General features: G+C 36.8%; 2 protein-coding genes across 2 annotated transcripts; both read right to left on the bottom strand.

The window, feature by feature from the left end:
- Nucleotides 1-3,881: 3,881 nt before the first annotated feature.
- LOC149822208 (uncharacterized) lies at nt 3,882-4,550 on the bottom strand. Its single transcript, XM_089980234.1, has 2 exons — nt 4,317-4,550; nt 3,882-4,262 (listed from the first exon to the last, which is right to left on the bottom strand). The coding sequence occupies exons 1-2, from the start codon at nt 4,548-4,550 to the stop codon at nt 3,882-3,884; spliced, it is 615 nt and encodes a 204-aa protein (XP_089836360.1).
- A 75,980-nt stretch (nt 4,551-80,530) lies between these two features.
- On the bottom strand, nt 80,531-135,032 carry ABCI7 (non-intrinsic ABC protein 6). The gene is made up of 3 exons (XM_089980593.1): nt 133,929-135,032; nt 86,929-87,188; nt 80,531-81,191 (listed from the first exon to the last, which is right to left on the bottom strand). Exons 1-3 carry the CDS (start codon nt 134,835-134,837, stop codon nt 80,876-80,878), a joined length of 1,485 nt encoding a protein of 494 aa, XP_089836719.1. The 5' UTR covers nt 134,838-135,032; the 3' UTR covers nt 80,531-80,875.
- Nucleotides 135,033-144,179: the final 9,147 nt, after the last annotated feature.

Genomic DNA, 144,179 nt, shown 5'->3' with positions numbered 1-144,179 from the left:
ATTAGCTCAAAATATATACCAATGGCCATAGTTAGGGTATATTAAGAGTTAATTTCATTTTAAATTCTATAAAAGCACCAAATATGTTTCATTCTTCACCTGAATTTAAATATAGATTATTATATAATACATTCAATGACCATTGTCAAGGATGTATTATATCTTCAATCTTATTTTGATTCATCCAAAGAATGAAATAGCTTTTCAAAATCCAATTTCAAATTCTTTAAATTCATTCATCACTTAAGATAGAATTGCATCATATTTTTCAAAATTCCTTTTTCAAAAACCCCAAGTGATGTAAATATCTTCCTCAATCTATTCTTATAAAATCCAATTCATCATTTCATTTTTAAATTCAATTTCATTTTCAATCTCAAAGTCCAATTTAACTTTGAGATTTCAAAGTCATTTTTTGTATTCAAATCAGATTTCAAAGTTCAATTTGACTTTGAAATTTCAAATTCAATTTATATTCAAAACTCTAATCGAACTCCAAATTCAATTTTAACCTTGAGACTCTTGATTCATCTTCTAAATTCCAAATTCAAATACTCCAAATCAAATCCAAAGTTCAATTTAACTTTGAGATTCCCTTCAAAATTCAAGGTCTAATTTGACTTTGAAATTCATTTGTATGTTCAAAATTCAAATTCTAAAATTCGTTTTCCAAGTTCAACTTAAACTTGGAAGTTCTTGATTCATCTCCTGAGTTTAACTCCAAATCCATTTTAGGATCCAGAGTCCAACTCTACATTGGATTTTAGATTTCAGATCTAAAACCATTCTAGGATCCAAAAAATCAATTCTACATTTGGATCTCAGATTTCAGATCCAAATTCATTCTAGGATCCAGAACCCAAATTCTACTTTAGATCTCAGAGGTCAGATCCAAATCCATCTTAGGATCCAGAATCCACTCTACATTGGACCTCAGATCCCAGATCTTAAATCCCTTTTAAAGATCCAATTCCTCTTTAGGATCCAGGATTCAAACACTCATTTGGATCTCAAACTTCAGATCCAAATCTATCTTAGGATCCAGAACCCAATTCTATATTTGGATCTCAGACTTCAAATCCACTCCATTTTAGGATCCAGAACCCAAGTCCATCTTGATTTCTAAATCTCGGATCCCATTCTGCCTAGGATCCGGAATCCAATTCCAATTCTAGATTTCAATTTCATCTAATCTGAATCTCTTAAATCCATTTCTATTCTTAAATACCATTTGATTTCTTAGATCCATTCTAAATTTCAAAACTTCAGAAATCTAAATTCAAATTCCATCTCAAGTATTCATTTCCTTTTTCTAAATTCAAGTTCAAATTCAAAGTCCATTTCTGACTTTGAAACTTCATTTCCTTTCCTTTCAAAGCTTTAAATCATTCCTTCTCAAAATCAAGATTTATTCTTTCAACTCTGATTATTTCAAAAACTTAGAACTTCTCTGATCTATCTCAAGTTCTAAAGTTAGATTCAATCATTTCTTCACTCCTTTACCAAGTTCATCTCAGAATACTTGGAAATTTTCAAAACATCTTTTAAAATGAGCATACATTATTGCATTGCACAAATATGATTCATTGTGCATTTAGAGTTAGAATAAATTCTTAGATTATATTTAGGCAAAGCAAAAGGCATAGATTCGATCCTTGGTTCGATTACCCCTGGTAAAGGCGCCAGGAACGGTCGAACCTCGTACCGACGAGCGAATCCCGTCTCTCCATTTTCCCGCAACATTTTCAAAACGGAGGCGAGTTAAATTTCTAAATATTTTCAAATAAAGGTCGAGTGAGACCGCGCAAAAGAGTTCCTCTCTCTCTCTCTTTCTTTCTTTTCTCTTCTCTCTTTCTTTTCTTTCTTTTCTTTTTTTCCCTTTAAAAAGGAGGAAAATAGAGGTTAGAAAAGGGAAAGAGAAGGAAGAGAGAGAAACCACAAGAGAGGAAAAATTTTGCGATGATCACACCGACCTTAGTTATCTTAACTAGCCTTAGTTAAACCCCTAACCTTAGTTAGTAAAATAACCCTAGATAGTTAGTTAACATAGTTAGTGTTTAATTTAGTTATTAAGTAATTTTCGATAGTTAGACTAACCGTAAGTTAGTAGTTGTTTTAGTAAGTTAGAATTACTATTAGAATAGATAGTTAATTTAGTTAGTGATATTAGATGTTATATATTATGTCTAATTAGAGTTTATATTCATTTAGATATCTTATTTAGAGTATTAGTGAGTTTAGGTTAGGTATTTCTTAAATTTTATAACTTAGTTTAATTGTTATTGTTTGCTGTAGTTTAACAGTAGGTTAAGTTCAGTTAGGACTGTTTTTGTACGTAGTTCAATGTCCAAGTGTCAATTATGGATTCAAAGGGATGAATAGTGCACTGAACCAAAACCCTAATTTTTACCCGATCGTGCACTAGTTATTTCATGTGGATTTTTCGTGAGTTTTCTGGATATTATTGTTCTATTCTCCACATTGGTGTGTTAACTGTCTGCAGACCAAATTTCAGCTCGATCCGAGTTGATTTGGTCTGGTTTTTAAGCGTATTATGAAAACAGCTTTTTCGGATTTTGAAATTTCGGGTCCTGCGATTTCTCAAATTATCCTGATTTTGAAACGCTTCGTTCTGGATATCCAGAACGTATTTTTCACTTCTGTAAAATGTGTCAGCTTCTTGGATCTCTCTTTTACAGAATAGAAGTGATTTGACTAATTTTGTAATTCGTATGACCCCTCAAACAGTCGTTTTGCGAAAAGCTGTCAGAACCCATTTTTGCCTTCTTTAGGGACAAAACAGTCTTTTAACTATTTGTCTGATTTCGTGTAGTTTTACTGTTTTCTAACATTGTAGTTAGTATATTAACAGTATTTAGAGTAATTAGAGTTATTTTAGCTTAGTTAGTTTACTTAGTATAATTTTAGTTTTAGATATTTAAATTAACTATAGTTTAATGTAGAAATAGTTTAGAATTAGTATTAGATGTAATTTAGATGATTTCTTGATTTAGTTACTGACTTTTTGTTTTTGTTATGTAGGTTGTTAAGTTAGAACAGGTTAACAGATGCAATTCAATTGTGATGTGCGACTGCACTTGATGTGAAAAGACAGAAATGCCCCTGGAGACCTGCTGAAGACTTAGCCGCCTATTGTAGTTTATTTTCATAGTTAGAATGTCATTTAATGTAACTTGTAAGCATTGACATAGTTGTAAACTTTGTTTTTATTAATAAAATGTTATTTTGAAATTAATTCAGAATGTTCCCGTTCCCTGTGGATTCGACCCGTACTCGCCACTTCGGTGGAAAGTCGGTTTTATATCTTTGGTTGATGATTTTCCCATGTATTTCATTGAAAAATATTGTTTAAAAATATATCACTTCCAAAAGTACAACCACACGTCCTGCGATAGTCTTCTAGTTGCCTTGCCTCTGTTGAGGTGGTTGTTGCGGCTGATATTGCTGAGGTTGCCTATGTTGAACTGGCTGCGATGTTCCTGGTGCATTTCTCCTTTGATCATCAAATTGCTTCTTCCGGCAATCCTTTATGTAGTGGCCCATCTTGCCACAATAGAGACATCCTCTAGTGTCGTGAGGGCAAGGTCGACCCGAATGGTCGACAGGATACTTGGGACATCTCATTGTTGTTGTGATCTGTCTCTGAGGTTACTGATTCTGGCGCTGCTAAGGTTGATACTGGGGTCATCATTTCTGATACTGTTGTTGCTGGTTAGGGTTGTTGTTGTTTCTGTTCTTCTTCGAAGGTGGGTGGAATTTCTTTCCGCCTTGGTGTCTCTGAAATTGACGCTTCTTAGGCCAACTCTTTGGCCTTGTTGTTGTTGCTGTCTTCTGAAAGGTGGTGTCCTATGAGACTCTGACTAATCCTGTTCCAAAAGTGAGGTTGTCTCAAGAACCTCATCAACAGTCATAGGTGCACGAGTATACACCTTGGTACGTAACACTAGCTTTGATCCTCGAGCAAATTTCAGCGCTCGATCCTTCTCGGTAGCATAAAGGTTGGGGCAATATCTCTCAAGACTGCAGAAACGAGTGATGTACTCCACCAACGTAGAATTTCCTTGCTGTAGGTCAAGGAATTCTTGCATCTTCTTGCTCCTTTCATGGGCCAGGAAATATGTTGCGAAAAAGGTCTCCATGAACTGCTCCCACGTGATTGGTTGATTATCGAACTTGATCTCCCAGGTGGTAGCCCACCACCTCTCAACATCTTTTTGGAGACGGTACGTCCCGAAATCAACCTTTCAATCGTCGTTCACTTGCAGAATGCAAAAAATATGCTCGATCTCTCGCACCCAATCTTTTGCTGCCTCTGGTGTCGATTTTCCATCAAACAAAGGAGGGTTCATACCCATGAATTGCTTATAGGGAACTGTGGTAGCAAGAACTTGAATAGGCGTCCCCTGTCCTTGGGCAGTCTGCTGAATGTGATCGCCCATGTTCCACATAGCTTCTGTCTGACGGCCAATTACCTCCGTGAGGTTGTTGAGTGATTCCATCAGGTCATCGCAACGTGTACGCCATGCCATCTTTAAACAAGCAAAAATCATATAGGCAACGAGACAAGTTCTTAAATGTAGAAATTTCATTGCATTGGTAAAAAAACTTCATGCATTACATGATAGAGATACCCTTCATCATGACAGGGTTACCAAAACACTACCAATAACTTAAGCAAAAACTCCAAAAATGGAACACTGACTCAGTGTCTCCAACTAAACAACATGACATCATCAAGGCTTGCTAGTATAAAAGTCTCGGTAGTCCTTTTGGCTTCCACAGCATCGCGGCCTGATACGAGGAGGAGAAGCAGGAGTTCTCAAAGGTGCATCAGATATCTCTTGTACTTCCATGAGTACTGGAGGCAAAGGTGGATCTGGCACGTACTCTAATGAAACCGCATAAGGATAAGATTCTAGAGAATACTGAGGAGAGTCTGGCGAACCACGCCTATCTCCCTCCTGACTACCCACTTCAACAATTTCTGGTCCAGTGACCGAGGATACATCGTCAATATTATCGGCATTGCTCCTTCAGAGCTCATCTCAAAGCTTCATTTGACATTCTTCGTTGATATGCCCCTCGAAGACCACAGTAGGGGAAATCGCTCAACTCATGGGGACAGATCTGTCCCGCGTGATCCACAAGACACCTAGCACATGGAGGTGCCTGCTGTGCCAGCATGTGGACACCACGAGCTAGGTGTTGCACAACTCTACCAAAGGACTCCTCGCCTCGAAGTAAGTCTTGAAGAGCGTCCAAAATCTTCTCATAACTTGGGTTTGTCGACATCTAACTCATGCACAACAATCAAGAATACAGTTCTAACTAAGAAGTAAGGGTGTTATCATCGCAAAATTTTACTTTTGCAAATCAAACTGACCTTTGAAAAAGATTTTTGAAAATAACTCGCCTCCGTTTTTAAAATGCGGGAAAATTCCGTAGAATGGGACTCGCCTGTCGGTACGAGGTTCAACCGTTCATGCCACCTTTAACAGGGGTAATTGAACCAAGGATCAATCTTATGCTCTACTCTATTCAACTTGTCTAAATCATATTCTAATTTCTAAATGCACATAGAATCAGGCATGTGCTATGAATTTTCAGAAAATGCACATTTTGAAAACATGATGTTTGCTTTGAATGATTGAAATATTTAGAAAATGTAAATCTTGGAAATGATATCACATGAAAAATCGTGAAATGGGATTTTGAAATATACTTATGAGAGAAGTAAAAATCGATTTTGAGGAAATCCTTGACATTTGGTGAAAATCGATTCTGAGAGACTTGGTTTCTCTGAATTCAAACTTTGAAATTGAAATTCTAACTTAGAAAATTTGAATTTGGAACTTAGGAAATACTTGAAATATCATTGGCAAATCCATATTCTTTTGAATAAGACTTAGAAAAATTCTGATTTCTCTAACTTCAAACTTTGAAATTGACTGCATAACTTTGGAAAATTGAGTTTATGAACTTGAGAAAAACACTTGAAATATTCTTTGAAATTCAATGCTTTTGGGAAAATCGATTTTGCTATAAGACTTAGGAGATTTTGAGAAAATGAACTTCTTTGAATTGAGATTGGAATTGGCAAATGCATGAAATGAATGAATATGGATTTGAGGAATTGAGAAATACTTTTTGTATTTTTGAGAAATGCAGTGCATTTTTGAAGTTAGCCTAAGAGTGTAGGCTGAATGTGGCTAATGTGAAGATCATAAATCTAAGTATCATTCGTATTCTGACTATGGCCATAAATACAAATTCCACCAAGTTTATAAACTTCATAGAAGCTAGTGCATGTGCCATTCGTGTAGACCATGGTGAATTTGTAAAAATATGCATGAATCATCATCTATCACACATTAAAATTATAAAAATAAGCTATATGCAATGCAACCTAAGCTAAGCAGGAAATGTAAGTTCTTATTCCAAAGTTTAATTACAAATTACATCACTATTGAAATTTAAATACATGAAAAGTAAAGTCTTCAATGTACCTACAAAACTAGAGAACTTGGTTAATGAATATATGTTGGCTTTTCTAGATTTATCCAACAATATCAGGAAATTGTTGGATTTTGCTAGATATAAGCCTCTTCCTTGATTCCCTTAAATAAAAATGATAAAGTATGAAATAAAATTGAATAAATAAGGAAGATAAAATATGAAATTTCTAAATTGGGGTCCAAATGACCAAAATACCCCTAATAACAAGACTATGGCTTTGAAATTAGAGTTTTTAGAACGATATTTGATAAAATGCAAGTTTTGAAATTTGAATGAAATAAACTCAAACCAAATATGCTATGACATGATTAAAAATATGAAATTAGGGCTAGGGATTTCGAAATTTAGGTCAAATGACCAAATTGCCCCCGATAGCAAGACTATGGCCTTGAAATCAGGGTTTTTAGAAATAGATTTTTGGGAAAAACTTAGGTTTTATGCACTAAATGAAAACAAATGAGCACAAAATTAAACCTAAAGCATCCTAATATGATTATGAACATGATTAAACCCTAAAAATATATGCTTATGCACGAAAATCCAATAATATCACAAAAATTGTGATTTTAGCAGTGTTTTGGATCTTTCAGGAACCCGGTTTTGCAATTTGCTTAATTCAGCCATCAAATGGATTCCAAAATCCATAAAAATTGGTACCTGCACTTGTTATAACCCTAATGTCGAATTGGAATTATAAAAATAATTTTTTGACATTAAATTAATCCGAAAATTGCATTAAACCCTAAAATATGCTATTTTGACCTAATTCACCAACCAGTCTCAGTCCAAGACCTGAACCAGGGGTCAAATCTCCATGGAAATTTATTAAATTTTACAAAGACTAACTATAAAGGAAAACAGAGATTCCCCAATTTACAGATCGGAAAAATCATCTCCGGTTAGGGAGAAACCCTTCCGGCAATCTGAGCTAAAATATATCACTCTTAACAGGGATTAAAACAGCTGATCCAGATTCAAAATACAGGAATAAATAGCAATCCTAAATAAAAATTTCTGAAATTTTAGTGGTGAACAGTATACAGAAAAATAACAATACTCACTTTTTACAGATCTAAAATCGGATCTGTGGTTTGGGATTTATGACTAACACAAGTCTGATTAGGGTTTTGGTAAACCCTAACGAGTTTTAAAATTAAAAACAGATTCTCTAAAAGGGGAAAATACTAAACAATGATCAAAAAATCCGAAAATTTCACAGAAGACAGATCTACTCAATGTGAATCCATAGCACATTACAGATCTAAAATCGGATATAAGATGAGAGAAATATCATCACATCAAGTTACCTTCTTGATTTTAACCACGATTTTAAAGCTTTAAAAACCCGATTTGATGTCTAATTTTTTTGACAGGGTTACCGAGATCCAAAACCTCTGATTTTTCTACAGTAACTCAATAACTCATGCATGCATCACATATAAAAAAATCAGAAATAAACAATGAGTGCTTCAATCCGAAATAACATCATCTTTACTGTTCTAAACCTAGAACACACAGAAATTTAAGAAACTTGACAAACCATGCATTAACTAATGTAAATAAATAAAATAAACCATAAAACAATAAATAAAACTTATTTTTATGCTATAGAACGTAAAACAAACATGAATAAACCATGAAAATAAAATAAAAACAGGGAATCAATGGCTGGAATTTGATATCACCTTTAAAACATAGATTTAACCCATTAAAAAGGGTAAAACATATATTTTATTGGTTAATAATGCAAAGAATCATATTAAAATCACTTCTAATGGATTAAAATCTCTGTAAATCATCCAAAACAGGGTTAGATCACCTTCTTGGATTGTTCTTGCTGATTCTTGATGGTTCTTGAGGTTGAATCCATGGTTTAATCCATGAAGATGATGGTACCAATGGCTAAATCATGTTTAAAACAATGAAAAACATTAAATAAAAACTAAAAATTAGAGAAAATAGTTACCTTGAGGTTGCTGCAATGGAGGAAGGGCTGGAGAGGAGAGAGAAGCTCCAAGAATCCAAAGGAAAGCCAATTTTTGAAAAATCGACCCCCTATAGCCTTCTATTTATAAAAAAAATTTAGGTTAAAAATTAAATGTTTTAAAAAAATTGGACTCTTCTAAGGGGGGCGATTTTGGGGTGGAGTTACCTAACTACCCCTAGTCTAAATTATCCTATTTAATACCTAATTAACCCCTAGACTCTCCTAAAAAATCCCCAAATGTAATGCCACTTGGCATTTTCTCACATTGGGTTTTTTTAAACACCTTTAAAAACCTTTAAAAACACTAGTTTTAAAAACTAACTTTCAAAATGAGTTTTTCAAAATGGTTTTGACTCTTCTAAACCTCTAACACTAACCAAGACATCAACTAACCCTAGTCTAGCCCTGACTTACTCAAATATGGCACCACCCCGAGTGGGCCCTACTTGAGTTTTTCAAAAAGTGATTTTAAAACTTGAAATTGAAGGAGTTTTCAAAAGGATTTACAAAAGCAATTTTAAAATTAGAAATTTTGAAATGGCATAGGGTTCTAACTGAATTAGAATCCCTCTAGATATGGTGCCAACTGAGTGGGCCCACATCGAGTTTTAGAAATTTTGAAATAAACACTGAAAATGGCTTTGAAAAAGGGTTAAAATTGACATTTGAAATTCAAGATCTTTGAAAATAGGGTCTCAAGCGAACTGGAACTCCGAGGTAGAGTCCTGAACTCTTAGGACTCTAAAATTTTAGATTTTAAAAGCCAAATGAAAGAATTTTCAAAAAGATTTTATCAAAAAATGATGAAATAAGTCAGAAAACACAGTCAGGGTTAGACTCCTAACTCAACCGAACTCTAAAATAGAGTTTTGAACTAACTGGACTCTGTAAAATGACCTAAATTTTGAAAACAAATGAAAAAGATTAAAAATGGAAGTAAAACAGACTTCAAAACAGACTCCTGACCGGATCAGGTCTCTGAGACAGAGTCCTGATCGGACTGAAACTTTCAAAATTTTGAGAAATTTGATGAATAGAGGAATTCAGAAGCGACACCACCTCAATGGGTCTCATCTGTGAATTGAAATCGATTAAAATTTGAATTTGAAATGAATCCAGATTGTTTCCTTGAGAAAATATTTCGAAATATAAAGTCCTGGGGTTGGAAAATGACAGAGTATTGAATAAAGACCCAGGTTTTGAAATTGATTTTGAAATAAAAGCTTTAAAATTCAAATCTGGATTGAATGTTTTGAAATAGGAGTGCTGGATCTCGAAAATGAGATGCAATGACCTGCAATGCTATGCAATGACATGCAATGCTATGCAGAATACATGCAATGACATGCAATGATCTGTAATGACTTATGAAATGGACAAACACTGGATGAGGGTAAAAATTTGGGGTGTTTACAAAGGGACAAACAAATAACAAAAATTTTAAATTTAAACATACTTACAGAGCGATGGATGATGCACGCTGAAGTCTTGGACCACACTTAAACACTGCCATGATACCAATCTTTGTGGCGCCCCAAACCCCAACCTTGGAAAAACCTTTGAATTCCTATGGAATTTTTTTTAAATGGTTTTATGATAAACAACGAAAAGCAAGGGAAAAAGGTAGCTAGATAACAAGGCCGCAAGTCTGAGCGAGCCACAGGTAAGTAAAATAAATCCAACATGTTTCAAAATCCATAAGAGTACAAAATCTAAGCTCTGAGAATTATACAACCCAAAGTTTAAAGATACAAAATGAGATAAGTACAACAAGTCTGTCAGTCTCTCAAAATAGGGGGATCATCCCCTCAAAACCCAAAACCAAACAGGAGCAGGGTCTGCAGCTAAGTGTGGGTGTTATTATAGCAAAATTTTACTTTTTGCAAGTCAAACTGACCTTTGAAAAAGATTTTGAAAATAACTCGCCTTCGTTTTAAAATGCGGGAAAATTCTGAGGAATGGGACTCGCCTGTCGATACGAGGTTCAACCGTTCCTGGCGCCTTTACCAGGGGTAATTGAACCAAGGATCAAAAGTGGGCTTAGCTTTGCTCAACTTGTCTAAATCGTGTTCTATTTCCTAAATGCACAAAGAATCAGGCATGTGCTATGAATTTCTGAAAATACAGATTTGAAAACATGACATTTGCTTAGAATAACTGAAATACTTGAAAAATTCTCGGAAAAGATGTCACTTGGAAAATTGTGAATCATGGTGAAAGTATTTCTGAGGAAAATGAAAATTGATTTCTGAAGAAACCAAGTGTTTTGTTAAAATGAATTTCTGAGGAATTTCAAGTAACTTTGGAAAACTTGATTTTTCTAAATTTAAACTTTGAAATTGAATTTATAACTTGGAAAATCATGATTTGAACTTTGAAAAATACTTGAAATACCATTTGAAAGCTCAAAGTTTTGAGAAAATCAATTTCTGAGTAAGACTTAGAAAATTTTGAGAAAATCGATTTCTCTGGATTGGAATTGGAGTTTGAAAATGAAATGAATGGATAAGGATTTGAAAGACATTTCTTTGAGGAATTGAGAAAATCCTTTTGAGTTTTTAAAAATGCAGTGCATTTTGAAGTTAGCCTAAGAGTGTAGGTTGAATGTGGCTAATACGAAGATCACAAATCTGGGTCTCATTCGTATTCTGACTATGGCCATAAATACGAATTCCACCGAGTTTTTCAACTCCCTAAGAGCTTGTGCATGTGCCATTCATGTAGACCATGGTGGATTTATAAAAAAATATGCATGAATGGTGCATTCATCAAATATTAAAATTTGCAGAATTAATCTATATGCAATGCAAATCCTAATCTAAGCAGAAATTGAAATTCTTATTCCAAAGTTTATATTTAATTTACATCACTAATTGAATTTAAATATGGGAAAATAAAGTCTTCAATATCCCTGCAAAACTATAAAACTAGAAAACTTGTTAGTGAAGATATGTTGGCTTTTCTAGATTTATCCAGTAATATATAGAAAATACTGGATTTTGCTAGATATAAGCTTTTTTCAATAATTTTCTGAGATAAACATATGGAAATAAAAAATAAAATTGAAAAAATATGAAAATGGGATTTAAAAATTCAAAATTGGGGTCAAAATGACCAAAATACCCTTGATAGCAAGACTCTGGCCTTGAAATCAAGGTTTTCAGAAATATATTTTGTAAAATACAACTTTTGAAATTCAAATAAGGATAAATTGAACCAAATATGATATGATATGATTAAAAATGAGTAAACCAAAGTTTGGAATTTTGAAATTGAGGTCAAATGACCAAATTGCCCCCAATAGCAAGACTATGGCCTTGAAATCAGGGTTTTCAAAAAATATTTTGGTAAAAACTTTGGGTTTAAGATTTAAATAAAATAAAATAACAAGCAAATCGATCACGAAGTATCCTAACATAATTATAAACATGAACAAACCCTAAAAACATAAACTTATACACAAAAAACCAAAAATATCACAAAAATCATGATTTTGGCAGTGTTTTGGGATCCTACGGGCACCCTGTTTTGCAATTTAATTCATTCAAGCATCAAATGAACTCCAAAATTCATAAAAATTGACACTTGTACTTATTATCATCCTAAAATAAGATTGGAATCATAAAAATATATTTTCACATTATTCCAATTCAAAAATTGCATTAAAACCCTAAAATATGTTATTTTTACCCATGGTCACATACCAGTTTCAGTGTCAGACTTGAATCAGGAGTATCCACCATGTAAATTTCTCAAATTTTACAGAGCAATAGTAGACAAAAAAAAGAGAATATCCCTTTTACATATTGAAAAAATCATCTCCGGTTAGGGGAATATTGTTCCGGCAATCTGGACTTAAATTTAATGAATATAAAATTGATTAAAACAGGAACTTCCGGTTGCAAATATAAGGAAAAATAGTAGACTTCAATAAAAATTTCTGAGATTTCAAAAGTAAATAATAGATAGATAAGTAATGAACTTCTTTTTTTACAGATCATGAATCGGATCTACGGTTAAGGATTTATGACCAACACAAGTTGAATTAGGGTTTTTCTAAATCAGAACGAGTTTCAAAACATGGACCTGACTTTATGACAAAGGAAAAATAGTAAATAGAGATATAAAAATAAAATAAAATTACAGTAAATACTAGGCATTAACACAAATCTACTGCATTTTATGGATCTAGAATTGGATATTGGATGAAAGAAATAATGCATCAGCAAGTTATGCTTGAATTTGAACAACGATTTTAATCAACAGAAATCCTGATTTGACTTTATATTTTATTAACAGAGTTCCCGAATCCCAAACCGTCTGATTTTTTTACAGAGACTCAATAACATATCCTGAATCACATAAAAAAAAACTAGCAATTTTTAACAAAGATTTAAATGTGAAATAACATGCTTTTCACAGATCTAGAATCAAAACACATGAAAATCCAATAAAACATTAAAAAAAACATGATTTAACAATGAAAAACAATAAAAAAATATATAACAGCAAAAAAAAATTAAATTTAATGTTGAAACACATGCAATGAACATTAATATGATAAAAAAATAATAAAACACAGGGAATCCATGGCTAAAATTATTTTTACCTTTGAAAACATGGATTTAATCCATTTAACGAATAAATCTCATGTTTCTTTGGTTAGGAACATGAAAAACAATAGCATAAATGATTCTAATAGATTAGAATCATGAAAAACAGTATGGAATAGGGTTAGATCATCTTCTTGGATGGAGCTTGAGGTTCTTGAGGTTGAATCCATGGTTAAAATCATGAAAGAGATGATGCCAATGGTTAAATCCATGTTAAAAACATAGAAAAATATTAAATAAAGTAAAAAAAATTATGAAAAAACTTACCTTGAGGTTGCATCTGTAATGGAGGAAGGAGGAATGGCTGGAGAGGAGAGAGAGGTCACGAAATTGGGAGAGAAAAAGAGCCCCTTTTGACCTCTTGAAGTCCCCCTTTTATAAGTTTTCAAAAAGTCACTTAATTAGGGTTAATTAAGAGGGGGTTTTTTCAGGACTCTTTCTAATAAATCCACTAAGGGAAACGATTTTTCTAGAGTCTTCTAACCTAAATGAACTCTAACTAAACCCTAATTAAACCCTAGAAAGTCCAAATGTGGCACCACCTAGTATGGACCCACATTTGGTTTTTAAAACTTGAATTTAAATCCTTTAAAAACCAATGGTTTAAAACTTAAATAAAATGGAGTTTGAAAATTAGTTTTGACTCCTATAAACCCCTAACCTAACTAGGACATTGACTAACCCTAGTCTAACCTTGACTTTTTCAAATGTGGCACCACCCCGAGTGGGCCTCACTTGAATTTTCAAAAATGATTTTAAAACTTGAAAATGAGAGGTTTTTCAAAAGAAATTCAAAAGTAGACTTTGAGATTAAAAGTTTTAAAATGGTACAGAGTCTTGACTGAGTCAGAACTCCTCTGAATATGGCGCCAACTGAGTGGGCCCCACATCGAAGTTTTAAAATTTTGAAATAAAGACTGAAAATAGCTTTGAAAAGGGGTTAAAATCAATAAATAAAATTTAAAGGCTTGAAAATAGAGTCCTAATCGAACTGGAACTTTAGGGCTAGAGTCCTGAAACTTTAGGACTTTGAGATTTTGGGATTTTAAAAGCCAAATGAAGAAGTTTTTGAAAGATTTTATCGGAACTAATGAAAATAAGTCAGAAAATACATTCAGGGTTAGAGCCTTAACTCAACCGAAACTCTGAGATAGAGTCCTGAATCAACTGGGACTCTACAAAATGACCTAATTTTTGAAAAATAAATGAAAATGAATGAAAATTGAAGTAAAAACAGACTTTAAAACAGACTTCTAACTGGATTAGGACTCTAGGACAGAGTCCTAATCGGACTGAAACTCTAGATTTTTTTTGGTATTTTCTGAAAAACAAATAAAAGAACTTGTGAAAACAGTGAAAATGATGACAAATATTGAAATTAGAACAGAGTTCTATTCCAACTAAGACTCTTGGGATAGAGTCCTAATTGACGTAGGACTCTTAGAATCTTGGATTTTCTGAGAAAACGAATGAGAGGATTTTGAAAAACAAGTAAAAACAAGATAGAATTGAAGCTTGGTTCAGAGTCCTGATCTGATTAGGACTCTGAAGAAGAGTCCTAATTCGACTAGGACTCTGAAATTTTTTGGTTTTCTGATAAACAAATGATGAGATTTAAACAAAGCTTTTGAAAACCAGTGAAAATGAAGTGCAAAAACACACCTTGGATAGAGTCCTGATTCGATCAGGACTCTGGGATAGAGTCCTGATTCGATTAGGACTCTGGGATAAAACCTCACAATTTTGAAATTCTGTGATAAAGGTATAACAATTTTGATTCTTGAAGGGATAAATAGAAGGATTTTTGAAAGATTTTCTCAAAATTGAAATCAGGGTCAGAGTCCTGATCCAAGGAGGACTCTTCAAACAGAGTCCTGATTCAACTAAAACTCTGAGTTTTTGACTTCTCTTTGAGAGATTTTGAAAGATTTGATTAAAAACAGGTAAGAATAACGATGAAAGATAGAGTCTTGATCCGACTGCAACTCTAAGAAAGAGTCCTAATCCGACTAAAACTCTAAAGTTTTGGCTAAAATGGAAGATTTTAAAAATAAGATGAAAAGGTTTTGAAAACATGTGAGAATCTAGAATAACAGATGAAATCAGAATAGAGTCTTGATTCAATTAGGACTCTGAGAAAGAGTCCTAATTCGACTGGAACTCTAGAATTTTGACAAAAAAACAAAGGATTTTGATAGGTTTTCTAAAAAACAGGTAAAAGGGTAGTAAAAAATAGAGTTCTGATCCGACTAGGACTCTATAAAAAGAGTCCTGGTCCAACTAGGATTCTGAAAAAAGAGTCCTGATTGGACTGGGATTCTGAAATTTTGGCAAAAATGACGAGAATGGGTAAGGATATGACCACAACTGGTTTAAAATCAGAATTGAGTTTTGAAAAGGTTCAAAAAGATGAAAATACAGAGTCTTGATCCGATTAGGACTCTAAAAATTTTTAGATTTTTGATAAATAAAGGGATTCAGAAGCGACACCATCTAAATGGGTCTCATCTGAGAATTGAAATCAATTGAAATTGAGTTTAAAATAAATCCAGATTGTTTTTTGAGAAAAACACTTCAAAATATAAGATCCTGGGGGTTGGCAAATGGTAGAATGTCGATTCAAAACCCAGGTTTTGAAATTGATTTTGAAAGAAAAGTTTTAAAAACGCAAATCTGGATTTAATATTTTGAAAACAAGAGTTCTAGATCTCGATAATGAGATGCAATGACATGCAATGCAATGAAATGACATGTTAAATGCATGCAATGATATGCAGTGACATATGAAATGTAAGCATTGGATGAGGGTGAAAATTTGGGGTGTTTACAGTGGCTCTCCAAGCCTCCACCGTGTGTCGTTGCATCGTTGTTGTACCTATTCATCACCTGCATCCCCATAAAATAGGGTCAGCACTCTTGCGAGGTGGTGAAGAATCAACAACATCATAATATATCTCTCAAGGGAAAACAAGAAGCAAGAGTATCAAACAGGTGAACAACAGATATATGTGTCTGTGTCAAGTAAGTGCACGTGTAACAAGTGATAACAAAGTAAAGCAGTAAACAGAACTGAGCAACTACTAAACGTGAGTAGCTAAGGAAAAGTAAAGTAACGTAACCGGTACTGAAGCAGTGAAACAAGTAAAGCAACTACTACAGTGTGTTAGCTGTGATTGGTTAGTCCTTAAGTTCTTTTGATTACTCCTTCGGGTACGCAAAGGAACCTCTCATTTTGTGAGTCATGCACCCGACGTTTGTTATTCAAATTGTAAAGTGGTAATCAAGGATGCTACAGACTGAATAACCTCATGCGAGTAGCACGCAGTTGAGAGAAACTCTCGCATAGGTAAGGATTGCAATCCATACTACTGCAGTAGTGAGGTACCTTAAAAGATCACCTCGACCTCCCTAACTCTGAGTAACTGGAGGTCAAAGGACGCTACAGCTCCTGTCAAAAACACGTGTCGTAGTAACGACTAGTCACTCAGGGTTGTACCATCCACCCTCTCTAAGGTGAACCATCTTGTGAATGGGGTGCTGCAGGTTTACCTTTCTGAGGCTCATTTATCGTGTCAAAACTCCATTCGAGGTGTTTATGCCTCGTGGTCCCCGCGGGGTACGCAGACGAGGACTTGGTCTGCCCATTCACATGCTCAGCCTCACGCGGCGTACACGAGCTCATCACTCATGAAAGCGATCAAAACACCATATTATTCTTCTTTATTAGGGTATAGTCATATGTGAGCTCGCTCACGAACAATGGGTCGTCGCCCAAAGACTCCAACTGAGTCCTAACACTAACAAAACATGTTTCCCATACCCTACGGTGTTTAAATTCTTGTAATCACTCAGCACATCTAAGTGTATTGTGCACCTCATGCACTTCTCTATGTCTTAAGCACGAGACTAACAATGTACGCTTTCGAGGTACAAAAAAAAATTTTTGCAAGTGTCAAAATGTGCTACGTGCAAGTGTGAGCTAAGAAGCACATGATTTCCAATTACTCGCACACATTTACCACAGAGGCGCAGATGCATAAGCATAACTTAGGAAAAATACATTACTGTTATACATGCAAGTGAGTATATCATTTCATAGGTTCAGGTGATATGCATATTTAAGAATATTACGCAGACATCATCTCAAGTAAAACATGTTGAAACAAATATTGTAAGTACCTCAACTACACTATAAACAGTTTGATTCTTCAAAGTCTTTATTTGGTGTTTTCTCGTGAAACGAGACCATTCTTATAAAAATGACTTACAATTTCGGTACATTCCTTCGTTAAGATTGAAATCTAAAATATTCCCATACAGGGATTCATGATTTTGACACACTTACATGACGAGGATGGAATCTAGGATATTCCCAACTTATGGGAATCACATTAGCATTACCACAGTTTCGGGCGCCATGACTGCAGAATCTGATAATGATGTGACAAAAAATTCTAAGTTTCATAACTGGTGGAAGGCTTTATGTCCATGCGGATGGCACGGAGCCCACCCGATTACTCCTGTTGGACCATCAACATGGTTACAAAAGAGGATATGGGGTCCACTCCGAACTCGTGCTTCAGTTCGGCTACCCCAGTGAACAACCACTAAGTACAAAACCTCTATGTGACCCAAAACACCGAGTCTAAGTCTAAGGATTTCAGTCAAAACATTTGGATATATATATATATATTCAGTTGTTCTCACTATTCCACTCTTGGTACCTAATTGTCTCGTAACCCGAACAATAGTACAAGGGCCGCAAATAAATACGGGGGAAAGACAAGGGAATTTGGGTCTGGTCTTTTGGACCGGACCATGGTCTTGGTTCAGCCATAGCTCGAAGGTCCAAGCTCGGACTAGCTATTGGTGGGTGGTAAACCACCAGCAAAAGGATAGGGGCACCCGAATAGGGAAAGCATACGGCAGCCCACTGCTGCGTCCCGGTGCACCTAATGGGGCTAGATAGGTGCAGGTCTAGTCCTCTAGACCAGACCGTGGGTTTGACATGGGTTCTAGTCTGAACCCACGGTTCCAACCAAATGCCTAAGTTAAGACGGGGTAACCCAAATCTGGGCTACCCGCAATGGCTAACACATGGAAGGCGTCACGGCGCCAAGGCAAGGTATAGGGATTTGTCATAGGTCTGGTCCTTTGGACCAGACCACCCAGATCTGCTGGAAGGCATGGTCTGAACCCATGGTTCAGACCGGTCCCAAGGTGGTAAAGCAGGGGTTCAACAGACTAACCTGGAGCGGCCAGCATTGGTCGGCTACCTTGGTGCCAAGGCTAGACAGACTGTACTGGAACTTGGGTCTGGTCCTTTGGACCAGACCAAGGGGTCTTAACAAGGGTTTTGGTCTGAACCCATGGTTTAGACCAGACGCCCTGGTCATGTGACCGACGTCCCCAAAGAGTCTGGCCTACCTGAGTGCCTTTGGCCCCGGGTGACCCGTTATGCAAAACAAATGGGCCAAGGGCATTTTCAAACTCTGAATAAATTCTTTAGGCATTTTCAAGTAAAAAATAGCATTTTTACCGTAAAGCGAATCTAATCAATTTCTGCAAGCCAGTTATACTTAGGATATTCATCACTTTGCGAATATATGCTCAAACACTCTAGAAGTCATAACTTCCTATCTGGACGAAATCAAGAGATTTTCTCGAGCCAACTTTCTTAGTTACGACAATACGAAAAGAATGGAGTACTCAGAATTTTTTAAAAAAAAAAATCATCGAAAAAGTCAACATTTTTGTGGGACCCACGAGAATCTTGGTGGGACCCACGAGAATATTTCTTCAGAAAATATCTAGAATATTTCCAGAATATTCCTAGAATATTCCATAGGATATTCCAAGGAATATTCCCAGCATATTCTAAAGCATATTCCTTTTTAAAGAACATATTCCATGGAATATGCCTTTTGAAAATCTATAAATAAGAGTGCTCTCTCTCTCTTCTCATAAAAATTGAACCCCTCTCTCTCTTCTCTTTTCTGAAACCTCCCCTAGTAGGTCTGAATCTGCCTGACCTTGTCTGAGCCTGCCTAATCTGGTCCTAGCCTGCCTGACCTGGTCCTAGCTCACCTGACCTAGGTCTGAACCCACCTGACCTAGTCCAAACTCAGTTGACTTGACTTGAACCTGGTTTGGTTTAAAGTCAAAGTCAAAGTCCTTTTTTGTCCAGATTCTGGTTTGGATTTCTGAACCCAAACTTGGCCTGTTTGGGCTAAGACCGAACCTACTGAACCCAGTTGACTTGGACCGAACCCAGTTTTGTTCAAACCACTTAGGTTGAGCAGCTTGACCTGCTTTACCTCTTTCTCAACTAGGTCGACCTCATCTGACCTAGTCTGACCTCTCGACGGAAGGATTGAACCTCGTTTGAAGCATTAGAGCATTCATGAGTCATTTCTTTCGTAAACTGAAGTAAGTTTGCTTCGTTGATCCATCTCTCTCAAGTATTTGTTTGTTTGTATATAGCATATACTTTTTGAAGTAGTATTTGATCCTAGTTCTTGGTTGAGCCCTTTGGGACACTCCGGTGTTCAACCGCTCGCTTCGTAACTATCGTCGGATATATATGTTGAATACGCAGTATATGCGTTTTTAAAAGTGGTATCTTACCCTAGTTCTTGGTTGAGCCCTTCGGGACACTCCGGTGTTCACCCGCTCGCCTCGTAACTCTCATTGGATACCAAACTTGGTGTATATCATCTGAAAATGGGTCGTCGCATTTTATATCGCCAAGGTCATGTACTTTACCATTCGTCATCGCGTCGTATGATACCAAGGCTCCTTGCTTTATGCAATTTCTTATTAATGCACTTTTGATTATGCATTTACATTACGCCATCGCGTTGAAAGATACCAAGGCTTCTGCTTTCTGCAAATAAATATGTAGAATATTTCGTTCAGTTACACACCCTGAACAATATGTATATGCATTTCATTTACGCTGCCGCCATATAAAGCATAGGTTTTTTCTTATATTACATATATGGCGTGTAAATGAGCGTTCAAATAGAGATCAACTCTAAATCACCAATGTGATCATCTTATCGCTCCTCGTTCAAGATTCTGCTTGATGAATGAAACCCATAATGGAAAGGCTTCGCTTTTTGGCAAAATGCTCTTTTCATAAATACTAAGTCATTTACATATATTCTGGCTATGGCCCAAGGTTCCAAAAAATCTTGATGGATGCAAGGTACGCACAATGGTGCGGATCCATTTCCTGAGTTAAGCATAGCGATTTTTCGCCAAAGAGGGGAGATGTCGCTGAAATAGATAAAAGAAACACACGCTTTCTCTGTCAAAGAGAGGAAGTGCTGCTAAAATTTCTGAAGAAGGTAAGAATAGCTTAGAAAGATCATAGCAGGATACTCCGTCATATATCGAAGTGCTACCCAATTCATGAAATGTTTTCTACAACGTAGAAAGGATCGCCGCACCACTGTCGATAGAGCAGGGGAGGTGCCGAAACTGGTTAAACGGCAGAATGACTCATCTCCCAAATACATGTAAGGGCACCTTGCTCGTAAGGGTCATTAAGCCAAAATAGAGGTTGCGCCTGGACTAGGCTTGGACTCATTGCGTAAAAATATGTCGAGCAGTCGATCTATTTAGATCGAGTCATATGCATGCTCATTGAGAACGGTTATACTATCAGACTCGTAAAGGCCGCAGAGCCAGAATGTGTTGTTTCCACCCGGAAGAGGTGTGATGCTCGTGATGGCCGCAATGCCGAGAGCGGTGTTCAGTATGCATATGAATAAAACTTAAGGTCGCATATACCCCACGGTTGAAAATCGTGTTCGGGGTATCCCCCTCAGTTAATGACTGTGTTGGGGCATACTGAATGGGGTCAGGTACATACTCACGTAGTGCTGAGGCACGGGCTGCCTAAATGGCATGCAAATATCTGTCCAAGTAATCGTAAGACTGACAGACCCCTTCAGGAATTATGCTCACTGTGGAATGACAGTGATGGTACAGCCTTGAGTGACACGTATTTTACTTTAGACCTGATAGAGTCCACGATGGCCTCAGTCACTCATGGGTTTTGGGGACGTGGTTATCCTTAAGATCTAAGGATTGAACCCAACTACTGCAAGTAGATGATGCATCCGAATATGGAACTAGTAGGGTTTTTCCAGTTGAAACACACTCCCTACTATGGATAGGGTCAACATGCCTCTGGGTATCTAAAATACATAGAATAATCAACCCCCAAAATGTCGAGTTGATGCCCAAACAATTGCTTCGCCTACGTACCAAGGGTAGAAGATGTTAAATATCGAAATAATGCATTAACTCTAGGTTCAGCAATGCTTGAATGTATGAGTGGATGGATGTTGTTGAGTCAGTCCTGCATAACCTTTGTGAAGGTGTCATGATTGGTATACGACTAAACTGACTGGGCAAAGACCTGTATTGTATCCGCACGACTAAGCGAAGCTCGAAGAGATGTCCTTAGATGTGTGGAATACGGATGTGCCAAGTATGAAGACTTGAGCTAGACATCCATTTTAAGACCCAGAAGAGGTCAAGGCTAAGTCATGGAGACTTGAGCAGATGTTTAACTCATAGCCCTAAGGGGGCTCTTGCGATATACACTAAGTCTTGGAGGCTTGAGCGTCGTTATTGCGAACTGCGACCCTGAGTGGTCAACGTATGTATTTGAGTTGAATGGATATGTGATTGCTTGCTTACCAGACCATCAGTGGTTTTGGCCCTGTTTTATGAGGATTTCTGGTGTTGGACCTGCGTTGCGATATGCGGAGCAAGGCGGCATCAAGTTCAAGGGTTTCTCTAGACAGAGTTGTACTGCTTCCTTTTATTGAACCTATATTGTCTTTTCAAGCAGTGATGTTGTAATAAACATGTGGTTTTCGATAAAATGGAACGCTTTGGTGGTCAATGAGTTGCTTGGCTACATACCTGTAAGGTGCTCAGAGTTTTCTAAAACTGACGACTCATTATCATCTGATTCCGCTGTTAAAAGCTTTTCTAAGTTCCGCTGCAAAGAAAAAAAAGAAAAAAGAGAAAATTCATGAAAATGTTAACTTAGCTTTGTTTTGGAATCCAGAACATTACAGAATTGGTATCAGAGCATGTGTTTGAAAAGCCTGGTTTAAGATTTGTCATGTTCACAATATTACACTATAAGTATATCCTCTTTCAAACTTGTTTATTTGGGTGCATCTTTTTATAGATGGCAACTCACGACTCTCGCGTATATTGCTATCGGTGCAAGTTCATGCACGATGAGTGGATATGCTCGTATGAGATTCAAGACTGCCAATTTTGTGGCGAGGATGGGCATTCCGCCAACGAATGCCAAAGGAAATATATCGTTGATATGGGTCGACGGAGATCAAAAGGTCTTAAAGATGAGACCTCGCGTGTTAGTGGACCACATCACTCAAGTGTTGGGAGCAACAATACCCCAATGACTTTTGATGGATCGCCACGTCTGAGAGACTTTGATTTGAACTTCCTTGCAAAAGTCAATCACTCACCAAGCTACCATCCGGCATCACATACGCCGAGCTTGAATGATCTGAATGAAAGAGGAGATTCCTTTTATTTATCGATCATAATTTCAGACTCCCCGAGTCTTGATACTGCCGACTGGGAGAGTGGACCGGCATCCCTCATCTATCCTTAGGATTCGCTTGAGAGTGCGGAAGTGTCACCCAAGTCGACTCTTGTTATGCTTAAACCAAGGCAATGTGGCAACAAATGGACTTTTATGAGTTCATCTTCATCAAGGAAATTTAGATCTTAAGCAACTGGTGATATTTTGGAATCAATAGACTCATGTATATAGTTTCTTGTCGCCTAAGTCTGCCAGTGCGGCATGACGCTTGTATTTAAGGCGATGCTTGTGTAAATGAATGTATATAAGTAAATACAATTTTACTTATTCATATACATCGAGAAACTAAAACAAGTGCTTGTGTGTGAATAGATAAATGGCTCCTATGACGAGGAGAACCATACCAAGCAAGGAGTCCCATACCCAAGGATTTCTACTGGAGACGCTCAATAACCTGGTTACACCCATCCGTGAAACGAGGCCAGAACCAGTCACACCTCGCAATGAGAACCTGGGAGGAATAACTTATGAGAAGTTCCTTAAACATGACCCACCAGTTTTTGTTGGCAAAGCCGATCCAGAACTCACAGCGAGTTGGATCTAGGAGACTGAACGTGCCTTCCTGGTATTGGGAGTACCAGAAGAGAAAAAGATAAATTTTGGCACGTACCGACTAAAAACAATGCACGGAAGTGGTGGGATACCACCAAGCTGATCTAGTTCTCACAACTCGAAGTCGTTCCTTGGGAGGACTTTCAAAGAACTTTCATGGATACCTACTTCCTGTTGCATTACAGAAACAAGAAAAAAATAGAGTTTCTGGAGTTGGAGCAGGGTGGTATGAGTCTGATGGACTACACCACCAAATTTCAGAATCTAGAGCGCTACTGCTCTCGATTGTTTGAAACAAACCAGAAAAGGGCTGACAAATATGTGAATGGTCTGCGAGAAGGGTTGCGATCTCGTGTGATAACAAGCATGCCCTCAACTTTTCAAGCTGTGGTGGCAGCAGCTTCGAGAATCTAAGAGGACTGGGCGCGATCTAAAGTGATCGTAGCAAAGAAGCCCATAGTTAATGGTGGAAACCGTAAGAGGACGTTCCCAAGTGGCCACGGTTCACGACAACCCTTTTAAAAGAAGAAGTTCCAAGGTGGGAACAATACTCAACAAGTCATGAGGCCAAGACAGAACACGACTCCAAATGGTCAGCAGTCCAACTTCAGCTTCCCGAAGTGTCGTGTGAACCACCCTGGGAGACCATGTCCTCGTGACATTTATGGTTGCCTTTATTATGGCAAAATGGGCCACTTTATAAGGGATTGCACCAAGAAGGCTGCAGACGAATAGAGGAGTAGTGTCGGATCTGTCGAACCCTCTCGATAGGCACCACAACGTTCACAGTTTCAGCAACCGCCACCTAGAGTAGAACAAAGGCCTGTTGCAGGTCGTGTATATGCTGTAACGATTGAACAAGTCAAAAATAGTGACCTGATTGAAGACACCGTACCTGTAAATGGACATGCAGCTTATGTCTTGTTTGATTGTGGTGCTACTCATACCTTTATCTTCGATGATTTCACCGAACAACTCTACGCTTTGGTGCAACCATTTGATAAAATGATCAAGGTATATAACTCATTGGGTTCACGCTCCAAATGTATCTGATGCATGAAAAACTTGGATATTGAGATAGCAGGGCAACACTTGCCTACTGATGTCATCCTGATCGATATGGTACAATACGATGTCATTCTGGGAATGAATTGGTTGGCCCAGAATAATGCCAAGATTCTGTGCCGTGAGGGCAGAGTGATTCTATCTCTACCGGGATTGCCTAAGATAGAATACCGGTTATCCAAACCTGTTCTACATAAAAGACTCATATCAGCACTTAAGGTACAAAAATACCTTATGAGAGATTGTGTAGCCTTCCTATTGAGTCTCTCGGTGGAAATATCCAACGACCAACCCCTAGAGAGTTTGGAAGTGGTGCAAGAATTTCCTGAGAAATTGTCAGGACTCCCACCACTTCGTGAGGTTGAATTTGGAATTCAATCCTTACCTGTAACAACGTCGATATCCAAAGCCCTGTATCGAATGGCGCCAGCTGAACTCAGTGAGTTGAAATGTCAGTTGGAAAAACTGATGGAACAAGGGTTCATCTGTCCGAGTGTATCACCGTAGGGAGCCCCGATGCTATTTATAAAGAAGAAAGATGGATCCCTTCGGTTATGCATCGAATATCGGATGCTTAACCAGGCAACCATTAAGAACAAGTACCCATTGCCTCGGATTGAGGATTTATTCGATCAACTCAGAACAACGAGAGTATTCTCCAAGATCGATCTCAGGTCTGGGTATCATCAACTCAGAGTTAAAGAGAAGGATATACCTAAGACTGCCTTCAGAACGAGATATGGCCATTATGAATTCGTAGTAATGTCTTTCGGACTCACTAATGCACCTGATGCCTTCATGGATCTGATGAATCGGATATTCAAACCACATTTGGATAGCTTTGTCATCGTCTTTATTGATGACATTCTCGTATATTTAGAGAACAAGGAACAACACAGTGAACACTTGAGAATCATCTTGAAGACCCTTCAGGATAATCAATTCTATGCCAAGTTTTCAAAATGTGAATTCTGGCTAGACAAAGTGATGTTTCTTGGCCACGTAATATCAAAAGATGGGATCGCAGTGGATCCTGCAAAGGTGGAAGCTGTGATGGACTGAAAGTAGCCAGAAAATATCACTGAGGTCTGTAGCTTCCTTGGGCTTGCCAGATACTACCGAAAGTTCATACAAGACTTCTCCCAAATCGCCGTACCCATGACGAAACTATTGAAAAAGGGAGTCAAGTTCGAATGGAACGACCAGTGTAAGGAATGCTTCGAAATCCTCAAACAGAAGCTTACAACTGCTCCTGTCCTTACCTTACCTTCTAGTCACGGAGGCTTCGTGGCTTATACCGATGCCTCGGAAATGGGTCTGGGTTGTGTGTTGATGCAACATGGCAAAGTGATCGCCTATGCATCACGACAGTTGAGGGTACATGAGAAAAATTATCCAATCCATGACCTGGAGCTTGCCGCGGTGGTGTTCGCGCTTAAAATATGGCGACACTACCTGTATGGAGAGAAATTTGAGGTCATGTCAGACTATAAAAGCTTAAAATACATCTTCTCTTAAAAGGAGCTCAATATGCGGCAACGACAATGGCTAGAATTCCTCAAAGACTATGAATTCACGCTTTCCTATCACCCTGGAAAGGCGAATGTCGTAGCAGATGCCCTTAGTCGCAAAATTGTTGGTACTTTCGCCAGCCTCGCAGAACAATGGAAGTTGATTAAGGATTTCGGCAACTGGAGGCCATTTTTGGTTGATTCTGGCAGAATCTGATTGTCCTGTTTGACAATCTATATCGAAATCCTCGATCGAATTATAGCCGAACAGTTCAAGGACCCCCAGTACTTAGAATTAAAAGCTCATGCTGAGAAGAATGATATTTTCTTTCATTTGAAAGAAGATGGAGGAATATTGATGGAAGAAAGAATATGGGTCCCAAATAACCCTGAGCTAAGAGAGAAAGTACTCCGGGAAGCTCATAGTAGCAAGTACACTATCCACCCTAGAGGTACAAAAATGTTTTGAGACTTACAGATAAAGTACTGGTGGAGGGGTATTAAAAGGGACGTGGCTACATTTATCTCGAAATGTTTGATCTGCCAGCAAGTCAAGAACAAACATCAACAACCTGGCGGAAAAATGCAATGGATCAAGATTTCAGAATGAAAATGGGAGGGTATTATGATGGATTTCACCGTAGGATTACCTCGATCCAAGAGACAACATGATTCAATATGGGTGATTGTGGACAAACTCACCAAGTCTGCCCACTTTCTGCCAATCAACACTCGTTATTCAACTGAAAGATTGGCAAAAATCTGCGTTCGGGAAATCGTCAGACTCCATGGAGTGCCCATATCGATCATATCTGATCGTGACCCAAAGTTCACCTCCCACTTTTGGGAGCAGCTGCAGAGAGCCCTGGGGATGAAACTCAAGTTCAGTACAACATTTCATCCCCAAACTGATGGGCAATCTGAGCGAACCATACAGACTCTTGAGGATATGCTAAGAGCCTATATGCTAGAATGGAAAGGTGATTGGGACTCCCACTTAGCGTTGGCTGAATTTGCTTATAATAATAGTCACAACACTAGCATTAAGATGACACCATATGAAGTCTTGTACGGATGACCCTGTGGATCACCAATCCATTGGGGTGAAGTGGGTGAGTGAACCTTGGACTCGCCCATTGTGTTGCAACACTGCACTGAGCAGGTCCATATGATCAGAAAGAACCTACTGACTGCTCAGAGCCGACAAAAGAGCTACACAGATCAAAGGCGTAGGGAGCTCACTTTTGTGGTTGGGGATAAGGTTTTCATCAAGGTCTCCTCAACCAAGAGTGTGTTTCATTTTGGAAAGAAGGGGAAGCTCAGCCCCATATTTGTTGGTCCCTTCGAAGTTTTGAACTAGATCAAAGAGACTGCCTACTGATTAGCATTGTCACCGCAATACACGCAAATAAATGATGTATTTCACGTATCAATGCTGCAAAAATATGTTCATGATCCTTCTCATGTCATCCAACATAAAGATATCAACATTCGAGAATATATGACAGTAGAAGAAAGGTCAGTAGAGATCATGGACCGACGGGAGCAAGTGCTAAGAATGAAGGTCATTCCACTTGTAAAAGTGAGATGGCAACATCACGGAATCGACGATTGCACTTAGGAGCCTGAATCTGATATGCGGGATAAGTATCCTGAACTCTTTGCCTAGTACTCTTAACTAAATTTCGTGAACGAAATTCCTTTAAGGGGGTAATGATGTAAGACCCACAATTTTTCAGTTCAAACTCTGAATAAATTCTTTAGGCATTTTTAAGTGAAAATTAGCATTTTCACCGTAAAGCGAATCTAATTGATTTTTGCGAGCCATTTATACTTAGAATATTCATCACTTTGCGAAATATGCTCAAACACTCTAGAAGCCATAACTTCTTATCTGGACAAAATCAAGAGATTTTCTTGAGCCAACTTTCTTAGTTACGTCAATATGAAGAGAATGGCTTACTTAAAAAATTTCTGAAAAAAATCGTCGAAAAAGTCAATATTTTTGTGGGACCCACGAGAATATTTCCTCAGAAAATATCTGGAATATTCCTAAAATATTCCATAGGATATTCCAAGGAATATTCCCAGCATATTCCTTTTTAAAGAGCATATTCTATAGAATATTCCTTTTGAAAATATATAAATAAGAGAGCTCTCTCTCTCTCTCTTCTCATAAAAATCGACCCTCTCTCTCTCCTCCTTTCTGAAACCTCCCCCAGTAGGTTTGAGCCTGCCTGACCTGGTCTGAGCCTATCTGATCTGGTCCTAGCCTACCTGACCTGGTCCTAGCTCACCTGACCTAGGTCTGAACCCACCTGACCTGGTCCAAACCCAGTTGACTTGACTTGAACCTGGTTTGGTTTATAGTCAAAGTCAAAGTCCTTTTTTGTCCAGATTGTGGTTTGGATTTCTGAACCCAGACTTGGCCTGTTTGAGCTACGACCGAACCTACTGAACCCAGTTGACTTGGACCAAACCCAGTTGGGTTCAAACCACTTAGGTTGAGCAGCTTGACCTGCTTTACCCCTTTCTCAACTAGGTCGACCTCATCTGACCTCTCGACCGAAGGATCGAACCTCGTTTGAAGCATTAGAGCGTTCAGGAGTCGTTTCTTCTGCAAACTGAAGTAAGTTCGCTTCGTTGATTCATCTTTCTCAAGTATTTGCTTGTTTGTAGATAGCATATACTTTCTAAAGTAGTATCTGATCCTAGTTCTTGGTTGAGCCCTTTGGGACACTCCGGTGTTCAACTGCTTGCCTCGTAACTATCATCATATATATATATATATATATATATATATATATATATATATATATATATATATATATATATATATATATTGAATACACAGTATATGCATTTTTAAAAGTGATATCTTACCCTAGTTCTTGGTTGAGGCCTTCGGGACACTTCAGTGTTCACTCGCTCGCCTCGTAACTCTCATTGGATACCAAACTTGGTGTATATCGTTTGGAAATGGGCCGTCGCATCTTATATCGCCAAGGCTATGTACTTTATCATTCATCGTCGCATCGTATGATGCCAAGGCTCCCTGCTTTATGCAATTTCTGATTAATGCACTTTCGATTATGCATTTACATTACGTCATCGCGTTGAAAGACACCAAGGCTCCTGCTTTCTGCAAATATATATGTAGAATATTTCGTTCAGTTACACACCCTAAACAATATGTATATGCATTTCATTTACGCCGCCACCATATAAAGCACAGGTTTCTGCTTATATTATATATATGGCACGTAAATGAGCATTCAAATGGAGATCAACTCCAAATCGCCAATGTGATCCTCTTACCGCTCTTCATTCAAGATTTTGTTTGACGAATGAAGCCCCTATTGGAAAGGCTTCTCTTTTTGGCAAAATGCCCTTTTCGTAAATACTAAGTCATTTATGTATGACCTGGCTATGGCCCAAGGTTCCAAACAACCTTGATGGAAGCAATGTATGCACAATAGTGCACATCCATTTCCCGAGTTAAGCGTATCGATTTTCTGCCAAAGAGGGGAGATGCCGCTGAAATGGATAAAAGAAACGCACGCTTTCTCCGTCAAAGAGAGGAAGTGCTGCTAAAATTTCTGAAGAAGGTAAGAATAGCTTAGAAAGATCGTAGCAGAATACTCCGTCATATAGCGGAGTGCTACCCAGTTCATGGAATATTTTCTACAACGTAAAAAGGATTGTTGCACCACTGCCGATAGAGCAGGGGAGGTGCTCACGAAATGGTTGGCATAAGAGCTACCGGAATCAGTTAAACGGCATAATGATGTTCGTTGTTGTAACAATGACAGAACTGTTCGTCTCCCAAATACTTGTAAGGGCATCTTGCTTGTAAGGGCCGTTGAGCCGGAGTAGAGGTTGCGCCTTAACTAGGTTTGAACTCGTTGCGTAAAAATACGCCAAGCAGTGGATCTATTTAGATCAAGTCATATGCATGCTCATTGAGAACGGTTACATAACCAGACTCGTAAGGGCTGTAGAGCCAGAGTGTGTTGTTTCCACCCGAAAGAGGTGTGATGCTTGTGATGGCCGCAGTGCCAAGAGCGGTGTTCAGCATGCATATGAATAATACTTAAGGTCGCATATACCCCACGGTTGAAAATCGTGTTAGGGGTATCCCCCTCAGTTAATGACTGTTAAATGGGGTCGGGTACATACTTCCGTAGTGCTGAGGCATGGGCTGCCTAAATGGCATGCAAATATTTGTCCAAGTAATCGTAAGACTGGCAGACCCTTTCAGGAATTATGCTCACTGTGGAATGACAGTGATGGTACAACCTTGAGTAACACGTATTTTATTTTAGACCTGATAGAGTCCACGATGGCCTCACTCACTCATGGGTTTTGGGGTCGTGGTTATCCTTAAGATCTAAGGATTGAACCTAACTACTACAAGTAGAGGATGTATCTGAATATGGGCCTAGTAGGGTTCTCCCAGTTGAAACACATTGCTCTACTATGGATAGGGTCAACAGGCCTCTGAGGTATCTAAAATACATAGAATAATCAACCCCTAGAACGTCTAGTTGATGCTCAGACAATTACTTCGCCTGCGTACCAAGGGTGAAAGAGGTTAAATATTGAAACAATGCATTAGCTTTAGGTTCAGTGATGTTTGAATGTATGTGTGGATGGATGTTGTTGAGTCAGTCCTGCGTAACCTTAGTGAAGGTGCTGGACCGACTAGGCAAAGACCCGTATTGTATCTGCACGACTAAGTGAAGCTCGCGGAGTTGTCATTAGATGTGTGGGATACGGATGTGTCAAGTATGAAGACTTGAGCTAGACATCCCTTTTGAGACCCGGAAGGGGTCAAGGCTAACTCATGGAGACTTGAGCAGATGTTCAACTCATAGCCCTGAGGAGGCTCTTGCGATATACGCTAAGTCTTGGAGGCTTGAGTGTCGTTATTGTGAACTGTGACCCTGAGTGGTCAACGTATGTATTTGAGTTGAATGGATATGTGATTGCTTGCTTACCAGACCATCAGTGGTTCTTACCCCGTTTTATAGATATTTCAGGTGTTGGACCTGTGTTGCGATATGCAGATCAAGATGGCATCGAGTTTCAGGGTTTCTCTAGACAGAGTTGTACTGATTTCTTTTATTGAACCTATACTGCCTTTGCAAGCAGTGATGTTGTAATAAACATGTGGTTTTCGATAAAATTGAACAATTTGGTGGTCAATGAGTTGCTTGGCCACATACTTGTAAGATGCTTGGAGTTTTCTAAAATTGATGACTCATTATCATCTGATTCCGCTGCTAAAAGTTTTTCTAAGTTCTGTTGCAAAGAAAAAAAATAAAAGGGGAAATTCATGAAAATTTTAACTTAACTTTGTTTTAGAAATCCGGAGCGTTACAGTCTAGGTGCTCCTGGTCGAGCCCAGCTCAGACCAGGGTCTACCCAGCAAGGTTTGTCACGAAATGGGACAGACCCACCATTCCCAGCAACCGAAAAAAAAAAATGAGAAGCATGAAGAAAAACACAGTGGCAAATAAATAAGGGGAAATAATGGGTGATTCCCAGTGAGAAAACAAAGTAAACACTAATATGACAAAATGCAAAGCTTTCACAATATTCGAGTCCCTCTTTTTTTTTCAAAACTGCAACGCATAGCTCAAGTGCAACAAGAGAAAAAGAAAAGATGTGCAGGAACCATATGTAAAAAAAAAACCAATGAGATGCACAAAATAACAATCCACTCATTGGGAGCACCCTCTTGTTTCCATGCATCGAGAATAGGGGAGGCACTTGGCCAAATAAAAAAAAACAATTAGGAAAAAGAAGAACACCACTAAATCCACCGGTAAAACTTGCATACACGGATGCATGGGCTTCAAGGTTTCATGGTCCGATTACATGAAATTTCTAAAAGAAGTAAAACAAGGTAAATATATTGAATCTTCTCCTTGACACGGTAGAGAGAGGGACTAGGATGCACGAGCTTCACAAGAGTGGTGGTTGTGCCACAGTCCACGGCTAGGGGAGGCTGGAGGGAGTGAGAGAAAGAGGGAGAGAGAGAGAGAAAGAAAGTCTCAAAAAAAAATTGCCCTTTTGGCTTCTCATTTTTTTTCAAAGGGGCTTAAGTAGGTAGGTGAGGTGAACAGACGGTTGAGATTGTTCCAATAGGATAAAGGGTTGGGAGTGGGTCACAACTTCCCACAGCCGCCCAGCTCTTCCACTAGGAAAATGAGATTAAAAAAGGGTTTCTACAAATTGCAAGGGTGCCATGGGGCTGCCGCCCCATGCACCCAATGAGGCACTACCTCCCTCATAATGACCTCCTTGAAGAAAAATGAGAAAGGGATTTTCGAAATCCCTTGGGACACCACCCTAAGCATTTGCCTTGGAGTGTGCCCAACCCTCATAATGAGACCTCATGCCTCATTATGAGGTCATGTAGATGGTGGGTTGGGCCAACCGTGGCCCTCCCTCAAAAATTTGGCCCACACATATAACTGAACTGCCATTACCTCAGCTGGTCAACTTAACCAGTTGGTCAACTTGACCAGCTGGTCTCATGGCCAAATTTGTCTCATTGTAGTCCTGAGTGGTCGACCAAGGGCTTGGTCGACCCTTGACTAACTATCTCAATGAAATAAAAGAAAGCTTTATAATTCATTTTATTAAGTAAGATTAAAATGAATTATGCCATATACATTAGTTTTATTTTAAATTTTCAATACAATTATCTTTCCAAAGCCTATCCAAGAGGAAAAATTTTTCTTCTTACAAAATGGCTCTCGTATAGGCCCTCGTTAAATTGCTAGGTGATCTCCCGTAAATCACATGCACTGACGGGGGTTTTTCGTCGTTTAGGTCTCAAATTTGGGGACAACCCAAATATACGTATAATAAACTTGCACTTAAAATTTCAGAGGTTAATTCATCGTGGATTTTTCTCAATTGCTATTTTCGTTCTACTTACGTGATTTTCAACTTTGTATATTTACAAAGGCACAAAATGAAAAGTTCGTGAATCATACAAGAAATTTTCATTCTGAGCAACACTTCCCATAATATTACCTCAAAATTATTGTGAACCTTACACATGACACTGACCACTGCTTCATCTTCAAAAATCTCGTTCAAGACTGCATTGACAAGAATCTCCTTATAGAAGATAAAGAGGAGGACCAGCCAGTCGTCCTGACCAAGCCTTTCCCTGATCATTCAAACCGACAATGCCAGCACTTTCTCATTTCTCGTTTTTGCTTTTGTCATTTTAAAGAGATAATGTAGTCTTATTTCTTTCCTTTGTCACTCTTTCTTCAATGCATTAATAAAAATCATCAATTTCTCTTATAGGTTGGTGCCATCTTCTTTTGCTTCTTTTTTTCTTTTTGCAAAATGTCTTTGGAAAGGGATGACCTCTTTCAGAATGTCTCCTGAATCAATCAAGAAGCTCGTTACCTTGTTATATTTAGAAAGCCTTCTCCAATATCCTTTCCCCTTGTCACACTGAGGCATCTTTTGAAAATTTATCTTTGCTTCAAAACATCTTATATGCAGGCGGTATCAAAATCTTTCATCGCCAATTATCCATCAATTTTTTCCCTTTTATTTCCCTTCAGGATAAGAGATAATCCTGACATCATTCACGAGAGCGATAGGATTACCTATAGGGATCTATCCAAAATCATGAATTTTTTAAATTTTTTTTAAAATCCCCATCGTGGTCACCAAGGGATTTCAAAACAACAGTCATATTCAAAATCAATCCCTGGGTTGAGTCTCCCTATCAAAACTAGCTTTCAAACTAGTCCATTTTCAAATCAACCCTCATGTTGATCTTTTTTTTTTTCAAAAACTGGTTTTGAACTGACCTTTTTCAAAATTAACCCTCGTGTTGATCTCCTTTTACAAGAACTGGTTTTGAACTGAATCTTTTCAAAAGCAACCCTCATGTTAATCTCCTTTTACAAGAACTAGTTTTGAATTGAATCTTTTCAAAAGCAACCCTCATGTTAATCTTTTTTTACAAAAATGGGTTCAAATTGGCCTTTTCAAATCAACCCTCATGTTGATCTCCTGTTTACCAAAACTAGTTTCAAATCAACCTTTTCAAAAATCAACCTTCAGGTTGAGTCTCCTTTCAAAATTATTTTCACTGGTTTTCTCAAAATCAACCTTCGGGTCGATTTTCCTTTTAAAATTATTTTCACCGGTCATTTCAAAATCCACCCCCGGGTTGAGTCTCCTTTCAAAACAACCTTCACCAATCTTTTCCTAGAGATGAGTATTTTTCTCAAAAGCCAGGCTTACCAGTTCCTCACTATTGATTTCCTTTTAAAACTAGTCTCTTTTCCAAAATTCAACCCAGGAGTTGATTTTCTTTTTCTAAAATGGTCATTTTCCTAAACCTGTTTTCAAAACTGGGCCCTTTTCAAGAAAGAGTTGGCCTCTTTTTCCAACTTTCACGTTGAACCCTTTTCAAAATCCTATTTTCAAACTTGCCATTTTCAAACTTAATTTCAGGACCATAAATCTCTTTTTTTTTTGTGTTGGAATTATCTCTTAATTCCAACTCTATGCCAGGCTCTCCTTCCAAAATCCAGCTTTGTGCTAGAATTTCCTCTAAAATCCAACTTTGTGCTGAAATTTCCTTCAAAATCCAGCCTTCTGCTGGAATCTCCTTCCAAATCCAGCTTTGTGCTGGAATTTCCTTCAAAATCTGGCTTTGCGTTGGAATTTCCTTCCAAATCCATCTTTGTGTTGGAATTTCTTTCAAAATCCAGCTTTGTGCTGGAATTTCTTTTAAAATCCAACCTTATGCTGGAATCTCCTTCCAAATCTAGCTTTGTGCTGGAATTTTCTTCAAAATCCAACCTTGTGCTGGAATCTCCTTCCAAATCTAGATTTGTGCTGGAAGTTCCTTCAAAATCCAGCATTGTGCTGGAATCTCCTTCCAAATCCAACTTTATGATGGAAATTTCTTCAAAATCCAACCTTGTGCTAGAATCTCCATCCAAATCCAGCTTTGTGCTGGAATTTCTGTTAAAATCCAGCCTTGTGCTGGAATCTCCTTCCAAATCCAGCTTTGTTCTGGAATTTCCTTCAAAATCTAGCTTTGCGCTGGAATTTCTCTCTAAAATCCAACTTTGTGCTGAGATTTCCTTTAAAATCTAGCTTTGTGCTGAAATTTCCTTCAAAATACCGCCTTGTGCGGGAATCTCCTTCCAAATCTAGCTTTGAGCTGGAATTTCCTTCAAAATATGGCTTTGCATTGGAGTTTCCTTCCAAAATCTAGCTTTGTGCTGGAATTTTCTTCAAAATCTAGCTTTGTGTTGGAATTTCCTTCTAAAATCTAGCTTTGTACTAGAATTTTCTTCAAAATCCAACTTTGTGCTTGAATTTCCTTCCAAAATCCAGCTTGGTGCTGAAATTTCCTTCCAATTCCAGCTTTATGGTGGATTTTCTTTCAAAATCTGGCCTTGTGCTGGACTTTCCTTCCAATTTCAGCTTTGTGTTGGACTCTCCTTCAAAATCTAGCTTTGAGTCAGACTTTTTTTCAAATCCAACTTTCGAATTGGACTAACTTTCCTTCAAAGAACTGAGTTCCGACTCAGACTTCCTTTCAAATTTAACCTCTGAGTTGGAATTTCCTTGAAGATCCAACTTTCGAGTTGGTCTAACCTTCCTTCAAAATTCTTGCTAAGGATTTCATCAATTCAATATCAAGTAATTCTTCCACCAAGAATTTGAAGATATTTTACTAAATTGCTACCAAAGCTATATGTTGATTTCAAAATTTCATTGCACAAAAGGATCACCTCAAATTACCTCTAGTATTCTTTTAAAAAAGGTGAAACTTTTTGCGAAAAAGAGAAAATTTCAATTATTTTCCTGTTGGTCAACCAAAAGGATGAGGAAAAAATCCCTGATATGACCACAAAGGAGCATTCAATGATGTCGAAAAGCCAGAATGAATGGATATTGATCATAGCTATGACACATTTTTTAAGACAATTCTTCTGACAATAAAGTAGTAGAGATATTCTGAGCAATAAAGAAGCCACTTAATTTTTTCAACAATGCAAGCATGGTTGATTATCTGCAAAAGGGATCTCTCAACTATCGTCAAGATGAAGACCGATAGGTGAATTAGACCGCTCGAGACAAAGAATATTCGGATCATCTCCAAGTTGAAGGAGAATGTGATGGATCCTTCCAGGGAAAGTTCGGGTCATCGTTTAAGATGAAGGTTGATGCAATGAACCTCCCACCAAACCCTAAAAAATATTTGATCTATGTTACCATAAAAAAGATTCTCAATCAAAGAGACAATATCATTGATCTAATGTTTGGGGACAAGGAAGGCCATGATCATCTCCGAGTTGAAGGAGAATGTGATATGTTCTTCTTGGGAAAATCAAAACACCTCCAAGATGAAGGATGGTGTGATGAACTTCTCGTCAAACCCCAAGAGAGCTCAATTTTTATGTCTCAAAAAGAATGCAAAAAGATCATCATGGGAAACCCCAGATATCAAACTATCAAAATTGCCAGAAATCATCTTTTCTTATGTGAAATCCTTTCATCAATATCTTTTTCATCACTCGCTTTCATGAAATTAAGAATATTTTCCTCTCTATTCATATCAAGAAAATCGATAGATTCCTTAAAGAAACCCAATAGTAACAAAATTTGAATGACTCTTGAAATCATGGAGTTAATCTCGTTGTAGGAAATACTCTAAGTAAAAGAAGGGATACATTTTGCACATACGTGCATATTTTCAACATTTGAATCAACTACAGTTTTATCTTAGTGGCAATATTTTCTGGCTATCCTGACGTGAAATAAGAACTTGATTTCCTTTTGATACATCCTGGCGTTGCCTTTTCCCTCTTTCACATAGTCGAAAGAATGACCTTTCTCTCTTCAAAAGAGTTGCCTTATTTATCTTTCGTGTTGTAGAAAGAATCACCCAGCTCCTCTTTGAAAGGATTGCCTTATTCATTTTTTGTGTTGTCGAAAGAATCGCCATGCTCCTCTTCGAAAGGATCGCCTTATTCATCTTTCGCATTATCGCTCTGCTCCTCTTCGAAAGGATCGCCCTATTCATCTTTTGTATTGTCGAAAGAATCGCCCTGCTTCTCTTCGAAAGGATAACCTTATTCATCTTTTGCATTGTCGAAAGAATCACCCTGCTCCTCTCTGAAAGGATCACCATATTCATCTTTCGCTTTGACCGAAAGGATCGGCATGCTCCTCTCTGAAAGGATCGTCATATTCGTCTCACTTTGACTGAAAGGATCGCCATGCTCCTCTCTAAAAGGATTGCCCTATTCATCTTTCGTATTGTCGAAAAAATCACTCTGCTCCTCTTCAAAAGAATCACCTTATTCATCTTTCGCATTGTCGAAAGAATTGCTCAACTCCTCTCTGAAAGGATTGTCATGTTCGTCTTTCGCTTTGACCAAAAGGATCGCCATGCTCCTTTCTGAAAGGATCGCCATATTCATCTTTCGCTTTGACCGAAAGGATCGCCATGCTCCTCTCTGAAAGGATCACCCTATTCATCTTTCACATTGTCGAAAGAATTGCCTTGCTCCTCTTTGAAAGGATCGCCTTATTCATCTTTCGCATTGTTGAAAGAATCGCCCTGCTCCTCTCTGAAAGGATCGTCATATTCGTCTTTCGATTTGATCAAAAGGATCACCATGCTCCTCTCTAAAAGAATGGCCATATTTGTCTTTTGCTTTGACCGAAAGGATCGCCATGCTTCTCTTTGAAAGGATCACCCTATTAATCTTTTGCATTGTCGAAAGAATCGCCCTGCTCCTCTTCGAAAGGATAGCCTTATTCATCTTTCGCATTGTCAAAAGAATCGCCCTGCTCCTCTTTGAAAGGATCGCCATATTCATCTTTCACTTTGACCAAAAAGATCGCCATGCTCCTCTCTGAAAGGATCGCCCTATTCATCTTTCGCATTGTCGAAAGAATCGCCCTCCTCCTCTTTGAAAAGATCGCCTTATTCATCTTTCTCATTGTCAAATGGATCGCCTTATTCATCTTTTGTATTGTCGAAAGAATCACCCTACTCCTATTCGAAAGGATCGCCTTATTCACCTTTCGCATTGTTGAAAGGATCGTCTAGTTCATCTTTCATATTGTCGAAAGAATGGTCATGCTCTTCTTCGAAAGGATCGTGTTATTCATCTTTCGCATTGTCGAAAAGATCGCTTTATTCATCTTTTGCATTGTCAAAAGAATCACCCTGTTCCTCTTCAAAAGGATCACCTTATTCATCTTTCGCATCGTCAAAAGAATCACCCTTGCTCCTCTTTGAGAGAGTTGCCTTATTCATCCGTTCACACTGATGCAAAAAGAATTGTCTTATACTTCTTTAAAAAAAATTGTCTTATTCATCTTCCAAGATTGTGTCCTACAATTCCATTTCCATTACCTTTTACAACCCCTTTCGGATTCTTTATGCAAAAACCTGGAAGTCCCATCATGGTTTCTTCATTCGAGGAATCCATATTTTCCCTTCCCGTTCAGGTAAGGGTTAAACCTGAGCCTCATTCTGACAAGGTATATTCTTTCATTCCCTTTCAAGTAAGGGTTAAACCTGAGCCTCATTCTGACGAGGTATATTCTTTTGTTCCCATTCAGGTAAGGGTTAAACCTGAGCATCATTCTGACGAGGTATATTCTTTCATTCCCGTTCAGGTAAGGGTTAAACCTGAGCCTCATTCTAACGAGGTATATTATTTCTTTTTCCATTTAGGCAAGGGTTAAACTTGAGCCTCATTTTGACGAGGTATTTCTTTTCCCATTCAGGTAAGGGTCAAACCTGAACCTCGTTCCATAAGGTATCTTTCATCCCATCCAGGTCAAGGGCTAAACCTAAATCTTTTCAAAAGTTTATCTTGTCTCAGCCGCGAGACTTCTCTATGATCAAAATCTTCCTTTTAAAACCTTCATGGAGTTCATTTTCCTTGCCTTTTGCAATCTCTTTTGAATTTTCTTATAAAATTCAAAAGTCCCATCGCATTTTCTTCATTTCTTTTATCCTATCATTTCACTCTCGAGGATTTTGTCCTCCTCAAAGCCATTCAGGATAATGTGCAAAACATGAACCTCACTTCATGAAAATCATTTTCACAATCAATTCTTTCGCACCCAGTCAGATTTTTCCTAACTGGGGCATTTTATTTTTTAAATTTGGTGTGTTTTTTTTTTACTACTAAGCTCGGCTTTCAACCGACTTAGCAACAAAGAGGGAAATCTGTAAACACCCTAAATTTTCTAAATCCACTCCGAACATTTCCTCCACATATGTCAAACCCCTACAGGGCAGTATCGAGTCTCACCCCTAGGATTAACCTAGTCTAGAGATCAGTCTACCCTCACTTTGTCAATAAAATTACCATTTTACCCCTGAGTCACCCTTAGCCTTTCGTCCGTCAGACTTAGATGAGCTCATTCTAAGTTCAAAAAAAATAGAATGTCAGTCATTTCTAGCCTCCCTGAGCTCACGATGAGTTGTGTCAGTTCATTTGAGCTAAATTCAGTCCATTTCAGGCAAAATAAACGCATTTTAGCTCAAATTTTAGCCAGATTTCCCTCGAGTCTGCCAAATTCAGTAGATCCTATCCCCAAGAGTCTAACATGAGTGCATCAAGAGTTTAAACGGTCCAGTTCCAGTTCAAAGTCATTTTTTTCACACTCAAACCTTTGTTTTAACTCATTTTAGCTCACTTTAGCTCATTTGAGCTCAATTCAGTCCAAATTGAGCTAGCTCTAGCTGGTTGAGCTAGTGTTTTTGCTCTAAATTTAGTTTACTTGAGTATAACTGGCTTCGGATTCAGTTCATTAAAATCCAGTCTAGTTCAAATTAGTTCAGACCAGTCTAGTACCGTGTTTCTGCCCCTGTAGGGCAAAGACCAAAAAAATAAAAATTATCTGGGACACTATTTCCAATAATTTTTTAACTGGGACAGACTCAAAATTTGGACTCGGATCAATTTCTTCAACTAATATCTTATCAATATTTGAGATCTGGTCGATTTCAATTTGAATATTAAATCCAATGTTGGATCTGGTGTCTAATTTCTTCCCGGACCTAGATTTTTCATCTGATTCATTCAGAAATCTATATCCATAGTCCAATTCATTCAGAAATCTATATCTAGTGTCCAATTCATTCTTTGAACCTGGAATATCTCATCAGATATCCAGGATCCAATTAACCCATTTTGAATCCATTTCAGTCTGGATCCACCTTCTGATCCATTCAGAAGTTCAATTCAAACAATTTCTAAATTCTGATTCATCTAACATCTGAGATTCAGTAGTCACTTCTTGGATTTTGATCTAGATCTACGATTTAATTCCATTTGTTGAACTAGATTCATGATGCAAAATCAAAATCCCAATTTTATTATGAATTTGGGGCTTTTTCTATTTTCAATTCTTCAGAAATCCACATTCAGGGTTCGATTTCCATTTTTGAACCAATTTCCTTCAAATCGAGATCCAAATTCAATCTTTTTCAAAACTTTGGATACAGATCCTCTTCAAAATTCAATTTTATCATAAATTTCAAAATCAAACTTTTTAAAATCCATCATTTTGTGAAAATCTTTTGAAAAATACCCTGGATCCAGTTCAAAATTCAGTTTGGATTTTGAAATGTTAGAACTGATCCAGATCCAATTTCAAAACCAATTTTTATTCAAAATCAATTTAGGGATTTCAAATTTAGAATCAAAATCTGGTTTTTATCCCCAAATTCAAAGATAATCTTTGAATTTCAAAAATCTTTTTGAAAAAAATACCCTGGATCCAGTTCAAAATTTAGTTTGGATTTTAAAATGTCAAAATGAATCCAGATCCAATTTCAAAATCTATTTTTTATTCAAAATCAATTTGGGGATTTCAAATTTAAAATCAAAATCCAATTTTTATCCCCAATTTCAAAACAATGTTTGAAATTTCAGAAACCAAAATCAATATTTTTTGCAAAATTTCTCAAAATTCAATCTGGATCCAGTTTTTACCTATTTTTGAAATTCATAAATCAAGATTGGATTTTGAAATCCAATTATTTCTAAATTTCTCTTTTCATTTTCTAATTTTTTATTTCTCTTTTATCTTAATTTCAAAAACCAAAATCAAAAAGCATTTTTAAAAGACGGGTGTCACTTGGCATTTTAAATCAAAATCGTTTTTCAAGGTGCCTTTAAAAACCCCTCTACTTTTAAAAATCACACATGGGAATCACTTGCCAAGTGATGCCATGTGTCAAAATTTCAATAAAATACCTTCTCTACCCATTTAAGAACTTTTGAAAAGACCCACATGGGCACCCATGTGCAAGAGGGGTGTCATGTGTCAAAGATTTTATAAAATGGTAATTTCACCCATTTGGAAAAAAAAGGAAATGCCCACATGGGCTTGGCACCTCCTTCTTGAGATTTTTTAGTCCCATATCTATCATTTTGCAAAAGTCATCCCCATTCTCAACTATAAATAAACCCCTTGGGGGTCTCTCTTCTCATAAGTTGAAGAGTTGAGAAATTGAGAGAACAAAAAAGTTCTCTTTCCCTTCTTTTCTTCTCTCTCTCTCCTTCCTTTTCTCTTGAGGTTGACAAGTTTTTCAAAGAAGAAAACTCTCCTCCTTTGCATTGGTGGCTCAAGATTGGAATAGTGGCTGGAGCAAGGAAGAAGAAGCCCAAGGTAGGCCCTCTCTCTCCCTTTCTTTTGATTTTTTTTTCTTTTTTTTTAATTTCTCAAAAATATCCCCCTCCCCCCCCCCCCCTCCTTCTGCTCTTCTTTCTTGCATTTTCTTTCAATTTCGTGTAATAGCAATATAGATCTAGTTTAATTCCATGTAAATTTCATTTTCTATGTTTTGATCCATTCAAATTGCTATTTACATTGTGTATTTTCATTCTACCATTTACATTTGAGATTTAATCTTTAATAGATCAAATTTCATATTTTATGGGCAAAATCAATTTCAATTTATACCTCGATGCTTTCAATTTTAATTTTAGATAGTTTAATTTTGTATTTGCATCATTTTCATCATCATTTATAATCTAGAATGATAGATCTCATGATTGATTATTAGATCAATTCATTCATGAGATTTTATTCCATTTAATTATTTTGAGATGATATTTTTAATTCTGGTCTATTTTTGTCTTCATCATTTTGCATATAATTAGATCTTATTTTGATCTTATATTTTTACCACATCTTTATTAGTATGCTTTTGAGATCTCAACCAAAAATCAGATCAATATGAGTTAGTTTGATCCCTCAAAAAAATAAGGATTCAGACTCTGCTATTTAGCCTCATCCGAATTTTCCCTAAAATTAGATCAACTTGTTGGAGTGATTTCTCTCTAACCTGATATGATACTTCAAAAGTGTAAAAATAGAAATTTTTAGAATTGAGTCTAGTATCTTCATGTTAATTTTCATCAATTTCTATGGTATTGTTATATTTAGTTTTGGCTAAAAACCGCAACTCTGTTATATTGTATCACTTTTAAGGTTTGGTTTTTAACCCATTTTGTTAGAATCATATCTCCCTAATGAGAGATCATTTTTGAAATATGTAAAAAGTAACCTCTTTATAGGAATATTTAGTTCATCTCAGTAAAATTTTATTTATTTTACTAAAGTATTTCTATTTCTTTTTTATTTTAAGTCAGAACCTTATCTGTTTACAATTTCAGCATTTATTCCGACTTAAAACCAACTTGTTGCATTCATATCTCCCTAATGGGAGATCATTTTTTAGATATATAAAAAGTAGTTTTTTTCTTAAAATATATAGTTTATGTACATCAATTTTAATAAATTTTAATTAATTTTCCATTTGTCATTCGGACCAAAAACCAAAAACCTGTTGATTTTTCTTTCATAGGCTTTTACAGATTTTTGAACAACTTGATCAGATTGGATCGTCTAAATGAAAAATCATTTTCTAGATCTGTAAATTGAAAACTTTTTTAATGAATGTCTAGTTTATCTCCATGAATTTTCAATAATTTCTAAAAAGTTTTCATATCTAATTCTGATAAAAAATTAGAACACTATCATTTTGCTTTTTTAAGAATTTCTTGAATTTCATTTCAACTTGTTTAGATGTGTCCTCTTTAAAGAAAACTCATTTTTGAAATCCTTAAAAAGGGTTTTCTTTCATTTTAAGTCTAGTTTATTCACATAAAATGTCATAAATTTCTAATATGTTTAGCGATTTTTTTTTATGACATAAAAATGCTAAGTTATGGAATTTTCTTCAATTTTTCAATAATTGAAGAAAATCCATAAATGCCTACATTTATTTCTAACATGTTTGTTCATTTTGCAGGAGTTTTTTTTCTTTCTTTTCAATTAATATAATTCATTCAAGGATTGTAATAATTGTATTAATGAGAAATTTACTTTATACTTAGTTTAGAATGAATGAGCATATTAGTTTAATTTTTCTTCATTTAATTTACTGTATTTCTTTTTATTTTCTTAAAAATACTATGAAAACATGAATGACACATGCACCATTTGATAAAGGATAAATAAAACAAAGTAAAGTTGGTATTTACGGCCATAGTCAAAATATGAATAATACTTAGAATTATTATTCTTTATTAAAATACAAAAATCAACTTGCACTCTTAAGTCAATTTCAAAAATCATTATATTTCACAAAAAAATGCATTTTCTTTTTTTATTAGAATCCAAAATAAAGATTAAATTGAAATATGTTTGTAGCCATAGTTATAAATATATGAAAATTTAATCTTGTTTTAATTCTATAAAGGCACAAAATTAATTTCATTCTTTATTAAAATTTAAATAAAGATTAAATTAGAATATGTTTGTGGTCATAGTCATGAATATATTAAAATTTAATCTTGATTTAATTCTATTAAAGAATAAAATTTGCTTCTTAAATTCAATTTCAAACACATTCTTTTAATGCATTCGGCATTTAAGATAGAAATTGCATCATTTCTTTTCTCTATTTCTAAAAATTCAAAATTTTCAAAGTATTTTCCATTTTTTCAAGCATTTTCCAAGTGATTTTTTAAATTCTTTTCTAATTTATTATCAAAACATTTTCAAGTTTATTTCAAACCACTTTCAAAATATTTTCAATTTTAGTTCAAAAAAACATTTTCAAGATAATTTCAAGTTTATTCCAATTCATTTTCAAAATATTTTCAAACTTATTCAAAGTATTTTCAAATTTTTGAACATCTAAAATCCTCCTTTTCAAAACTAACTTTAACTTTCAATTTTCCATTCCAATTCCAAAATTCGATTTTCAAATTACAATTCCAATTTCAATCTAAATCTTAAATTTAAATTTAAATTTTCAAAATGAACTCAAGGTCCAAAATAAATCTCAAATTCAATTTTGATTTTCAATTCTCAAAATTCAAAGTAAATTCATTTCATGATTCTAATTTTGATTTCTATTTTCAAACTCAATTTTTTATTCTTAACTTTAAATCTCAATTCCATTTTTTAATTTCATAAATTCCATTTCAAATTTCAATGTTAAATTAAACTTCCATTTCAACTTTTAAATCCAAATTCGATTTCAACTTGCAAATTCACTCTCAATTTAAATCTTTCAAAATCTCAATTTCAATTTCAAACTTTAAATTCAATTTTTCATTTTCAATCTCATTCTTTTTCAATTCTCAATTTCCAATTTCACTTTCAATTCATTCTCAATTTTAATCTTTGAAATCTTAATTTCAAAATTCAATTTTGAACTTTTAATTTCATTTATAATTTCAACTCTTTCAAGTTCAAATTTCAAAAGTTTAAAATTTCATTTTAAAAATCAAATTGATTTCAAGATCTAAATGATTTTTGAAATCATTTCAAGTCGGTTTCAAATCTATCTTCAAATAATCTTTCAAATTAAGCTTCAGAAAATCACTTGGGAATTCATTTCTTGAAATATTTCTAAGTATTTTTCAAATCAAAACAACTTTCTCAAAAGCATGCATGTTTTCAAGTTCAAAATCATAGCACAAGCATGATTCTATGTGCATTTAGGACTTATAATAATTTTTTAGATAAATTTGAGTAAAACAAAGGCATAAATTCGATCCTTGGTTTGATTATACCTAGTAAAGGTGCCAGGAACGGTTGAACCTCATACCGACGAGTGAATCCCTTCTCCCCATTTTCTCGTAATTTCTAAAAAATGGAGGCAAGTTATTTTAAAATCTATTTTCAAAAGATCAAGTGAGACCTTGGGAGAGTTTTTTTCTTTTCTTCCTAAAAAGGGAAAAGGAAAAAAATTACAACGATCACAGAAAGACAATTGAAGAAGAAGGAGGAGGCGGAGGAGAAAGAAAGGCAAATGATGAAGATAGAAGAGGAAAGGCAAAAGAAGAAGCATCTGGATGAGAAAGAGAAGGAAAAGTGAAGGAAGAAGAAGGAGGACAAGGAGGAGAAGGAAAGGCAAAGGAAGAAGAAGGAGGACGAGGAAGATAAGGAAAGAGAAAGGAAGAAGTAGGAGGAAGAAGAGAAGGAAAGGGAAAGGAAAAAGTAGGAGGAGGAAGAGAAAGAAAGGGAAAAGAAGAAGCGGGAGGATGAAGAGAAAGAAAGGGAAAGGAAGGAAGGAATTGAAAAGCAAAGTAGGGTGTCGAAGGAAGAAGAAAGTCAGAGGATGGTGGGAGAGGATGAAGAGGAGAAAAGTGTGACCAAGGTACGTAAATCGATCTTGTCTATCACGATTTATTGTGATAGTTATTACTATGTATAGCGATTAATGTGATAGCAATTACTGTGATAGCGATTACTGTGAACAATTTAATATGATAGTGATTACTATGTATGGCGATTACTATGATAGCGATTACTGTGAACAATTTACTATTATAGATATGATTATGTATAGCGATTACTGTGATAATGATTACTATGTATAGCGAGTGTACAACGATTATTATTTATAGTGATTACTGTGTACAATGACATGTAGAAGTACAAATAAGACTAATTTTGATTTGATATAAATAATATATTATTTTGTGTTATAGGGAGGTCACAAGAGAAGTAGAGTACCAGGTGAAAAGCTCAGACGGCGGTGTCAGTGGACTATAGTTCTGTCATGGTATGGATAGTTGCATGAATATCAGAAGGATCGATTGCAAAATATGCACTTCGTCGGCCTTCTGGACCAACATTCTTTTGAAACGTGTTGGAACACCATGACCTACCTGGTAAATAAGTGAAATAATAAGATGAACACATTTCAATTTGATTCTTTTGAGATCACCATGACCCTAGAAGATGTGGTGCAGATTACGGGCCTTAAGTGTCATGGAAGTGTTGTCCTATTACGGGATTCAAACTATACCGTAAGAGACAAGTGCATGGCCCTTCTAGGAATGTCAATGGAGGACTGAATGCAATATATTTCTGGTGGAAGCAATTCCATATCGATGAAATTTTATTCTTTTCGTAATAAATGGAAAGGCCGGTCCGCTACATGTGCATCTGAAAGAGCTGACCAAGAGTTGCGCGACTTCATTCTTTATTTTTTTAAACTTACTTTACTTTCTAATTTGTCTGGTTTGAGAATAAGTTACCTATGGCTGCAATTCTTTGAAGACTTGGATGAAGTCGACAACTATGTATGAGGTGTTGCTATGCTTGCACGCTTGTACAGTCAACTTTACCGTGTGGGTAATGGTACAAAAATCGTCACAGGGTTTTAGTCATTTATCTAAGTAATTGTTTATTACATTTTTTGTAGTTGTAGATTAAGATAGTTTAAGGTTATATTCTTACTAATATATATGATTTTGTAGGCCTGGTTGTGGGAGCATATTGTCACCTTGTGTCCTCAGTGTGGCCCTGCGATTTGTGATTTTCTAAAGATTGGCCGGTGGGATAGAATAAATGTAAAGCAAGATAATGCTAAGTTCATTTTAGATGGTCTGCAATTAAATGAGGTAAATGGTTTAAAATTGTTTACAATTGTTTCATCATTTATCATTCATTAGTATAAATTGTTGAAATGTTTAGCATTCTTAAGTAATCATTGTTGCAGGATTTTCACTTTGTTAGTACAAATTATTCTAATGTTTAACATTCTTAAGTAATGATCGTTGCAGGATTTTGTATTCCTTAGTACAAATCATTATCGCTTTAACATTTAACTTTCGTTAGTGTAAATCGTTGTAATCGTTAGCATTCTTAAGTAATGATCGTTGCAAAATTTTGTATTCCTTAGTACAAATCATTATCGCTTTAGCATTTAACTTTCATTAGTGTAAGTCATTGTAATCGTTAGAATTCTTAAGTAATTATCGTTGCAGGATTTTATATTCCTTAGTACAAATTGTTATCGCTTTAGCATTTAACTTTCATTAGTATAAATCGTTATAATTGTTAGCATTCTTAAGTAATGATTGCTGCAAGATTTTATATTCCTTAGTACAAATCGTTATCACGTATAAATCATTGTAATTGTTAGCTTTCTTAAGTAATGATCATTGCAGGATTATTTCTTTGTTAGTACAAAGCGTTATCTTTTTAGCATTCGTTATTATAAATTGTTGTAATATGTAGCATTCATTAGTGTAAATCATTTTAATATAAAGCTCTCATTAGTAACAGTCATAATATATTTAGCACTCGTTATTATAAATCATTTTAATATTTAGCATTCATTAGCATGAATAATTATGTCTATACCTAAACCATAATCTCCAATGTATAGGTTGCTTGGAGACCATATGGAGATAGGGAGAACGAGGACCAAGAGGTTGTTGTTGAGGCTATGAGACTGTCTGTCTGCGATATTTGGTTGTTTAGTAATTATGAAGTCGAGTTACAGCATGGTAGTTGAGTTCTCTTACAAGTTGGCGTGGAACAGTCTACCCCAAAGCAGTTGATGATGCAATAAATATGCGTAATCTTAATACATTTTCATTACATAAATGCATCAATTATAGGTTTAGAACCCACACTTAGATGCATATAGATGTCATTGAGCTATGGTTCGAATTTCATTTGAATCGGACTTAAAACGAGAAAGTTATTGCATTTACAGTGAAGCGGGTCAAACCTCGGGGCAAACCGGGTTATTTCAGATCCAAATCGTCCATCTGGGCCTTGGATCTGAGCGAAAACACCTCTACCAGACCCAAACTCGCTCAAACTCAAGTTTTATAAAATATTTGCTAGAAACCCCTCCAGAATAGGGCGCCCAACCATTATTCATTTTTTAATCCTCTTTCTGGAATTTCCAGAAAGAGGGACTCAGTATAAAACCGAAATGATGCCCTAAAAGGAGGTGTCTCTGCCTAGGGATTTGCGCCCCCAAGCCTGACTCTCTTTCCTTCCCCTTCTTCCTCCTCCGTCCAGTCGTTCCCCTTCTTCTTCCTCATCCATTTGAGTTTGTCGAGATTTCTTCAAACTCCAAGGGAGATGCCATTGTCGCCCCTACATTTCTCTTCTTTTCCATAACTCTCCTTCTTCTCCCCTTGCTGGAACTAATGTTTGTTTGCTTCATGTTTGCAGGTACAGCAGCTGTAGGATGTGCCAGCCATGGATGGGGTGTCGTCTGCCTCTCCACGGTTAGCCGATTCTACCACCCCAGCTCTGTACCCCACTCGAGCTAGGCTCGTTCTTCACGCCACTTCTCGAAGCATCCTCCATCTGCATGCTACAGCAGCTTGCAGCAAAAGAGAACACTTCTACAGCACCATTGAGGGTTGTAGACACATCTCCCTTGGCAGATACTAGCTCACCCCTACCGCTACATTCATCGGACGTCCAGATTGAGGTATGTCTTCTTCTTTTCCCTCTCTTCTAGTTAAAACCCCTAATAAACTGATGAAAATGCCCTTGTGTTCGCAGGCTTGAGTCACTGCATGCTTCTTTTCTGTTCTTGTTCAATTTTGATTTCAGTGTAATACTCTCTGTAATTGAACAAGTTCAATATCAATAAAATGCAATATTTAGTTTTAATTTGAGTGTATCTCGTTCCCTGTGGATTTGATCCATACTCGCCGCATTCATAGAAAGTCAGTTTTTTTTATTACTTGATGGGTGATTTTCTAAAACATTTCAACAATAAAACAATGTTTTAAAAATAACGCTTACAAAATACACATCAAGTTTTTGGCGCCGTTGCCGGGGAACGATGATTATACTCTGTTAATTCTAATTTTGTAATTTTTTGATATCTGCTTAGTAGTTAGATTAACTGCAGTTTATTTTTTTAGTCAATAGGATTAGTTAGTAAATATAGGATTAACGTAGTAAGTACATATAGGATTCACAATTATTTCTCTAGGATTCATAAATTTTCATCCTTCTGGAGCGCTTAAACAGGTGAGTTCTAGATAACATAGCTTGAATTCATATTTCTGTACTTAAGTATATTTAGAATAGATTTAATTTTGAAGTTGAATTTCCCTTTTAGCATGATTAGCGTAGTTTAATTGCATTTAATTTCAATTCCTTGTTTTTGTTCGTTGTTTACTGCTTTTTTTTCATTTACGTAGTCAGGTCGCATAGATAGTTAGGTTACGTTGCACACATCTAGACTTAGTTTCAGTGTATGCAAGGGCGCAGGAATTTGGGTGTTTAGCTCCAACCGCTCGTTGAGGATCCAGAGAGAATTATATGTTCTTCTCGGAACCGATCCGAAATGGGGGACTTAGAACCCGAAGCTACTGTGCGCCCTCTAAGGGAGTACTTCCTACCCACGGAGTACACCTAGGCATCATGCATTCGCAGACCAACTATTGGGGCACCACACTAGGAGATTAAGGCTAGCGTGATTCAGATGCTTCCATCTTTCTATGGCCTTAGTCACGAGGATCCCTATAGGCACCTTGACGAGTTCCTTGAAATCTGTTTTACAGTGAAGATTCAAAATTTTGGGGATGATGCTATGAAATTGACCCTCTTCTTATTCTCATTGAAGGACAAAGTCAAGTATTGGCTGAAATCCTTAGACACGGTAGTGATAGGGTCATGGGATCAGCTTCAGCAGGAATTTCTGAAGAAGTACTTTCCCATTGGTATGACGAATCAGTTTCGGCGGGCCATCACCAGTTTCTCAGAACTGGATGGCGAGCAATTTCATGAAACATGGGAAAGGATGAAGGACCTGCTTAGGAAATTCCCTCACCACCAGGTGCCAAGATGGCAGCTGGCGCAATGCTTCTACGATGGATTGTCTGACAGCAATCGTCAGATGATCAACGCTTTATGTGGGGGTACATTTATGTTGAAAAGCGAGGATGAGGCCTGGAACTTATTTCACACTCTTGCCGAGAACTCAATGCACCATACCTCTACATCTCGCTCTAAGAGAACCGCAATCGCACCCAACACCTCTAAGAAAGGTGGGGTTCTTGAGGTCGATTTGAAGGTCGTGTTGTAAAGCAAAGTTGATATGCTTTCTCGGAAGTTGGACCAACTCCTCTCGACCCCATCCCAACCCCATCTAGTGTGCGTGTTGTGTGCCAGCCTGGCACACGCTGTTACTGAGTGTCATTCGGTAGCTCAGTACCCTGAATTTGTGCAAGAGCAAGTTCAGGCAGCTCAGGATTACACCAAGCCCCAAAGAAACCCATATTCATCTACATACAATCCGTGGTGGCGTAATCACCCTAACTTCTCTTGGAAGAACCCACAGTCTTCCACCCAGACTCAGCCCACTCGGCCGCCTCAATTCACTCAGACATTTCAGAGGCCGAGCTATCCTCAATCCACTCCTTATCCTCCACAGCCTTCACGAGAGTCTGCCCAGCAGACTTTTTTCGAGGAGAGACTGCTCCAAGCTTTCGATGAGGTGAAAATCTCGAGCCAGAATGCCTTTGAGCAGTGTAGCCAGATGTTGAGTTTCCATACATAGTCGATCGGAAAGTTAGAATCGCAAATGGGACAATTAGCGGAAGGGCTAAATAGGAGAACTGAGGGGAGCCTGCCGAGTCAGGCTGTGATGAACCCTAAAGGCAAAGAATAGGGTCTGAGCAGAATGATGTATTATATGTATGCTAGAAGTAGAAGTTTCAATTTAGCATTTGTTTTTGTTTCGTTATTTGATTTTATATGAGCTTACATTTGCTTTGATTCATGCAGGTTTATCTGACATTCACTGTGTGAGTATAGGTTATTGACTTTAGGATATGGCTTTTAGAGCAGACAATCGATTAGGTCAGCTAAAAACTGAGCATCGGCGTATGCTTAGTGGTGGAGCATGATCCAGCCAAGAATCAGCTCAAGAGGCCCCCGCATATCAGGTCGTATCTATCCGCTCTCCTATATTGGTTTCAAGTTCTGTTAGTGTGCATCTACATTCATTTTTATATCTTTGCATGCCACTAGGGACAGTGTCATTCAAGCATGGGGGGTGGTTTAGTAGATACACACTATTTTGATCCATTTATCAGATTCCGGTAACTAAAACTCATAAATTAGGCGTTTTAGAAAAAAAATTAGCATATATGAATGTTTTTGACATAATCTGACATGTTAGAAATTTTTAGAAGCCCCATGAGGAAATTTTTTTTCTGAACAAAGCTAAAAAGAGTGAGTATTTATGTGAAGTTCAAAGAAAAGACTGTATTTGAATGTGAAAAGTTAATTTTGAATCATAAAGTATAAGTAAGCACAGTTTGAAATAAGCTACTAAGTAAATGAAAAATATTAGAAAAAGCTCGAGCTCAAAAGAAAAGAGCCTGCGTTAGGTTGTTTGGATGATTTCACAATCCCGAGTAAGATTAGTTCAGAAGCTAGTTAAAGCGTTTGAATTCCATCTGAAAAGGAGAATGAAAACTTTGTGAGCCTCGGAAGCTAAGACCAGACACAGGTTGAAGTGTCTGAACCTCATGCCAAAAGGGTAAATGAAGGAAGTCACTTTTGTGCCTAGTTAACGCCCTCGACATACAGATAGTGGTATAAGAAGGCAGTAACATTGCACAGGGTACAAAAGCAGACCACACGCAAGCTAAGAAAAGAAAAGAATTGAAAAAGTGGAAAAATTAAAAATTCAATGAAAAAGAAAATAAGAGCTTAAATGAAAAAAAAAAGTCATTACTTAGAAGTAGAATGAAAGACTGTCCAAAAAAATATGCAAGTGATGAAAATGAATAATAACATGATAATACACAATTTTCTGAGAAACAATCATAGATAAATGCGATTTTTAGAAGAGTGAAAGGAAAATTTTTATCGTGGAGGCATAAAATCTCTAATTATGTTCTGAGAAGTAAAAAATTACATAAAATGTTTGCTAAATTTGATTTCTGGAATTGCCTAGCCTTTTAAAAAGAAAATTTTGAAGTTCTGCATGATTTCTGATGTTTGTGGGTAGCATCTCTGCAAACCCTCACGAGACCTCGCTCGTCCACTGGGGTAACCGAGGGGTTTAAAGGGATTGTTGCATGTGCTAAATGCAACCGTGATTCCTACAAAAGTGAGTTAGTTGTTTAATAAGTTGCATTTTATTCGGGTAGTCCATATCTTCATTGCAAAGGTAGGGTATATTGCTAGAGACTAGCAATTATTCTAGCATGGGGGTATTTGATGATGCATTAAATACGCGTAATCTTAATACATTTTCATTACATAAATGCATCAATTATAGGTTTAGAACCCACACTTAGATGCATATAGATGTCATTGAGCTACGGTTCGAATTTCATTCGAATCGGACTTAAAACGAGAAAGTTATTGCATTTACAGTGAAGCGGATCAAACCTCGGGGCAAACCGGGTCATTTCGGATCCAAATCGCCCATTTGGGCCTTGGATCTGGGCGAAAACACCTCTACCCGACCCACACTTCCCCAAACTCGAGTTTATAAAATATTTGCTAGAAACCCCTCCAGAATAGGGCGCCCAACCATTATTCCTTTTTTAATCCTCTTTCTGGAATTTCCAGAAAGAGGAACTCTTAGTATAAAACCGAAATGATGCCCTAGAAGGAGGCGTCTCTACCTAGGGATTTGCACCCCCAAGCCCGACTCTCCTTCCTTCCCCTTCTTTCTCCTCCGTCCAGTCGTTCCCCTTCTTCTTCCTCATCCATTTGAGTTTGCCGAGATTTCTTCAAACTCCAAGGGAGATGCCATTGTCGCCCCTACATTTCTCTTCTTTTCCATAACTCTCCTTCTTCTCCCCTTGCTGGAACTAATGTTTGTTTGCTTCATGTTTGCAGAGGATGCGCTAGCCATGGATGGGGTGTCGTCTGCCCCTCCACGGTTAGCCGGTTCTACCACCCCAGCTCTCTACCCCACTCGAGCTAGGCTCGTTCTTCACGCCACTTCTCGGAGCATCCTCCGCCTGCATGCTACAGCAGCTTGCAGCAAAAGAGAACACTTCTACAGCACCATTGAGGGCTGTAGACGCATCTCCCTTGGCAGATTCCAACTCACCCCTACCCTACATTCATCGGACGTCCAGATTGAGGTACGTCTTCTTCTTTTCCCTCTCTTCTAGTTAAAACCCCTAATTGCGTGTTTTAATTTTTAAATGTTTCTGTTTTTCTGTTTTTCGTTCAGCCATAGCATAAATGTTTTGTGCATAAACCAGCACATAGAGGGTGTCTAGGTATTTTCTTTGTAGTTAATCTTGATTTGTATTGCAACTTTGATTTTTGGGTTTATGCGTGTATGTGTTTGTTTTCTGTTTGTGTGTTGCGTGTGTGTCCTCTGTTTTCCAGCCATAGAATCAGCACCCTAGTTCTTCAGCCTCCATTGTAAGTGTATTTAGGATTTTGTTTGAAGTGGAATTGTATTTTGCAGATTGTAAAATCCCTTGTTAATGTTAGTGCTCAAACCGGCTGAACTGGTTCCAACCGACTGGAGCTTTTTGCTTTAGAATCTAATAATTAAAATAGTAGAATTAGGTGTGTTTTATTAGGTGTTTAATTAGTTTTTAGTGCTGCTTTATTATCATGTGTTGTATTTGTTTCAATTAAAATTGTAAAACGCCCAAAACCGGATGGACTCCCTCCACCCGATTTAAGCATCATAGTGTAGGTAGGTCTAATCGTATTTTGTTGTGTTAACTGCAGTTAGGTAGTTGTTTGATAGTTAATTAGGGATCTTAATTAGGTTGTAATAGCATAGTTCAATCCTATATTCAATTGATTTCGATTTTAATAGATGTTAGATGTAGTTTGATCTAAAATCGCGTAAAACCTAATTTTGCAGAACGCTTAAAAGGCAAACCAGATTAACTCTGAACAAGTTGATTTTTGGTTTGCACGCAGTTAACACCCTAATGAATAGCATAAAACAGTAATTTCAAGAAAACTCAAATGATTATCATTGAACATTACGAGTGGAAATCATTGAAAATTTCTGGTTCTCGAGTCAATACACTATTCATTCAAACATCCAAGTTTCACACTCTTTTCTTAGAATGCATGTGAGATCAGTCAATCACAGTCCTAATATTAACCAATTAACAGAAAATAAAATGGATTACACTAAGAAAATAAAATCTACATTAACTACCTACATTATTCGCTAGAAATACAAGTGCTAATTTAAAACACTAGGTTAGGCTAAGTTGAACTAACCTACGGTTATGAATTAATCTAAGTTAACTTGCTAACATCAACTAACTTATTGCTAATTACAAAGAAAGAACAAACATTACAATCTATCTAAACCCCAAAAATTAGCTATTGCGAAAATCTACCTAAACACTACTAAATCAAGATTCAACTAGTATATAATTAAATCTATAACATCACAACCTAATTAATTAACTAACCAACACCTAGACTAACACAGAAATATTACTAACACAGGAAATATTACTAACACAGGAAATCAATAACTCAAGAATTACTTACACTTCAACAATCTCACAGTTTCAAGGGCAATAGAAGAATCCCTTGAAAATCTACAACTGCCAAAAGTCTCATATTTCAAAAAAATTAGCATGGCTTTGGCAACCACAGGTGTTGCATACGGTATTTTTTACTACGGCTATTTTGGAATATCTCAGATCTTAATTCCTACTCAGATTTAAATCTAGACATTATTGGCCCGATCCCACCAGGTTATACCAATGACCTGTGTATCTTGCCCTGTTTTCCCTTTGAAAAGGGATATCAAGTCCCTGAACTTTAGAGCTTTAGGATTCCCTGTTTAAATTGCTCAGATCTCTGTGTGGATCTCCACATGGGGCCCACACAGTGATCCTTCCTTGGGTCCATAGTCCAAGGTGATCAAATGCCCCTTCGTGAACTTTCATAGCTATTGCCAAGATAAGGGCACTGATATCATTTGAGTCATCAAAAGGAAAATATGCAACCACGTCAACAACACCGGGAAAGTAATATCAAGAATATCATAACTAGGAAGCATTCCGTGTACCAGAAGACCTTGCCCAGTTCCCATTTTGCAACAACACCCAAGAGTATAATGTGCATAGTAGTTGGCCAAGAATCCCCTTTTTAATCTCAACAAAATACAGTAAATGTTCCAAAGTGAGGCAGACTATTCACAACACTTCATTAAAATACAAAGACCTTTGGGAGAGAAAAAATTCATTTGCCAAACATTGGACAATTTAGAACCATGAAAAGCTTTTTTCATCAGAAACTCAAAGTTGCCAAGATCTAATAATTACTTTGGCAGCTATATATATTTCCATTTCCTTTTATGGTGACTTGCTTGATTTGGTACAGTTATGAAACAAGATCACAGCACAAAGCTGTCAAGGGTGGCAAAGTGAGGGTTCTGTAACCTTACAAACATGCACAAACTTACACGAAAGTTTCTGCTTGACAATATGCTGTCATCACTTGCTTAATATTACCAAAGAGAGCTTAAATCTTATGAGTGACAAGTTCTCTTCTCCAGAAAACATTGCAACAGAAACTGATGCATATGGCACACATCACCAGCAGGTGATTTATGGCAAACAAACCCATTAACTTGACAACTTGTTGGTTGTCAAACCCACAACCACACAAGATGACAAAAGTAGGGATTAAATGGGAAAATTAATATTTTGTTCAAGTTCATATTCATGTGGTTGTAGGATCTCATCTGCTTGTGTACTTTTTTCACTTCTACTATATATCACAGAGATACTCCATTTTGTCCCCCATATCTTGTCCCTTTATATTCTAGTCATAATTTTTATCGAACTTGAAACGCTTATATCCAGAGTTCCCGGATGAGTTTTTCAATTCCGTAAAGTTTGACAGACTTCTGAGTCTGTTAGAAAGAAAACATAAGAGAAATACTTACAATCGAACTTTGTTTGCTTCTTTTAATTCCCTGTTTGTGATAACCTATCAGAGTCCCATTTTGCACTATTTAAGGACAAAGCAGTCATTTGCTTAATTGATTTCCATAGTTTTTCTAATTCAATTTTTTGTGTTTTATTAGGTTTTCAACATTATTCCAGTGTTAATTATAGCATTAGGATAAGTAGTTTAGGAACTTAACTCTGGTAATTTCTTGTTTTACATAGAATTAGGTTAGTGATTAATTTCAGAATTAATTTAGAAATAGTCATTCCTGTATATAGTTTACTAACTTTGTTTTTATATCGTGCAGGTGATATTAAGTTGTCGTAAGAGCATCTCATCTCAGTGATAGATTGATGCAGCAAATAAATTGATGAAAATGCCCTTGTGTTCGCAGGCTTGAGTCACTGCGCGCTTCTTTTTTGTTCTTGTTCAATTTTGATTTCAGTGTAATACTCTCTGTAATTGAATAAGTTCAATATCAATAAAATGCAATATTTAGTTTTAATTTGAGTGTATCTCATTCCCTATGGATTCGATCCGTACTCGCCACATTCGTGGAAAGTCAGTTTTTTTATTACTTGATGGGTGATTTTCCAAAACATTTCAACGATAAAACAATGTTTTAAAAATAACGTTTATAAAATACACATCAGCAGCCTATGGAAGTGAAAAGGAAGATGAAAAGTGGTGGGATCAGGAACGTGAATTGGTATGATCGCTTCAGGGAACAATTGGATAGCTGCAACAAAGGAGGTGTTCGTACCATAGCGTATGATTATAAAGAATGACAATATGACCCCAACTATTTTAAAAAATATTGGGAACCCATGCATCAAAATCTGGAGATTGAGAATAAGTAACGTGGAAATGTTGGGAACCCATGCGTCTCTCCTGTCCCCCATCATGTCGTCTTTCAGCAAAGAAAACACGTGCATCTTGTCCCTTCGGCTACAACAACGATTCCTTCTGTTGCAGTACACAATGAGCAGCGAACACATCTCACAAAAAAGAAGGTAGACTCTGCCACAAGGTTTGAGATGCTGAAGAGGGACAATAAGGAGTTACAAAAGCAGGTGAAGCATTTGGGGGAGACAAATGTGGTCACTGGTAGAGTTGATTACCAGTGGTTTTCATAAGAATGCGAGAACCAAGAGGCCACCGAGGAAAAAGAGTCCACCAAGAAAAAGAAAGACACAATTTGTATGTCAAAGTCCATCTGAGTCGTCAAGTGCCACTGAATAAACATTATATGATTTTTTTATCTCGATATTTATTTGTTGTAATTCTATAATTCTTTATTGTAATTCTATAATTCTTTTTTGTAAAGTAACATTCTATAAATGTATAATTCTTTTTTTAATAAGTGTAACATACAAGTGCCACTGAACAAATCGTTGTAATGTTCGGCCTTCATTAAAAAAAATTGAAGAAGAGTTTAGCGTTATGTACTGCGTAAATTATGAATTACTTTTACGAGCATTCTTTATATCACGATTTATACAAACATTGGTAAAATGATGAAATGATTTATACGTATAAATACTACGTACTATCACGATTTTCTATATCATGTTCTGTACAACCATGCCATCAAAACCCATCAAATAATCAAACCAAATTCGTTTGAATATCCTATTGTGATTTGCCTTTACGGGCTTTGTCTAAGTGAATGATACATTCTATCATGATTTACACAAATCAACACGATGTTTAGACTTAGTAAAGAATAAATCGAGTTAACTTCAAAGATACAGACGTCATTGTGTAAATCACGATGGGACAATATCTGGTATAACAATTCAGATACATTATATTGAAAGTGCAGTAGGATCGAGGCAACGAGCACTAGAGGGGGTGAATAGTGCTTTTAAATAGCGTCTTTAGAATTTTGACGGATTTTGAAATTCATAAAGCAATCACACAAAGAACACAAGAATTTATCATGGTTCGGTCTTTTCCGACCTACATCCAGTCCCCAAGCAAAACCCGCTTGAGATTTCCACTATCAACCTTGTGTAACTACAAGATCATACAGACCAAATCCAGTCCCACTTTCAGTAACACACCTACTGAAAGCAAACAACTCCTTTAAACCAAGGAGTCCTTCCTTTTACAGAAAAATGAAATAAGTAACAACTTACAAACAACCTACGAGCCCTTCTTATGAATACAAATAAGATGCAATTGGCTTTTGAGATTGTTGAAATACTCAACTCATGAATTCACTGTCTCTCAAAGGAATTTGAGTGAAAAACTGAAGTGAAAAATATCAAGTGAGTGAGAAAATAAATACGAGTGAAAAGCAAAGAGTAATTCAATGTAATTTGATTGGATTGCATTGATTTTGAGTGTGGAATGCACTCATATTTATAGTTAAAAAATTTCATACGTTGAGGGTGTGAAAAGGTGTCAAAACAGTTCATTTTGAATGATCAAAATGTTTGAAAAATGAAAAGACACGCCTTTTAAAAGTTTCAGGAAAAACGGCAAAATTAGTCGACTGGAACAGTAGTTAGTCAACTGATATTTAACTATTAGTAGACTGACAGTTATCGTTGATCGACTAATGTGTTTATCAAACCGTTTGAAAATCTGAAGTTTTGAAACTTAGTCAACTAGAGAAAAAGTTAGTTGATTGATAATATCATCAGTAGACTAAAAAATCTTGCAGTCGACTGCTGCTAAATATTTCTGAAAATACATGTTATGTCCGGTCGACTGATAAAATCATTAGTCGATTGCTGCTAAAGTTTTCAGAAAACAAACATTCTGTCTGGTCGACTGATAAAACATTCGGTTGACTAATTTGACAAAAATAATATTTTGCTTAGAAAATTTGGCGCGAAAGGATTAGTCGACTGGTGAGTCTTTTGGTCAACTAACAAATATGAAAAATTAAATAAAGAGTTTTCTAAAAAGATTTTCATGAAGGGTTCTTTTAGAAAAGTTTTTCTGAAGACTTTTTAGGTGAAATGCAACTAAAATATGCACTCTAAGTAAGGCTTTTACAAGAATCTAAGACTTTTAATGAATTTTACATTTGCACACTAGTCTTCAAAGATTCTTCATCGAATTCTTTAATTCTTGTCATCTTTCTTCATTGTCTTAGCTGAAATTCAGTTGATTCACTTGTTCATCATCAAAACCTTGTACTTGAAGTATCATGTACGACTTCATTGTCGTAACAATCTCCCCCTTTTTTATGATGACAAACTAATCAAAGATTGAGCATTTAGATACATAGATGGAGATTTTACTCCCCCTATCAATATCTGCAAAACATTAAAAGTTAGTACATTCAAAGCACATATATCACATATTGATTGGTTTGCATTTCCATCATTACTTCATGTGTTTTTAAAACTTTTTCATGAATGCAATTTTCAATGCTTTCACATGATGCAATTTCCATATTTGTCCTTTTCTCCAATTTCCATGCATGTGTCTTTGTCTCATGCAAGTTCTATCTTTTTCTTCCCCTTTTGTCATAAGCAAAAAGAGTAAGTGCAGATATAGCATAAGAAAAATGCAAATTCAAATTCAAAATATTACAACCCATAAAGTATCAAAGTTCAGTAAGGATAGTAAACAAAGATCAAGAGAAGTGTTGCTTGATCATCTCCTTGAGTTCAGCAATATCTTTCTGAATTGAAGAAAGTTGTTGAGTCACATCTTCACGAAAAGTGTGTTGATGCAGCTCCAAAGCTTCCATTCGCTGCAAAATTTCATCATTGTCTTGACTAGTAGAGAATTTCTTTCGTTTAGCTTGAGATGAAGGTTTCACAGAAGATGGTGAGGGTTCAGAGAGTGATGGTTCAGATGGTTCAGTTTGATCAAAGTTTAAAGGCGGCAGATCTTTGATTTTCATACGTTTAAAAATAGTTTGATCAAAGAACTCCTTTTGTTAAATATATTTTTCATTGGTTAAGGGTACTTTGAAATATCTAAAAATACGAGTAAGAAGACATCCATACGGAAGAAAAGGTTTTTGTTTCCATAAATTAGTAAAATACACGTTTGCCCAATTTATAGAAATATTTCCAAATAAGACATAAAGAACTGTAGAGAGATCTGTGGAATAGTAATCAAAAGATCCAATTTTAGGTAGAACATTGTGGGCAAGAATTCATCAAGCAATGCGAGCACGAGTTTAAAGATTGGTATTTTTGAAAGGAGGACAATGAGGTGCACCGGGAAAAAGAATTTGTTCAAAAATTCTTTCATCATTAAGTTCAATAGTATTGAAAAGAGTTTCTGAAGGTGGAATATCTAGGATTTGTCCAAGAAGTTTAAAATCAAACTCAATTTCAACATCGCGAACAAGAGAGGAAAGAAATCCAGTTTCATGATCAATTTGTAAATTTGTGTAAAACAAGTGGATCAGTAAAGGATAATGAAGGGGGTCTGCATCGGCATAAAAAAGGTAAGAAATGCCTGGGAATAATTCTCTAATTTTGTAACGAGAAAATAGGTGAAACAGGACATTGTGGCCTAGTAAAATAGGAAGTGCAGAAATCGATCCAAAAATATCATATAAAAGAGGATTTCTGAGTAGTCTGAGAGAAAATCCATGACGTGCTTGTGGTGTAGTTGGAGGAGAACCTTGTGCGGATGCAGTCTTCTGACGAGGCATGGTTGATAAGGAACGAAACAGATTCACCTGTCAAAGAAGAATCGCAGTTGATGTCGGCTTTCAAATAACGTCTGGTGGGAGTGATTGATCAACAAAATCTTTGAGAGGAACAAGTGGAGACGTTGTAGAGGAGTTGGTTGCTACAGAAAATGACGAGTCTCAGAGAAGAGCAGGCTGAGACACAATAGATGTCGTTTGGCTTTTCAACACTGCCATGGATGTCGTTAGGCATTGCAGTGGAAACTCCTTAGTTGCGACAGGAGGGTTTCGGTGAGAAGGAATTCGTCTGCTACAGAAACAGGAGATAATGCGGTGAATGACGGCAGGTGAGAAGAGGCTGACGCAAACGTCATTAACTGAAGAGGCACCCTGTCACGACAAGAGGATTCCGGTGAGGAGGAGTTCGTTTGGCACTCTGAGGGGTTTTCGGAAGAGATAGAGGAGAGAGAGAGAGAAAGGGTTTCTTTATGAAAAGGGAAAAAACATACAGGCATAAAAACGAAAAGGTGCGTAAAAAAAATGGGTGTTAAAAAACTGAAAAAAAAAATCCAAGGGGTATCGGGTCCCTTCAGTTGAAATTTAAAAAAAAAACATCAGTCGACTAGAATTTTATCGGTCAACTAATAAGGTGTGATTCTTTCAGTAAATTTTTTTTAAACATCAGTCGACTAGAAGTTTATCGGTCAACTAATAAGGTGCAATTTTGAGATTTTTTTTTCAAAAATAGTATTTTTAAAAGTAAATTTTATAAATCTAAAAATGAGCAAATGCCTAGTTCTCTCCTAATTCTCATAAAATCTTCATTTTTAAGTAGTTTAGTGAAGATATCGACATGTTGTTCATTAGTGGATATAAAATTTAACAAAATATCTCCTTTTAACACATGATCTTGTAAGAAATGATGTCTAACTTCAATATGCTTAGTTCTTAATTGTTGAACATGATTTTTTGAAAGATTTATAGCACTAGTGTTATCACAATAAATAGTTGTTGTGGAGTAATTCAAACCAAAATCTTTTAAGGTCTGTTTCATCCATAGTACTTGTGAACACGCTAAACTAGCCGCTATATATTTTGCTTCAGTTGTTGAGAGTGACACTGAATTTTGCTTTTTACTAAACCAAGAGACTAAGGAATTTCCTAAGAAATGACAAGTTCCGCTAGTACTCTTGCAATCAAATTTACTTTCTGCAAAATCTGCATCACTATATGTAACTAAATCAAAGGAAGATGATTTGGGGTAAAACAAACCAAAATCTGAAGTATCTTTCAAGTAACGAAGAATTTGTTTTACTGTAGTTAAATGAGATTCCTTTGGATTAGCTTGAAATTTAGCACACATACAAACACTAAACATTATATCAGGTCGACTAGCAGTTAAGTATAATAGAGATCCAATTATACCTCTGTAGAGCTTAGTATCTATATTTTTACCATTTTCATCTTTATCAAGAGAAGTAGTTGTGCTCATGGGATTTCTTCTGATTTCGATGAGTCCATCCCAAATCTCTTGAGAAGTTCTTTTGTATACTTAGTCTGGTTGATGAATATTCCTTTTTCAGTTTGCTTTATTTGAAGTCCAAGGAAGTAGTTTAATTCGCCTATCAAGCTCATTTCAAACTCTTCCTGCATAGCTTTAGCAAATTCTTTACAAAGAGAGTCATTAGTAGAACCAAATATTATGTCATCAGCATAAATTTGCACAATAAGAGTATCTAAATTAAGATTTTTAATAAATAAAGTGGAGTCAACGCGACCAATGGAAAAACCATATTGTTCTAGAAAATTTTGTAGTCTTTCATACCACGCTCTTGGTGCTTGTTTAAGTCCGTACAAAGCTCTTTTTAATTTGTAGACTTTTTCTGAATATTTCTCATTTTCAAAGCCTGGAGGTTGCTCTACATAAACTTCTTCATTGATGTGTCCATTTAAGAATGCACTCTTAACATCAATTTGATATAACTTAAAATTCATGTAACTAGCAAAAGCAAGCATCATTCGAATTGACTCCAATCGAGCCACTGGTGCATAGGTTTCATCAAAATCTATGCCTTCTTATTGATTATAGCCTTGTGCTACTAGTCTTGCTTTGTTTCGAATGACTTCGCCATTTTCGTCCAGCTTATTTCGGAAGACCCATCTTGTTCCAATTACTGGATGATCCTTTGGTCTATCAACTAGATCCCATACATCATTCCTAGTAAATTGGTTAAGTTTTTCAGACATGGCCAAAAGCCAAAATTCATCATCACAAGCCTCATTGATATTCTTTGGTTCTATTTTAGATATGAAAGCAATATTTGCAATATATTGCAATTGCCTTCTAGTTTGGACACCACTCTTTATTTCTCCAATAACTTGTTCATGTGGATGATTGGGAACTTCTTTCCAAACCGGTTGAAGAGAAACATTTTCTTGAGAAGTACTCTCTATCAAAGGTTCTTCTTGAAGTATGACTTCTTCTCCTTCGCTTAGAGGTATAACCTGCTCACAATTCTCATCAAATGCAACATGTAAAGATTCTTCAATGCAAGATGTTCTTTTATTAAAAACACGATAAGCTTTACTTCTAGAAGAATATCCAAGAAATATTGATTCATCTGATTTTGAATCAAACTTATCAAGATTATCTTTGGTATTTAACAAGAAGCATTTACTACCAAAAATTTTGAAATATGAGATCTTTGGTATACGATTATAATACAATTCAAAACATATTTTATGTAAGATTGGTCGAATAAGAACACGGTTTAAAACATAACATGTTGTATTTATTGCTTCAACCCAAAAGTATTTTGGTAAATTTTTATCTTGAAGCATGGTTCTAGCACATTCTTGCAAAGTTTTAATCTTTCTTTCAACAACTCCATTTTGTGGAGCCGCTCTAGGAAAAGCAAAGTTGTGAGATATACCATGTAAATCACAATACTTTAGAAAAGATTCATTTTCAAATTCACCACCATGATCACTATGAATTTTAATAATAGATGTAGATTTTTCATTTGTAATTCTTCTACAAAGTTTGGAAAATTCAGAAAAAACATCATTTTTGCTTTTTAGAAAAATCACCCATGTAAATCGAGAATAATCATCTACTATAACAAAAGCATACTTGCTACCATTCAAATTTTGAATTCTAGATGGTCCAAATAGATCTAAATGTAAAAGTTCAAGAGGACGTTTTGTTGAAACTATATCTTTTGCTTTAAAAGAACTCTTGATTTGTTTACCCATTTGGCAAGCATCACATAAGTGATCCTTCTTATATGGTATTCTAGTTAGGCCTCTAACAAGATCATTCTTGGATAACTTGAAAATAATTTTAAAGTTAACATGTCCAAGTCTCTTGTGTCATAACCATTGAATTTCATTTGAAACAATAAGACATTTTTCATTAAAAGTGGGTAACTCATCTAGATAAAGTTCATACACATTGTTCCTTCTTTTACCTTTAAAAATGATCTTTTTAGATTGAAAATCAGAAATTAAGCATAAATCATGTTCAAAAGAAACAAGAAAACCTTTATCACATAATTGACTAATGGATAATAAATTATGCATTAAACCATCTACTAAAAAAACATTTTCTATCAAGGGAAATTTTGGATTACCAATGTTACTGATACCAATTACTTTTCCCTTGTTATTGTCACCAAAGGTGACAGTTTTTCCATCCTTACTTTGAAGGGTGGAAAATAACTCCGGCCTTCCAGTCATATGTTTGGAGCAACCGCTGTCCAATATCCATTTGCTCCTTATTTTGTGTACCTACAACAAAATTAGAAGACAAAGCATTTGACCCCTTTCTATTTTTGGGTCCATGAGAGTTAGTCTTAGGAACCCATATCCATTTGGATTTTGGTTTCCTTTGATAAAAAGATTTAGCATTTCTAGAGTAATCATGTCTAGGCTTATAAGCATTATAAGTTCCATGATTAAATGCATTTCTATTATAACTAGAAAATTTAGTTCTTTGAACAAATGGTTGAGAATATTGTCTTTGATTCTTCACCACATAGTTTGGTCTATTTTGAATATCAAAGAAGTTATATCCCAATCTGGTTTTATTAACCGAGCATCTTTGAGAACCAAGAAGTCTTTCTAGACTCTCTTTTCCATTTGTGAATTTGGTCACTATAGAAAGAAGATCATTTGATTTTTCTTTTAGACTAGTTATTTCTTTTTATAAGAGATTGGTTCTAATTTCAATTTCTTTTATCTCAAATGCTTGACGAGATTTTTCCTTCTTGAGATCTTCTATCTCTTAATGTGACACTTTGTTTTGAGAGTCAAGAGTTGAATTTTCAGTTTTTAACTCTTTGTTTTTAGAACTTAGACTCTTAAATTTAGCATATAAATCATTGAATGCTTCTAATAAATCATCATACTCAAATTAACTTACCGAGTCTTCTTGAGCTACAAAACACATGTTGGCGACTTCTTTATTTGATTCTTCATCGGAAGAGGAGTCACTATCATCCCAACATGCTTGAAATGCCTTTTTCTTCTTGAATTGGTCCTTGGTCTTGAGAAGAGGACAATCTTTCTTGATGTGTCCTGCCTTTTTGCAGTTAAAGCACTTGACTTCATTTGGATTGGAAGAATCTGCTTTCTTTACCTTTCTTTGAAATCTTCCCTTTTTTATGAATCTTTTGAATTGCCTTGTAATGAGAGCAATATCTTCATCTTCTTCTTCTTCTTAATTTTCAAAGGCAGAAGTAGCCTTAAAAGCAACAGATTTATTCTTGGGTTCTTTTTCTTGTTTGTCTTGAAGTTGGACTTCATATGCCATTAAGTTACCAACCAAATCTTCAAGAGTGAGAGTGTTTAAATCATTTGCTTCATCTATAGCTGTGGTTTTTCTCTCTCATTCAGGAGTTAAACACCTTAAAAAAATTCTGACTAAATCCACTTGTGAATATTCTTTTCCAAGGGATTTTAGAGTGTTAGTAATATAGGTCATTCTAGTTACCATGTCCGATATAGATTCATTTTGTTTCATTTTAAACAATTCAAATTTATGAACTAAAGAAGTGATTTTAGATTTATTTACCTTTGACGTACCTTCGTGAGTCACGAGAAGAGTATGCCAGATTTTATTTGTTGTAAAGCATTGAGAGATGCGATTGAACTCTACTTTGTCAATGGCACAATACAATGCATTCATAGCCTTGGCATTAAGTGAAGTAGTCTTCTTTTCTTCATCGGTCCATTGACTGAAATCAGTTGATGGCATTTGGTACTTTTCTGAAAAAAAAACTCTCCAAATTTCGAGATTCATAGATTGTAAGAATATTGTCATTCTCACTTTTCAGTATCCATAGTTTGTTTCGTCAAAGAGAGGAGGACGAACAGAGGAGCATCCTTCTTTGTGTTGAGATGATGTTGTTGCCATGCTAGATGATGGTAAGATCAAAATATAGCTAACCTACTCTGATACCAAATAAAAGTGCAGTAGAATCGAGGCAACGAGCACTAGAGGGGGGTGAATAGTGCTTTTAAATAGCGTCTTTAGAATTTTGACGGATTTTGAAATTCACAAAGCAATCACACAAAGAACACAAGAATTTATCATGGTTCGGTCTTTCCCGACCTACATCCAGTCCTCAAGCAAAACCCGCTTGAGATTTTCACTATCAACCTTGTGTAACTACAAGATCATACAGACCAAAACCGATCTCACTTTCAGTAACAACCCTACTGAAAGCAAACAACTCCTTTAAACCAAGGAGTCCTTTCTTTTACAGAAAAATAAAATAAGTAACAACTTACAAACAACCTACGAGCCCTTTTTATAAATGCAAATAAGATGCAATTGGATTTTGAGGTTGTTGAAATACTCAACTCACGAATTCACTGTCTCTCAAAGGAATTTGAGTGAAAAACTGAAGTGAAAAATATCAAGTGAGTGAGAAAATGAATACGAGTGAAAAGCAAAGAGTAATTCAATGTAATTTGATTGCATTGCATTGCTTTTGAGTGTGAAATGCACTCATATTTATAGTTAAAAAAAATTTATATGTTGAGGGTGTGAAAGGGTGTCAAAACAGTCCATTTTGAATGATAAAATGTTTGAAAAATGAAAAGATACGCCTTTTAAAAGTTTTAGGAAAAACGGTAAAATTAGTCTACTGGAACAGTAGTTAGTCGACTGATATTTAACTATTAGTAGACTGACAGTTATCGTCGGTTGACTAATGTGTTTATCAAGCCGTTTGAAAATCTGAAGTTTTGAAACTTAGTCGACTAGAAAAAAAGTTAGTCGACTTATAATATCATCAGTAGACTGAAAAATCTTTCAGTCGACTGCTGCTAAATATTTCTGAAAATACATGTTCTATCTGGTCGATTGATAAAATCATTAGTCGACTGCTGCTAAAGTTTCCAGAAAACAGACATTCTGTCCGGTCGACTGATAAAACCTTCGGTAGACTAATTTGACAAAAATGATATTTTGCTTAGAAAATTTGGCGTGAAAGGATTAGTCGACTGGTGAGTCTTTTGGTCGACTAACAAACATGAAAAATTAAATAAAGAGTTTTCTAAAAAGATTTTCATGAAGGGTTCTTTTAGAAAAGTTTTTCTAAAGACTTTTTAGGTGAAATGCAACCGAAATATGCACTCTAAGTAAGGCTCTTACAAGAATCTAAGACTTTTAATGAATTTTATATTTACACACTAGTCTTTAAAGATTCTTCATCGAATTCTTCAATTCTTGTCATCTTTCTTCATTGCCTTAGCTGAAATGCAGTTGATTCACTTGTTCATCATCAAAACCTTGTACTTGAAGTATCATGTACGGCTTCATTGTCGTAACATATATGTACAATGATTTGTCTTATCGTGATTTACATTGACTTATAAAAGGCAAATAAATACAAATCTACTTAGAACCATAATTCTTTATCATAATATAATAATATTTTTCCTCTAGCGATTTTCTTTTACGAGTTATGTCTATGTGAACGATATGTCCATCGTGATTTACACAATGACTTATTCATAAAAGGCAACAAAGAAAAAAATAAACAAATCAAGTTAACTTAAATGATACATTACAACCATATTCATTTACAAAATATATGAGTATTTAGTTACAATACATGACCTTCTCTAGTCATTAGGAATGATAGAAGGCAAATCTATCTATCAATGAAGGTCCTTATCGCTTTGCAAGTTTTTTTTGCAGCACATTTGCACCTCTTGATTATGCATAGACTTGTTCCCATGTGTTCCTCCTAACGTATAAAAGCTGCTTGACTTTTTCCATGCATAGACTTTTACCAAGATATGCAGCTGCCCTTTGACATCCACTTCTACCAAATATCTTAACATGAAAATCCAAATTACCATTATATGCAACTGCGGATACATCCTCATCAAGAAAATGAGCTCAAAATTATTCTATGTGCAACTGTCTATCATTGTGTTTGCTCCGGTATGACGGCAACGATGGACATCAGCATCACCCCCTGTCTATCATGCAGAATATATGTGCTTACTCTGGTATGGTGGCAACGATTAAAGACGATTATAATTGTTATATTCTATGTAAGCTTCGATATACTTCACGATAAATACGCCACAGTTGTATGTGTCATGAATATATCGATGTATACACAGAAGATAACAACCATAATTATCATCGAAGATTATACAGATCTTTCCTCACGGCGTGAAACAACTGCATCATCAGCATCAAACCCCATCTATCAAGCATAGGTAGAAGAAACACAGAAGAATATAGAAGAAAGAAAAATACAAGAAAAAAGAAGAAGAAGACGAAGGCGGAGGAGAAAAAGAAGAAGAAGCAGTTGCGTTGTCGTAGAAAAAAGGAAGAGAGGTTAAAAAAATTAGGGTTTTAGACCTGAACAACGGGTCAGGTAGGGTAGGGTTTTACACAGATCTATATTAGGGTTTTACATAGAATAGGGTTTTACCCATGTGTACACAAATTGACACGACGTTTAGACTTAGTAAAGTACAAATCAATTTACAACTTGATATAAATATTTAAGTAAAAGTTACAAATCACTATCATTGTTTTATAAATCTATCATGATTTGTACTGCAACGAATATAAAGCAGAAATGATTTGTCCTATAGCGATTTGTGTTTACGAGCTTTGTCTATGTGAATGATGTCCTATCATGATTTACGAGTTTAGGGTTTAGCGTTTAGGGTTTAGGGGTTTAGGGTTTAGGTTTTGGGGTTTTATGTTTTAAAGAATGGGGTTTAGGGTTTTGGGGGTTTTGGGGGTTTAGGGTTTAGGTTTTAGGTTTTAGGTTTAGGGTTTTAGGGTTTAAGGTTTAGGTTGTAGGGTTTAGGGTTTAGGGATTAGGGTTTAGGGTTTAGGATTTAGGTTTAGGGTTTAAGTTGTAGGGTTTAGGGGTTTAGGGGTTTAGGGTTTAGGTATTAGTATTTTAGGTTTAGGGTTTAGGGTTTAGGTTGTAGGGTTTAAGGTTTAGGGTTTAGGTTGTAGGGTTTAAGGATTAGGGTTTAGGGTTTAAGGGTTTAGGGTTTAAGTTGTAGGGTTTAGGGTTTAGGGTTTTAGGGTTTAGGGTTTAGGTTGTACGGTTGTATGGTTTAGGGTTTAGGTTTAGGGTTTAGGGTTTAGGTTGTAGGGTTTAGGGTTTAGGGTTTAAGGGTTTAGGGTTTAAGTTGTAGGGTTTAGGTTGTAGGGTTTAAGGTTTAGGGTTTTGGGTTTTGGGTTTTGGGTTTAGGGTTTAGTTTTAAAGTTTTAAGGGTTTAGGGTTTAGGTTTTAGGATTTAGGGTTTAGGGTTTAGCAAGTTACCGAGACAACGATATGTCTTTGTTTGTCTTTATGAACAATATCGATATATAATATCGCGATTGACGAGCTTTGTGTTTTAGGTTTTGGGGTTTTTGGCTTTAGGGATTTGGGTTTAGGTTTAGGGTTGACAAGCTTTGTCTATGTGAACGATATATCCTATCGTGATTTACATAATGACTGATTAATAAAAGGCGAAAAACTAAAGCAATAAAAAAATTGAGATAATGTTTAGAATAGATAAAGTAAAAATCGAGGTTACTTCTTAAATACAAATCGATTTACAACTTGATATTGATTTACAACTTGATATCGATTTAAGTCATAGTTGAAAATCAATTTTACTGCAATGATTTGTCCTATCGTGATTTACTTTGACGAGCTTTGTCTATGTTAACGATTTATCCTATCATGATTTACACAATGACTGCTAAAAGACAAAAAAGATTATGAAAAAACAAATCGACACGATGTTTATTGGTAATGTGAACGATTTTCCTATATCTCTTTGTCAATATAAATGATATGTCAAGAAAAACAATAAATAAATTGACACGATGTTTAGACTTAGTAAACTATAAATCGAGACTTAATTGCAAATCAATTTCACTGTAACGATACGTGCTATCGTGATTTGCTTGATACGTTCTATCGCGTTGACTAGTTTTGTAAAAGGCAGATGACATGTCATTTTTTAATTTAATTAATGTGCAATGCAATTTATTTGCTTGCGCTTTATGAAAACTGGTGGTATTTTCTGACATATCGCGGTATGTGAAATAATGTGTTCTTTATATATGAATGACACATCACACAAGTTCAAGACGATGTCACTTCGCTTTGCTTCGTGAACAAGGAACAGATGAACCGATGTTTCCTTTTTAAATGACTTGTTCATGAATCAAACATATAACCTACTTCATCGCAAAGGAGTATCGATGTTGAGGAAGGAGAAGACGACAGCTACATGACCAACGATGGTGAATCATGCGTATATTTTCTAAACCTCATGATGAGTTTCTTCAAAATTTATCTCTTTTATGGCGTATATTCGATTTATGTTGTGTACTGTAGAAAGGAATTTCAATATCGTTTCTTGAATATTCTGCTAATGTCAATAGAACATCCACAAAAAACGGTGCCCAAAAACTCAGCAAAGAGCTCCAAGATAACATCAAACGGCTGCAAAATGAATTTGCAGAAGGAAACACTATCAATAATTTTATACGTATGAAACCACTATCAGTTATATATTATGTATGCCATGAGTATGTATGTCAACATGTGCATATTTGTTGCAAACAGACTATATCTAATTTCATCATGTATATTCAAAGCAACGCAACATCCAATACTAGACGCATCGTCACCTCTTATTTTATGGTATATCAGTTCTCTTATATGTTTATTTTCTTTTTTTATTTACTCTTGTTGCTTCGTGTTTTAACCTTACTATTATCACTATTTCGTTGAATAGAGTTCTGTCCGCTGATTGCCATACTCCATTGGATTTCAAGATAGACTACCATACTGGGGTAATGATGATCATTGCGGAGACTTTTGGTCAAGTGAAGAAACCTCTTGTCCAAGGTTTAGGCATAACAGTCCTAACATAATTTATACTATCGATTTGTAAGATATTTTATCAATTTGCAGATATTGATTCCTACACTCTAGCAATATGCTCACCATTGGGTCTTATACATGATGGATTTACAGAAAAAACGAATATGATGCTACAACTCATTGGACTTTTACACTGGTGTACATCGTGACATTTTGCATTTGGTAAGTTTCCATCGATAAGGGTATTGTATCATGTACGGTGGTCAAGAATTGACTTGCTTCTGCATTAACCACAGGTAGAATTCGTCAAAGTCGTTTTGGGTGTCAACATTGGCAAGTGGAGATTTCGCTCAGCACACGATGCTCCTTTATAAAATAATGGCATCGATTGTGGTGTATTTATAATGAAGTATATTGAAGCAATATACAATGGACGAGAACCTGATTTCGACGTTGTATGCTCTTTATTGTCCTCTATTATTAAGGACTCAATTTATATATTGGTGTCACATTACGTTTTTGTTGTAGGCTGATATACCTGGATTATGCACATAACTATGCGAAAAATTGACGAAGATTCTAATTACAGAAGAGAAAAAAACTCAACCAGCAAGAAAATCTAGAAGGCAACGAACGACGCAACCCCCCAGGAGTAATATGATGTATATCAACTTCTAACAGATTTTATAGACTGTACAACCAAATTTTATATACAAAATTTATAAGACTGTGTATACAAATGATGTAAATCTCTCTAGGTTGAAATAAATAAAATTTTAATTTTACTAAACATGCCAATAAGTTGGATTGTTATTTGTAGTAAAGGCAAATCATTGCTATGTTTGCCCTTCGTAAATAAAAATTGTAAAAGTGATTAGCGTTGTGTACAGTGGAAATGAGTTGTTTTATGTAACATGACATTCTATAAGTGTAGCACACAAATGTCATAGAACAAATCGTTGTAATGATCGGCCTTCGTAAATTAAAATCGAACAAGCATTTATATAAGTCTGAAATGATTTGCACAAACATTGATAAACGACTGAAACGATTTGCACAAACATTGACCATGCACTTTTACAACGATTTGTACTCATGCACAGTGCAATTTTCATCCAGTTGTACCATCGCAATTTACACAATGACGTATGAAGTCTATGTCAATGATATTTCTCAATCGTTTTTACGGGCGATTGGGGTTGAGGGTTTAGGGTTTACGTTTTGAGATTTGGGGTTTAGGTTTAAGGATTTTGGGTTTTACTTCAACGATACAAAATGAGTTAACTTCTTAAATACAAATCGATTTCGTTCACAAAAACAAACAAAGACATATCATTCTCGTCGTAACTTTGTAACTACAAATCCACATGATTTACAACCACATTCATATACAAAAAATATTAGTATTTAGTTACAATATCTATGGGAGGACATTTTCATCAAACATATATCTATCTTTTAGAGATTCTCATTTTTACAAAAGCGATCACCAAAATATCCATATCGTTCATCGTCGAGTTCATTTTCTACTGCAAAATGATTCTATGTGCAGCTGAGGATACATCCTCTCTAAGAAAATGAGCTTATAATTAATGGCAGCCCACTGTACCATTTTTCTTGGACTGAGGATGATTCTTAGAGACTCTAGCAATGGTGCACTCTTGAGAATATGCTTCACAAACTTTAGCTCAGGCACTGTACCATATTTGTCATGAAGTATATCGAAGATTAGGGAAATATTTTTCTAACTGTGAAGTATGGTTTGCGAACAATGGAAGGTCTGGCAGTAGGAATAGATCAAATAGATGGACATCAGCATCGCCCCTATCATGCAGAATATTTGTGCTTGCTTCGGTATGGTGGCAACGATTGAAGATAATTATGGTTGTTATACAAATCTTTCCTCACGGCGTGAAACAACTACGTTATCAGCATCAAACCCCATCTATCAAACACAGGTAGAAGGAACACAAAAGAACAAAGAAGAAAGAAAAATACAAGGAAGAAGAAGAAGAAGAAAGAAGAAGAAAGAAGAAGAAGAAGGCAAAGGAGAAAAACGAAAAAGAAGAAGTTGCGTTGTCGCAGAAAAGAAAGAGAAAGAGAGGTTAAATAGATTAGGGTTTTAGACCTAGACAACGGGTTGGGTCGGGTCGGGTAGGATTTTATATATAGAACTATATTAGGGTTTTATATTTTGTAGGATTTTACGCATGTGTACACAAATCGACACGATATTTAGACTTAGTCAAGTACAAATCGATATGTCTTTTGTTAGTCTTTGTCAATGAAATTGATTTGTATTTATAAAGTTACCTCGATTTGTATCGTTGAATTATTCTCGATTTATTCTTTACTAAGTCTATACATCATGTGGCTTTGTTTATTGTTTTTCTTTTCGTCCATTTATTAATCAGTCATTTTGGCCATTGGTCATGATGTATTATAACTAGATACTAATATTTTTGATAAATAAATATGGTTGTCAATAACATCAATTTGTATTTAAGAAGCTACGCGACAACGATATATCTTTGTTTGTCTTTGTGAACGATATCGATATATAATATTGCAATTTAATCATCGATTTGTAACTGTTACTAAAATATTGTTTCTATATAAAACATAAATCGGTATCATGTTATAAATCACTTCGAATTTACCTCAATTTTTTCGTTGAATTTCATGTTGATTTGTAGATGAGACAATGATTTGTCCTTTCACTTTTATCCCGATTTGTACTCATGTACATTGTGATTTTCATCCAATTATACAAATCGATATACGCATGGCAAAATATATTACAAATCGATACAGAAATGCAACATAATAACTTAAAAATTGATATTAACAAACAAAACAATATCTCACAAATCGGTATTATGTTACTACAACCGCGATTTGCGATACATTGCATATACTGAGTGAATGGACGATACCGGATGAGGTAGAGATCCTCCCATACAATATGGACGATACAGTATATGTATAACAATTTGTATATGTGAAGGCTAGATGCGACAATGATTTATACATATGAATGATACATATTACAATGATTTTTATATGTGAAAGATATATTATTAAACAAAATTCACATGTGATTCCTGTGTTCCATAGCTTTTTGGATGAAGCCATTTTCATGAACGGTGATCCACAAAAATATTAACAATTCTATTTTTGTAGCTCACGATTCATGAAAATGGCTTCATCCAAAAACTCTTTCTTAATAAGACTATCCAGTTTATAAGCATATTCACTTCTTGTTTTGTTAAACTCTTAACAAATCCGACAATGTGGAAATTGGGTCATGCAAAGAGGCATAACAATTAACTTTATGGTAAGACTTAAACATAATTTGCACGTGATTCTTGTGTTCCATAGCTCACTTTCGAATTGATCTGAGCTTGTCATGAAACAGAATAATATAAGACGCTACATTAAGTTTCACAAGAAATACAAACATCCTCCTAACATTGTTTACATACCAAAAGACTTGTAAAACTGAAGCTATTATTCTAAAAAAACTGGTCGGGAGGATTGAAGGTTACAATGTTATAGTGCACGTATGTAGGGTATTGTTGCATGTTGAAAATTACACAAGTTACATATTGATAAGCTGCACATAATGCAATTTACATGGGAAGCAATATATTGCATTGCATACCTATTCCATAGCTTTTTTGATGAAGTCATTTTCATAAACAGTGATCCACAAAAATATTAACAATTCTATTTTTGTGGCTCACAACATATCCATCTTCATCCAGTTGCATTGCACTAAAGAAACCAGGGTCAATGCTTGATTTCTTCTGTAAGTAATCAACCAAAGAACATATTTCTTCATTCTTCATGTTATTTGTCCTCTTCCTTCTCAAGTGGTTTCTTAGATCCATAGGTGTGAATGGCACATTCTCGTGACCACCATCTATGTGCGTGCATAAATTATATGTCTTCCTTAGTGCAATGACAACGTTATCAGTTATTTCAGCAATTGCAGTATGCGGTTCAGTTACTTTACAATGTGACCTTAACATAGGAGTCATAAATGAAGTAGATAAATCATGGTTATGATCACTAATTAAAGTACGAACTACATATTTCTCATTCAAAATTCTTCTTAGCACCATTCTCGTTGGACATCCACATCTTGAATCTGGCTTGCTCCTTATTGGATTTTCACTTGACTTCTTCCAACCTTCCTTAGAACAAATATATGTCTTTCTCACCATGACACCCTGTGCATTTTTTGACCAAGAATACCTTCTAACACTGAAGTCAAGTTTTAAGACATAATCATTGTAAAATTTATATACAGCTTTCTCATTATTAAACTGTGTTCCTTCTACGAGAACAAAGTCAAGTGTACTATCGTGTTCATTCTCAGTGCTTGCACCTTTATCAAGTGCACTGTCATGATCATCTACCTCATTATCGAATTGCATTTCTTCTGTTGGAACATTCAAATCTAGAGTGAATCTAATGCCTACACCCTTCTTATCGTGTGCGTCATTAGTGCACATGTTCACTTCTCCATAACTTTTCAATTATTGAGATAGATCATCTTCATTGCAATGAAGTGATAAGCTCACCACTGCCATAAGCAAGATACCATTTTACGTTAAATGAATACTGATAAGGTTAAGCAAGTCAAATAAATGATTGAATGAATCACAGTATAAAAGCAACAGCAATTTCTTATTTGCTTATACTATGCATCGAGTTGTTACTTACCATGCCAATAAAAGAAACGATTTGTCGTATATGTGTTGACGATAGTGATTTAATTATATCTACGATGTTGTGAAGCAATTTCAATAGAAAATGTTAAATGAGCAACGATTTGAATACGAAAATCACCATCACAAGCGCGCAACAATGTATTTCCGCACGCACACGTTTTAAAATTCTTTCTACAAATATCTTACAAATTGATACTAGAAAATACATAATATCTTACAAATCATTATACATATCGCATAATATATTACAAATCGATACGGCACTTCAGCATAATAGCTTACAAATCGACACTACAAAACACATAATATCTTACAAATCAATATACATATCACAAAATATATTATAAATCGATACAAAAATTCAGCATAATAGTTTATAAATCGACACTACAAAACACATAATATTTTACAAATCGATATACATATCGCAAAATAAATTTCAAATCGATACGGAAATTCGGCATAATAGCTTACAAATCGATATTAACAAACAAAGCAATATCTCACAAATCGGTAGTATGTTACTACAACCGCGATTTGTGATACATTGCATATACTGAGTGAATGGACAATATCGGATGGGGTAGAGGCCCTTCCTCGCATCTCTAAACAAGCATTATTGTCAACAGGTCCCAGCGTCTTACAAATATCGTTAAGTTTCCAACCATCAAAAGGACAAGATTCACCTGTAATAACAAAACAACGCTTTAATGGCACTCACGATGACATACGTTCTTCAACAATAGCATGATGACATGGAAAGGTACTCACGACGCCTTAATGGCACTTGTTGGAATGTTTGTGCGTCATTGCTTTCTTTCATTCTGCCTAACGACAACGAAAAAGAAGAGAAGACTGTAAAAAGAGATGGTCGACAAATGCCCCTATAACGCCCACCAATGATCAAACCAGTCGATCGCGAACCCGTAAATGTTTTATAACACAAGGCAGGAACTAGAAGGCCACAATGTGTTGTAACACAAGCTAAAAACCAAGGTGGGAACCTGGACTCGAGACGACGACAAAGGCTACTCCGGCGGTAGCAAACGACGGTAAAGGGTGCGTCGTTAAAGGGATCTCCTGTTACAGCAGATGGTGCAAAAGTTTACTGCTTAGGGCAAAAACGAAACGTTTGGACTTTGGAGAGTTAACATCATCCTCGACTTTCTGGATGAAGGACGTTTTGGTCCTTTTCTCGAACCATCATTTCCCTATTTTTTGAATGGAGGACATTTTTGTCATTTTCTCGAACCGTCGTTTCATGGCGAGAATAACAGAAAAGGGTACTTAAGTCTTTGCAACCGCACTGGACTCTAATGCTAAGTGATGCCGACACACACGGGAATACGAGCCCCATGTGCTTATATAAGTGGTGCTCATTCGGACCTCCGAACACACACTGTAGAAAACAGTGTGTCTTCGGGGGGGAGAACACACAACACCCTTCTCGGTTAAGATACGCTCAGGCGAGCAATATTTGGTACTGTTGGAGCCTAGCCATTAGTAATCCTATTGCATCATTACATATTAGAATCAATGCTTTACAAAAAAATCATATTTTTTTATTAAAATCTTGGGGCGTTACAAACACATTGCTTGGGTATCTTTTTATATTTTAATTTTTATATGTTATTTTCACCTAGAACAATTTTGGATCCACAACATCTACAGCATGCACTCATGCTACAAGAGCTTAATATCCAGCTCAATACTCATTCTCTCCTCTGCCTCTCCCTCAGTGGAACAGATTGTCAAGTTTTTTGGTTGGGAGAGGGAGAGGAGAGAAAAAGGGATATCCCATGCAGCAATCCTTAGGTGTACAGCTACCTGTGCAACCCTTAGGTGCACAACCATCTGCGCAAATGCGCTGGACATCCATTGCGAGGCTTGATGAACGACCAGCACAAAAAGTGCTAAAAAAATGCTAAAATGTGTGATTGGCGTGTTTTAGCTTTTGTAGGCCCTAGTTTTCATTGGGACCTTTATCAGTAGTCAAAAATGGCTGCTAAAGGCCCCAATTTTCACTGGGATCTTTAGCGACAATAAGAAGTCGCTAAAGGGGCATGTTTTTGCCTCTTTTTCAATTTTTTTTTGTGGTAGGTGTGCAGCTACCAACGGAATGCTTGTGGTCGTCCATCACACCCTGTGATGGACGACCACAAGCATTCCGTCGGTAGCTGCACCTCTCTCTCTCTCTCTCTCTCTCTCTCTCTCTCTCTCTCTCTCTCTCTCTATATATATATATATATATATATATATATATATATATATATATATATATATATATATATTAGTTATATGATAAAATGATCGAATTGTTATTTACTAACTCATCAGTGGTGAGATTATGAATCTTCCTCGTCTAAAACAACTTCAGATGCCAAATGGTTTGGACAGCTATGATGTTCCTTGCCAGCTGCTGTATTCAAGCAGCAGGTACTTGTGAGCACGCACTTTGTTGAACAAGCACATTTGTATAGGGACTCCCCTCGTCATAAACCTCATTGATACGTCAGAATAGAAGAAAGTGTAAATCATGACAAAGTTTCGAAGTATAATTTTAGCATGCAATCCATTTTTGGAAGATTTAGATGCATTTGAATGGATACGTTTAGTACCTGCATTTTACTTTGCCGAAATGGAGAATTTATAAGAGTCTAGATGCATTTGATTCATTTGTTCGGCACCCACATTTCACTTTGTGGAAAATGGAGGTTTTTCGTGTTGGCAGTTCATGCATTTGAATGGATGTTTTCAATACCTGCACAATGGTTGTATTTGGTACCTGCATTTTTACTTTGTGGTAATTGAGAGATTGTAAGAGCTATATGCATTTGAATTTATTTGTTTCAGTACCCGCATTTTACTTTGTGGTATTTAGATTCTGCATGTTGGTATTTCTCACTTTGTTTATGGGCAGTCTGCAGTTTTTGCAAAATTCCTGTTCCAAGAAGCAAATTGTCCGAGGGACCCCACATGGTGTGTTTTGTTTTGTCAATATTTTATGTCGTTAAAATGAGAATTTTTCCTTCTGGTTGCGAGTTTGCACAGTTGCATTCATACTTTACATGGGCAGACTGCATTTTTTTCAAAATCCTGTTCCAAAAGGCATATATTATGTGAAGAAGTCGCATATTGTGATTCTGTAATATGGACATTTTAGAATGTAGGCAGGAGATATTACTTTCAGGTGTGAGTTGCAATTTCTCAATGTAAGGGATTGGAATTGGTATATTTGTGGAATAGTTTTTGCGTTTGGATTGCAAAGAGAGCATTGTTGGGTAAGAGTATAGAAAACCTCATTTTTCTCTGTTATTTCTCTCTCTAACTATTGCAATCTTGTTCATGTAAGTTCACACTTTGTAGCAACGTCGAGAAAATTTGTCATTAGATTGCATGGACAAGAGTAGGATGCATCCCATCTTTGCTTTTCAGTTTGAGCTGATCCTTTCAAATTGTAAAACAGAAAAACCTATTGGTATACGTTTGCAAAATGCGATCAATTGATCTCTGCTCAGTCTAGGTCCCTACATAGTACACCAACCTATCTGAATCCTTAGCATTTTTTTAACTCGCGCAGTTTTTTGGAAATGAAAGCAATATAGGTTTCAATCCTAAGGCCAAAGGACGGATGCTTTTCATTATGAGTCAGATGTCATCAAGGAAAGTCAAAATGATTCTCTCTCCTTTAATTTACGTGAGGCGTGGGAAGAAGCACGGCTTGGTGGGAACCATAATGACAAAGTAAAAAAACTGCAAAATCTCGGCAGCCAAAAACTTACGATAAATAAAAAATCTGTTGTAAATCTTGCATTGTTTTCTCGCAAAATTTCAGCAATAAAAAATAAATAAATAATATAAAAAATATGTTTTTGTGAAAAATAAAGTAAAAATATTAAAAAATAAAAAAACACAGTTTTTATGATAAATAGCCGACAAAAACATAAATATCACGTTTAAAACACGATATTTATGTTTCTGACAAAAAACAAAAAATTGCCATTTTTAACTTTTAAGAAATTTCTCCAGATATTTTAGTGAGATTTGTCACTATGATGCGGACCATGCCTTTTCTGTTGATGGCAGCTGAACCCTGGCGAGCACGAGAATGAATGTCAAGGTCACACTGATCGCGACATTGATTGACAACCGCTTCCCAGCGGCAACAACATATTGAGTGAGAGAAACAGCACAGACTGATCGATGTGCCGGTACCATGAGCTCCTGGTGTTGACCGTACACCGTGCAAAGCGGTTAAAGATACCCTCCATTTCATCCTATTGGCTTCTCTGCACTAAGGCTGTTTCTGTTGACACTTGCTACCAAGCTGGTGCAGTTCATGCAGGCAAGAAGTGGTTTGGAAGTGGGGGCTACTGAACATGTTGGGATTAGATATGGTGCAGGTGGAAATGCATGCCTTGGAAAACAGGGATACCTAATATAAAACCAAGGAATTGGCTTCAATCTTGTCAGACTAAGCTGACAGGCTGATGGACGTCAGTTTGAAGGTCTGAGCAACACTCCCCATCTTTTTCCTGAGCATGGTCTGGACATGCATAGAGGATGCATCATGATAAATCATTAAACTGCAGGGCACATAAAACGCTCACTGAAGAAGAATGATAGATTTAGTGCACAATATACAAGTTACAACAGGATAGCCAAAGTTTTTCTCCTATTTCTCTTCCAAAGCTTCTCTCCTATTTCTCCTTGTCATGAACATGTAGAAACGTCACCTCTCAATCTTTTACTTTTTATAAGTTTCACCAACCAAACCCACTGCCATTGGGTTACTTGACATCTGACTTTCCATTGGATGAGGACCATAACGATCAATTGCAATTGCTGCTGCCATAGTTTTGCCCGTTCTATGTTTGTCATTAATGTATGATAGGACACAGGTATACTCGACAAACATTTGATGAGTGGCTCTGAATATTTCCTCCTGGATCACTTCATAGAATAGCTCCTTTAGCTGCAAGCAAGCTTTTGACACTGGTTTCCGCCATCTTGCGAATGAAGGGGCAAGGTAGGCGTTCAATCACCTCGGCAGCAAAAGAAAAGATCAGGGCATTTCTTGCAGTTTGTGTATCAACACCTCGTGCCTGAAAATAGAATATCTGGTCATCTTCAAGATCGCTTATGGCAGCTCCATGAGAACACTTCACGTCGTCAGCAACAATTTGCAGGTTGGGCTTAACATTAACTGTAGCACGGGGGGCTAGGAGAAGGCTTCTTGTTAGTTGGCCTGCATCTGTTTGTTGTGCATGCCTTCAAATGTCATTCAGTAAGTCAATTAAAATACTGCAGATTGCTGTAGGTAGGAATCGGTATCTTAAACAGCAAAAATAAAAATGTTACCTATGAAGCACTACTTAGCAGATTACTTTCTCAAAAGAAAAATCAATTCTGAACCATTATGAGTTGCAGACCATGCTTTAACGAAGGATGACCTTTAATGAGATGTCTCCAAGAATACAAATTCACAATGCCACCAAGGGCTAAACACTTCAAGCCTCTAGGAGCACTCACAAAGGCACAAAGTGAACACAATCCACTAAGGGAACAAGAGAAATCTAATATAGACATATATACACTTTATCAATGATAAAATGCTTAAGAGAAGCATACATTGGAGGGAGAGGGAATCCACATATATATACACATGAGCGCCAAAAGAGAGCTCAACTAACTGTTAGATAGGCCTAACAGGTAGTTAAGTTAGCCTTTAGGCATGTATAATGGCTAGAATAAAAAGTCAAAAATGCCCCTAATGGGCATTAAAAAAATGCAAAAAAAAACAAAAGAAAAAAAAAAGAATACAAATCAAGCCTAAAATACTATATATATATATATATATATATATATATAACAGGATCTGCATCCCAAAGTTAATTTTAGAATGCAGTGGCAGACAAGGAACTTTATGGGTGATGAAAATTCGTAGTTACGAACAATCAGGGAAATTTTTGTGAGATCCAGGATTATGTCAAGGATTGGAGAATCCCATGTACCGAAAGTAAGATTTTTTTATAATTTCTGAGAAATAAATATGAAATTCAAGTCTCAAATTGGGGTGAAATTTTCATTTGGGTTTGAATTTCAATTTGAATTGCAATTTGGATAATTTCAAATTGTTGTATCTGGATCTGGACATGAATCTCAAATTTGGTAAATAAGACTCATAGGGTGGGACGTCCCCACCTACTTTCCTATTTTTACTTTCTTAGCTTAGCCAAACTAATTAACTTGTTTCCTTATTTCATTAATGAGACCTAGTTAGCTAAATTGTTTAATTTTTTTTATTGTTTAGAAATCCTAATTAGTTAGGACTCATAAATTAACATTTAAATTAAATGAAATTCAAATGTAGCTAATATTTAGATGGGGTTTCCTTACTTAGTTAGGAGACAACATGAAAAAGTTATTTAAGAGAGACCTTCCTCCTCTCTCCCACACGTTTTGGCCATCTATCTATCTCTCTCTCTCCCTCATGCCCTTCCCTGAGAGGGCTCCATTGCATCTGGTGTAAGGTGGCTATACCTCCATTAAAGTGTGCAGCAATGGGAAAAAGTGATTCGATGAAGATGATTCAGGAAGAGTATTCGTAGCTTTACCGATTTTGAGGTAGGTACACTGTAATTTTGTACGTGTGTATAGTGCTAGGATACATGAGCATGTTGTGGGATGATCCCCGGATGCATATCAACATATATATCAGCCTAGATTTACATAAAAGCTGATATTGTGCCATGTATGAAGGTTTTAAAATCCGAAATCTTTGTTCAAAAGTTGATTTTGATTTTTATAGAAAAAGCATGTTCTCTTCTAAAAAACATATGATTTTGGATGTTAGAATCTTGTATGTATTGTATTTCTATATTTACATCATCATTCCAGTAGAGAGCTAAAAATCCCGTAATATTTGTTGTTTTTGTTATTTGACAGAACGCGTTCAAGAAAATTACAGGTTCTAAATCAACTTCCTTGAATTTTCGTTTTCAAACCATAAGAAATTAACCTCCAAGATTTTAATTGTATGTTCTTCCATATCCAGACTAGCACACGTTAAAATCTCATCCATAGATCCTGGGTATTTTGGGAGATATGATTTTTATAAAAAATATGGTGTTTCCATAGGCTCACTATCAGGACAGGATTTCTGTGTCACGACTCATCTGAGTCTGAGATTTAGACTGAGATTACTTCAATATGTTTGAAACATCCCCATAATTTTTCAGGATTTATGGGTTTACGGTTTGGGAGAACTGAAATTATTATTCTAACTGGTTGGATTAAAATACACAACAAAATACAAGAATCAATTAAGAACTTCGTGCTTTCAACAAGAATATTAAAAAAAACTCATCCAATAATTTTTAAATCCATCAACACACATCAGATTCGTTCTGAATGATTTATGATTGATTTTTCATTTGAAAGACAGAATTTGACAAGATTGTTATGTGAACGGAAAACAATTTGTTTTACAAAAATTTTAATTCCTTATCTATAATGAGTTAAGGTCTGGGTTTTTGCCAATATGCATGTAATATGTTTAGGAACCTTCAGTAAAAATCTCAGAGCCTAAATCGTTTTGTACGATTTATGGCAGAATTTACAATAGCAGGTAAATTATGTGTTATCAGTCCTGAATTAAGAGATTGTGTGTTTGAATGCATGTGATGGTTCCAAAAGTGAACCAGATGAACATATGACATACTGATGTACAATATCTGAGCCTACTGAAGCATGGTGTTATTTTTTATAAATTCTTTTTTGAATGTAAAGATATAAATTTGGTCATGGTGTTATGATATATAGCATGATGCTTTAATGTGCAACATGATGTTATAACATGATTATAATGTTCTATAAGACATGAAAAGAATACATGCACATGTGAATGCTTATGAAAGAGCAAGTGGTTTAAAAGAACCAATATGGTGCTATAAAGTTCATAAATACGATTTGTGGCATGTTGAGCAACATGTGGTACTATTTAGGTTGTATGCTAGTGCAATATTTTGTGAAAATTTGTATTCAATGTAAAGTTTAAATTATGACATGATTCATATGAGAATGACACATATTTTGGCACGGTATCCTGTTGTGTCCGAGCTTTGGGATTGCCCAATCGGATGTTGCATGAGATAATATGCATGTTTGAGCTGAATATAGAGCTCTTGTGGCATGATTGCATGCTATGAATATTGTGGATTCAAAACCATTCTAGGTGAAAAGTATATATGAAAATTGAAGATGTAAAAATATACCCAAACAGTGTGTTAATAACTTTCTCCTTGGTTGCCCTTTGATGATGGTAGGATCTTTGGATGGCTGTCGTGGGAGACAGTGTGGTACTAAACTTCGTGGTGTTTTTTCCAAGAGCCCGATATGGTAGCTCGTGTCCTAAGCCACGATACTAGATGAATTTTCCACCATTGAGACCAAGGGATGGTGTGGTGCTTCAGCTGTTAGCATTCTTGGTATACCAAGCAGTTCTGTTTAGAGTGGTGATTTCTTAACAGTGGTCATTTAGAGTGGTGATTCTCTGACGGTGGCCATCTAGGGTGGTGATTCCCTGACGGTGGCCATAGGGTGGTGATGCCCGATGTCGCTTCGAGAAACATGTGTATACCAAGTTAAGAAAATACAAATTTTGTGTGGGTGAAAATACCCCTGGTATTGTTTTGTACTTCAGTTTTTACCTGTGACAGTACCCAAAAGGGGTTCAGGAGCAAACTTAAATTGATTGCAAGTAATATATTCATGCATGTCAAAAGTAAGTGGCAATATGAAAGATAAAAGTTACCTCATGCATTATGCATTGTGTGATTGTAAGGCTGCAAGCATATCTAAATTGATTTATGTACCTTAATATTCTTTAAGATTGAGGTTTGTTTGATTTATGCCCTTAATAATTCAAATGCTTAATCATGGATATGTGATTGTTTTGTCACATGCTGCATGAATTTAATTGTTATAGTTGCCCCTTTGATTGCTTGATGATTGTAATTTATATTGTATATGTTCTGAAATGATGTAGGATTACATGTATACTTGGTTTTGTATATACATCTATTGTTAGTGTGTTCCTATTAAGACTCGACGAGTCTGACCCCTATATCATACACATTCAGATGATGAGTGAACGAGTTGTGGCAATGGCGGGATGCTACGGGCGGTACCGAAAACCAACAATTTTAGATCTGGAATTTGTTTTGGACAATAGTCTATAATTTACTACAACAACAACAACTACGCCTTCATCCCAAAACAATTGGGGTTGGCGATATGAACCAAAAAAGAAAATCATTCTGGGTCTTCCACATGAATCCTTCTCCTCCAATCATTTCTATCCAATGCCATGTCCTCGGTGAGGTTTAAAGCATTCATATCCTTTCCTATCACCTCCATCCATGTCTTCCTAGGCCTACCCCGACCTCTTTTAACTAATATATTTTCCCATTTCTCCATCCTTCTAACTGGAGCATCATTAGGCCTTCCACAGGAATTTGTTTTGGACAATAGTCTATAATTTACTAAGACCTGATAATTTGTTTTGAAAATATTTGGGCCTTCCAGTCCAATGTTTGCAAACAATTCATTTAATTGATGAATGGTTTAAATTGGTTTATGATTTGTAAATGTTTGTTTTTATCTTGGATTCAGATTCCTAAGTTGGAACTGATTCACAATTTGGACTCGGACCCAAGTCCGTTATAGGAAATAGATCCAGTCCTAAGTTGAGTTAGAATACTTGTAACCTGCTCAAAATTCTAACTGAAACCAAAATGAATGTTTCCGTTGTATTTTTATTTCTTTTTTTTTATAAAAGGTTCTTGTCCTTTGTTGTTTCATTTGCGAACTTTGTTCTAGTGGGCTAATATACGCTCGCGCTTGCGCTCAGACGGGCCCCCTAGTACTTAGTCCGGTTAGAGCATTGTCATCGAAAAAGCCTTGTATCATTCACTACACTTAAAAAAAAATCAGGTATATTTTTTGGTTAAAATTTTGGGGTGTTACACCGACAATTTGGTCTTCTATGAGAGTTTCTAGCATTCTGTCCTACAGACATCGTAGTCAATAAGACAAAAGGCTTCAGAATGATAAAATAGACTAAAACAAAATACATCTTCATCACAAGATAGATGCAAGTAAAGTTTTCTGTTGATTACTAAACTGGACATATATTAGGCAATTATCTGAAGGCTGAAGACTACAAGTAGAAATGGATGAAGGAACCAGCAGATGAACTACTAGAGCTAGAGGCTACAGAGCATGGTGAGACAGATGGCTCAAAAGAAAAGAAACAACTTCCACAAAAGTTAATTGCGGCTTTTTGACAAAGATTAAAAGATGATGTTGGGAATGGACAAAAGGCTAATGGCTGCTTGTTGACAAAGAAAAATACAAGATGAGGGCTGGACTGGACAAAGTGAAATGGAAAGAGGAAGATGCAGGGACAATCCTTGGGTTCAGATAGCTAGTTTCACTGACCTACTTTGTCACATGGATACGACCATTTTTATGAAGTTCTCAATATGGTTAGTATATAAGCGGATACGATACAGGAACCAAAATGGAATATCCGTGTGACATAGCTAATCTATTGGTCAGATCCATGACATCTTGCAAATGGTCCTTGTCTGAAGTCATTTTAAGATGAATCACCCATTTCTGTACCAGGAAAAGAGAGACAAAAAAGAGTATCTGATCTACGTTCAATAACCAAAGAATATGACCCACATAAGAGCAAATTCAGGGACTGGAAATGAGATAATGTGCCCCAAACCATGTGCCTTGCATGGTTTCTGGGATAGTGTCAGTTCTTCAATGAAAACAGTATTCAGATATAAGACTGCAGGGAAGCAGATGAGCAGTTTAGATGCATAAAGCAAATTATAATAATTGGAAAGCATCTAGTTAATTACAAGAATTAATTATCAGCAGTTCAAAATTTTCATCAAATATGGAAAATAATTAAGAAAAGAGAGAGATATACCTGTTGACTTTGATATTCCCATCAAAGACAGCTTGCCCAGATGAATTGGCAACAATGCACTTGTGAAGTTGCCGACCATAGCCTCTTGGATGATCCAAAACCAGCCTACTATGTAAATCTTGTGTTTGATTACTTCCAGCTAGGTGAAATGAAGACAATTCTGTTATTGTGTCAGAACCAAGTTGCTCAACGTGAAGACTGTGCCTGCTTAGTTTTCCACCAGTACTTGTTTCTACAAGATGGTAGCTACTAGATGCACCCTGTGATGATGATGACAAATTAGGATCACTGCAATCAATAAAAAAATCAGAAAAAAAATACATGGTCACTAAACTCTAAGGTCCTGGTTTGCATGCTGGAAAAATATTTGGAAGAAAAAAAAGAGTAGGATAAAACTTTTATGGAAAAAAAAAAAACACTCCCTACATCCGACATTTTTTTTCTGGACAAATGGGCCAAAACTGACTAAAAAGCTCAACTTAAATGTTTTTCCCATGTTTACTAGAAACATGGGGAAATGCATGGGTCCCACTGTCTTGGAAAAACACTAACCTAGTCCCTTCGTCCTGCATTGGACAGATCCACTAATCAGTGAAATTATGTTCATGTGGGCTATTGCTTCTCCAAGAAAAAAAAAATCGTGTGGGCTATCGTTAGCTCCATGTCCTAATGTTAAGCAGAAGGCGACAAATTAGAGTTTTGCATTATTTCTAATTTACAACTCATGATTAAATATAATGTAGCTAGTGATTATTCTCTTAAAAAATAAATCTGCAACTCTCAGACATGATCAAGTGTTGGAAAAAATGGCAGGTTAGATATGTGTGTGTGTGTGTGTCATAACAAAAACATCTAACAATATATAGCCAATTATGTATTGCTAATGATTTTATATTAATTTAGGCATGAATATAGTAATTGTAATATAATAAAGCTGCATAGGATACATAAAAGCTATTGCGTTGTGCAAAAAGTAATACAAATTAGGCTAATAAGCTATTTATCCCCTCCATATTATGAAACAAAGAACAAACGAATGCAATTAAAAGAGAGCACAGCTATAATACCTGCAATTTTTTTACAATTATTAAATAAATAAATATGAATTTTCATGTCTCAAATTTGGTTTGAATTTTCATTTGAATTTTAATTAAATGTAAATTTGAATTTAAAATTTAATTGAATTTGGATTTAATTAAACATGAATTTGAATTTGAAGTTTAATTGAATTTGGATTTAATTAAATGTGAATTTGGATATGGGATTTGAATTTAGATTGGAATTTGATTTAGAAGTTAATCTGGATTTGGATTGGAATGTGGATTTAATTTAAATAAAATTGGATCTCATTTGGATTTGAATTCAATTTATAAATTAATTAGGATTTTGAATTAGAAATTTAAATTTTTTAAACAAGCAAGTAGGATCCTAAGGGTGGGACGAACCCCTATCTGGGCCCATCCTACTTGGCTAAAATCCTCTACTTTCCTAACTTCTAATTGCCTAGGATTCTACCTTAATTAAAGTCAAAAGGATTTAATTAGTTTCCTAATTTGAAAGATAGACTAATTAGTTAATGGATCTAAGAATTTATTTAAGGTAGTTTAGACCTCTAGGGTGGGACGCCCCTTAGGTGAGCCCCTCCTACATGGTTGGAAGTTCATTATGGAATGGACTCAACATGAGAAAAAAATCCAAGGAGGTGGGACAACCCCTCCTACCTTCCTTATATTAATTAAGTAATTAAAAATCAAATAATGTATATAGTTTCCTTTTTGTGTGGGAAACCAACTTGGTTGGACTTTCCTAAATAAGAGAGGAGTCCCATATGGGATTTTATGGAGTCATCACCCCCCTCACACGTTTTTGGGGAAAGTATCCACATGGGATTGGGAAACCCATGTGGAAAGGCTACAAAGGGTGACAAATTCCCCTCCCCCTTGTTAGAAAATGGTATTCTACCATTCAATCACAAGAATAGTAGAAAGGAGAGAGAAATGCTAGTGGCTGCAGAAAACCCAATTAGGGTCTGCGGTATTGGCTTCCCGTTAAGTATATGCTGGTACAATTATTAGGGAACGAAAATACCAATTACACAATAGGTTAAAATTACAATATGCCATTAATGAACATGTGATTAAATAAAACCGAGTTGGGTTTGGATCCCGAGATCCAAATCCAATCGTGAATGACGACTTCTTTTCATCCTCCCTCAAGTTGTACATAGTTTTAAACCATGAACAACTTGCCTTTTAACATCCAAAATATGTCCTTGATAAGCCCTTTTGTAAACAAGTCAGCAACTTGATCAGCAGTCCGAACGAATTCTAGTTCAATTTCCTTCTCTTCGACCTTCTGTCTTACAAAATGTTGATCAATTTCAATATGCTTGGCACGACTGTGGTAGATAGGATTAAATGACATGTTTATAGCACTTTGATTGACAAATAAGAGAATGCATTTAGATATCGATTCTCCTACTTCTGTCAACAGGTGCCTGATCCATGTTACTTCGACTGTAGCAACTGCCATTGATCTATATTCAGCTTTTATGCTCGACCTAGCTATGGCCTTTTGTTTCCTACTGCTCCAGGAGACAAGATTTAGGCCAATGAAAACACAGTATCCTGAGACTGACCTATGCTCATCCGGGTCTCCTTCCCAATCTATATATGTGTAAGTAAGAAGTTCATGCATGTGATGGCCATGCATACTCTTTCTGTATAGAAGACCATCTCCAATAGTTTCCTTCAAATATCGAAGAATGCGCTTAACAGCTTCCATATGCCCAATATGTGGTTCATGCATGAACAGAGATACCTGATTAACAAAATAAACAATATTAGGCCAAGTAAAGGTGAGATACTGAAGCATTCCTACTATCCTGCGATATCCTTGAAAAAGATGCAAAGGATCCGACCCGATCCATGTAAAGATTATGTACAAGAGGACCCGAGCCATGTACCGAGCCATGTAACCCTTTTTATTAATCGAATCTGGATACACTAGACCCGGATTCATACCTCTGTAATGTAAATATAAATGCACAGTTTTAGGTCACGATTGAAATCGTGACAGTCGCAGTTATCTTTCTCATATCTTTTCTTTCTCTCAACGCAGGTTCAAGAGAAGATTTTAACATGGTATCAGAGCCTAGATCCATCTAGGGCTTGAAGAAAAAGCCAAAAGGTGCGACAGATCAAAGGTTTGAGGATTCGTTCATCTCCCATCTTCTTTTCTTCTTCAGCTTTCTTCTTTCTCTATCTCCATCTCCAATCTCCATCTCTCGTTTCTCCCTTTTCTTCTTCCCCAGTTCTCTTTTGGTGGATTCACGTCTCACGTGAATCCCTAAGATGTTCACGAGGAGTTCACATGAATCTTGGTTCACGAAAACCATGTGCGTCAAAAGAGGAGGAAAAGCTCGTTCCACGTGAACCTCTTGTTTTACGTGAAACGTCAAGATCGAGCTATAACCCAACCTATTCTTCATTCTTTATTCAAATCTGGTTCGCCAAATCTACGTCCTGTGTATCCATTCTTTTCACTTGGACTGGATATCCAGATCTGATCATGAAGTTTAGTCAGATCTGAGATATTAAATCTGAGATTCTAAACTTCTTTTGTTGTCCAGCCTGCTGTGTGACAATTTTTTTTTATTTGATTCAATTCTCATTCCTTTTTTGTTTTATTTGTCCTTTCTCGTAACATATTCCTTCTGGCTACCACGGGTGGGATTCACATTGAAAATACAGTCTGTAAAAAATCCAATTGCTTAAATATCAAACCTTACAGAAGCTAGAAGGGAAAACTCAGTTTTTCTTCTGACAGCCTCTGGTCGCCAATCTTTGAGGTTACTCGGTCGTCAAAAAAAAAAATAGGCCGATCAGCAAACCTCTCTGGCTGCAGACTGAGCACTTCGTGAATACTCTAGTAAAAAAAATTATTTTTCTTGTTAAAATTCTTTTCTTCATAGATCTTCATTCTTCTCCATCCAATCTTTCTTCAAGTTTTCTCAATCAACTTGTTTCTGAAAAGTTAACCACCTCAAACTTCTTGATTTGGAAGAGACAAATCATCCTTTTTATAAGGAGTCAAGATCTCTTAGGTCACCTGGATGGAATCACTCCCGTCCCACTCGAATTTGTTACGAGAGAAGAAAAAGATGACAAAGGAGTAAGTTTAATTGTGTATATCAAAAATGTAGAGTACCTCAACTGGGAAAGGAAAGATCAGTCAGTGGTTGCATATATCACTTCTACCCTGTCCCAAGAGGTCCTTGTTGCAATTCCCGACAATTGTACCGCTCTGCAACTTTGGGAGAAATTGGTTCAAACATATTCACAAGTTTCGCAAGCGAGAATGGTTTTTCTCAAGAGGGAATTTCAAATGCTGAGAAAAGATTCCATGACCATCATAAAATATCTGAACAAGATGAAGACTATCACATACCAACTTGCAGTTATAGGTTGTGCGGTGAGTGACAATGATATGGTGCAACAGACTCTGAGTGGATTGGGATCCGACTACAATATGATCGTCACTTCACTATTGTGTTTGCCTGCCCTTCCTACCTTTGATGAGTTGCGAGCAAAATTGATTCAGTATGAGATGACTCTGAAAGGATTCTCTGAAGAATCTCACATTCACACAAATTCTCAAGAAGTTTTTGCCACAGGAGTGACTTATGGTAGAGGACGAGGACGAGGAGGACAAGGGCGAAGTGGACACGGAGGGCGTGGTCTGCTTCCCACTCCAAATATGTTAGCTCATGCGCAGGGATCAAGATCCATCCCTACTTGCTTCCTTTGTAACAAAAGGGGGCATATCAAGGCGAATTGTTGGCATAATCCAGAGAATAAAGGAAAGGGTCCACAGACATAAACCAAAAGGAAGTTCTCAAATACCAGAGACAGTGGAAAGTATTGACGACCTGAAAGCAAATGCAGAAACCGAGGCAGAGAGAGAAAGAGAGACGGCTGTATGAAAAAATAGAACTCGTTACTTGGATTAGGGTTAATCTCTATATTAAATAGAGATAGTCAAAAGAACGAAATTACACCTAGGTCCCTCATTAAAGATTAAAATTCAAATGACCTCTAGTTTAGAAAACTTTAAACTAAAAACCTCTTAGTCTCAACACTCCCCCTCAAGCTAGAGCATAGATATCAATCATGCTCAGCTTGTCGCAACATTTTGAGAAATTTGGTCTAGCAAGAGGCTTTGTAAACATATCTGTAACTTTATCTTCTGACTTCAGATATTTGGTAGTGATATGACCAGCTTGCACCATATCTCTTACATAGTGGCAATCAACTTCAATGTGCTTTGTTCTCTCATGAAAGACAGGATTGTTCGCTATATATGCGGCAGCCTTGTTATCAGACATCATGGTCATAAGAGAGGAAACCTTCACCTGAGGATCATGAAGAACAGTACGAACTCACATCAATTCAGCAGTTGTTTGGGCCATAGCCCGATATTTTGATTCTGCACTCGACCTAGAAACCACATTTTGTTTCTTACTTCTCCAAGAAATCAAGTTGTCTCCCAGAAACACATAGAATCCTTTGGTAGATTTTCTATCCACTACAAATCTTGCATAGTCAGCATCAGAATAGGCCACTATCTCCAGAGTTCCACTTTTCTTCAACAATAATCCCTTTCTAGGAGAAGATTTTAGGTATCCGAGAATCATTATAGCTGCATTCCAGTGTACCTCAATTAGTTTGTCGATAAACTGGCTAACTTTGTTTATTGCTAAAGCAATATCCGGTCTGGACTAGAGAGCGATAGCTTTTGCTATCAACCGGTTTTGACCCTTCTTCAAACAACTGAACTTTCTGGTCCATGGGAATATTTGTTGATTTAGCTCCTAACATTCCCGTTTCCTTTAATAAGTCAAGAACATACTTCCGTTGAGACAAAATCATCCCTTCACGGCTCCTGGCAACTTCTATACCCAGGAAATATCTAAGTGAACCAAGGTTTTTTGTAACAAAGTGTTTTTGAAGATGAGCCTTTGTGGCTTCAATATCTTTCACATTGTCTCCTGTAAGAATGATGCCATCCACATATACCACCATAACAACTATGCCTGAATTAGTTTTCTTGATAAACAGTGTATGATCTGCCGCTGACCTATTAAAGCCAAAGTGTGACATCACTTCAAACAACTTCTGAAACCATGCACGAGGACTTTGTTTCAAACCATAAATCGCCTTCCTCAATCTACAACCTTCTGACACCTCCTCAACCTCGAATCCTGGAGGTTGTTGCATGTAAACGGTCTCAGATAGATCCCCATAGAGAAATGCATTTTTCACATCTAATTGGCACAAGCTTCAACCATGCTGAAGAGCTACTGAGAGAACAAGACGAATGATACCCATCTGTGCTACAGGAGAAAAGGTTTCAAAGAAATCAATACCATATGTCTGAGTATACCCTTTTGCTACTGATTTGGCCTTGTACCTTTCAATAGAACCATCAGATTTGTACTTTATTGTATATACCCATTTACATCCAACAATGTCAGCATCTGCTGGGGAATCAACTAGATCTCATGTATGTTGAGATACTAAAGCATCCATTTCTTCTTGCATAGCCAGCTTCCAGCGGTTATCAAGCTCTGCCTGTTGATAGTTCAGAGGAATAGTTTCAGCAGATAAGGCTGAAATAAACGTTTTCATCTGATTTCCAATTCTGGCATCAGAGACAAAATGAGATATGGGATATAATGTACATTGTCGTGTCCCCTTGCGTAGAGCAATAGGCCTGTTATCATCATCATGAAGATCACTATTGTCAGTAGAACTTACCTCAGGGAAAGAAGAAGATGAAGGCACTTGCGGAGGTGGAGCTCTACGCACATATACCAATGGGGGATCATTAAATCTTGAAGAGGATGAAGTTTGGTTCGGTAATGAGGGCACAGGCTCTAAAGGAAAAGGAGGTATAGGTAATGGAAAAGACTCAGTTGGATCAACCTGCAGCGGGGAACCGGTACTAGAGTAATATGGAGTGGATTCCAAGAAAGATACATCCGCACTGACATACTCTCGGCGAGAAATAGGATCATAACATCGATATCCCTTTTGATTTTTGGGATAACCTATAAATATGCATTTTGTAGCTTGAGCAGCTAATTTATCACGGTCAGGTCCAAGTTTGTGTACAAAACAAACACATCCAAATATTTTTGAGGTGAAAGAGGAGTGGGGCATTAGGTTTTAAGATATGTAATGGAATTTGATCACCCACAGATGATGAAGGCATGCGGTTAATCAGATAACAGGCAGCGGTAATCGCATTACCCTAGTATAACGCAGGAACATTGGATTGAATCATAATGGTCCGGACAACATCAAGCAGGTGTCGATGTTTTCGCTCAGCCACCCCCATTTTGTTGAGATGAATAGGCACAGGAAGTTTGGGGTTGGATGCCATGATCTTGGTAAAATTGTAACAGAACTTTTGATTTAAACTCAAGAGCATTATCAGTGCGAACAATCTTTACAATAGATTCAAACTGAGTTTTTATTTCAAGAATTAAGAATTTGATATTACTTGGAACATCAGATTGTTCTTTTATTAAAAACACCCATGACAACTTAGAGACATCATCAACAATAACAAGATAATATTGACACTGAGTCCTAGTAGGAATCTTACTAGGACCCCATACATTTGCACGAAGAAGTTCAAAAACTTTATTACTAGACTGACTCTGACTCGAAGGAAACGAACTTCAATGATGCTTGCCCAGCTGACATGCTTCACACTGAAAGGATATAGTGGAAGGAATTTGAGGAAAGACAGACCGAAGTTTTGACAATGAAGGATGACCAAGACGACGATGCCACTGAACAGGACTGAATGAGTGTTCCACTGCAGCATGAACATTACCCACTGGATGATGTAGGTAGTAGACTCCATTCTCTTCATAGCCTCCACCAAGCTTCTTCCCTGTCAGCAAATCCTGAAAATGACAACCCATCGGATCAAATATTACTTACAGTTTTGTTCTTTTGTAAGGCAACTAACAGAGAGTAGACTTTGAGGAAAGTTTAGAGCATGAAGAACATTTTTCAACTGTAAGGAGGAGGATATAGAAATATTTCCTTGACCAACAACCGGGGAGGAACTCCCATCAGCTAATGAGACTCCTCGATGAACAGTAATATCCTTTAGATCTGAAAAAACAAGTGAATTTCCACACAAGTGTCTGGATGCACCAGAGTCAATAATCAACTTACTGTGAGTCGGATGAAGATAATTTCTTGTTGAGTAGGCAACACCAGCTACTGGAGGGGTTGAACTCAAGGGGCGAAGAGCTATCAGTTCATCATATTCAGCATGACTGAGGGTGATACTACTGTCACTTGCAGAGATATCATCCTGTACATGTGTTGCCTCGAGAGTAGTAACATTTGCTTTAGGAGCATGACTTTGATGAAGAAGAGGTTGGCCGGCCATGCTTATCCCAGCAACGATCTTCTAAATGTCCAGATTTTCCACAGAATGTACATTGAAGTTTTCCTCTGCCTCCCATACCTCATCCACGACCTCGTCCTCTGATATTCTGAATATTTCCACGCCCAAAACCAGATGAGACAATAAGAGCAGATGACTGAGTCATAGGCTGAGATTGTGGAAGAGAGATCGCAAGTCTACTCAGATGATTGGATGCATCAGCAAGAGTAGGTACATCTGATCCAGTCAACATTTGGACTTTTGCAACAGAAAATTATGAAGAGAGACCTATAAGAAACCGAGCAACCATAGTTTGTTCTTGATGATCCTTTTGCTTCGAGCAACAAAGAGGCCTGTGAGCATTGAGTCTTTCAAACGCAGCTTTGACAGAGGCATAATATTGGGCCAAGGTTTGATCTCCCTGTTGCAAATTATATATCTCCTGTTCGACTTGCAGGATACGACTCACATTAGTCTCTTGTGAGTACGTATCTCGAAGATTATCCCACATTTGTTTGGCTGTATGATAATAAATTAAACCATCTGCAATATGGGGTTCGACACTATTCATGATCCATGACATAACTATGTCATTATCTTTATCCCAAGTAACGTATTTTCCAATCTTTTCATTAGGTTCATCTTCCAACAAAATATGTTTTCTACGATGTCCAGATACCGACATCATAAAAGTTCTGGACCACCTGGCATAGTTAGTTTCATTCAACCTTACAGAGGAACCATACGAGAAGGGATTTGCAAAAGCCTTATATTCCCCAATATGTTCAATTTTGGAGTCACATTTCGAAGATTCACCCATACTGAATATGGAATCCGATTTCAGCCAAAAAAAAAATAGACTTACTCACGTGAACAGCGGATGTTATAACCCCACGTCAGGCAAGTCCACGACTACACAAGCTGTCACACCAGAAATGAAGTCTTGACAGGTGACAAATGTTTCCACACAGCAGCAGTACTAATTAAAAAAAACTTTCCACAAGCCAATACTACGATATGGCCCAAACAATAGAATCACGCAACATATGTTTCCACACAGCAGCAGTGCTAATTAAAAAAAAACTTTTCACAAGCCAATACTACGACACAGCCTGCTGCTTCCAAAAAAAATTGCTATTAACATCTGTTTTCACAGCACTCCTGCTACGATTGGAAAAAAAAAATCACGACACAGCCTGTTGCTCACGCTTGCTGATATTCATGTTCTGAAAATGAACAGCCAAATAAGATCCGAGAAGAACATCGGCTCCCAGATTCACAACCAATGACAGCATGTTATCGCTGGAAGAAAAAATTTCACTACTCAGCAGGGGAACTCGGCAACCAGATTCACGACCCACGATAACAGGCGCACGCAGAAGCATAGAAATCACGACATCCAGAAACTTTCTGGTTGGTTTTTTTTTCCAGCAACAAACAAAAACTTTTCATATCCAAATCTTAATGACACACACTCATCGTGTCAAAGATCTATCATCAGAGAAGAAAAAAAAAGAGCGACACACAAGTTTCAGTTTTATTTGATATTTTTTTTTCTGTGGTGTGTAGATCGATCATGCTCTCGAGATCTACAGCTCTGATACCATGTTGACGACCTGAAAGCAAATGCAGAAACCGAGGCAGAGAGAGAGACGGTTGTATGAAAAAATAGAACTCGTTACTTGGATTAGGGCTAATCTCTATATTAAATAGAGATAGTCAAAAGAACGAAATTACACCTAGGTCCCTCATTAAAGATTAAAATTCAAATGACCTCTAGTTTAGAAAACTTTTAACTAAAAACCTCTTAGTCTCAACAGAGAGATTAAAGATATGTTGATATCTGCCTTGTCAGATTTGAAATTGAAGCAGAGTGATGAAGGCACTTGATTTGTCGACTCAGGGGCAGCGACTCATGTGACAGGTGATGCAGGTAAGATTTCTAACCCTATTCCTTATTTTGGAAAAAGTAAGATTGTCATTGGAGATTGATCCCACCATCCTGTTTCTCATGTTGGAAAAATTGTCATTCCCATGTCATATTTCACTTACTCTTTCTGACGTTCTTCATGCTCCTAACATTAAAAAAAATATTGTCTTTGTCTCCAAACTTATTGATGATAATAATGCTTCAGTTGAATTCACTCCCTTCTTTGTGCAGGTCAAGGACCTACGCACGAGGGAAACATTCGCTGAAGGAAAGAGACGAGGCAATATGTATGTCTTTGAAGAAGCTCCATGTCATGTTGTTCGCCCTGTTCATCTGAATTTGAAGCCTTCATTAGAGTCATGTTCATCCTCTTCTGCTAATGTTTTTAGTATTTCTGAATGTAATAAGTCATTCTTATGGCATAGTCGATTAGCACATTGTGGCAGTCATTTTATTGAGAAACTTGTCTCTAATAATCTCATTCCAAAAGAAAGTCTCAATGGGGATGAGAGGAGTCACAAGTGTTCCAGTTGTCTTTCATGCAAGAGTCATGTATTGCCTTTTCATTCCATTAATAAGAGAGCTTCAAAACCTTTTGAGATAATATGTTCTGATGTATGGGGACCCGCCCCAATTGCCTCTGGATCTGGGAGCAGATACTATCTAATCTTTGTTGATAACTATTCTCGATACACTTGGATATATTTCATAAAAAATAAGTCAGAAGTCTTCTCTTTGTTTCAAAATTTTCTTTCCTTTGTCAAAAATCAATTTTCTGAGTCCATTCAATTTTTCCAATGTGATGGAGGTGGGGAAAAAGGTGCAAATGATCCAACCCGATCCATGTAAAGATTATGTACAAGAGGACCCGAGCCATGTAACCCTTTTTATTAATCGGGTCTGGATACACCAGACCCGGATCCATACCTCTGTAATGTAAATATAAATGCACAATTTTAGGTCACAGCCGCAGTTATCTTTCTCCTATCTTTTCTTTCTCTCAACGCAGGTTCAAGAGAAGATTTTAACAATCCTGTAGGGTCCTCAAACAAATCTCCATCTTGGGAACTGAATTTCTGATGAAGTACACTGGGTGTGCTTAGAGGCTTGCAATCTGTCATACCTACCCTGATAAGAACATCAATGGTATATTTATGTTGAGTAAGTGTCATGCCTTCTGTAGTCCTGTCAACTTCTACCCCAAGAAAATATCGCAGTTTACCAAGATCCTTCGTCTTGAATCTATGGTTCAGGAGTTCTTTAACCTGTTCATTAGAGTTACCTGTAATGATAATGTCATCTACATATATCAATAACAGGGTAACTATATCTTTGTATTTGAATATGAAAAAAGAATGATCAAGAAGAAACCGACTAAAGCCATATTTTTCTACTTCAAGAGAAAAATTGTCAAACCAAGATCGAGATGCCTACTTCAAACTATATATATAGCACTTTTTAACCTGCACACGTATTATTTGGAGTTCCCTTCTGCGTACCCAGTGGACTGCTTTATGTATACTTTCTCATTCAGAGTTTCACGTAGAAATGCATTTTTCACATCAAGTTGACTGAGAGTCCACTGGTGCTCAACAGCCAATGATAGTATGATTCGAATAGTGCTCATTTTCATGACCGGACTGAAGGTCTCATCGTAGTCTTTTCCTTGCCCCTGTGTGAAGCCCTTGGCAACCAGTTTAGCCTTGTATCGCTCAATAGTACCATCCGGCTTATACTTTATTTTATACACCCACTTTGAACCAACCACATTTCAATCGTATGGTTTGAGGACAATATCTCAAGTGCCACATTCATGAAGAGCTTTCTTTTCTTCATTCATAACTTTAATCCATCTCTTAGAATTTACTGCTTGATAAAATGTTATGGGTTGATCTTCCTTACCTAAAGAGGTTAAGAAGAGTTGAAAATTCATCGTAAAATTCTCATAACTAACTCACCTATCAATAGGATGTCGAGGCCGGGTAGACCTTCTATGAACAGGGGGTGAAATAGAAACAAAGGGAGAACTCATCTCCTGATTAGAGCTGAGGAGTATCTCCTTCTCACATCGAGAGTAAACAATGCCTTTATACCCTTCGAAGGCCAATAGTGGTTCAGAAATCACACTTTGTTAAGTCCTGTGTGCAGCATCAGACATGTTTCCCTCATCTCTTTGATTTGAACCGATAAAGAGATACCTCAGAAGAAGACAAAGAAACTTGATTGGATGCTCATAAGAACACGTTCTTCAAGGTTGGATCTTCTGCTCTGATACCATGTTAGAAAATGGTATTCTACCATTCAAACACAAGAACAGGAATAGAAAGGAGAGAGAGAGATGTTGGTGGCTGTAGAAAACCCAAATAGGGTATACAGTATTGGTTTCCCATTAAGTATATGCTGGTACAATTATTAGGGTACAAAAATACCCGTTACACAATAGGTTAAAATTACAATATGTCATTAATGAACATGTGCTTAAATAAAACCGAGTTGGGTCTGGATCCTGAGATCCAAACCCAATCGTGAATGATGACTTCTTTTCAACCCCCATATTTCTCTTATCTCTCTCATTGGTTCTCTCTCTCAAACCCCTTTCTCTCTACCTTCTTATTTCACACCCCTCTTAGGGAAACTTGGTCCTGGCATGGTTGTTCCTCTATTGGCAAGTTACTTAAAGTATTGGGGCTATGGGGGTAACTTAAAGTATCTTATGACATAGCTCCAAATTGATCGAGTTGAATGTCCTGTTCAAGTTAACTTTCAATATAAAAACCTTGAATCCCTTATTGTCAAGATGGTAAAGTGATTCATTAGCAAGAATTCAACATTCTGTTAAGACAAGGAAGCTCTACACAATAATTCAAGTACAAGATTTTGATGATGAACAACTGGAACAACTGAATTTCAGTTAAGGCAATGAAGAAAGATAAAAAGAATTGAAAAATTCATTTAAGAATCTGTGAAGACAAGTGTGCAAATGTAAATCTCTTTAAAAGTCTTAAATTCTTGTAAGATCCTTACTTTGATTGCATATCTTACTTGCATTTCACCAAAAAATACTTAATAAAAACTTTTCTAAAAGAACCCTTGGCGAAAATCATTTTAGAAATCTCTTTACCCACATTTTCAGGTTTATCAATCGACCAATAGACTCATCAGTCGACCAATTTTTTGCGCCAGTTTTTCAAAGCAAAACGTCAACTTTCTAATTAGTCGACTAATCGACTCTTAGTCGACCGGCCAGAATGTTCAATTTCTGAAAAATTTAGCAGGAGTTGACTGAAAGTTTTTTTCAGTCTACTGATGATTTTCATCAGTCGACTAACTTTTCTTTAGTCGACTAAGTTTCAAAAATCATAATTTAAATTTGTTCGGCTAGACAAAGTAGTCGACTGACTTTAACTGTTAGTCTGCTAATATTTGTTTTCAGTCGACTAATAACCATTTCAGTCGACTAATATAATTGTTTTCTGAAACTTTTTAAAGGTGCATCTTTTCAGTTTTTTAAACGATGTGACCGTTCAAAACTGATTATTTTGACACCCTTTCGTACCACCAACGTATGGAATTCCTTAGCTATAAATAAGAGTGTGATCTACACTCAAAATAATTGAATTGAATCGAGTTACATTGATTTGAAAGATCAAATTCTTTGTTTTTCACTTCTATTCATTCAAGTATTTGTTTTCTCACTCACTGAGTATTTTTACTCTAGTTTTTCACTCTAATTCTTTCTGAGTTAGTGAAATTGTGAGTTGAGCATTTCAGCAGCCTTAGAAGCATATTTCACTCCATTTGCATTCATAAGAAAGGCTCGTATGTTGATTGTAAGTTATTTCAATTTTTCTATAAAAGGAAAAGTTTGCTTTCAGTAGGGTTGTTGCTGAAAGTGGAACCGGTTTTGGTCTGTTTGATATTATGGTGACACAAGTGTGATAGTGAAAATCTCAAGCAGATTTTGCTTAGGGACTAGATGTAGGTCTAGAAGACCGAACCAGGATAAAATTCTTGTGTTCTTTGTGTGTGATTGCTTTGCAGTATTCAAATTCCTTCAAATTTCAAAGACGAAGATTAAAAGCACTATTCAACCCCCCCCCCTCTTGTGCTCGTTGCATCGATCTTATAGCACTTTCATTTGGTATCAGAGCAAGGTTTGCTATCTTTTGATCTTACCATCATCTAGCATGACAACATCGTCTTTTCAGCACAAAGAAGAATGCTCCTCAGTTCGTCCTCCTCTCTTTGACGGAACAAACTATAGCTATTGAAAAGTAAGAGTGACAGTATTCCTACAATCCATGGATCTTGAAATTTGGAGAGTTGTTTCGAAAAAATACCAAGCATCATCAACTGATTTCAGCCTATGGACCGATGAAGCAAAGAAGTCTCAATCACAAAGCCCTAAAGTTTTTTCCCTCTAAGATGATTTTTCAATTCTGACGCACAGAGTTGGATCCATTAAGTTTGAAGGAGAGTTCCACTCTTGATACATACTCCATGATGAAAAGAGAAAGATAAAGATGAAGAAAATGATAGCACATTTGTCATGATCTTCAATCACCACAAGAAATACTTCCAAGATCAAGAGTGTAATACCTGCGATTTTTCGACAATTATTAAATCGTTATTTGTATATTATATTGATGAAATTAAGAATTTATCTGATTTCCAATTTGAGATTGAAGTAAATGTTAAATTATGTATCTTATATATATAGAGAGAGAGATCACACACACACACACACACACACACACACACACACACATATATATATATATATATATATATATATATATATATATATATATATATATATATATATATATATATATATATATATATATATATATATATATATATATATATATATTTCTTTTGTAATACCCACTAGGGGTAAAACAGTCTTTTTACTTATTCACGCACCTATATAATTTTCTCTTTTTTTACTTTTTACTTTTCTTCCTTTTCCTTTTTCTTTTTTCTTTTTTTTTATTTCTTTTTCTTATTGGAAGGGCCCACCTTAAGGGACGTTGGAGCATCCAACGATCATATTTATGACTTTTGGAAGGGCTCCAACGTCCCTTTGGGAGCTGTCTCCTTTTGTCTATAAATAAAGGGGTTTCTCCCCTTTGTAATCCAAGCTTCTTGGAAGATATTCATGAGTGAATATATTTTTTCTCACTTTTGTGTGTAATCCAGCTGAGATGCGTATGCTGAGATGGATGTGTGGAAATACAATAAAAGATAAGATTCGGAACGAGGAGATACGTAAGAAGGTAGGCGTTGCACCCATTGAAAATAAGATGAGAGAGAATCGTTTACGGTGGTTTGGACATATTCGACGAAGGCCTAATGATGCTCCAAGTTAGAAGGATGGAGAAATGGGAAAATATATTAGTTAAAAGAGGTCGGGGTAGGCCTAGGAAGACATGGATGGAGGTGATAGGAAAGGATATGAATGCTTTGAACCTCACCGAGGACATGACATTGGATAGAAATGAATGGAGGAGAAGGATTCATGTGGAAGACCCAGAATGATTTTCTTTGTTGGTTCATATCGCCGACCCCAATTGTTTTGGGATGAAGGCGTAGTTGTTGTTGTTGTTTTGTGTGTATACCACTTTTTGTAGTTTATTGTATTATTGCCCATTAGTGGCTACTTGTTTATGTGTGTGTGCATTTACTTGGCTCGTGGAGATATCACATCCCTCTCTTAGCACTTCATTTCATGGTATCAGAGCAAGGTTGTGAAAGCTTCATTGGATTCTCTTGTTGACAAGTAATATATTTCCTCTCTCTTGCTTTCAACATTTCTACTTCAAGAATGGCCGACAAGGATTCAAAAATTGATCTCTCATTCAAATTAAATGGGACCAACTATCGTATGTGGGTGGCCGCCATGGAAAATAACCTCAAAGGTAAAAAACTTTGGGGTTATGTGTGTGGAACCATTCCGAAACCACAATTGAAACTCACTAAGTTTAAAGGCAATGAGGAGAAAGCCTTAAATGAAGAAGAAAAAGAGAAGACTATTCTTGATTTCTTCTCAAAAATGGAAGATTGGGAGAGTGAGCATGCTAAAATATTAGCATGGTTCATGAATAATGTCGAGTTAGAAATTTGTGTCAATCTTGCCAAATTCAAGAAAGCCAATGAAGCTTGCTTTTTCATGAAAGGGATGTACACGCAACGTGATCTTGCTAGATACTTTTTCTTGCAAGAAAAAATTAGAGAAACACAGCAAGGGATATGAGTATTAGGGACTATTATAGTGCTATATCCTCTTTATGGGATGAACTCGTCCTTCTTGAACCTCAATTGGATGAAAGTGCTATTTCCATGAGGCAAGAGCAAATGGAAAAAGAAAGATTTTTTCAATTTATTCATGGGCTTCGTCCCGAATTTGAGCAACTAAGAGGATCCCTCCTACATAAAGCTTTCACTCCTCTTAGTGATATTTTAGCCGACTTATGTCAAGAGAAGACTCGTTTGGCCTTAAAAAAGGATGTTGATGAGGTTCATGCCGTGTCTAGACCCGGTAACAATGTAAGACCATATAAACCTCCTCATTTTTTGAAAAACAATGGTGGAGGAAGAAAAATTATTTTTCATCATTGCAATGAATCGAGCCATATTCGACCGGATTGCCCCAAACTCAAAAAGAAAGTAGCTTCCGTTGGAGAGACTTTTCCAATCTCAAATGAAGATTCAAAGAAAGATGGAGACATTAAGGATTCAATTGCACATCTTACCGAAACTCTCCAACAATTCATAAGAATGAACTCCTCTACATCTTCCACTTTCAGTGCCGCCATCTCCTCTATTCCAGGTACGACTTCTTGGATTCTTGACTCGGGTGCCTCTTTCCATATGACTCCAAATGCATCACTTTTATCAAAACCAAGTCTTAATTTTTTTAAGTCATATGTTTCCAAGGTCGATGGAACATCTTTAGATGTTGAAGGAATTGGAAACCTTGAAAAAATTTATGGTCAAAATAAAGAATTTTTTGTTCTAAAAATACGAATTATTCCAAAACTTAATTTAAACCTTTTTTCTGTTTCCCAAATCACCAATTTTGAATATAGTGTCTCCTTTTCACCAACCCATTGCTATGTACAGGATCTCCAGTCCGAGAAGCGGATTGGGCAAGGCCATAGAAGAGGGGACCTATGTCACATGGGTGCGGGTGCGGGTGCGGGTGCGGGTGCGGCGCAATTTCAAAAAATTTGGACACAGGGACTCGGCTATATATATGTATATATATATATATGACTGTGCACACAAAACAGTCACTGTGCACACAGCACAGTCACCGTGACCTGTGACTGTCTGTGCACACGGAACAGTCACCGTGACCTGTGACTGTCTGTGCACACGGCACAGTCTGTTTATATATATATATATAAACAATTTTTTTTTAGTTTTTTACCCTAAAAATGAACGAATATAGACTCGATCAACGTTGACCGAGTCCAAAACGTGGACGGACTCGGCCCCGATACGTTGACTGAGTCTGACTCTTCGTTGACCGTGTCTGGCCCGTGTCCGAAGTCGCACCCGTGTCGGGGCGTGTCGACGCGGGTGCGTTGACCCCTTAGCCGAGTATGTGTGACATAGGAGGGGACTTATACTATATGGATTTTTTGTCATTGTCATCGAAATCTTTTTGTAATCAAATTCAATCTAAAGATATTGAGACTTGGCACAAGAGGCTTGGAGATCCTAGTATCTCCAAGTTGTATCTCTTTTCTTTTTGGAAAAAAATTGTAATACAAATACATTTACTTACAATGATTGTATATTTGGAAAAATTCATTCGCTTCCGTATTCGCAGTAGTTTTGTGTCAAAAAGACCTTTCGAACTTGTGCATTCTGATGTATGAGGACCGGCACCCATTATGTCTAAAGGAGGTTATTCTTACTATGTTGTCTTTATTGATGACTTTACTAGATACACATGGGTGTATATTATTAAAAATAAATTCGATGTCTTCTCTAATTTTAAAGAATTTTATACTCTTATTCAAAACCAATTTCAAAATAATATAGCTATATTTAGATCTGATTCAGGAGGTGAATACATGTTAAAAGATTTTCAAAATTACCTCAAACTAAATAGAATTTTGCACCAAAGATCTTGTCCAAAAATTCCGCAACAAAATGGTCTTGTGGAAAGAAAACATAGGCATTTAATTGAGACTACAAGAACTCTTCTTGTCTCTAAAAAGGTTCCCAAAAATTTTTGGGCCGAAGTTGTTCTCACCGCAACATATCTTATAAACCGTATGCCCTATTCTTGTTTGAAAAATGTTTCCCCCTTTGAAAAATTGTTTAAAATTACTCCAGATTTTAATAGACTAAGGATCTTTGGATGTAAATGCTTTATTCTTGTTCAAGGTCAAGACAAATTATCACCAAAAGCTCTTGAATGTGTCTTCATTGACTATGGTGAAAATCAAAAAGGTTATAGATGCTATAACATTCAAAATAATAAACTTTATGTTTCCCGAAATATAACCTTTCTTGAGGAACAAAATGGTTTTGAGATTCAAACATCTAAAGAAGACATTGATTACTCATTTTTATTTGACTTAGCACCTAGAACTAAGTCTCAAAGTGAAATTATTTGTGATAATTCTTGTGATGGTACTTTACATCACAATGACAATGTGCCACAACATATTGATGATTCTCAAAATGAGAATCCTAATGATATAAATGTGTATACCCGGCGGTTAGGAAATAAACATCAAACTGTGTTTGAAAGATATTCTCAAGACTTCTCTTTAGAACATGTTAAAGATAACCAACTTAGGAGATCCTCTCGTAATAGTAGACCACCACAAAAATTTGTGTCGTATGAATTCTTTTCTCCTAACCATAGAACATGTCTCATGATGATAGATTTGTATCATGAACCCTCCACATTTAAAGAAGCTAAGGACCATCCACATTGGATTGAAGCTATGAAAGTTGAGTTAGAAGCACTTAGTAAAGCCAAAACTTGGAGCATTATAAGTCAACCCTTAGGAAAAAAGGTTATTGGGTGTAGATGGGTATATAAAGTTAAAACCAAATGTAATGGAACTCTCAAAAGATATAAAGCTCGGTTGGTTGCTAAAGGCTATGCCCAAGAATATGGGATTGATTATGAAGTGTAGATTGGTACAATAGAGAACCGAGAGAGAGAAGAGAGAGAGAGAGGAAAAGTCGTTCTTCGCATTGAAATTAGGTCTAATCTCCTGTTTAAGTAGAGATTAGTCAAAAGAATAAAATTACAGTTAGGTCCCTTATTATTTATTAAATATAAGAAACAACCTTAAGCATGAATAAAACTCTAATTAGTCGACTTATCTTAACACTCCCCCTCAAGCTAGAGCATGGATATCAATCATGCTCAGCTTGCCGCAACATTTTGAGAAACTGGGTCTGGCAAGAGGCTTTGTAAAAATATCTGCAACTTGATCCTCAGAGATTACATGCTTGGTAGAGATATGTCTAGCTTGAACCATATCTCGGATGTAGTGACAGTCAACTTCAATATGTTTTGTCCTCTTATGAAATACTGAATTATTGGCTATATATGTAGTTGCCTTGTTATCACACATCATCACCATAGGAGATAAAACCTTCACTTGAAGATCAGTCAGCACTAATCGAACCCATATTAATTCAGCTGTTGTTTGGGCCATAGCTCTATATTCTGATTCAGCACTTGACCTAGCAACAACAGTTTGCTTCTTGCTTCTCCAAGAGATTAAGTTACCTCCCACAAATACATAGAATCATGTGGTAGATTTTCTATCCTCTACAGACCCAACATAATCAGCATCAGAATAAGCAACTACCTCCAGAGTGCCTCCTTTCTTGAATAACAGTCATTTTCCAAGAGAGGATTTTAAGTACCTAAGTATCATCGTTATAGCATTCTAGTGTACCTCAGTCAGTTTGTCCATGAATGGGCTAACCTTGCTTACAGCCAGAGCAATATCAGGTCTAGTCACTGTCACATATAGTAACTTTCCTACCAATGAGCGATAGCTCTTGCTATCAACAGGTTTTGACCTCTCATCAAACAAATGAACTTTGTTATCCATGGGAATATTTGTTGGTTTAGCTCCGAACATTCCTGTCTCTTTTAGTAAATCAAGAACATACTTTCGTTGTGACAAAACCACACCCTCACTACCCCTGGCTACTTCTATGCCCATAAAGTATCTAAGAGAACCAAGGTCTTTTGTAACAAAATGTTTTTGAAAATATCATTCATGTTATCTCCTGTAAGGATGATGTCATCCACATGTACCACCATAACTACTATGCCTGAGTTAGTTTTCTTAATAAATAATGTGTGATCTGACGCTGATTTATTAAAACCAAACTTTGACATCACCTCAAGTAACTTTTGAAACCATACCCAAAGACTTTGCTTTAAACCATATATCGTCTTTCTTAATCTACACACCTTTTGACACTCTCCCTCAACCTCGAACGCAGGAGGTTGTTGCATGTAGACTGTATCAGACAAATCTCCATATAAGAATGCATTTTTCACATCTAGCTGACAAAAATTTCATCCACGATGAACAGCTACAGAAAGAACAAGATGAATGGTGCCCATTCGTGCTACAGGAGAAAATGTCTCAAAGAAATCAACCCCATATGTCTGAGTATAGCCTTTTGCTACTAACCTGGCCTTATACCTTTCAATTCAACCATCTGAGTTATACTTAATGGTATATACCCATTTGCATCCAACAATGTCCACATCCTTTGGGGAATCAACGAGGTCCCATGTCTGTTGAGACAGTAAAGCATCCATTTCATCTTGTATAGCCTGCTTCCATCGGCTATCGAGAACTGCCTTTTGATAACTCATAGGAATAGTTTCAGCCGTTAAGGTTGAAATAAAAGCTTTCATCTGATTATCGAGTCGGGCATCTAACACAAACTTAGATATAGGGTATAAGGTACATTGTTGTGTCCCCTTCCACAGAGCGATTGGCCTGTCATCATCAACATGAATGTCATTGCTATCAGGAGTACTTACCGCTGGAAAAGAAGTAGATGGAGGCACTGGAGGAGTTGGAGCTCTACGGACATACACCAATGAAGGATTGTGAAACCGTGAGGTAGGTGGAGTTGGATTCGATAATAAGGGCACTGATTCCAAAGGAAAAGGAAGAACAGGAAGAGGAAAAGAGTCATCATGATCAGGTAGCCGAGTACCAGTACTAGAATAGTATGGAAGGGACTCCAAGAAGGATACATCCGCGCTGACATACTCCCGATGAGAGATTAGATCATAACATCAATACCCCTTTTGGTTTTTTGGATAGCCTATAAATATACACTCAGTGGCTTGAGGTGCTAACTTATCACGATCAGGTCCAAGTCTGTGCACAAAGCAAACGCACTCAAATACCTTGGGCGAAAGAGGAAAGAGAGGTGCACTCGGATACATGATTTATAAAGGAATTTGGTCTTCCACAGATGATAAAGGCATACGGTTGATCAAATAGCAGGCAGTGGTAACTGCATCACCCCAATATGAAGCAGGAACATTGGATTGAATCATAAGGGTGCGTGCTACGTCAAGGAGATGCCTGTGTTTGCGTTCAGCCACCCCATTTTGTTGAGAGGTACAGGCACAGGAGGTTTGAGGTTTAATTCCATGATCCCGATCAAATTGCAATAATGTGGTGGTTTTAAACTCAAGAGTCAAGAGCATTATCAGTGCGAATAATCTTAACAACTGACTCAAACTGGGTTTTTATTTCAATGACCAAAGATTTAGAATGTTAGGAACTTCAAATCTTTTTTTTATTAAGAACACCCAAGACAACTTAGAAAAATCATCGACAATAACAAGATAATAACGACATTGGTTCCTGGTAAGAATCGTACTAGGACCCCATACATCCGCATGAAGAAGTTCAAAGACCTTATGACTGGACTAACTCTAAATAGAAGGAAACGAACTCCGATGATGCTTGCCCAACTGACATGCTTCACACTGGAATTGTGTAGTAGATAGAATTTGAGGAATGACACGACGAAGCTTCGACAATGAAGGATGTCCGAGACGACGATGCCACTGAACAGGACTTGAGGAAGAATCGACTGCAGCATAAATGTTTCCCACAAGGTGATATAGATAGTAGACTCCATTTTCTTCATAGCCTCCACCAATCTTCTTTCCCGTCAGCAAATCCTGAAAATGACAGCACACAGGATTAAATATCACTCTATAATTTAGCTCTTTTGTAAGGCAACTCACTGACAGTAAACTTTGAGGAAATGAAGGAGCATGAAGGTCATTTTTCAACTGTAAGGAAGGGGATATAGAGACATTTCTGTGACCGATAACTAGGGAGGAACTCCCATCAGCTAATAAGACTCCCTGATGTGCAGTAATAGCCTTTAGATCTGAAAATTTTTTAGAATTTCCACATAAATGTCTAGAAGCACCAGAGTCAATAATCCACTTACTATCATGGGGAGAAAGATGATCTCCGGTAGAGTAGGCCACACCAGCTACAGGAGAAGAGAAACTTGAAGGACGATGAGAGACCAGCTCCTCATATTCTGCACGGCTAAGAGTGATAGGTTCACTAGGAGAATTGGATTCATGCTCCACCTCTAGTTTTGTAGCATTAGCTTTTGGAACATTTGGCTTCAATGGAAGAAATGCAGGTCGTCCATGTTTACCCCAGCAACAATCTTCTAAATGTCCTGATTTTCCACAATAGGTACATTGGAGTTTACCTCTACCTCCCATACCTCTTCTACGACCTCTGCCTCTAACATTCATAGTATTTCCTCGTCCATAACTAGATGGAACAGCTAAAGCAGGTGACTGAGATGCAAGTTGAGATTGTGGAAGAGAGATGGCAAGTCTACTCAATCGATTGTATGCATCAGCAAGAGTAGGAACATCAGACTCGGTCAACATTTGGACTTTAGCAACTATAAACTCTGACGATAAGCCTATGAGGAACCGAGCAACCATAGTCTGTTTTTTATGATCCTTCTGTTTTTAGAAACACAGAGGTCTGTGGGCATTAAGTCTCTCAAAGGCAGCCTTAACAGAAGCATAGTACTAGGCTAAGGTCTGATCACCCTGTTGTAAATTATATATCTCTTGCTCAACTTGGAGAATACGACTCGCATTCGTCTCTTGAGAATATGTATCTCGAAGATTATCCCACATCTGTTTGGCTTCATTATAATAAATTAGGTTATCTGCAATATGTGGTTCAATGCTATTCATGATCCATGACATAACAATGTCATTATCTTCTTCCCAAGTATTATATTTTCCAGTTTTATCATTTGGCTCAGATTCCAATAAAATATGCTTTCTATGATGTTCAGACACCGACATCATAAACATCCTGGACCACCTTGCATAATTTGTTTCATTCAATTTAACAAAAGAGACATATGAGAAAGGATTGGCAAAGGCTTTGTATTTCCCAATAGCCTCATTCTTGTAATCAGATTTGGGAACTTCACCCATAATGATTAAAAAAAACAGAAATCTCAACAACTGTTGCTGCTGCACAATACGCATATCGACGACGGTGATTTTTCTTCACCACGACACCCAGATCTGTATCAGATTGGGAGAAAAAAAAATATGTGCTCCACACTATGCAGGTCCACACTGCAGATGTGTATCAGATCAAAAAAAAAATTTGATAACAATGTATGCTTCATGCTACTGCACAGCAGCATAACATAGTAATGATCTGCTCCACAATACGTAGATCCATACTGCAGATCTGTATCAGATCCAAAAAAAACACTTTGATAACAGTGTCTGCTTCACGCTGCCGAAAAAAAGAAATTTGAGAGCAGCGTCTGCTCCAAACTGTCATTCCCTCATCACCAAAGCATAGGCACAGATATTGCCTGTCACCCGCTTCACGTCATCTGCACAACACCCATACCTACACTCACCAGATCGGGTCGACCGAAAGTCCATGGCTTCACCACGACTTGTAGATCTGATTACAAATCTGAGTCATGACTTTTGTCAGACTACGGATTTGTTATCAGATCTATACCAAAAAAAAAAAAAACAATGGAACTTTACCCGATCTTCTACACGTGATCTACCTTCACGCGATAAAAAAACAACGGACACCTTACCCGATCTTCTACACGTGATCTACCTTCACGCGATCTCGAGATCACGCGATTTTCTTCACACGATCCACCTTCACGCGATATGGCGCAGAACCAGAGGTCACATTCCCAAGAGCGTCGGCTCTGATACCATGTAGATTGGTACAGTAGAGAGAGAGAAGAGAGAGAGAGGAAAAGTCGTTCTTCGCATTGAAATTAGGTCTAATCTCCTGTTTATGTAGAGATTAGCCAAAAGAATAAAATTACAGTTAGGTCCCTTATTATTTATAAAATATAAGAAACAACCTTAAGCGTGAATAAAACTCTAATTAGTCGACTTATCTTAACATGAAGAAACTTTTGCTCCAATAGCTAGGATGACTTGCGTTCGAACTTTGACTGTCTTAGCATCTATTAAACAATGGTCTATCTTTCAACTTGATGTTAAAAATGCCTTCTTAAACATAAATCTACATGAAGAAGTTTTTATGGATCCTCCGCCTGGTCTTGAAATTGGAAAAGGAAATGTTCTTAAATTAAACAAAGCTCTTTATGGTCTTAAACAAGCACCAAAAACTTGGTATGATTTATTTACAAAGTAGTTCTCGATAATGGTTTTTCTTCTTGTTATACTGATATTGCTTTGTTTGTTAAGACTTTAGGGAAACATATAACAATTTTGTTACTATATGTGGATAATATGATCATCACTGGTAATGATAAGAAGGGTATTGAGCTTATTAAAAATATTCTAAAAGAAAATTTTGATATGTCTGACCTTGGTTTTCTAAGGTATTTTTTAGAGATTGAAGTTGCATATTGCCCAAGGGGTATGTCCTCTCTCAAATGAAGCTTGAATCAGACATCATTGATCGATCTGGGCTAACAGATGACAAGAAAGTAGAGACTCCTGAAATGATCAATGTCAAGATGAGAGCCAATGATGACACACCTTTAATAGATCTTGTTGAAGAATTGATGAGATGCACCGAACCTTAGGTATATATATATATAGAGAGAGAGAGACGGTTGCACAATAAGAGTTACTTTGATTAGGGCTAATCTCTATGTTAAATAGAGAGAGACCAAAAAGAGAAATTACACACAAGTCCCTCATTAAAATAAAAATTCAAATAGCCTCTAGTTTAGGAAAACTTAACCATAACACCTCTTAATCTCAACACTCCCCCTCAAGCTGGAGCATAGATATCGATCAGCTTGTCACAACAATGGGAGAAACTAGGCCTCCCAAGGGCCTTGGTAAAGACATCAGCAACTTGATCTTCGGAAGATACATTATCTGTGCAAATATAACCAGCCTGAATCAAGTCACGTACATAGTGACAGTCAACTTCAATATGTTTAGTCATTTCATAAAACACTGGGTTGTTGGCAATATATGTAGCAGCCCTATTGTCACACACTATCACCATAGGTAGGGATACCTTCACCTGAAGTTCGGTCAAAACTGATTTTACCCACATGATCTCAGCTGTGGTCTGAGCCATAGCTCGGTATTCTGATTCGGCACTCGACCTGGCTACAACAGTTTGTTTCTTACTTCTCCAAGTAACAAGATTTCCTCCCACAAAAACACAGAATCCAGTTGTTGACTTTCTATCTTCGATGGACCCCGCATAATCTGCGTCAGTGTAAGCAACAACGTCCAAGGAAGGATTTTGTTTAAACAACAGTCCTTTTCCAGGAGATGACTTTAAGTACCTGAGAACCATTATAGCTGCATCCCAGTGAGCTTTGGTAGGTTTATCCATGAATTGACTAATTTTACTCACGGCTAATGAAATGTCAGGTCTAGTAACTGTCACATATAACAACTTACCCACCAAGGATCTAAAACTGGTACTATCCACATATTCAGATTTCTCATCGAACATATGAGCTTTGGGATCCATAGGAATGTTAGCTGGCTTTGCTCTTAGCATTCCAGTCTCTTTTAATAAGTTCATCACATACTTTCTTTGTGACAAAACTAAGCCCTCTTTGTTTCTTGCAGCCTCAATACCCAAAAAATATCGAAGGGAACCAAGATCTTTAGTAACAAAATGTTTCTGAAGATGATCCTTTGTTGCGGAAATATCTTGGGCACTGCTTCCTGTTAATATGATGTCATCGACATATACCACCATAATCACAATTCCAAAACTAGTTTTCTTAATAAACAAGGAGTAGTCTGAGGCTGACCTGACAAATCCAAAATCCGACATTACCTCAAATAATTTTTGAAACCATGCCCGAGGACTCTGCTTCAGGCCATAAATAGCCTTCTTCAACTTGCACACTTTCTGACACTCCCCCGAACTGGGTTGTTGCATATAGACTGTTTCATGTAGATCTCCATACAAAAAGGCATTCTTGACATCCAACTGAGACAAGGGCCATCCATAGTGCACTGCAACAGAGAGAACGAGACGAATAGTGCCAAGACGAGCGACTGGGGAAAAAGTTTCAAAAAAGTCAACACCATAAGTCTGAGTATAACCTTTTGCAACCAACCGGGCTTTGTACCGTTCAATTGACCCATCCGAGTTATATTTAATCGTATATACCCATTTACAGCCAACAATATTTGCATCAGTTGGAGGATCAACCAAGTCCCAAGTGCCCCTAGAGCATAGGGCATTCATCTCATCCTGCATAGCCTGCATCCATTTGGGGTCGAATAGAGCCTGACTGTGATGAAGCGGAACAGAGGAGGCAGACAAAGCCGAGATAAAATTCTTCAAACTGAGAAATGGGATGAAGGGTGTACTGTCTTTTCCCTTTTCGCAGAGCAATAGGAAGATCCTCATCAAGAACAGAAACTTCAGTATGCTCAGAGATACTTACCTCAGAAGAAGGAGATAATGGGGCCATGGAGGTAGGTGGTAACCTATGAGTATACACTATAGGAGGGTTTCTGTATCGAGACTCCCCAGAGAATGGAGCCCCAGGTTGTGGAGAGAACGACTTTAAAGGAAAAGGAGGAATTGGCAGAGGAAAGACATCACCCTGACTCTCCTGTAACCTTGGAGTAGTACTTGAGAAATATGGAGTAGACTCAAAGGTAACATCCGCACTGACATACTCTTTATGGGATATAGGATCATAGCAACGATATCCTTTTTTATTCTTAGGATACCCAAGGAAAACACATTTAATAGACTGTGAAGCAAGTTTATCTCGTTCAGGACCCAGCTTATGCATAAAGCACACATCCAAAAACTTTAGGGGGGATAGGAAAAAGAGAAACCTCAGGATGAAGAATTTGGATTGGGATTTGTTCTTCTACAGAACTTGAAGGCATGCGGTTTATAAGAAAACCAGTAGTCAAAACTGCATCTCCCCAGTATGACGCAGGCATATTGGATTGAATCATTAGGCACCGAGCGACATTGAGAATTTGTCTATGTTTCCTCTCAGGCACACCATTTTGTTGGGATGTATGAGGACATGTAAATTGAGGTTGAATCCCTTTATCAGAATAGAATTGAAGCAAGTCTTTCGATTTGAACTCAAGAGCATTATCAGTGCAAACAATTCTAACACACACGTCAAATTGAGTTTTTATTTCAACAATCAAAGATTTAAGAATGACAGGACCTTGAGACCGATCTTTAAAAAAGAACACCCACGATAACCTTGAGAAGTCATCAACAATGACCAAATAATAACGGCACTGAGACCTACTAGGAATCCTACTCGGACCCCATACATCGACATGAAGGAGGTCAAACAATCTTTGACTCGATGGACTTAGACTAAAGGGAAAAGAGCTTCGGCAATGTTTTCCCAATTGACATGTTTCACACTGAAAAGAAACTGAGGGAGGTACATGAGGAATGACTCGACGAAGTTTAGGCACTGGAAGATGACCCAGACGATGATGCCACAATAAAGGACTCGAGGAAGACGCAACAGCAGAGTAGACAGGACCCACTGGTTGATGTAGATAATACACACCACTTTCCTCATAGCCACCACCGATACTCTTCCCCGTAAGCAAGTCCTGAAAAGAGCAACCCATAGGATCAAAAATTACCCTACAATTCAGCTCTTTTGTCATTCGACTGACAGATAATAGATTCTGTGGAAAAGAAAGAGCATGAAGAACATTTGACAATTGAAGGGTAGGGGAAATAGACATGTTTCCCTGCCCTACAATTGGGGAAGAACTACCATCAGCAAGGACTACCCTTTTTTTATCTGAGACAGGTTTTAAATTTAAAAAGCTACACGAATTCCCACACAAGTGACTGGATGCTCCTGAATCAATGATCCACCTACCACCTTGGCCAAGAAGACCATCTTTTGCCGAGCCTACAACCTCTGCACCAGGAGGCTTTGAAGTGGATGAACATAAGGCAAGGAGCTCATCATATTCGACCCTGCTAAGAGTTACAGAGTCATTGAAATAATTTTCATCTGGTTTAGCCCCTTGAGCCATAAGATTAAATGATGGGCTTGAAAAAAAAACAGGTACAACCACACGCACACCCAGTTTGCTGAAAATCCAGATCTGATCCACAACCAGCTATACAACCGACTATATCTAGTTTTAATTTCACAGAAAAAACCTGAGATTCATGACCACCGACTGTAATACGACGACTATTCAGACCCAATATATCACATCCACCTTAACAAGGAACTGCTATAGGCAGCATATCACAACCACGACAGACAGTATACCCCGACACCACCAGAGATGGCACTAAAGATCTGCTCCACACTCCGCAGATCAACGACAGCTAATGGCCTTCACCGAAATACCTTGAAGCTGCTGCACAGCTTTCTTCCAGACTTGACGTCAAACCTAATTCTAGATCAACATCAAAAAGAAACTTTCAGTAATCCAAATCTCCACCTGATCTGGTTTCACGATCATTGGATTTTTCTCTCCACCTTCACGCGACTTCAACCTTCACGCTATCTCCTTGTTGGGTCTTCAAACAGTTTCCAGATCTGGCAGCAGCCAACTTCAACTACAACAGAAGGAGAATCAGATCTGAATACGATCTGATTTTGAGAAATCTGACTTCGATAGAGATAGAGAATATCAGATCTAAAGGAATATGCAGGTCCACGACTTATACAAGAATCCCTATAATTTATTTATTTTTCTCGACAACCAGATCATTAAAGGAATAGCGATATAAGCAAATCTAAATCAGTCAGGACCTAAAATAAAGACCATAGGCAGACCAAAAAACAAATTATGATATAATCTTCACAGCAACCCACGACAAATCTGGTTGTTACCCACTTCACGACAACATTACTGCAGCAACCTAAACTTCATATTTGATCGACTGAAAACCCATATTTCACCTCGACTTTTAGATCTGATTACAGATCTGAGTCATGACTTTTGTCAGACTCTAGATCTGTTATCAGATATGCGCCACTTGGATCTAAAACAAATACCGAACACACCTTAGGTTGAGTCCCTTTCACGTGATCTGGTACCCTTCACACACGCTTTGACGCAAACCCAAAGTCACGCTCCCAAGGCCGATTGCTCTGATACCATGTTGAAGAATGGATAAGATGCACCGAACCTTAGGTAGAGAGAGAGAGAGAGAGACGGCTGCATAATAAGAGTTACTTTGATTAGGGCTAATCTCTATGTTAAATAGAGAGTGGTCAAAAAGAAAAATTACACATAAGTCCCTCATTAAAATAAAAATTCAAATAGCCTCTAGTTTAGGAAAACTTAACCATAACACCTCTTAATCTCAACAGATCTCACTCCTTATCGTCAATTAATTGGGTCTCTAACATATTTATCTATCACCAGGCCCGATATTTCTCATGTTGTTCATAGTGCAAGCCAATTTCAGACTACCCCTACTACCATTCACATGGCCGCAGTCATGAGGATTATCTGATACTTAAAGAGCACCATAACAAAAGGATTATTCTTACCCTCCTCCTCAACTCTTAATTTACTTGCTTATACTTGTAGCGCTCCAAAATTTCAAACTTGCGAACCTTTCAGAAAAAAAGGCAGGAGACTAGAAAAAATCTCTTTCCTCCAGAGTTTGTTCATAAAATCAGCGGAAGACTATTCTTTTGTTAATTCAGAAGGCAAGCTAGACAACTTTGGGCATGTTAGCTAAAAGAATCAAAACTCATGAAATTCGGATATCTCAAGGAAAATCCGTTACAAACTCAAAACGTCCAGGACGCGAGCTAAGAGCAGGAAGAAGAAGTCTTGAAGCCATCTTGTCATCGTCCGTGGTGTATTTAATCATCACCTGTACCCATAGAATGGGTTAGTTTCGCGAAAAACTAGTAGGTGCACAAGAGAGACTACAGGAAATTGAATTAAGTATATTTAATTCAGTATGATAAGCAGTTTAAAGCAGATATGCAGTTAAACAGGTAAGTCATGCAAGCGCAGTTAAACAGGTAAGCAGTGCAAGTAGGTAAGCGGTGCAAGCGGTAAGCAGTGCAAGCGGCAAGCAGTTCAAAGCAAGTAAGCAGCACAACTATCAAACGCAGCATGATGATTCATTTGATCGTAAGTTGTGAACTACCACGCAACAAGCTTGTTTTCGTTCCTAAAACAGGGTCTCTGCATTTAATCATTATCAAGACATCGTTTTTCACTCTCACTATTTCTAACAAACTCTTTGTCTTGAACAACCTTAATTTATTTCAATCTCTCAAGGCCTTGCGCGGTCAACTATCACCTGTTATGACTCACCTAAGGCGTCATACAATCTCAGAAAAACCCACCCTTCCATAAAAGGTCCAAATATGATCATGATCTAAAATCGCTAAAGATCTGATTCTCACATCAGGGTTCAGCATGTAATCATGCTAAAACAGAAAGTCAAATCTATAGATTCATAACTGACTATCTTAATCAATCTCAGAAGATCATCAGAGCTCACCATAACTTTTTGTGGTAATCAAAGCTCACAAGGTCTGGGAAAAAGTACGACCTCACAAGGAATTACCGCTCTAGAAGGTATACCTGGTCTTGGACGACACACTTCCTCACAGGAGTTCACCGTCTTTGCGGCTACCCGCTCTTGGACAATGTACCTCCTTACAGAGATTCTACTGCTCTAGCCGGATTACCAAGTCTTGATCATACATACCCTCACAGAGAATCCTTTGGGAACCCAGTCCCCAACAAATGCCATATCCGATCAAAATCATTGTGATACACGCATCAACACAAATGACCGTTTTCAGGATCGATAGCCACTATTACAATCAATAAGATCAACGTCGGATCACCTGGTCTGAGAAATGTATAACCTCACAAGGAATTCTGCCCTAGATGGTATACCTGGTCTTAGAGCATACACTTCCTCACAGGAGTTCATCGTCTTTGCGGCTACCCGTTCGTAGACAGTGTATATCCTCACAGAGAATCTACCACTCTAGTCGGTTACCTGGTCTTGATCATACATGCCCTCGCAAATAATCCTTTGGAGATCATCCTCAACAGATATCATACTCAGTGATACATGCATCAATACAATCGACTGCTCCGAACAATTGACCGCTCTTGATGTTAGTAGCCATAATATGGGCACAAGCATGTATATCAGCAATATGCATCGTAGCACTTCACATGGTAAAACAAAACACAAGATCACTCATTCCTCCAATAAGGTTCCATGAACCATGAACATATTATCGCATACTTCCAACATTTCTTATCACGTGGCATATCAATCACATCACACAGAAACATATAATACTACGTATCGTGTTATTGCCACAAGGAACATTGCAATCCTCAAATAGGACCTCAAAACATGCGTAAACGACACATGAGAACACGCAGATATGGCAATCCAGCTGATTCTATAGGCGAAGAGTAACTAACTTTATCCGACAGCCAAACAAAACAACTGAACAAGACAAGCACTCATAACAATGCTCGCAATACATACAATTATCATCAAATGGCTCAGTCCATCAGCAAGTAATTAAAATAATCGTAAGTTACAAGCTATTGCATTACACGCAATTCATAAGTTACACATGAAAGGCAAGCATACGGTAGCAGTTATATCACAGTATGTAAGCAGCCTATAAGACAAACGGCTACATCAGTCCTAGTTGCCACCAGTTAGTAGATTATGAGCTGTATGCAATCGCATCAATCATAAGAGATGCAAACCAACAAGTGCTACGTTACAAAAAGCACTAAGTAGTTCGACCAAGAGGTAAAGCAAGTCACATGCTAGTATGTAGCAACGGGCATAATGTTATTATTATAAGCACTTAACTAGTATGAGAAGCTAGTTATTACTCAGCAAAGAACTGCGTAAGCAGTTTAACCAAATAGAGTAACGCCTTGACAGGCGTGCATAGCTCAACGAGTAGCATACTGAACTATCGAGCAAGCGAGCAATCAACCAGCGTGAACAGACTTTATGTTTCGATATTACTGACCTGCAGGTACGCACAGGCAAAACGTAGAAACAACTGAGACTAGTTTGGGCGTCTGTTATTCTATGTATTTTCAATAACCCAAATAGCTAGTTGAGTCTGCTCCTAAGGGGACAGCTTTAGCCGAGAGAGGATTCCCCAAAGGAAGGTAAGCAGTGCCACTGATGCATCCAACTTCTGCAGAAGTGTTGAGCTAACTTTTGTAGCCCCTTTCCCCTAACTCCAATGACTGGGGAGGCCGGATCTTTACCCGTGGGGTGGTTGTTAACAACCTGTCCATTGGAGTTTTATACCGCTCAGTCCTCTCCCTTAACAGATAACAAGAAGCGAATGGGTGCGTTAGGGGTTGCTTAACTAACAACTCATCCTATGTTGTGGTGTTTAAACCACTAGAGCATCTTGCCTGTGAAGGCGAATAGTCACTATTTTATGTGATTACAGCATTTTGCATTTAGCATTGTTCGAGGTCGCACGACCGTCTCATCCGATCATCGCAGTACTAGTGTGTAGTGCACGACTACAAGTACTCTAGGATGAAAGGGGTATAGCTCCTCAATAGGAGCCTCAGCAGAAGTGTTTCACAAAGATGTAATGTTTCTCAAACTTTACTTTCCATTCTTTATCTTTTGAAACAGCCAACAACTTGTGCCAACATCTGACATGTGATTATCTCGAATCTCATCCGCTATCGGGGTATCTACATGCCTCGCATGACTCGATATCGGCCTCGATAGACGGGATACGAGTTTCTCAACAGAAGCCCCCCCCGCTAAGAAGTTCACTTAAACCCCAATTCGTCTGCAGGACTGCATACTCGAAGAACCCAGATCCCTGCTAGAGATTCTCTCCTTCGACGATGATGAATCGCTAAGCTCCTGACTCAACTCTTATCGCAAGAGGGAGAGCGGTAAATGCATCTTGCATCCTCCACGATGATGCCTCTAAAGCGTATGCAATGAGCGAAAACCTAAGTGTCATCTGCAATAGCAAGACAGTAATAACACATGCAAAAGCAAGAGCCTGAGCGCAAAGCGCGATGGCAAAGTAAAGACTGTGAGCAGGAGTGCAACGCAAATCTTGGGCACAATGCATGACGGCAAAGAAAAGACTGAAAGCAAGAATGCGTAAGCGAAGCCTAGGCGTAATGCGCGGCGGTAAAAGGAAGACATGATAGAAAGTAAAGGACAAAGATCACGAAACCGCGTCGTTGAGTTAAATGCGTACTCGTATAAATATATATTTGTATATATATTTATTTAATTGTCCTTTTTAGTTAATTGAACTTAATTCAATTGTCTAAGTCCTCAGTGCAATCTTCCCCTACCTTTGAGAGTTGCGAGTTTGTTGGCGTCTGCAGGTGTAAACAATTGATGGCTTGGGTCGCGGAGCGCGAGCGGGATCCGTAGTACGAGTTGCAAAAGCGACAGTCTTAGCATGCTAACACCAAAAATAGAAGGTTAGGGACACTGCCGTCGTCCTGACGTGAAGGAAGCAGAGGTAGGGGCATCGTGCCCCTGCGCACCTACTATCAGCACAAGAAGTAGGGGCAGGGGCTGAGAGCCCCTGCTAACCTGTTGTCAGCAAACAACGAGAAGGCAGGGGGTTGCACCTTTGCCTGACAAAGCAGAAAAGAGGCAGGGGGCTTCGCCCCTGCCTGTCGAACATACACGGAGGCAGGGGCTTGGCCCCTGCCAAAACAAAGAGCAGAGAGGGGGCTCAGCCCCTCCCCTGTCGTAAGGAGATGCAGGGAGGGGCTCGACCCCAGCCCTGCAACCAGAGGGCACCGGGATACCAAGCACGACACAGGGAGGGGTTCCGCCCCTCCCTCACTAAAAGGAGTCGCAGGGAGGGGGCTTTGCCCCTCCCCTGCGATCTAGGGCAGCAGGGAGGCGGCTCGGCCCCCTCCCTGCGTAACGGAGAAGCGGGGGAGAAAGAGAGACGAGGGAGCGAGAAGAGAAAGGAGAAAAAGAGGGGAGGTGGATGCGTACCTGGGGTCGCTGGAAGGAGGGTTGTCGGCGTGCGAGTGTCGTCAGCGCCTTCGCTGCAGAGAGAAGGAAGAAGGTGGTAACCGGCGGCGGATGGGGTCTCCAGCGAGCCGACGAGAGAAAGTCGGGGGGAGAGAGCAGAGAGATGGGAGTTGGGGGAGGCTGAGAGGGAAAGAGAGGGGGAGTCGAGAGGGCGAGAGTGCAGAGAGAACGAGAGAGCAGGAGAGAGACGGTGAGGGGGGGGTTCGTATTTGAAACCCCCTGCCTCGCTGTCTATAGAAGACCCGAGGGAGGCGGTGAGGTTGTGCTCGACCGCCTCTCCTTTTGGATCCGGGTCGGGTCCAAATCTGGATCCAACCCGGGTCCAACAATTTTTTTTTTGAGGTTTTACAATACTGACTCTGATTGGGGGGATAACCGCGATGATCGTATTTCCACAAGAGGTTATTGTGTGTTTCTTGGAGAGTCACTTATCTCTTGGAGGTATAAGAAGCAACAAAAAGTATCTCTTTCTTCTATAGAGGTTGAATATCAAGCAATGGCCACCACCACCACTAAAATTATCGGGTTAAGAAGACTACTTAAAGATATGGGCGTTTCATTCTCCACTCCTTCGAAGCTGTGTTGCGACAACAAGAGTGTTATCTATATTCCAGCAATCACACCTTCCGCGAACGAACAAAGCACATTAAAATGGACTACCATTATGTTCTTAATGAGTTTTTACAGGGTACCATTCAACTTTCATATGTTCCTACCGAGTACCAGCTAGCGGACTTCTTCACCAAAGCTCTGCCATTGCCTCGATTTTACTTTCTTCTTAGCAAACTCTCGGTGATCTCACCATGTGTTTAAGGGGGGGTATTAAATTATATATATATATATATATATATATATATATTTTTTTCTTTTGTAATACCCACTAAGGGTAAAAATAGTTACTCATTCACGCACCTATGTAATTTTCTCTTTTTTTACTTTTTCCTTTTCTTCCTTTTTTTTCCTTTTTTCTTTCTTTTCTTATTTCTTTTTCTTGTTGGAAGGGCCCACCTTAAGGGACGTTGGAGCATCCAACGGTCATATTTATGACCGTTGGAAAAGCTCCAACGTCCCTTTGGGAGCCCTTCCAAAAGTCTCCTTTTGTCTATAAATGAAAGGGTTTCTCCCCTTTGTAATCCAAGCTTCTTGAAAGTTATTCATGAGTGAATATATTTTTTCTCTAACTTTTGTGTGTATACCACTTTTTGTGGTTTATTGTATTATTGCCTATTAGTGGCTACTTGTTTATGTGTGTGTGCATTTGCTTGGCTTGTGGAGATATCACATCCCTCTCTTAGCACTTCATTTCAGTAAATTGAATTGAGTCAGCAATTAAAATGAGAATTTAATCATACATAGAAATTTAATATGGATTTGGACTTTGAATTAGGTAGTGAATTTTACTAATGGTATTTAGATCCAACCCAATTAGGTTGGATATAATTCATGATATTTGGATCTAATTAGGGATGAATTAAAATGGATATAACTCAGGATATTTGGATCTAATCTCATTGGTTGGACCCATAGGGTGGGACATTCACAACGTTATTATTGTTTGGACATAAATTTCAGCCGATCAGTGCTTTACCTATTAAATCGGAGTTGTCTTTGAAGTTCCTCATTTCGAGGGCATCAAAATCGACTATCTACATGCCCAAATTGATGTTGATTTGAGTGTTTTATTATCGATCAAAGTTCACACCTAATTATAGGTCGAAAATCAACGTTTTTCGGCATCGACTAAATTTTCTTGTCAATGCATGTCTATACGATTAAATCTAAAACTACCACGACGATCTACGATTTGAGGGCTATCAAATCGACTATTTAAACATCAAATTTTTTTGAGTCTTTGGGTCTATAAGCATTTTGGAAGGTTACCATGTCACTAAAGCCCAAGCCAAGCTAAGAAGACCCCACATTTCTTCTCTAGCTTAATCAATTTCGAAATTTAATAAGTTAGGACCATAATTTATTTACTTATTTTATTAATAAAAGAAATTAATATATATTAATCTCTTATATTAAATATGAGACTCTTGCCTAGGTCCATCCATAAATAGAGGCCCTCGTAATACAGATGTGCATCTCTTTCCTTCTTTTTGCTCACAAGCTATTAGGAAAGTCTAGACCTGCAACTACCTTAGTGAAGGATTAATCCAGTCTGGAATGAGGTACGAGTGGAGAAAAAAGCGACGGTATCATTGTGGAAAGCGCATTTTCGATAGGAAATCTCTACTTTCATGGTGTTCGGTTTCGGGATAAATTAGCATACCTTTTTTTTTATCCAGGGCTTGGATCTACCTGTAATTTAGGCCTATAGCATCTATGGCTATTAGATCTACATGAAAAAGATTTTCGAAAACCCAAAACGGTGTTTTGGAATATCAGTTTTGAGAAAACGATTTGAAAAAGACTAGTTTTGAAACCCTAAAAAGCAAAAATCGTATGAATAGATAGATATGTATTTTATTTGATTGTTCAATATGAATAATGAATATAGAAGCATGTTTTTTAGTATTTTTTCATGGAACTTGATGTTATAAATATGTCTCTTGTATAGATCTTGATCAAAATTACGCGAAAATCATTTTAAAGAAGATTTTGCCAAAAACGTTTTAGGGTTTTGATGCTTTATGATAAAGAAAGTTAATATGATCATATATGGTAAATTAAGACATGTATAGCATGATTAAACAAATGTTATTGCATACATAATCCATGATTCCATGTTATTTTTATGTCTCTTTTGATTCTTGCATAGATAAAATTGTATTTGAGATATTCCATGAAGGTTTTGTGATTTTTAAATTAAGTTTGTTAATGTTTTAGCAAGATTAGTATAAATGTGATCAAAGATGAGTTTTATGATGTTGTAAATGTGTTTAGAGCATCCAAAAAATTGTGATTGTATGAGTTTCACCATGATTCTTGTTCTTGTTTAATAGATCTTGCATGAGTTTTGATCTTGGTTATTCTGTCCTTGTTTTTTTGTTTCGACCAGTTTTAGAAAAAAATCGATATCTATATAAAAACATCAATAAATAAAAATAAAAAAACTAGAGTGTTCTATACATCCAAGGCTTGAATTTAAAATCTCGTTTCATCCTGTTTGGTTCAATTTTGAGGCCAAACCGCCCATTGCAACATAGCATAAATTTTTTTCCCTGTCAGTAAGACTGTTTCGACCAAAGATTTTGAAAGCTCTAAAACCCTAATCAAAACTGATCAAAATAAATTGTGAAAAATCTGGGTGAAAGGTAACATGAATAAAAAGAATCTGTAAAAGAATTTTCTCAAAAAAAAAATTGTAAATCTTGAGAAATTTCTCAAACTGGAATAAATTTCTACAGTTGACAGGAATTGTCTGATATTTTTTCTAAACAAGGTTTAGTCCCAAAATTTTCTTGATTTTATTACAACGAATTTTGCAATTTTGTTTCTTGGAGTATGTTACTAAGAAGAAGGGGCAATCCCAAATTTTGAGAGTTAAATTCGGTTCCAGTGATTTTTGGTGGGTTTTCCAAAATCGGGTTAACAGGGATCCGAACTGCACCGTAAGGCATATGTTATGCCGAGTTGTATTTTATTTTGTGCAGCATGTTTATTGATGTTTAAATGAGATATTGGACTGATATGCATGTTAACTGAATGCATTTCATTATTGATTGTATTGGGCATGCCTAAATATCAATTATTAGCCTACCTTGATTGTGTCTGATTGCATCATTGTATTGATTTTATGGTAGAGACTAATCCAATGCATGCATTGAGTGCCAGGAATATTGTTGAATATAAACCCTAAATGTGCTTGAATGTTTACATTGGCACTATTATCAAAAATGTTAATTAAGAAATCAAAAATAAAATTAATTCTCTTGTGACTTATTAAAAGAGTAAGATTGGTACTGACGATTATGTGGAATACTGGCTTAGCACGAAAGGTTGTTTTTGTCCCTCATCCACAAGACTCGTAACCGGGGGAACTACCATAATTTGTCCGCGGTGTAGTAGGTAAGACTCATGAGAAAAATTTGATATATCGGGTTGCAGGAGTTAAGAATTCTCTCTATAAAATTATATTGGGGCATCACGCAGGTTAATAAGACACAATTGCTTGAAAACACAAACGTGAGTCGTATCTCCATCTAGGAGAATCTGTGTCGTACCCACAGACAGATATTGCCAAGTGAAACAAGGTTGTGAATTGCATATAGATAGAACATGAAATGCATCATTTAAGCAAGAGAACAATAAGTGAAGATAAAAAGTTATTCATGCATAAAGGACTTAAACACTGGAATGGTCATAAGTTCATGCATATTGTATATGTTTATACATTTTGTATATGTTCATGCATATGCATAATTTATGGTATTGATGCAAATCTTAGCATAAATTAATGTACATTAAATTGACTTGTTAGCATGATTTTATGTTTATTGCCTACCAAAATATGTGTTACATGATTGATATATGTGATTATGTTTGAATATATTCTGATATCGTGCATTTATTGCAAGTATGTTATTTTCTACTAGGCTTTCATGAGTCTGGCCCGTTTTATGGGGTTTCAGATATATTATGATGAGCAACTGTGGAGCGAATGTGGAATGCTTAGGCAGCGTCGAGAGCAAGTCTTTTCCTTTTTCGATGATAGTTTTGAAAAAATAATTATTGTTATCAAAATACTCTGATATGAATTTTAAATTATTGAAACTGAATTAAAGCTTAATGTTCACATTTTAATTCAGTTATGATAATTGATTGTACTGTAACCAGCCCAGAATGTTTAACCCAAAGAAAAAGGTTGTTTCCGTTGTTTTTAAAAAAAAATGTTTTCTTTAAAATTTTAGGGTTAAAATTTTTGGTCGTTACAAAGAGAACCCAATGGGTTCTGATACCATGTAATGAAGTATAAGGAATTACAAATAACAAAAGTGCAAAGCACATAAAAGTCCAATAATGGAAAATTACAAAAAAGATAGACGAGCACTCAAGTGCACAAACAAAAGTTTACTAAGAGACAATGCCAATAGCTAATAAAAAGTGAATATTATTGAAAAGTGAGGAGAAAAGCAATCTACAACGTATGGGGATTACTCCCCTATTTATATAAAAAAGGAGAGGGGGAGACCATTGGGAGCTCCCCTTTATAGAGTCAATGGGGAGCTCCCAACGGTCATATTTATCGTGTGGGGGCCCCAATGCAAATAAAAAGGAAAAAAAAGAGAGAAATAAGAAACAAATTAGTTGTTTCTAATAAACAACTATTATTACATATGTAAAAAGACAAAAATACCCCTATCGGGCAATCTATTAGAATACAGGTTTATATATATATATATATATATATATTAACAAAGCATTAGAGAGGACCAACCCATTAAGATCTTACTGTTATTAAAAAAGTCATGCATCATATCTTTAAATCTTCTTTACAATTCCTCCAAAAAAATCTGTATGAGATCAATAGAGGACTCATTCAGGCAATGCCTTTTCCCTAGCATGCCCTTTACAAGGAAAAGAATTTCATCTTTCAAGAAGGGGAAGAAGAGCCTCCCCCTATCAGAAAACAGCCAACTTATTAAAAGTAAATAGCACCCACATGATTGGGCTCTGAACCTTTCCTTCAACAATTCAACTGCAACCATAGTTAAATCCAAGTTTTCAAAGTATGGGTCCCAATTGTTCAAAGAGTGACCTAGCTGAAACTATCAAGTGAAAAAAAATCCTGTATTTAGGTACTCTACTAGCATCCAGTTGACCCTTGACTTCTGCTTCGAATAGATCTTTTCTCTTAGTATAGCAAGAATCAGTCGAGCTTCTTCGTGTAGGGTTTCTTTCTATTGGTTTGACCATGCAAATGCATCACCACTTGTTTAGACTTCCACCAATTCCCAGCAATCCACAAGGTAATAGAAATTCTCCATGTGAGTTACCACGCATGATCATATACTACCTAAGAGGCTGAGGACTATGTTGAAGTCACCTATACTAACCAAGGGAGGCTGCAAGCAGTCCCAGTGTCATCCAATTCCCTGCGAAAATCCCTCTTCTTCACCCTTGTAACTGCCCCATGCACAAAAGTGCACAGCAATGATTGCACAAGCAGGCCATTTTTTAAGATAACTAAAATTGAGAACTTGCCAATTTTCAGCATGGAACCATACATCTTCCTTTTTCGAATGACAATAATGCCCCCTGATTCACCCTAGGCATTTGTAAAAGCAAACTTAAAGCATGTCTGTGATGCCTTGTGATTTTGGAATTTTCATAGTTTCTTGTGATTTTGAATCATAATAACAGAAGAATTACAATGCATTGCAAGCATGAGAAAGTTTTCCCTGTGGAAGTGATTGTCCCAGTGAATCTTAAGGCATTGTAACTTGTTAAAGTTGGACATGGGTCTGACTTTGTGACCAACTTTCACAAGCATTAGATGTTTATTTGAGAATCTACAAAAGCAGTGACATGACATGACATAACACATTCTCACATGACACTCTCACACAAATCAAAAACACAACCAAAAGCAAACATGAGAAACTTGTGCCTGAGAATGTTGATCATGTGATACACATTCTCAGGGACAAAATTTTCACAGTTTTCCAAGTTGTGACCAAAGCAAACATGCTCTTAGTACTTCTCCACATATCTTACATGATTTGGTGATCCATCTCATCATTTTTTTCTCCGCAGCCGCAAAGATATCCAATTTCTATTGCTTGGTGAAATTAGTGGTGTGGAGACTCCTGTCTCAGTCCCTCCTCTCTCATTTCAAGAACCTGTTTTCATTACTGAATGTTTAAACTTGAGAAGTTTAGAGTACTTGACCTGCCAGGCATTGGAATGCAACACATTCACCTATGAGAGGTCATCAACCAAGAAGAGCTAAAGGGGCTTCCAGAACCCTTGCTGCAGTAAAAGGTCTCTCCCTGACCACAGAAAGGCTTCACAAATCTCATGCATGGCCATCAAACTCTAGATTGGACCGGCTCCAAGATCTATAGAGGATCTAGGTTCGGATCTGAACTTCACATGAAACTTGCTAGAAACACCAAACCTTCATTGAATTGTGTCCTTCCCCAGAAAACTCCTTCCACGCACCCCTGGACATAAGCCCAGAACATCTGCTGTAGGGTCGCAAGAAGACAAATTGGTTGTCATGCCAAAGACCAGAGCATGCGGCTGTTTAGCTTCCTTTCCGAGCAACAACGACTTGTTCCAGTAGATTGACTCCACTGTTCTGGCTATGAGTACGGCACTGCATCTGGAGTGGATATAATGCACCTACATTTGGCCTCCTGAGGCTAGGAGGGATCTTGTTCACTTAGATGGGAATTCATCCGATGAGCACAAACTCCAATGAACTCTACTCGTCTTCCTGCTTGGATGAATCTGCCAGAGCAACCACTTTCTGGAAGTTACTCATTGATTTGAGACTTCCTCCGCAACACTTACCTCTGGTGGTCACCACGATGGTTTTACTGTACACGTATGTGGCATATTATTGGACTATCCAAGTTGGTGGAGGAACCAGTCAATCAGATTTTTTATTTCATTCATTCATTATCGATTACGATTAGTCTTGACAAAATGCAAAAAAATGTGTAATATCGTGTATTTTCACACTTAGTTAAAATTGAGATTTTCGAAAATTTGGCTAAGTCTAGGAGAAAAATCATTTAAACCTCGATTTTAGACCGATGTTTTTATTTTAGGCTTGGCCCAGGTCTCATTGATTAGGTCGAGGTGAGCCAATCGAAGCGTAAGAAAGAGTTTTATTTTTGACCTTTAAATTCAAGCGAAATTCAGGTTATTTTTGGCGAAATTCGAAATTTGATATTTGTGTAATATGTCATTGGATGCGTCTCAAAATTCTGAGCGCAACGATATTTTATTTTCCTTGATTCAGGCTACAGTTGGCTTAAAAAATGCATTTTTTCAACAATTGAGTAGTTTGTCGGTTCGGATCCAGACTTGGATCGGACCAGATCTGATGGATCTTATCCAAATTAATATGGATTTGGACTTTATCCAAGACCTATATAAATCTAGTAATGATCCAAGCCAAGACCAATTTGGATTTTTGAGATGGATTTGGATCTTGGACCCGGATCCGGATCCAAATCCATACCCAATGATTTTTTCAACTTTAAATTCATTAAAAACCTTTAAATTAGGATTTATTAATGTTAATAAGCCTCCTAGGTTAATTTGATAATTTTTTGAAGCTTTTGAAAATTTATTTAATATTTAACATTAAATAATTAATTAATTAATTTAATGTAATTCCGAAAATTTAATTTGACAATTGTTTAGGACTCTAAGTAGAGTCCTTAAACCCATATAAAATCACTTTAGAAGTGTTCCAGTTCAATAATATGCTTTTTAGAAGCTTCTAGGTGTTTATTTATTAATAAATAATAATTAATTAATTAATTTTAATTAATTCCGAGATTTATTTTTAGAGAGTTTAGGACTCTTTATAGAGCCCTTGTTCATGCCTAGAAGCTTTAAGAAAGACTTTTAAAAACACTGAACTTTGAAATGTCAACACTTGAAGAGTTTCGAAAAATTCGAAAAAGTGGGTGAGAGAAAAGAGAGTTCCAGCTGGGGCTGCACTCTCTTCTCCAGCCTACTTAGAGCCCTATAAATAGATCAAAAAAAAAGAGAAAAAAAATGAGAGGAAGAAGAAGAAGAGGGTTTTCTTCTTCGATCGTTCGGTGTTTTTCACCATTAATCTTATTTCTTTTCGATCTACGGTAAAGGTATGGGTTCCTCTTTTGTTTTGAATGAGGAAAAGAGCATGAATTCATATTCCATGCAATATTTTGGTAAAAATACATGGGGAAAGAGTAAATCTAGATATTTACTCCAACAAGAGTTTGATTTCTATCTTTTTCGAAGCTTGTTTATGGGAAAATTTTAGATTTACGCACTTGTAATTGTGGACCCCCGCTCCGGGACAGATTTGCCATGTTTGAAGTATGTGCAAATCTGACCCAGATTTAAGTCATGTGGAATCTGAAAATTTTATGGCTAAATCGTGGGGTGCATGTATATTTTTGCAGAAACAAAGAATGATTACTGTATTAGCATATAGTTTGCTTAATAAATCTGAGTATACGTGATTCCAAAGATGGGTACATGTGCATACCTGTAAACAGGCATACTTATTTGTGGGGCTTTTCTGCTATACTTTCATGCAGTACAAGCGGTGAGGGTCTTTTAATTATAATTACCATGGAGCAGAGAATATTAGACTAGCAGTTTGACAGTGAGCTTGAGTTTTCTCTGGTGCATGTCTGTATGCTCCAGCAGCAGTTAAAAGATGAGAGTATGCCCATATAATCATAATGCTTGGAAGAACACTGAACTGCTCAAATAGAGGTTCATTTTTCCATGCTTTATATGCTTCAGGCACTAAATCAAAGGAAAATCATGTGGCAAGTTTGTAAAAAAAGTGATGATTTCTTTCCCAAACAGCATCTCAAGAATGTACCAAACATAATAGAGTGCTAGGTTTGTCATGGGTATGCCAATTTCAACACAATTGCCCACCTAGTATGAAAGTTTAAGAATTTCAGCAATTGAGAGCAATGAATACATGGAATTTTTTTTCATCTAATCTTCTTGGAGTTACTCTTAGTGCTAGGTTTGTCAATTACCACAGGAATGCCAGGCCGGGTCGGGCCCAGACCAGGTTTCGGCTTGGTTTGATCGGTATGGCAGTGTCCTGCCAGGCCAGTCCAGCCATTCGACTGGACTGAGCTAGCTGGCCAGTCATGGCCAGCACCCAGCCAGGTGCTGACAGACCTGGTTACCAGGCCTGTCAGGCAGTGTAGGCCCAGCCGATTGGGCGTGGCTGGGCCGATGGGTACAACTAAAAATACCAAATATTTTGTGGATGGCAAATTAGTTTACGTTTGCATAAGGAAAATTTTCCAGACTATGTATGTACAGTCTGTACTTGGACAAAGGCTAAACTTGCAGGTCATGAAGTTCAATTTTGTATACTTCTTGTGTTTGATTGAAACTGAAACAAAAAATGTACTTAGCATGTTAATTCTCATAATTTGTTTGCTTGTATTAGACCAGCCTCATACATGCTAAAGGGTGAAACTTTTTACTTGATATAATATGTTGAATCAAGCTAATATTACAAGGCTGCATTTTATGATTAAATTAATGAGTTTGACACATGCACCATTACTTGAATGTTTATATGGTTTATTAAAAGGTGTATTGCATGAAAACATGCATGTGACATGAACATGTGAGTTAAATCATGCATTTGACATGATTATGCTAATCGAATGAAAGCATGCAATGAATGTGAAGTTGTGAACTCATGCACATGCATATGCATATTATTGTTTTATGCGAAGTTGTGAACGCATGCACATGCATATGCATATTATTGTTTTACGCACATCCTTAAATGGCATGTATGAATGTGCAATTGAAAAGCATGTGATTTATTTCATATATGGCATACTGTTATGGTTTTTGCATATGATACATCGATGATCGAAATGAGCCATCATGAGCCTGGTGAGCCTCGAGCTTTGGTGTGCTCCTTCTTTACTTATTTTAAATGCATCGCAAAAATCACATTAATATTGTTGCACTGTATTGCACTGTTCTATGCTTTTTCGTGAGCGGCAGTCCCGTGATGATTCTCGCAGGAGAATATGTGAGCTTGTGCCTTTGCTTTTGCATGCTGAATTGCAAACTAAATAGTTGACCTTTAATAACAAGATAAAAAAAAGAATAGTGTAATATATGTTCTGAGATCTCCCATCGTTAGAATGGGAATCTTAGAGTTTCGGTTTTGGGGGACGACGATGATAAAAAAACTCTGTGTACTTTATTGTTTACTCCTAAACCTGATATTGAGGTTCTTTCTCCTAGCCACAATTTTATGAAGAGTCCGTCACTTTACCTGGGAGTGGTGTGTAGACACAACTGTTGTTTTGGTATTACTAAAAAAATTGCATTATTGAATGTGAAGGTCATTAGTGTCCCGACATTAGATGTGAAGGTCTAATGTTTTGAAGGTGATTCGATCGAGGGTTATGTTTGGAACCTAGAAATAAAATACAACTTGTGCTAAGTTATCCTGAGAACCCTACTTAACCTCAAAAAAATTTACATGTTTGGTGTATCTGCGGGCAACGGTAATTAAAAAGAGCAACTTAAATTGTATGCATTTAATAGGGATATGCATATTAAAAGAAAACTCTAATAAAAGATAATAATTTACTCATGCATTGCACTGAAGTTATGCATATTCCTACTATGCATATTTACTTATGATATATGAATGAATGCATGATATGTATTTTCTTTCGCATAATAGCATGTCTTTAATTCTTGGTTATTGTTCCTTGTTGATATAAGATGTTTCCTCATGTTTAGCGATTATTCTTATGTTAATTACATGTTTGCCTAAGTTGTGGATCTGTCATAAATGTATTTCCTCTAAATTATTGCATGAATTCTTATTTATATTTTTTATGCTCATTTATTTCATTATAGGGATTTGTATACAAAATTTCTTGGATTTCTAACACCCCTACTTTTGTGATTTTCGCAGCAGCGGGGGTTCAGTGAAACGACTAGTTTCTAAGAGAACTACGAGTGCTACACGTTTGCTAGACAGCTTCACAGATGGACAACGTGACTCTGTTTTTCTTTACTTTTGATTCCTGGTGGTTTGTTTGGTTATCCAATTGGGAGTGAAACGGTAAAGGCCTCAGGTTTCTCGAAAGATTTTCGCAATGCTTTAAAAAAAATCGCATTTTCAACATGTATGAATAGTTACAAGAAAATATATAACTGTTTCCACGAGCAAAGAATTTAGAAAAGAAACACCACCATAAAATGCATAGAATTGAGAAAAGAAGCAGAACATTGTAAAGGCAGCAATATTATAGTAGATATAAATGCACTAAAGGAGGTAAAAATAACCAAAGGATAGGAGAGAATGAAGGAAAAAAAAATACCTGCAGAACACGAGTCCACTTTATATGGGCAGAATTATCAGCTTGCCTTTGGATGTAGGTATGAGAAACCTTCGCTCCGTCCTCGATCATCATCTCCATCACCGAGTTGGTCCAGTAGGCCCCTGAATCTGCACAACCGACAAACTCCTCAACTATCCCGACCTCCCCACCAGCCCCCACCAAAACCAGCAGCCGAGGATTCGATATTGTCAACGACCCAGGATTGTGTCCACCGCCTTGACTCGAGTAGAACCCCAAGTGCAGGGGCTTCTCCACACGGCAGCCGGCCGGGACGAGGATGACGACGACGTCCGGCGCCCCGATTCCATTGAGGGACCAGAAGAGATCCCCCTCTTGGAAATCGAAGGAGAAGGAGCTCAAAATCCGGTTCAGAATGGTCTCATCTTGGATTGCTGAAAGGGGTCCGACGAAGACGGATTCAGGGAGGTCAGCGGAGATGTTGGGTAGAGAAGAAGGGAGGAGATGGCCGTCAACGATGTGGAGGACATGGTGGGGTTCGGAGGAGGGTGGAGGTGGTGGTGGGGGTTGGGGAGAGACGGGGTTGATGAGGGATTGCTTGAGGAATTTGGTGTCTGTGAAGCGGAAGGCCTCATCCTTGTGGGTGGGCCATGTCTTGCTGAGGAGGGAACGGGAGGAGGACTCTCTGAGTCTGAGAAGGAGGGGCGGGGATGGTGAGGGAAGGGGAGGAACCGACTCTTCGATCTTCTCGGCGAGTTGTAGGACGAAAGGGTCGGAGGAGCAGAGGGTGGTGGTGGTGGTGGTGCGGAAGGAATGCCTCCTCCTCCTCCGTTTGTTGAACGATGATGATGATGGACAGGACCGCAGGCGAGGTGGTGGTGACGGCAAGAGACCAGAGAGAAGAAGAGACAAGGAGGAAGAGGCAGCCATGACTACCTTACTCTTAGGATGTAGCAAAAAACAAAAAGAGAACAGAACAGGAAGAGCAGGAGAGCTACAGCCGGTGGTGAAGCGCAGGAAGGTTCTTTCTCCTATCACCCACCCCCATCCACTCCAAGGTGGGACCCATCTTTCCACAGAAGTTGATAACCGGTAGAGGGGAGGATGGTGTGTTCTCCCCCGAAACCCAAATTCGCCTGTTCCTGTCTGTACGGAGAAATATCTTGGGACCCGTAACAATTCATATGTCAATGTTGCTCATTGTAACTTTATAATAAAATAATATATAAAAAAGTATATATATTTTTGACGAAAATGTTTTCTCATAAAATAAATATGCGAAAATGTCATCCCGCTCTTCATATATACATTTGCACGTTTCACATTTGTTGTAGCACAAGCTAAAAACAAAAGCAAGAGAAAGAGGAGAAAGAGAAGAGGAAGACGCAAAAAAATGCACTTGTTAAATAAAAAACTTTTTCTGGTTCGTTCCTACCTCATGGAGATAACTATAAATTAAACGATTGGGCGTCAAGGAAGATTTGTCAGCCATCACTTTTTAGGATTTTCTCTTCTTATTCATTTTCGTTAGGCAGTATGGAAAAAAGCAATGAATCACAAACATTCCAACAAGTGTCATTAAAGCGTCATGAGTATTTTTTTATGTCATCGTACTATTGTTAAAGAATGTATGTCGTCGTGAGTGTCATTAAGGTGTTGTTTTGTTATTCCAAGTAGATTTTATCGTTTTAACGGTTGGAAACTTGAAGACATTTGTAAGACGTTGGGACCTGTTGACAAGAATGCTTAGTTACAGATGCGAGTAAGGGTCTCTACCCCATCCGGTATCGTTCATTCATTTAGTATATGCAATGTAACACAAATTACGGTTGTAGTAACATGTATATCGATTTGTGAGATATTGTTTTTTTTGTAATATATTATGCTGAATTGTCGTATATCGATTTGTAAGATATTATGTGTTTTCTAGTGTCGATTTGCGAAATATTGTTTTGTTTGTTGATATCGATTTATAATATTATGCTGAATTGTCGTATATCGATTTATAAGCTATTATGTGTTTTCTAATAACGATTTGTGGGATTGTTTTGTTTGTTAATATCGATTTATAATATATTATGCTGAATTGTCGTATATCGATTTGTAAGATATTATGTATTTTCTATTATCGATTTGTGAGATATTATTTTGTTTGTTAATATCGATTTGTAATGTATTATGTTGAAATGTCGTATATCGATTTGTAAGATATTATGTATTTTCTTTTATCGATTTATGGGATATTGTTTTATTTGTTAATATCAATTTGTAATATATTATGCTGAATTGTCGTATATCAATTTGTAAGATATTATGTGTTTTCTATTGTCGATTTGTGAGATATTATTTTGTTTGTTACTATCAATTTGTAATATATTATGTTGAATTGTCGTATATCAATTTATAAGATATTATGTGTTTTCGAGTATTGATTTGTTAGATATGGTGTTGTATGTTAATATCGATTTGTAAGCTATTATGCTTAACTAATCGGTAGTCGTTGTTAGATGCATCTTGAATAAATCGTAGTAAATGTATGCGCTGGCTAACGCAAATTGATATTTTGCGCATGACAGTGTTGAGCATATCAACTAATTGCAGTGAAGATGACATATCTCAATCATTGGGAAATCATGGAGCAAAAGACATCCGTACTATCGACGCACCTAAAGAATTGAATATGTGCATTAATGATGCACATGATAAGAAGGGTGGAAGCATTGGATTCAATCTTGACTTGAATATTCCAACAGACGAATTACAATTCGATAATGAGATAGATGATTATGACAGTGCACTTGACAAAGGTGCAGACACCTTAAGTCTACATGATAGTACACTTGACTTTGTTCCTGTAGAGGGAATGCAGTTTAATAATGAGGAAGGTGCATACAAATTTTGCAATGATTATACCTTAAAAATTGGCTTCTGTGTTAAAAGGTATGCTTGGGCAAAAAATGCACGGGGTGTCATGGTGAGAAAGGTATATGTTTGTTCAAAGCATGGTTGGAAGAAGTCAAGTAGAAATCCAATAAGGAGCAAATCAGATTCAAGATGTGGTTGCCCAGCGAGAATGATGTTTAGAAGACTTTCGAATGGGAAATATGTAGTTATTACTTTAATCAATGATCATAATCATGAATTAGCCGCTTCATTTATGACTCCTATGTTAAGGTCACATCGTAAAGTAATTGCAGCGCATGCTGTAATTATCTGAAATAATTGCTACTGCCGTTATTGCACCAAAGAAGACAATTTCTGCGTGCACGTAGATGGTGGTCGTGAGACTGTACCATTCACACTTATGGATCTAAGAAAACACTTGAGAAAGAAGAGGCCATAAAATATGAAGAATGGAGGAATATGTTCTTTGGTTGATTACCTACAGAAAAAATCAAACATTGACCCTGGTTTCTTTAGTGCAATGCAACTGGATGAAGATGGGTATGCTGTGAATATGTTTTGGGCAGATTCAATGTCAAGAGTGGATTATGAATGCTTTAATGATGTACTTATTTTTTATATGACAGTGAAGATTAATACCGAACGGTGGTCATTTGTGCAGTTTGTCAAAGTGAACCATCACTCACAGAGTTGCATATTAGGTGGTGTTTTTTTGTATAACCAGACCAAGAAAACCTTTGAGTGCTTGTTTAGAGTATTTACACAGGCAATGAATGGGAAGCACTCTGAAGCTGTACTTACATATAGTGATCATGCAATTGCAGCTGCAGTGTCTCATGTATGGCCATATGCATATCATCGCCTATGTTTGTGACATATCTTTCAAAATGCAACAAAGAACATATGATACATTTTTAATAAGAAGACAGGGTTTGATAAAAAGTTTAGATAGTGTGTACTTGAGAGCACAGACGAGGTCATATTTATGTCTGATTGGGAGCAAATGATTCAAATGTACGACCTTGAAGACTGTGTGTGGTTACAATATTTATATGCAGAGAAAGAGAAGTGAGCATTGACATATGGAAGACAATACTTTTGTGCAGGTATGATAAGCACACAAAGAGCTGAATCTATGCATGCCACACTGAAAAAAACATTGTATTCATGTTTAACAATGTTTCGTTTCATGGAACAATATGAATTATTTGTAGACGGTCTTAGACAGAATGAGCTTGAACAAGATGTGAAATGCATCAACACCCGCCCTGTAACTTTGGGCATGAAAATATTGACTCGACCTGCAGATCTGTATACACTAACTGTATTTGAATGAACTAAAAAGGATGTTATACAAGTCATGAATTGCAACAGAGAATGACGTATGCAACATGAGAATGTGCACAAATACTATGTTGTATGAGATAGCGAAGAGTATCCAAAAAGGCAAGAAGCACATGTCACATACAATATTGACAACAAAACAGTTGAATGTATGTGCAAAATGTTTGAATTCAAAGGTATTTTATGTCGTCATGCGTTAAAGGCACTTAATCAAGAGAAGATACAAGAAATACTTGAGTCATATATAATGTGAAGATGGACGAGACAAACAAAGATTGAACTGCTAGAGACAAATAATGTCAGTCCATCTAGTGTTGATAAGAAGTTCCAGATAGCCTTTCGTAACCAACAACTATGTATGTCACTTATGAATGTTGCAGATTTGACATCGAAAAGCGAAGAAGCCTATGTATGTATGAGAAACGTGTCAAAAAAATTACTTGAAAAAGTGCAGTTAATTTACCATGTGTCAGTTGCAACTCGTGAAGACAAATCTAAAAAAAAGGGATCAAACAACACAGGTGAAAATCATGCTTCCCTTGACTCTTGTGAGAAGTTTGATTGAAGTGTAAACATTATCTTCGACAAGTCAGGAGTAAACATTGTAGATTATGATGAAAATATTCACTTAGCGAAGGGTATCAAAAGGAAACCTATCTCTGATCGCAGTCGTTGGAGGACAAAGGGTACACTCGAATTGGTTGGCAAGAAAATGTCTAAGAAACAACCAACCCCTAAGCAACCAAGCCCTTCGCATGAACAAGTATGTAATATAGTATATTGCTTCTCATGTAAATGGTATTACATGCAATATATTAATATCTAACTTATGTAATTTCCAACATGCAGCAATACCATACAGACGTACACTACAATGTTGTAACCTACAATCCACCCGACCTGTTTGAGTGGAACGATGACATGAGTATGACAAGTCTTTTGATATGTAACAATTTTGGGAGGATGTTAGCATTTCTTGTTGAACTTAATGTAGTGTCTAATATTGTTCTGTTTCATGACAGACTTTGTTCAATTCAAAAGTGAGCAACGCAATACAGGAATCACGTGTGGATTCTTCAGCTTCAAAATAGTTGTAGCATTTAACTTTCTTATCTTACAAATCGTTGTAATGTTTAGCATTCTATAATTCTTTGTTGTAGTTCTACAATTCTTTGTTGTAATTCTATAATTCTTTGTTGTAAATAGATAATTCTGTGTTGTAATGTTATAATTCATTGTTGTAATTCTACAATAGAAATCATACTACAAATAGCATAAAAATCGATACTAGAAAACATATAATATCTTACACACCAATATACAACAATTGAGCATAATATATTACAAATCGATATACAAAAATTTAACATAATAGCTTACAAATCGATATTAACAAGCAAAACCATATCTCACAAATTGATACTCGAAAACACTTAATATCTTACAAATCGCAAAAGGGATTAGCAATGTATGCGGTGTACAAAGGCTTATAATATCCGCCCTTCATTAATAAAAATTCAATAAGCGAATAGAGACATGTACTATTCATAAATCGTTGTGATGCTCACCCAACGTGAATGAAAATCGCAAAAGGTATTAGCGATGTATGTGGTGAGCAAAGGCTTGTAATATTCGTCCTTTGTTGACATAGACATAGCCAGTAAAAGCGATTAGAAAATATCGTTGACATAGACATAGCCCATAAAAGCAAATCGCGATAGCACATAGCCTCCATACGTCATTGTGTAAATCGTGATGGTACGTGTCATTCAATTAGACGGAGCTCATTGTCTAAAAGACGGACGTCATTGTGTAAATCATAATGGTATAACGGTTTACACAATGACGTCTATGTCAGTCACATTTCAATAAAAAGTGCAATGTGCATGAGTACAAATCGCGGTCAAATTACACGGTCAATGTTTATGCAAATCATTTGACTTTTATCAATCATTATGTAAATCGTGATAGGAACACAACTCGTAAAAGCAAATCAGTGGCATTTTCACGCTACAAAATGCTTAACGATAATTTTGTATTGTAATGTTATAATTCTTTGTAATTCTACAATAAAAATCATACTGAAAATATCATAAAAACCAACACTAAAAAACACATAATATCTTACACATTGATATACAACAATTGAACATAATATATTACAAATCAATATTAACAACCAAACAATATCTCACAAATCGACATTAGAAAACACATAATATCTTACAAATCTATATACGATAATTCAACACAATATATTACAAATCAATATTAACAAACAAAATAATATCTCAAAAAAATTGTTATATTATCTTAAATTATTATAGAATTTACATTGTTGCGATTTGGGCGCTTGAGGTGGCGATTTGCGTGTTCAACACATGTGTGCCAGGTTCGTGATTTTGGTTTATGGATCAATGTGAATTTTGTACACAGTCTTACAAAATTTGTTACAAATGTCTATACACAAAAAAATTGGAAATTAAAGTTGAACAAAAAATTGCTCTCTCTCTCTCTCAGTAGTAGAACGTAACCATCTTCACGTTATCCTTGAGAACAGGTAGACATTTAAAATTACTTCCTCTTACTTCTGGGGGCCTCGCATCCTTCGTAGCTTTCTAGGTAATCTTGCAGTCTGAGTTTTTGTATCATCCTCAACTAGAAAATCCTTTAATTCCTCGCATAGTTCTTTTCGGAATCCAGGTATATCATCCTGAAAAAAAACCCCCGAAAATGAGAACAATATAAAAATGTAGTAATCAATAATATAGGTTAATAAATAATGTTTAAGTGTACAACATACAGTGGTGAATTTTGGTGCTCGTCCATAGTATATTGCTTCAATATACTTCATTACAAAGACGCCACAATCAATGTCATTATTTTGTAAAGGAGCATCCTCTGCGACGTAAAGCCTCCACGGGCCAATGTCGACACCCAACATGTCTTTAAAAAATCCAACATGTAGTTTATGTAAAAACAAGTAAATTTCGGGTCAGGGTACGAGATACAACAATCTTAAAGATAAAAACTTACTAAATGCACAATGTCATGGTCTACACCGATGTCATAGTCCAAGGAGTTGCATAGCCATAATTTTTGTTCTCATACATCCAACACATATAAGACCCAATGCTGTTCTGATTGCCATAATGTAAGAATCAATATCTGTAAATCAATTATAAAATATCTTTAAAAAATACATATAGAAATGCGTACTAATACCATAAAAATTGATGTTAAGAATCAGCATATAAATCGATATTAATAATCAAACCAATATCTTAAATTGATATTAGGAATCAACATTGAATCAAAACAACATCTTAAAACGCTATGGAAATTCCTATTGATAGCTTAAAAATAGATATTAAGAATCAATAGAGAAATCAATATTAAAAATCAAAACAATATCTTAAATTGATATTAAGAATCAACATAGAAATCAATATTAAGATTTAGAGCAATATCTTAAATCAATATTGAGAATCAAAACAATATCCTAAATCGATATTAAGAATCAACATAGAAACCGATATTAAGAATCTAAATAATGTCTTAAAAATCGATATTTAGAATCAATATAGAAATCAATATTAAGAATCAAAACAATATCTTAAATCGATATGCAAATTCCTATTGATAGCTTAAAATCGATATTAAGAATCAAAACAGGATCTTAAATAGATTTAACATCTTACAAATCGATATGGTCACAAACCTTTTTACTTGAAAAAAAGTCTGTCATTTGGTCATCGTCACCCAGTATTGTATTCCATGTAGAAATCCAGTCGCGTATGACATTTGGTGAACAATACTTTGTTGAACGGAACAATAATAATAGTAAGTTTAAAACATGAAGGTACATTAGTAAATAAAATGACAAAATAAACATATCAGATAATCGATATACCATAAAATAAGGGGTGACGACGCAGACCGACATGGTTCTTCCCTTGCTTTGAATATACATGACGAAATTGTGTATAGTCTGTTTAGAATAAATATGCATTTGTTAATATACATACCCATGGCATACGTTAATGTATAACTGAGAGTGGTTTCATACATACAAAATTACTAATAGTGTGTCATTCTGCAAATTCATCTCGCATCCGATCGATGTTCTCTTCGAGCACTTTGTTGAGTTTTCTGGCACCTTCTTTTGTAGATACTGCACTGAAATTAGTTGAATATTCAGTAAAATAATTATAGCATGATATTCAGTAAACAAACTCTAAACGACGTAAAAAAGCCGAAGCATGTTATAGAAATCGAATGTACCCTTTTTTGCGGACGTTCGACTGAATCATAGCGTCCTTCGACATTGATATAGCTTGCGCTTAGAAGGAGGTTAGAGGAAACCTCAGTTTTTTTGTTCGTTGCTCACGAAGCAGGTTATAGGAAAGACTCATTTTCTTCTTTAAATGAAACATCGCATGTTTCATGCTATTAAAGGAACCGTCTTGTGTGCCTTGTGGAACACGATGATTCATTCATTTATTTTTCACGTTATTTCACAATTCGTCAGTTTTTAAAAATCGCGTAATGAAAGTTTATTAACAAATAAATAAATTATATTGCGCATTAATTAAAAGACGTCGTTTCATTTGCTAGTTTCATCAACACAATGCTAGTACGTGTAAATGAATGACATGTAGCATAACATCAGTAGCGTGTCAGATCCTAAACCCTATACTAATGTTATGTGACGTTTCTTGCAACTAAAGGAATCGCTATACATAATAAACTCAAAACTAGTAATCACTATAATTGCTATCACAGGAAGTACAAATCGTGGTAACTGCATAATCACTATACCTATTAATCGCTAAACTAAGTAATCACTATCACACGAAATGCTATAAATAATAAACCCTAAACCAGTAATCGCTATACGATTTAGCAAACGTAAGTACAAATAATTGTATCTTTATAATCGCTATACTGAGTAATCGACATATTAAGTAATCGCTATCACAAGAAATGCTACAAGTAATAAACTTTAAGCTAGTAATCGCTATACGATTTAGCAAAAAGTACAAATCATTGTAACTTCCTAAACACTATACATATTAATCGCTATACAAAGTAATCTCTATCATAGGAATCGCGATACATAATAAACTTGAAGCCAATAATCGCTATACATAAGTACAAATCATGAAAGAGTTAGTGGCACTTCTGTGTTACACTTATTAAGAAAAGAATGATATAATTATAACAAAGAATGTTAGAATTATAACATAGAATTATCGGGATACACAAATCACATATGTTTATTCACTTGCTCTTGACGAGTCAGATAGACCTATAACTCGTCTCTTGCTTGCACTTGGTGGAGTCTCTTTATTCAGTGGCCTCTTCATTCCCTTGATCTTATATAACTCACCGGTAATCAACTCAACCAGCGACCCAATTTGTTAACTCAAATTTTGCATGTCCTTCCGTAACTCCTTATTCTCACTCTCCAGCATCGCAAACCTTTGGTCGGACGATACCTTCTCCTTTGAGAGTTGTGTTTGCTCCTTATCGTGTACTACAACAACTGGAATCGTAGTATCCACCAAATGAACATGATAGACATTACGTCTATGCTGGAGGGTGACATACTTGAGGACAAGAGTGACCTCACTTTCAGGTTGCTTTTCCTCAATCTGTCGATTTCCACGCATGGGTTGCCAATATTGTTTAAAATAGTTGGGGTCATATTGTCGTTCTTTATAATCATATGGTATGGCACAAACACATCCTTTGTCTCGGTTATCCAATTGTTCTCTGAAGCATTCATGTCAATTCACGTTTGTGGCCCCACCACTATTCATCTTCCTTTTCAATGCCAGAGGCAATTTTGGTATCGCCTGTCCCAAGCCAGCTTGTAGGAGTACTAGACTACCATGCTGCATCTCGGCTTCACATTTGCTAAAGAGCCAAATATTGCATACAGACAGTCTCGCAGCCTCGACAAAAACCTCGTCGTTCGCACCCTTCCCATCCCCATAAGGTCTCCACACAACTTGTACA

The sequence above is a fragment of the Nuphar pumila genome, chromosome 11 (genome assembly GCF_984573655.1).
Source record: "Nuphar pumila chromosome 11, dmNupPumi1.hap1.1, whole genome shotgun sequence".
In the NCBI taxonomy this organism is placed as follows: Eukaryota; Viridiplantae; Streptophyta; class Magnoliopsida; order Nymphaeales; family Nymphaeaceae; genus Nuphar; species Nuphar pumila.
Note: the sequence above shows the minus strand (reverse complement) of the source record. Positions and strands in the feature narration are given on the sequence as shown.

Excerpts from the sequence above, each read along its gene's own strand:
- LOC149822208 (XM_089980234.1), bottom strand. The coding sequence starts at position 4,550 with ATGGCATGGCGTACACGTTGCGATGACCTGATGGAATCACTCAACAAC. Across the intron at positions 4,263-4,316 it reads CAGAGGCAGCAAAAGATTGG|GTTGATTTCGGGACGTACCG; the intron begins GTGCGAGAGATC and ends GACGATTGAAAG.
- ABCI7 (XM_089980593.1), bottom strand. The coding sequence starts at position 134,837 with ATGGCTGCCTCTTCCTCCTTGTCTCTTCTTCTCTCTGGTCTCTTGCCG. Across the intron at positions 87,189-133,928 it reads AGTGGACTCGTGTTCTGCAG|GGTGCATCTAGTAGCTACCA; the intron begins GTATTTTTTTTT and ends TCATCATCACAG. Across the intron at positions 81,192-86,928 it reads GGGAATATCAAAGTCAACAG|GCATGCACAACAAACAGATG; the intron begins GTATATCTCTCT and ends TGACATTTGAAG.